This window comes from Apodemus sylvaticus, chromosome X, assembly GCF_947179515.1.
Source record: "Apodemus sylvaticus chromosome X, mApoSyl1.1, whole genome shotgun sequence".
NCBI lineage: Eukaryota > Metazoa > Chordata > Mammalia > Rodentia > Muridae > Apodemus > Apodemus sylvaticus.
Window position 1 is genome coordinate 102,141,787 of NC_067495.1, and position 144,179 is coordinate 102,285,965.

Consider the following 144,179-nt stretch of genomic DNA (forward strand, 5'->3'; position numbering starts at 1 on the left):
ACTCTTTTGGGTTCTGGCTATCTTCTCACTCGTCTTTCAGTAGACTAGCTTTATTTCTTTTGGAACAAAACCAAGCTAACTAGCTCCTTTTGGGCTGTCAGCCAGAACCTTCTTCAATTTCATTGTTTTTACTTAAAAATAAAAAAGATTTATTTATTTATTTATTATATATAAGTATACTGCTTCTGTCTTCAGACATAACAGAAGAGGGCATCAGATCCCATTACAGATGGTTGTGAGCCACCATGTGGGTGCTGGGAATTAAACTCAGGACCTCTGGAAGAGCAGTCAGGGTAACCACTGGACCATCTCTCCAGCCCCATTATTTTTACTTTTATTTCATTATTTTTATATGGAAGGGTATTTGGCCTGCATGTGTGTGTGTGTTATACTTTTATATCTGGTGCCCAACAAGGCCAAAAGAGCATCTTGGTATCCCTGGCACTAGAGCTACAGTTGAGGTGAAACTCCATGTGGTTGCTGGGAATCTAACCCCAGTCCTCTGGAAGAGCAGCCAAGGCTCTCAACTGCTGGTTTATCTCTCCAGCTCCACCTTCCTTCTTTTCTGGACCACACACCAAAGCACTTATATGTTTATTCCCACTTCAACCATCTCGCCCCCCCCCAAATTAACTCATTACTCCTCAGCTCTTTTATGTTTTACCTAGTTAATGAGCGGCTCACCGATATGAGCATACAGCCTGAATTTTCTTCCTGCCTTCCAGACCTATATACATCTGAGAGCCTGACTGCATAACCTATCTGGGTGTTTTCAAACATACCTTCCTGTCTAAAACAAAAAGAATTCTCTATACACACAGCTTCCATGGCTTTCTTCCCATTCAGTTAAAAAAAAAAAGTTCATTTGTTTAGTGCATTTAATTTAGATTCTGTCCCCATTGCTTCATCAATATTCTTATCAGTGACCCTCCAGTTAACCAACTGATCAATTGATATTTGAAGCAGATCTGCCCTCAACTTACTAGGTTTCTGGGCTCTATTAGGTACTCATCCCTTGAAACTTCCCTCACTCAGCTTCACAAACGCCTCTGTATTTTCTGAACCTTCTGTTTGTGGTGCTGGAGGCTGACTGCAGGGCCTCTCCCAGCTGTGTAAGCACTCTACCTACCATTGACTTATGTCCCTGGGCCTCGTTTTAAGTTCTGTTGTTTTATTTTGTTTTGTTTTGTTTGATTTTCAAGTTTCATTTTTTTGTGTGTATGAATGTTTTGTCTGCATATATATATATATATATATATATATATATATATATATATATATGTATAGTACATGTGTGCCTTGGGCCCTTAGAGGCCAGAAGAGGGTTCCCAATCCCCTTAGGGATAGCTCTGAGCCACTCGGGTATTGGGAATGAAATCAGGTCTTGCTGCAAAAGCAAGTGCTCTTAATGTCTGGGCCATCTCTCTAGCCCCTTCATTGGTCCCCCCCCCCCATTAAATTATAAAATAGGTTCTCACTCTGTAGTCTGAGCTGGTCTTGAACTTGTGGCTCGTCTGGATCAGTTTTGCAAGTAGCCGGAATTACACACCTGCTCCACCAGACGTAGCCAGGATTCTAGTTTTCCTGCCTCATGGCCTGTTCCTCCTTTGTCTCCTTCTTTAGAATTACTTAATGTTTCTGATTTCTAAACATTTGTGTGTGCCACCCTGCACTCAAACCTTGAGGTAGCCCAGCCAGGTTGCTTGCTGATTAAATCCACTCCCCACATGCTCTCTCAACCCCAGACTCCCAGAGTCAGCTATTTCAATGTTGTTTCCACTTGGGGGTATGTATGTCATCACATGAGAAGAAAACCAAACTGAAGTTCACACCCAAATTAGACTTCTCACCCCAGGAAATGGCACTCACCAAATGTCCCTGATCAGAAATCTGGAAATATCCTTGGCACCTCCCACTTAGAGGGCCCAATCCATCTCCAAGTCCTGCCAATTCCACTCCAACCAGATGTGGTAGCTAATGCTTGGTAGCAGCTTTTCTACCTAAGACACCATGTTCTTTTTCCTGGGCTTCCAGTTGTTTTTTTCTACATCCTTCAGTTTTCAAAATGAGGTTGTGAATTTGTAAATTTAGATTTACTTTCTTATTTTACACAGATGACTATTTTGCCTGCATGCATGTCTAGCTGGGTACCATGTGTGTACCTGGTGCTGGCAGTGGTCGGAAGAAGATGTCAGATCGCTGGGCCGTGGTGGCACACACCTGTAATTCCAGCACTCTGGGAGGCAGAGGCATGTGAATTTCTGAGTTCGAGGCCAGCCTGGTCTATAGAGTGAGTTCTAGGACAGCTAGGGCTATACAGAGAAACCCTGTCTCGAAAAAACCAAATCCAAAAAAAAAAAAAAAAAGATGTCAGATCCCCCTGGAACTGGAGAGTTACAGGCCATTGCGAGCCAACATGTGGGTCCTGGGAATCAAACCTAGGTCCTCTTCAAGAGCAGCAGGTACTCTTAAATGCTGAGCCAATGCCTCAGCCTCTGTCTGATCTTCATCTGTCAGTCATACACACAAAATAATGTCAACTCCCCCACTCCAAATCCTATAGTGTGCACCCATTGCCAACTACAGTCATTTTCTGTTTATTTTTATTTTGTTTTATTGTAGTGTATTTTGCAGTATTGGAGATTGAACCCAGGGCCTCTGGAACATGAGGCATGCATTCTACTATTTAGCTATATCCCCCAACAGAATATTTATTTTCAAACCTATCTTTATGACAGAGTGTTTTAAACAATACAAGTTTTAGGTTTTCAAAAGACCAAATTTATAGACACAGACAAAAGTTTAAGCTTTTCTACTTGGAGAGAGGCGCAGGTCCTGCAGCCTCATCTGCTCTGTCCCTTGACCCCTGCTAGTCCTTCCTTCACTCTTGCTACTAGCAGCTACTAGAGGAGTTCCCCAGAGGCAGCTCTGTTGAGCTGGAGTTCTTCAGAGGGGAACACAGCTGAAAAACTGCGAGACATATTTCAAACTCTTTCAAACCAGAGGACACATTAAGAAGGATCTTTCTCCTGCTCTGGGCCTCCCTTCTTGGCTGCATGGTGTCTTCTAAACCGCCTCACTGTTCTCCCTAGGCTGCAGCTGCAGCCACCCACCAGCATCTCCCTTAACAACCCTCCAACACTAGTTTTAGCCTTTAGTCCATAAACTTCCTGTTCCCTCCCGGTCAAGCCTTCAGTCCCAGATCATGACCATAAAAGCCAAAACAGCCTTGAAAGTCTTCCTTGACTCCTCCGGGAGGATTTGCGGGCACTGGGGAATGGGGGTGGGGGTGGAGCCTGCAGACTATCTCATTATCTTCATCTGGCTGCCTTAAGGGCAGCCATCTTAGTTTGCTTATCTCTTGTGCTGCACAGAGCCTAGTTTGTAACAGGTGCCCAATCAATGCTTGGAGAATAGCCCGGTAAGACTGAAGCGAGATGGTCTTGACACTATTAATAGACTCTATTAATATGGTATTTTAACCAACAGGACACACGAAATAGATACGGCTATCTGTAAAGATAAGCATGAAACACACTGTGTCTGGTTTCTTGTTTTCCTAGCATAAACAATGTATCCCCTCTGTGACAGGTTCCTGAGCAGAAAGGGAGGTTTCTCGGAGCCGGCTGCTGCAGGCAACTTTCTAGAGTCAAGTTTGGCCCTTAATGGGGGCCCAACAGTACCACCAAGTTATGGAATGCAACTGTAGTGTACTGCAATGTACTGGTTGCATGCAGGAGCAGACCAAGGTCTTTGTACTGTTTACACTAGCTTAACCAAACTCTTTCGCTCCCCAGTGGGAGAGGAGTTGTCCTAGGAAGGCCTAGAGTCTAGTAGTACTAGAGTGGAGAGTAGAGAAGTAAGCCCATGTATTCAACCTCAATCATCTCTGGAACAGCTCCTGAGCTAGCTTCGGGGATCACCTTCATGAGTTTTGTCAGACACTGAGCAGAACTTACAGATGGATGTCTGTCCCCATTTCTTCTCTCTCTCTCTCTCTCTTATTTTTTAGAATTATTTATTTTATGTATGTGAGTACACTATAGCTGTCTTCAGACACACCAGAAGAGGGCATCTGATCCCATGACAGATGGTTGTGAGCCACCATGTGGTTGCTGGGATTTGAACTCAGGACCTCTGGAAGAGCACTCAGTGCTCTTAACCTCTGAGCCATCTCTCCAGCGCCCCCCCCCCCCCATTCCCATTTCTTTACAGTTTATTCTACACCAGGCCCTCCACTGGTGTCCCCATGCTTGTCATAGCTGCTTAGGGTAGGTGTCGTGATCATCATTCTCATTTTACCAATGGGGAAACTGAGACCTGACCAAAGCATGTGGACTTACCTGACCTTACACAAAAAGAGAAGCAGGATCGGGGGAGGGGGCATCCTGATAGTTTAGCTAGAGTCCATATGCCCCATCATTGCAACACCCTGTCTCCCATTGGAGATCCAACAACAACAGCAACCGGCTCTGACGCCATCTTCAAGGGGAGAGGATGTGACCAGAATCCACACAACAGAAACATGAGTGATGACACCCAGAGGTGCTCACTGGTTGGTTGATTCTGGGGATTATTGGCAATGAGAAGTGAAAGGATAGGACAAAGGGAGGTGCTCTGTGTACCAATGCCGCCATAAAAATGAAGACAAGGCCAAGTTCAAGTAGAATATTGGGAAGGCCAAGCCACTAGGGTGCTTCAGTGGCTCCACCATTACATTCTCAGGGCTAAATCTGAAACAACTGAAATCAGACACGTGGACATAGGCATGTACACCAGCTCTTCTCACAACAGCCTCAGAGTGGAACAACCCAAAAGGTCACCAATAGGTGGAAGGACAGACAGCATGAAGTATTACCATGCAATGGCTTGTTACTCAGCCTTTATTTATTTTGTTTTGGTTTGTTGTTTTTTTTTTTGTTGTTGTTGTTGTTGGGTTTTTTTTGGTTTTTTTTTTTTTTTTTTTTTTTTTTTTTTTGGTTTTTTTCAAGACAGGGTTTCTCTGTATAGCCCTGCCTGTCCTGGAACACACTCTGTAGACCAGGCTGGCCTCGAACTCAGAAATCCACCTGCCTCCACCTCCCAAGTGCTGGGATTAAAGGCGTGCGCCACCACTGCCTGGCTTTACTCAGCCTTTAAAAGCAATAACGTAAGCAATAACATTTTGACCTATGAACAACACAGATGGGCCATGAAGACTATGCTATGTAAAATAAGCCAGACACCGAAGGAAAAATACTGGATGACTCCAGTAATACATGCTATCTAGAGTACTCAAATCCATACAGACACAACATACAGTAGTAGTTATGGGGGATGGGGAAAGCTATCGGAAAATATTCTTTAGTATACGTAGTTTTAGTTTTCTAAGATGCATTCTGATGATGGAGGGTAGCAATGGTGGCATGACTGTGGGACTGGACCTTAGTCACTCAGGATCTACCAGAAATTGTTCCAGAATTGCCAGCACCTGAGGATTTTCAAGTCTTATACATTTGGCATAGCATTTGCCTATAAACCTATGAACATCACCTGGCTGTGGTGGTGGTACAAGTTTTTAATCCTGTCTCCTGAGAAGGCAGAGACAAGAGGATCTCGACAATGCTGTGAATTCAAGGCCAGCTTGGTCTACATAGCAAATTCCAGGACAGTCAAGACTACATAGAGACTCTATCTCAAAAACAAACAAAAATCTATGCATATTCTTTTCTATGCTTTAAAACCAAACCTAGATTATTTATAATACCTATCACACAACCTAAATAAGCATTCTACCATATGTTTTTTAGGGGACAATCTAAAATGTCTGCACATATTCAATACAAATATTGTTTTCTGGGTATTTTCAGATATTGGTTGAATGCATGGGTGTAGACGATATAGTCTGCAATTCCTCTGAGTTGCGCGCTTAACATGACCTAACACCTGACAAAAACCAAGCAAACAAAATTGATCAACAGCAGCCTGGTCCACAAAACACTTGGGCTTTTAAATCCAGAGACTCAGTCTTAGATGACAGAAACTTGTAACTTGGATAAGAACGGCAGTAAGCAGAAATTACCTGAAGAGGGTGCAAGAGAGCTCCGGGACAGTGAGAGCCCCCCCCCCCCCCCCAACACCCCAGCCTCTTGCTCACCCCAACCCCCTCACTGTGTGCCCAGTGCCAGCAACCTAGTAAAGCTAGTCAGTTTTAGTTAAAATTGTTGGGCGTGGCCAAGGTCCCAGGGAGTCCTGGGGAATCCTTGTAAAAAAGCAAATTTAGTTCCAGCTTCTTTAGTGAGTGCTCTTCCCTCTGAGGCCAAAAGCCTTGTCTTCCCCAGTAAGCCCTGAGAATAGGTGCTGTTCTGCCCTCACAGGTGGCCTGGAGGGTAAAGAGGCAGTCCGAAGGAAAGGTCGTGTGCTTGAGCATCAATCCTGATTCGACCATAGGGTAGTGAATGACCTTGGACTTGGTATTTCTCTATCTCTCTGTTTCCTTGTCTGCAAAATGGGGTTAATAACAGTTCCTGCAGGAGGAACTCAAAATTCCTGCTATCTCGAAATTGTTTTACAAGCTGGCCAATAGCCCCAGAGCGCAATCACAGCACTCAGGAGACCAGGCAAAAGAATTACCAGAAGTTAGTATAGGCTACATAGCAAAATTCTACACAGCAAAATTTGGAGTCACAAATCTAAAAGAAGGGCTATGGGTATGCCTCGGCTGGTGGATTCCCTAGCATGCACAAAGTCCTGGATTCTGTCCCTACGCAATCTAAACTGGATTTGGTGAAAAGGAATAAACTCAGCAGTTGGTAGGTAGAGGCAGAAGGATTGGAATTTCAAAGTCCTCTTGAGCTAAGTAGTGAGTTCAAGGTCAGTCTGGAATTGGTGAGACCTTATCTCAAGAAAACCAAAACAAATCAAACACTGGAAGCTACAAATACTGCTCAGTTTGCAGAGTGTTTGCCTAGAATACAACAAGTTCTGTTCTGAATTATTGTTTGTTTGTTTGTTTGTTTGAGATAGGGTTTCTCTGTGTAGCCCTGGCTGTCCTGGAACTCACTCTGTAGACCAGACTGGCCTCAAACTCAGAAATCCGCCTGCCTCTGCCTCCCAAGTGCTGGGATTACAGGCGTGCGCCACCACTGCCCTGCTCTGTTCTGAATTTACTCTATAGCACCACATAAATTGGATATAGGGGTGCATGCCTGCAATCCCAGCACTTGGAAGGAGAATCAGGTCAGGGTTATTAAATACATAGGGGTTTTGAGGCTAGTCCAGGCTCTGCCGTAAGACCCTGCTTCAAATAAATAAAAAAAAAATCTAAGGGTGGAGCAGATGGCTCAGCAGCTCAGAGCACTGGTTGCTCTTTCAGAGGACCATGCTTCAATTCCCAGCACCTGCGTGGTAGTTTCCAACCAAACACAACTCCAGTTCTACGGGATCTAGGGACCCCTAGATCCTTAGACCCTTAGGACCATCTTCTGGCCTCCATGGGTACTAGGCACACACACACACACACACACACACACACAGTGCATATACATTCACACAGGCAAATCACCCCCCACAATAACATGAATAAGTGTTTTTTTTTTAATCTAAGGTTTGTGCGGTTTAAGAATGAGAATGTAAAATGCCAAGCACAGTGCCCACATGTAGGAGTGTGAAATATGTCAGCGAGGAATGCCCCCGTAAAGCGGTGAAGGTGTCATAATGATTAAAAGCTCCAGCAGCCCGTACTCTCTGGGCCCTCAGCTAAGAGCGGGTCATAGCAGAGGGGGTGGGGTGGGGTGGGGTGGGGAATAACTGTGGAAGCATGTAGGCAAGAAAGCTAGCCGAGGAACGAGGAGAAACTGAGAACTGGCACAGAAAGGAAAACCTTGTTTGGGAACTTGTGGGACAATGGCAGCTTGGCACCTCCCCCCCCCTCTGCCCCCCCCCCCCGCCCTTGAGCCACACCCTGTATCTCAGGTAGTCCTGCTAGAAGGCAGGAGAAGGGAGGGAAAGAGCCAACACCTGGGAGCTTTTGGCACACTTGACCTTTGTCTGAAGGAACACCTGGGGGGGGGGGGAGGTGTGGCTCCACCTCGCAGCCTTAGGTGCCAGCTGTACAGTAACAGGGTCTGTTTCAATTCCTCCCAGATCACAGTGCCTAAGCTTGTTTTTGTGGCTGGAGAGGAAAAGCATGGGCGGAGCTCCACTGCACAGCACCAGCAACCACAAACCCGCCCCGGGGACTAGGGTACAGAATGTACCCAGACTTCAAACCACACCCTTGTGGCTTGGGGAGGCCCCGGGGGCGGACTGGGGAACTGTCACACTAAATTGTTTGAGTGACTTGCCTAGCAACCGGCTTGGGATTCCTTAGTACTCAAACAATGGGATATCCCAAAGGGTTAGACTTAGTCAAAGGACAGCCTGCCAAAGGGCCTGCCAAGACTAAAGATACCTCTGATTGGAGAAGAGGTCCAAGGTCCTCTGACACCCTCCTGGGACCAGATTAGTTTGGGGACTGACCTAAGAGAGCTCCCAGCCTAAGCCATTGTGCAGAGACACCCCAAGGTACTGCCAGGTTTGCCAAGAACCCCAAACTCGGGGAACTGAGGCTGCCTCTCATCACTTGCCCCCATCTTCTCCCAGGAGGCAGAAGTGGGGTTTCCAGAGCAGTGAAGAGAGGGCACCAGTTGGGACCTTGGGGGAGGGTGGAAACTGTTTATCCAATCCCAATGTGACTTGGAAACTAGAGAAGGTTGTGAGGGCCAAGTCCACAAGAGATAGGAACAACGTCCAGTTGGACGGGTCAGATGGAGGTCCTGTGAAACCAGGATGAAATTCATTGGGGACTAATGCAAGAGATTCTGTAGTGACAAAACCCACCAGCAAAATCATCTGGCTCACCGCAAACAAACAAGGGGAACACCACATAATGAGAGCACTCGCCACAACTGCATCCAAATCAGCTTCAAAACACAGCACAGTTCACTGCTGTGGACCACAGTTTCCACGCCAATTGTGAGGCCACATATTTGACAAGCTTGAGTGTACTTGTGGAGAAACAAACCTGGGTGTCTGAGACTTTCCCCAGGCACCATCGGTCCTTGATTTGATGCACTCATGCTTGGTGACAGTTTAGTCTTCATGAGAGAGCTATGTCCAGAATCTGGGAAAACAGACAAGGTTAAGATTAGGAAGAAGGAGGTGGGAAGACAAGGCCTCTGCAAAGGTTGGAAGTGAAGGCAAAAGGAGCCCAGCCTTTGTCATTAGTGATTGTGCAATATCAGGAAAGTTGCTCAACTGCTTTGAGCTTTAGGGTTTTTGTTTTGTTTTGTTTTTTGTCTTTCAAACTTAGATGATACTACTATCTACCATAATGAATATTACTATAAAGACAAACGGTTTTTTTCTTTTTCTTTTTTCGTTTTTGGTTTTTCAAAATGGGACTTCTCCATATAGCCGTCCTGGAACTCTCTCTGTAGAACAGGCTGGTCTCAAACTCAAAGATCAGCCTGCTTCCGCCTCTTGAGTGCTGGGATTAAAGGCTTGTGCCACCACCACCCAGATAGGTGTTGGTTTTCTTAAGACAGGGTCTCACTATGTAACTAACTGGTCTGAAACTCACTATGTAGATTAGACTGGTCTCAAATTCACAAGAGATCCACCCCCATGCCTCTCCCTCTGCCTCCTGAGTGCTAGGAGTTTTAAAGATGTGAGCCACAATACCTGGACTCACCATGGTTATTATTAGCATTTACATGACGCTGAAAATATAAAGCACCAAGTGCATAGTAGGTCCTCAACAAATGTCTGTCTTCGGGAAAGAAAACTAAGATGTGAGAGGATTGTAGGAGGAGGTTGCTAGGTAGTTCTTTCCTGACATCCCTGGCAACAGGAACAGGGAAACAAATATGGCTGGAGAGGAAGGCTTTGGGTGGGCACTGGAGGGAACCCAGTGATCCTCAGAACTTTCCAAGTGCCATTGAAGAGCCTAAAACTAGCCCTCAGGCAGGTTTTGTTTGGTTTGAACAGTGTGTCCCCAAAATTTGAACTAGTTGGCCACCTTTGAAAAGGGGGAAGATTTTGTAACTGCCCTGGCAGAAGAAGAGACATTCTAGAGACAGAAAAGTCTGAGGCCTGTTGCCAGCCAGAAGAGGAAAGAAGAGGGTTCACAGAGTGGCCACAACTTGTCAGACCACCTTGCAGGAGACACTGGAGCCCAAACACCTGTGGGTCAACAGTGGGCAGGACCACACCTTGCCTGGAATTGCATAGTTATTTGTGCCTCTTGCCCTCTGTTGAAAATATAAACTTCTTGTCAGGACCCTGAAAACAGACTTGTGAGGTCACCAGACCCTTTATTTGTTCCTCTTCCTGGTGTGGTTCTACTGAATCAATCTCCTGTCTCTGGTTTGTGCTGTAACTTCTTTCTCTCTCTAGTTGGCACTTGAGGAGGATAATGGCTGTGACTAGTTTGTTGGGCCCTGTAGGGTTTGAGCATTCACCCTGAAAGCTCTGGTAACAATTGCACCTAAATGTAGTGGTGCATGCCTACAGTCCTAGCATTTGGCAGGCTGAAACAGGTTTGCCAATTTGAAGCCAGCTTGGTGTATACAGTGAGACCTTCTATCTATCCATCTGTAAGATTGTGTGTGTGTGTGTGTGTGTGTGTGAGAGAGAGAGAGAGAGAGAGAGAGAGAGAGTGCGTGAGTGCGTGAGTGCTTGAGTGCGCGCACACTCACACACAAATCCATTTTAAAAACCTCCCTTGAAAACTCAGAGCATCTAGTAATGCTGGATCCTGGATCCACTGGACACTAGTTGCGGGAAGGGACTTTGGGAGTATGATGTTGTCAAACTGTCATGCGTGTAGATGCAAATATGCCAAGGAGGCAAACTCACTGGAACAGGAAGTCTGAGAGTGGCTGCCTGGCTGAGGAGTGGAGGGAAATGGGGAGCAGCTGCTAATGAGGTGTCATTCTAGAAGAATACAAACCGACCATGATAGAAGTACTGTTTACACAAGCTGTAGATATGCCAGACACTGCGGAAATGTAATTTTCAAAGATAAAATTTAAGGTACATGAATTATATCTTAATAAAACTGTTTTTCTTTCTTCTCCTCCTTCTTCTTTTTTAAATGCAGGTGCCGATTCAGCAAGTCTGAACTAGAGCTGGAGCCTTGTCTTTTTCCCATGCTAGGGAATGAAAGAAATCTAGTGCCTCCGGTCTGCTGGGGCTGCACCAAGCCCTTGAATTTCTGATGAATTCTCAGGTGTTGTGTAGGGCACTGGCATGCAGGGCTGGTTTCTACTTTTGCAGCACATCAAAACCTCCTGAACAGTTTTGTTTTGTTTTTGTCTTGGATTTTTTTTTTTTATTCTTTTGCCTAACTCTTCTGTCAATCATCCAGCAAGATTCCTCTCGCAGCATTTGTATCTTGAGAAGAGAGAAGACAGTTTAAAAACATATACTGCCTCTCTTTTTGGCTACCAGGCTATTGAAACACTGAACCCAGAAGAATTACTATTTCCCCAGGAAGTCCTGCTTGGGAAAGAGAAGTCCGGAAACCCTGATGTCTGCCTGAGGAGGAACTTGCTTCCGAAGAATCGATTTCACACAGTTCAGATAACTTGTGGAACTACCTCGAGGGGGAAACTGGAGCCCAAACAGTAATGTGTCAGCAATGGCCGTGCATTGCATCTTAACTGTGACTAAAACTTAGCTATGCATAGCTCATCTCTTGACTTCTGTTTAAACCTAAATCCCACATCAGAATTCCAAAAGTTGGTTCCTGTCCCTGGTGTGCAGTCTGGCCACATTGAATAAATTGCTTCACTGTCTGATTGTCGTTATTGTCTTTTTAATAGACACAGTAGATTCTCCCCCTAAGAATTCCAAGTGGCAAGCTGTAGGTTCTGCACATGGGCAAGCAGGGTGCGTGAAGGGCTCCTGACATGAGCTCCCTTTGCAGCAAAGTTTGGGATCCAATCGCATTCATGCAGTCTACTTTCTGAGTCTCCCTTCCCTAGCCTCAGCCTTGGTGGGAAGGCATTTGATCCAAACCTCTCAACTTGGGCTTCCACAGCTTTGGCTGCCTCTGCGAGGCTCCCTGCTCAGGGCCTCTTTCCAATCTATTTTTGACATCCTGAGTTTAGACCTTTACTCCTCTGTCCCCAACGTCCCTTATTAATGGTACTTGTTTTGTTTCCTTTGAGCATTTTTGCGTGAGGGCATGTGTTGAATGCATTTGGAAAAATCTTAGGCATTTCAGTCTTCCCTGCTGCCTCTCTTCCCCAACCCAGTCAGTCATCCAGAACTATCCAGGAGCCGGCAGGCTGGGCGGGCCACCCAGCACCCTGGCCCGCCCTGTCTGGCAGCCGCGTGGAGAGCCACATGCCTTCCGCCCCTGGCGGCCACTGAACCGCGTGGGGAGCCATGTGCTGCCGGTCACCAGGGAGGGGCAGCCCAACAGGAGCGGCCGGCTTGGAAGCCACCAAGAACCAACCGCAGAGACTTTTTAGAGGCCTGAGGGAGGGGAAGAAAGTGGGCAGGACAAGGAAGGAGAGCTTGCTGCTAGGATGTCTGGGTAATTTATTGTTGCGTGAGAGTGTCTCAGAGCAAGCAGCCCTGATTGAGGTCCAGACGTGGGCAAGTCATTCCAAGGGAAAAGAGGTTATAACCACAAAAAGAGAACATTTCGTACTGAGTGGGAGGGAGACAGGCAGGCAGGGCCAATCTAAAGGCCCCCAGCCAGCCAGCCAGCATTGCTTTGAAAATGCTTGTGCCATCTCCCAGATGTTTTTGTAAACATAGGGTCTCTGCTATTTTTTCTGTCGACTGCTTGCTTCCTCTGTGAAGATGCGTTGGATGGAGCTATTTGTGTCTTCTCTCTTCTGACTTGTTCCTTTTCCTTAAGCTTCAAAAGCAGTTAATGAGAGTCTACCTACAAGGCACTGTAACAGCTGAGGAAATAGCTCCTGTTAACTGCAGGGCTTGGTGGCAGAAGGTGCCCTGACTGACTTAACACTAAGGATTTTGTCACACGCTTGCTTTTGATAGCTTCCTCTGAAGTTCAGTGGCAAGTGCCAGACCCTAGTGTCAAGTCTGGAGAGCAAACTGACACCTCCACCCAAGCCTCTTCTCTGTTCAAGACTCGCTTTGTCCCTTGCGTTTTCAGAGTTTGGTGCCAATTGGGACACATGGGTGCCTGTAGGTCTCTTTGCAGGGTCTCAGTCTCTCTGTGTGTGTGTGGGGGGGGGTCCGTGAGGTTGGGGATCTTCTAGCTTCTTGTCCTTTTCACACAAGAGGCCAAAGAACCTGCTGGACAGAACTGTGACCCTGAAGCAGCCCGATTTCGCACAGGGTCAGTGTTGGACATTCTCAGAAAGTTCTAGTCCTTCAGCAGCAGCCTTCCCACTGCTAACAGGACAAAGTCGGCATCTCTGCTGCCCCGCCCAGCCTCAGCAGCTTGCTCTTGGCCCTTGCCCTTTGCCTTCTGGCTCTGGCTCGTTCTGGCTCCTTCTATGGCACCGGGGAGGAAAGGCAAAGCACAAAGACAGAAAGCTCACAGAAGAATTTTTTGAGGCAGGTTGTAGCCTGGCAACAGTGGCTAAAAGGAATTGGTCTGAGTTGGGATCTTGGGAAAATGAATTCAATGAAGGATTAAAGGTGGGTAATTTTAATAGGTAACTCTTATTAAAGGCTTATTAAGTGTCAGATGCAAGGCCAGGTGCTTAACACAAATGATCTCATTTAATTCTCTTAAGTGTCTTTATTATCACCACATTATTCTTGGGTAGTGGAAATTCTGGCTCAGAGAGGTTGGGTAGCTTGTCTAAGGGCTACAGCCAGTAAAGGCAGTGTGAGGCCTAGAACCACATGTGTTTAGAACCACTACTCTGAAACACAACACTAGGCAGCCTCTTCACTGCATGGCTTCAGAGGTACCAAGGATGGTGCTAGCAACTCCACTGCATGCAACAACAGATCCTAGAGAAATGCCAAAACAATCTTGGGAAGAGTCATGCCTCACCTCTGCCGTGTATGGGGAACAGCTTTTCCTGTTCTTAGCCTCCTGTCTCTGCCAAAGCCATGCATGTATAGATCCATCCCTAGGCAACACGGAGGATCCAGGGATGGCGATGGGTCTGGAGACTAGTTGGAACTGCTGGGTTAGAGCTCAGTCAATCAATGCACAGAAATTTCTGCCTTCTTGCTTTTCACATCCCCTAAGACTATGAAGCTTGAACTAGATGAGTGTTCCAGGGACTACTGACAGCCGTGGCTGAGATGGGGCATCGTTTTATGAACTGTGCTCAAAAGCACCCTAGAAAAGGCTAGCACTGTTTTGACACCTGTTGTTTTCTCCTGCACAAACCTTTCTATTCTGATTCCCACAGGAGGCCTTTGGAGTGTTCTTTGAGATTGCCTTGTCTCTGGCCTGGTCCCCTCTGGCCAGGGACAGTGATTCACCCAACTCAGAATGTTTGCATCTGCTCAGGAGAACACTGTGTGCTCTGGACTGGTGCCGGAGCCCAAGGGAAAAGGGAAGTGCGCAGGACCAAGAGGCCAAGAGAAAATCTGGGAGGGGTTCTGCTGTGGCAGCAGCTCCAACACTTCCACCCAAGCCTGGCCTTCTTCCTTCCTTTGGGGAACATGGGGACGGTCACTGAGTGCTTCTTCGGCTCTTCCTGGAGGCTGACTTCCAGCAGGCCACCTCTATGTTTTGGCTCAGAACATAAACTTCCCTTTAAGATAGCCTCGGTTGATTTGAAATGCATGGCCTCCGTATCCTGCCAGGCTGTCTATGCTGCTGCTTCGACCATAATTCAGTCTTTGCTCCTCCCTGAGCCACCCTCACAGCCCCCAGCTTTTCTCCTGAAAGTTTAATATCCCCCTCAATACTACCCGAGCCATCTCTTTGAAAGGGATATCTGGTCCTGTCATTTCCTCCAGTGGCTTCTCACCACCCCCAAAACACAGGGTGGACATTGGGATACAATGCCCAGCACTTTCACAGTTCATCTGGACCTTGCTTTCCATCACCGTGAAGATGCCAGGCCAGAAAGAAAGTTTTCTTTAATGTAAATATGGCCTTTGCATTGTATCCTGTGTTGTTCCTCATGCAGTCTGGACCTGATCTTCTACCACACATCTTAGCTTTACTGCTGATAAAACCTGAGTTAAACTTTAGCATTTAATCCCCGTTTTAGATGGTGACATTAGCATGCAAAATGACTTTGGAGCCTGCAGGCTGGGTATCTTCTAAACCATTGGTATTAGTTTCTTTTGTCACTGCTGTGGCCAAATTTCTGACAAGAAGCAAGTTAATGGAGGGAGGATTTAGCTTGGATCAAGGTTTAAGAGAATCTAGATCATCTAGATCTAGTGGTGACAGGAGTCGCGCTGTGTCCTCAGTCCAGAAACCAAGATGATTGCTTTCTCTTTTTCATTCAGTCCAGGACCCCAGTCCACGGAACGAAGCTCTGCACATTCAGGCTAGCTTTTCCTTGTCAATTAAACCTTCTTGGAAATGCTCTCACAAATATGCCCAGAGGTGTGTTTCCATGGTGATTCTAAAGCTAGTTAAATTGACAATGAAGATTAACAATCACACAGGCACACCATCCTTCCCTCGATCCTGAGATGCTACTTAGGCCAGTCCTGCATGACTGATTTATTCTCCCTGCCTCTCTCCACCCCACTCCCCAGTTGCTCCTGCCTGATGCTTTTTGTAGACATCTCGATGACAGTTACTGGATCTTCTCTTTCCCTGCAATGTTGACACTCTAGTAGTTCCCCCTGATATTATTTGATCATGTAGTGGTTTGCATGCCAGCCTGTGGGTCTTGTCTGCCTGTCTTCGGCATCGCAAGCTCCAAGAGGACAGAAGCCAGGCTTTGGCCTTTTTCTTCCATCCTCCTAGCATTTCATAACTTCAGTAGGTGTAGCTTGCTCCATAGCTTGTTTCTCCTGTCACATGAACTTCCTTTAGGGACGTTTCTGGACTGAGTCTGAGTCTCAAGCTAGTTAGGTCATCAAAGTGGGTGGGTACTTACAATGTAGTGTGACAGGGGTGTGGCATATACAGCATGTACAGAGAGGGGACAAAGGACCTGTAGAGAATAGACGTAGTGGACAAAATTGTGTGGTGAGGAAATGGATGTTAAGCTATAGCAAAGCTAATGTCTGTGGAGAGGAAAAGGCATTCTAGTGGGGGGGGGGGGGGCGGGGCACACATAGAGGCAGGAACATGGTGCGTGTTAAGGAATCAAGAGCACAGTTGAGGATGAAGAGTCTTGAACTGGTATTTGGATGGTGAACAAAGCTGTTCAAGGGGTTGGACTGAGCACAGTCTGCATTGAGAGTGGGAAAGCAAGGGGCTGGAGACGTATCTCTGTCCTAAAGAGCATGACTGCTTTTGTAGAAGACCTGGAGGTCAATTCTCAGCACAGGAGTAGAGGTTCACAACTGTCTATAACTCTAGTCCCACAGTTACCTTCTGGTCTCAGTGGGCACTAGACATGTATGGGATACACAGACTTAAAGATAGGGGGAAAATCTATACACATAGAAATGAATGAATTAATTGACTTTGTAAAAGAATAGAAAATTAAAATATAGAGGAACATAGATTTTAAATTTCTTTCATATGAAAGTTCCAGAAGAGGCAGCTCCATGGAGTAAAAAAGTAGCTTAAGGGTGTTGGTACTCTGGACTCCACCCCCACAGTTACCTGGCAACAGCCAGGTCTGCCCCTCCCCTCAGGCCTAATCCACCATAAAAGAGGATTCTTGGCTCCTCCTCCCCCTCTTACTCTCTTGTCTCTCTTGTCTCTTGTTCCCTCTTGCTCCCCCTCTCTCCCCATTCCCTTCCTGCCCTCTCTCCACATGGTCATGGCCGGCCTCTACTTGTCTCCTCTCTGCCTTTCTTTGCCTCTACTACCCCCTTAAATCTCCTCCCCATTCCCTAAATAAAGTCTATTCTCTACTATACTGTCATGTGTCTGGTCCCTCAGGGGGAAGGGATGCCTTGGCATGGGCCTGCTGAGACACCCCCTTCCTCCACATGTTCATAGAACATATTCTTACACCTATTTCTCTTTATGATCACAAGGGGTTTTGGGTGGCTCGGTATGGCAATGGTGAATCACTTCTAGTGGGAATGAGGGGCTTCTATGGAGTGATTTGTGTATGTGTGTGTGTGTGTGTGTGTGTGTAGTGTTGGGGATTAAACCCAGGGCCTCAGCCATGCTAGACAAGGACCCTGCCACCAAGTAGGACTATGTTTTAAAATTGAATTAAGGGCTGGAGGGATTCTTCAGTGCTTGCTACACAGCCGTGAGGGTCTGAGCTGACACCCCAGAATCCATGTAATAGTTGCTCATGGTCTCACAGTGACCTGGAACACCAGCATGAGAGTTGGAGGTTGCAGAAGAGGAAGAATCAGCAGGGCTTGCTGATTTTCAGCCTAGCTAGAATGCCAGGTTTAAGACTGACCCTGACTCAAGGAATAAGCAGCGAGTGATAGAAGCCACCAGATCCCCTTCTATGTCTTCCACAGTGACAAGTGTACCCGTGCACACGAACACACACATTAACACACACATTCTCACACACACACTAAAAGAATTACAATACATAAAATTTAAAGTGATAGTCACATAGTGTGAATATGGTAAAAATGATTAAACTCTACACTTAAAGTGGTTCAGTTACATATGATATATAGACTATACGTCAATAAAACTCTTTCCATGTAAGAGAGAAGATGTGGGGCTGGAGAGGTATCTTAGTAGTTTATAGCCTACTTTTTACTCTTATGAAGGACGAAGATTCCATTTGCAGCACCCACATGGTGTTTCAGAACCATTGAGAATCACAGTTCCAGGGGATCTGTGCCCTCTTATAACCTCTGTAGGCACCAGGCACAAATGTGGTGCGCTTACATATAGGCAAACAAAACACTCACTCAGATAAACTAAAAGAATAAATGTAGTTGTACTGACTGGTTTTTGTGTGTCAACTTGACACAAGCTAGAGTCATCAGAGAAGGAGCCTCAGTTGAGGAAATGCCCCAGGAGATTTCAGCTGTAAGGCATTTTCTTAATTAGCATTCCATGCAGGAGGGCCCAGAACTTCGTGGGTAGTGCCATCCCTGGGCTTGTGATCCTGTATGGTTGGTTTCAAAGGGGACAAGGGAAGGGGGTTGGTGCATATTTTACATATCAAAGCAGACCTGGCTTCCAGGTTCTCCCAGAATCCCTCAGTCCCTACCTAGCACACCCTGCCCCCAACCCCGAACTTTCCAGCCCAGGGGCTGGGCTGCCCTTCCCCCACAGGCTCTTCCTATATAATTCATGAGCCAGACGTTTTGCAAGAGCTCTCTCACAGTTGCTTGTGTGCATGCTCTCCTTCTCTCTCTCCTTGTTTTTCCATCTCTTCCACTCGCCCTCCCCCCCTCCTCTCTCTGTGCACTTGTATTCTCTGTCTTTCTCTCCCGCCAGCCCCACCCCCACTGTCTCCCCAAGGTGACCATGGTGAGTACCTGATCCTTCCTTGGGGTTAGTGAACTCTCCAGAGAGCAGCTCCACAATAAAACTGCATTTAATATCATCTAATTTGACTTGAATTGGTTCATTTCACGTGCAGAGAAATAACCTATCACTGGATTCTATAAGAAAGCAGGCTGAACAAGTCACGTGATGAAGCCAGCCAGTAAGCAGCACCCCTCTCCGGCCTCTGTGTCAGCTCCTGCCTCCGGGATCCCGCTGGGTTCTCACCTCACTTCCTTCAATGATGAACAGTGATATAGAAGTATAAGCCAAATAAACCCTATCCTCCCCAACTTGTTTTTTGGTCATGGTGTTTCATTGCAGCAATAAAAACCCTAATAAGACACTAGTAAGAATAAATAAATAAATAGATAAATAAATAAATAAATAGATAGATAGATAAATAGATAATTAGATAAATAAATAAATAAATGGAAGCCAGTGGTGCGTGTCTGTGATCCCAGCTCTAAAAATATGGAAGCAGGATGATTGTGAGTTCAAGGTCAGTTAGTATACATAGTAAGTCATGTCTCAAAAAATGAGGGGAAGATTTTCAGGGCGACATCATGTTTTGTGTCTGCTGTATGGGAAATGAATGGGCCAGAGTGGCTAGGGCCAGTTGTGGAGAAGACAGTCAAGACATTTCTGCAGCGGTCCAGACAAGAGTTGGCCAGCTAATACTGGAGCATCAAGGCCGGGGCTGGAGGGGAGGGGCGGGAGTCCACAGATTGGTAGGTCAAATGAGAAAGCCTGTAAATGAATTGATGGTGAAGTTTCTGACATCTCAGACGTGACTAGACGTGGAGGAGGCCACCTGAGAATTGATGGTCACCAAAATCCAGAGGGCTCCTGTCTTGGCCTCAGCATTCCTCTCTTCAGCCACTTAACCTTCCCCCTCACAAGAACTCCCACCCTTTCCTAAGACTCAGCCACACACAGCATCAATCAGTGACGCAATGGAAAGTCTCCAAACCCACTAAAGTCCTAGGCTTTCACTGCTTCCCACACAGATCAGCCAGCCACCTGCCAGCCCTCACCAGTGGGCCTCTAAGTGTCCTCTTTAGATCATTTGTCCCTAAGGGAGAGAAATAACACATGCAAATGGAGAGCCCCCCCCCCCCAATGAACCTCTAAATAGGAATCTGGGGGAAAGGAAGAGCTGGTGTTTACGCGTTTTGGAGGTTCCGTGGGTGATTCTGATATCCAGTAATGCACGATCTGTTCTGCTCCATTAAGGGCACTTGTGGTTCTGACACCCCAGCACACAGGTCCTGCTGGCCACTAGTGGTCAGAGAGCTTGTCCTGAAATGCTCCCTGAACACAGGCATCTTTCCCTCTTGCTCGTCTTTCTGTCAGGAAATGCACCCCTGCCCAGCCACTAATCAGATTACCCTCTTGCACAACTTTCGGCCCCTCCTTCCACCCCCATTAAATTTCCATAGGACAATTAGTTCCCAGCTGCTCTTTCCTCAGTGTTCTGGGGGGCATTTGTCACAGCCTATCTCATTTAGGAATTGTTTGTTTATATAGGAATGCTTAAGATGCGTTCGAATTCTGGGAAGACTAAAGCTGCCATCGGACTGGCAACATCTAGGACAGAACCGGGCCTACAGTAGGTAGCCAGCAGAGATTGAATGGATTGGATCGGTCGTGAAGTCAGCATGATAGGGGAATAATGTAAATCACAGAATGATGCTCTTGGCTTTGAGAGTCTCTAGCAGGACCAAGTACGTCCTCCTAGCTTGCCTTACAGTACAGCTTTAGGCCTAGAGAGGTGGGACCCCAAAGATCTGCTATAACCAAGCAGGAATTGTGAGGCTGGCACAGTTAATCACTGATTTCTTTACTCACTACATCACTGCATTCGTTTTTTAGTGTGTTCCTTTTATACACTAAGTACTACATGAGGTACCAAAGGTAAATGGATGAAAATGAGCCAGGTTTAGTGAGCCCCTACCTGTACTCCCAGCTCCTGGATGGTAGAAGCAGGGGGGAATCACGAGTTTACAGCCAATTTTGGCTATAGAATGGATTTGAGGCCAGCCTGGATGACATGAAACCTTTTCAGAGCCAGATCTGCCCCTACTCCTTCCTGCACCTCAACAAAACACAGGAACGGGATATACCTGACTCGTAACTCACAGGGATGCAGCTTACGGGTTAGCAAGAAGCAGATGCTAAATGATTACCTTAATGACTAGTACTCTGAAAGATGGGCAACGTCCTGTGAAAAGTGTGTATTAACATGAGGGCTTTGCTGGGGGCGGTAGAGTGGAGCTGTAAGAAGGGCTTCCCCAAGGATGCAAGGAAGTGACTTAGAGATGAGACTACAGGCCTGACGGGAAGTCAAATAGGCCAGGAAAAAGAGAACAGGATTCAGGCAGAGCAGAAGCGCTTTGTGGAAAACCTTCAGAGACTGTGGTGTCTGAATAGTGCGAATTGAATCATTCTAGAAGATACTAAGAGGCCAAAGTCTTTTACATTTGGGTTGAGAATGACTGTGACCCATCTTGCTTTCTTTTTTTCTTTTCTTTTTTCCTTTTTTTTGGGGGGGGGGGGGTGGGTCGAGACACAGTTTCTCTGTGTAGCCCTGGCTGTCCTGGAACTCACTCTGTAGACCAGGCTGGCCTCAAACTCAGAAATCGCTTTCCTCTGCCTCCCAAGTGCTGGGATTAAAGGTGTCAACCACCACTGTCCAGCTCCCAAGTTGCTTCCAAGGGCAGGTGTGCATCTCTCACTATCTGACAGCACAGAACTAGGAGGCTGGAGGTAACAGTAGACAGCCAGCTAGAGGTCAGACTCCATAAGACTTTGTGGACCAGGCTGGGTTTGTTTGTTTGTTTGTTTGTTTGTTTGTTTTATTCCAAATTGCGGAATGGGAGAGTTTTAAATTGGGAGTTCCGTGGTGCGGTGTAGCTTGGCTGCTGTGTTGGTTGGTACTGGATTGACAGGAATCAAGAATGGAAGCAGACAGATATGTGGGGAGGTTACAATGGTGACCTACACTACGTTGGTGGCTATTGAAACTAAACTGTGTGGGTTCGGCCCACACATTTTGCGGATGAGGAAAATGAGGCCCAGAAATAAGGAGTGGTTTGCACAAGGTCATCTCACTTCTGGTCTAGTCTCCCATTAAGAGAAAGCTAGCAGAGAACTAAGGGGGGTGGGGGGATAAAGCGAAGTGGATTGTGGTAGGATGAATTCACTAGTGCACTGTGGGAAATGTGGAGTTCTGGAAGCAGAACTCTCAGATACGGAAGGAAAAGAGACTCTGAAGAACAGATACCAGTGCTCCTCAAAGTGCTTTGTCCTTCCGCAGTGTAGGGGTGCGGGAAAGTCAGCCAGCACCAGCCCGGAGTTACAACCCAACCCTGTTTAGTCTGGCGGTTGCTCAGACGGGAGCTGCGTTCTTAAGGGCGGGCCAGTTCCTTCCTGCCTGGGGAGTCTAACGAAGTGCTGAGCTGGGCAGAACTCCCAGTGCTCCCCGGGTCCCAAAGCAAGCAAACAGAAACCTCATGCAGGGCCACGTGAGGTCAGGTGGGGCGGGGCACGGGAGCCCGAGCTGCAAAAGGATTGGCTACTGTTTGACACACCACTTCAAGAGCCCGCCGGCCACAGGAGGCGCAGCACCCGTGCGGCTTCCAGCCGGCCCCTCCCTCCCTCGCTTGTCTTTGTAGGATGGGGGCGGGGTGGTGAGGATCGCCTCCGAACTTCCCTCCTCTGTGACAGACAAGGTTCTTCACTTCTCCAGCCACACCTGGGCCAAAAACCAAAGAGACAAAAAACGTAGAAATGTGACTGACTACCACTCACTAGCAGCCCAAGGAAGACAAACGCCGTGCCTCTCCCGAAGCATGGGAAGAGTGTTATTTAGGGGAAGACCAGGCTACAGAGAAATTAGGGAAAAAAGTCACCAAATGGGGTTTCCACCAAGGTTTAGATCTGAGAAATATTTTCTCTCACGAGGCTTGACGCTTTGCTTTGAAGTGGGCATTACTAGCAACTTACACGATGCCAGCCAAACAGGCTATTGCCACCTCCCCAACTCCAGGCTCCCCCTCACTGCCTTACCCAGCTACCTTTCCAGAACAGCTGTTTGGTGTGTGGTAGAAACTGGGTACATTGCAGATGGAGGGGAAATCTTTTTACTGTTCTCCATCTAAAATTTGTATAGTCGATGCTTTCTGAAGTCACTTTTAGGTGACTCATACTAATCAACAGTCTAAGCAACCAATATCAGCCTAAAATCTTCATTATTTTTTTCGGGGGGGGGCTGCCGGGTTGTCATGATAGAGGGGGAGGGGCGGGTTGTCGTGATAGAGAATCAAACTCAGGGCCTTGGACACCTAGACTACTTGTCTATCACTGAGCCACACCTTCATTCCACATCTTAAAAAATTTTCCTGTTTGTTTTTGTTTTCTTTTTGTTTTCTTCTTCTTCTTCTTCTTCTTCTTCTTCTTTTTTTTTTTTTTTTTTGAGACAGGGTTTCTCGATGTAGCTCTGGCTGTCCTGGATGGAACTCACTGTATAGACCAGGCTGGCCTCGAACTCACAAGAGATCCACCTGCCTCTGTTTCCCAAGTGCTGGGAGATCAGAGGCAAGCGCCATCACTGCTGGACTTTAAAATCCTTTCTGGAGGAGGAGGTAGGAGAAGTGCATACTGTTCATCCCAGCAAAAAAAAAAAAAAAAGATTATTTATTATTATTATTATTATTTTGGGTTTTTTGGATTTGGTTTTTTTGAGACAGGGTTTCTCTGTATAGCCCTGGCTGTCCTGGAACTTACTCTGTAGACTAGGCTGGCCTTGAACTCAGAAATCCGCCTGCCTTTGCCTCCCAGAGTGCTGGGATTAAAGGCGTGCGCCACCACTGCCGGCTTTTTTTTTCTTTTTTTAAGGTCACTTATTCTCCATGACAGCTGTTGTAACATAGCATTGGTGCTGCACTCATAAGAACTTACTTTGTTGAGACCGAGTCTCACTTCATAGACCCGACTGGCTGTAAGTTTGTGGCTCAGGGGAGGCAGACAATCCACTCCTTACAATCCTTCTACCTCCCAAGTTCTGGAATGGCAGAGATGAGAAGCTGTATCAATACTGTAAAGGTGAGTGAACTGTGCCAAGTGATTTACACATGAACACATAACTTACCAAATATAGAACTAGGGCTTGAACTCAGTTCTGCCTAATTCTGCACATCCTACAGTTATAATTTCTTCCCTAAGTAGTGTCTTTAGAAATTTTATACTGTCCACATTAGTCTCATACTTTGACAAGCTAGTCCTAACAGAGAAAATGACCCCTTGTCTGCCTGTTTCACACTTTGGAGTGCTAGAGTTTCATATTACTGGAAGCAGGTGGACACATCAATGCCATGAGCCGATTTGTCATGAGAAGGCTTCTTTCAAAGCTCTCCTGGTGGTGGCGGGGTGATCTGCTGCCAGGCTGTGGGGGATGGAGGGTTGGGGGGTGGGGGGTGGGGAACAGGGTGCATGCGGGCATCCTGAGAGAAGCAGCTGCAGCTGAGAAGTTGGCTGAAAGGTGACCTGTGATGTGCCCTTAGGTCTTCAATGCCTGACAGATCTTGGATGGGTTCTTGGTGCTCCTCTCGAAAGATATTAACGAGGGCAGGGGAGCCTAGTGAATATTTAATAGACAAGTATAAAACATTTCACAGACTTTGTCTACATAAAATTCTTTTGAAGGTCCACACAAAGCCACAAGGGCCTCTTGGAACTCTCAATCCAAGGAAATGATTAACTTTCCTCATTTCTGGAGAACGATGCAATCTGTTTATGAAATGTCTAAATTAATGGGAGAAGATCCAGTGCACTTGGGGGTTTTCCGCCATCATTCAGCTGAGGCTCCTGGTCAGGGAAATTTGAGCCTGGGGCCCACTTGGCTTCCTGAGCACTTCCTGCTCCCAAGCCTCCTCCAACAGTGTGCCTTTAATAAGTCCAGGTTGTTTCCAGTTCAGCGTTAGTTAACCCTTTGAAGTCGGGGTAGACATATCACAGTTAAAACTCACAAACCATTTAATATACATCAAAGATTGGCCAGCAACACAAAGGTTCCTATGTGGATGTTTTCACTGTAGGGATCAAATGAGACAATAGGAGTGTGAAAGCGCTGTGTAATCCTTGAAGCACAGTAAACGACTTTATTATATTTCTCAACAGAATGGCATACTTATTTATAAGATGGATGCTCAATCTTATGAGGGCCCTTTGAACAAACTAAATTGGCGTTTTTGAATCTGGAAAAGCAGTAAATTTCCCTCCTCCCTCCTCCATCTTCCCTCTTCCCCTCCCCCCTCCTCCTTCTTTCCATGTCTCTCAAAGTAATACTTGGAATTCGTTGCTTTCTGCTTGAGTGATAGATAGCCTTGCTCTCTTCAAGGCACTACAATCTGCTTTTTCTTCGTTTGTCTTTCCCCAACAAGGACTGTAAAAGACAAAACATGAAAAAGTATTTCTAGAAATTTAGGAACTTGGTTTTGTCCCTGGCTCCTGTGAGTACTCAAGGAGTCAAGCTGGGCTGTGTACACAGAGGCTTTCTGGGCCACCCCTGGGGACCAACTGTAAAGACAAGGCAGCCTCAGAAACAGAGCTGGTTGATGTTCTGAGAAAACCTCTTCTCCAAAATCTGAGGTGATTCTCCTATGGTGCTGGGGGAATAAGGAAATTGATTTAATCATTTGGAGGGGAATTTGACAGTTCCTCACAAAATCATCTATGCATGTATCTTTTGACTCACCAATTCCATTTCTAGGAATCTGCCTCCAATAGTCTAAAAATGCATATGCACCAAAGTATTCATTGCAGTGTTGCTTATGATTGCAAAAGGTCCTGGGTTCCAGTCCCAATACTATATAAAAAAAAAAGTTAGGAACCGCCTGAATGTCTACAGATAAAACAGTTAATATGGCACAGTGTGCCCATGTCAGAGTATTATGCAGCTATACATACAAATGATGCAGATACCTGTGAACTGATAGACTGATTTCTAGGCTTGTTCCTTAAATGTTTAATTAACTTTGAGATGGGTTCTTGCTAGATAGCCCAAACTGCCTGAAACTTAAAATCCTCCTGCCTCAGCCTCTCAAGTGCTTAGATTATACATGTGAAAGTATATATGTTTTTTGACACAGGGCTTCTCTTATGTAGTCTTGGATGTTCTGGAACTTGCTTTGCAGACCAGAATAGCCTTGAACTCACAGAGATCTGCCTGTCTCCGCCTCCTGAGTGCTGGGATTATAGGCATGTACCACCACTACCTGGCGTGTATATTGTTAATAAAATCACAAGTATGAGAGTGGGGTGTAGCTCAGTGGTAGAGTCCTTGTCCAGCATGTATGTGAGGCTCTGGATTCTATCCCTAACATCACAAACAAAGACAAGTATAAAAACATGTCTATTACATTCTTGCTTAAGGAAAAGAAGTTTTAAAAAGATGTATGTAGCTGGGCGTGGTGGCACAAGCCTATAACCCCAGCACTTGGGAGGCAGGGGCAGGTAGATTTCTGAGTTCGAGGCCAGCCTGGTCTACAGAGTGAGTTCCAGGACAGCCAGGGCTACACAGAGAAACCCTGTCTTGAAAAACCAAAAAAAAAAAAAAAAAAAAAAAGTATGTATAGATACAGAAGGAAACAGAAGAATTAACCAGAAACTAATAGAATTGGTTACCTACACAATGAGGGGAAATCAATGCATAATAGGTATTAAAGAGGCATTTCTGAGGATGTATAAGGCACACTAGAGGGAATGGTTTATTTAGCCATGGAGTTTCGGGAATGTTTTCTGTTGCTGTCTTGAAAGATGAGTATGCTATCCCCAGGTTGGCTGACCTTAATGGAGAGATTATTACTGGCAGGTGGAACGGTTATGAGCCAAAGCCCAGAAGTGGAACGGCGTGGCTTGTAAGGTGACCCGGGCATTGCGTGGGAGGGGGTATTTTGTGAGAGGAGTCACAGGAGGGAACAGACAGACCTGAAGCCTGAGGCCTGAACATTCTGTGAGGTCCAGGGTATGAATTTCATTGGAGAGGAGCAGCCAGCCATAGGAGTATTTGGAGCAGAGGGGCCATCCAAGCCAGTCTCCTCTGGCGAGAAGTGTATGGTGTGGGTTGCACAGGATGAGGGAACAGTAGAGAGAGGTTCATTAGGAGGTTATGGTGACCACTGAGGTCAGACCAGAGAGGACAGTGGCTTGGACCTGGAACATAAGGCAAAGTGTTCTGGGTCACTGTAGATTTCACAAGGAGTTGAAGAGAAGACTTGGGTGTTTAAAAAAAAAAAAGTTGAGAAAGGGTCTCGGTACATTGCCTAGACTGCCTTTAAATGTACTCTGTAGACAAGCAGCTTTTCAACTTTTGATTCTTTCATGTGCCAACAGGTTTGGCCCTAAAGAAGATTTTAAATATTCCCATCACAATGAAGTGATAAGTATGTGATCTGATAATTTTTTGCATGCACTAACATTTTATTGTGATGCTACACTGTCCTCCACACATATGTAGAATTATATTTTTTCCTTTTCTTAAAAAAAGATTTATTTATGTATGCAAGTCCTCTATTGGCACATATGTCTTCATGCCAAAAGAGGGCATTAGAGCCCATTTCAGATGGTCGTGAGCCACCGTGTGGTTGCTGGGAATTGAACTCAGGACCTCTGGAAGAGCAGTCGGTGTTCTCTTCGCTAGTGAGCCAGTTCTCCAGCCTTGAATTATTATATGTTAATTAAAAATATTTTTAGGGAACTGAGTGGATTTGGCTTCTATCTGTCACCCCAGATGTATTTAAGTGGTGAAAGGAGGAAGAGTTGAAGGTTTAGGCTAGCCTTGGCTATATGCCAAGACTCTCTCTCAAACCAATGACGATAGTCCCGGCTGTAGAAGCAGCAACAACAACAAAACCCCTCTGAATCTTAACAGTGAATAAATACAATCTTAAGTAGAGTTTAGTTAATGTTCTGCCCTTCCCTGGCCCTCAGCCATGAGCAATAGGGTGGAGAACAGGCCTCAGGGAAAGATCTTAGGCTCCCTTCCTGGTTCTTTCCTCTGAGGCCTCTTGAAGCCCTAAGGGTTTAGAAGAGTTTAGGGCAGAAATGAGGCCTGGTACTCCCGACAGCTTGGACTTTGTGAACTGTTGCTCTTGTGTGCTTGTGGCTTTGCATCTGAGCCCTCTAGAACGGAGAGGCAATCAATAGGCGTGGCTTTAACCACCCGTACACCCCCACTCCCTCCCCTGCATTAGCCGAGGCTTTAACCACCCTCACCCCTACCCCCAGAGTTAAACTTGCTCTGTTTGTTTTGGGCAAGCCCCTCCCACTCACTGAGCTTCTGCTGCTTTTATCTACCAACTAAGTGTATTGGGCAGCCGGTCTCTAGGTGCCAGAAAACTCCCAACTTGCCGTATTTCAGAAGGAGTCAACGAGCTTATATTACTTCCGGTTTACAGCAGTTGTAGGGTCACACAGCAAAGTTTATCAGAGTCCAGAAAACTGTCACCCATCCCGTTCTCCCACGCACATACCTCTCTCCACGACTGACTGTTACCATTCCCTACCAGAGTGGGAAAGTGCATTAAAGTTGGTGAACCTGCACAGAAGCAGTCTCATCACCCAAAGGCCAGTTTCCCAGCCTGCCTTCGGGCTCAAACTTGGTGCGTGGATCCTGTGGGTTTCAGTGAATGTTGAGCTATGTGTGTTCCCGGACCATATTACACTGGATACTTTTGTTACCACGCCCCCGCCCCCCAACCCATCTTCTGTAGGATACCTATTCTTTCTCCTTCCTACCAACTCCTAGCAATCCTAGAGATTCTCACCCTCCCTGAAGTTCTGAGGGGGACACAATTCCCCATAAGCAGATCCATAGAGCTCTTAAAGTCGTTTCATGTCATTGATCCCCAACCATCCCAATGCTGCATGCGACTCTTTAACCCAGCTCCCGATGTTGTGGTGACCTCCCCCGCCCCCAGCCATAAAATTATTCCATTACTACTTCATAACTGTAATTTTACTGCTGTTGTGAATCATCCTGTGAATCTCTGCTATGCTGCTACCCCTGTGAAAAGGGTTGTTCCATGTCCAAAGGTGGGTCACACAGCCCCACAGGTCGGGAACCACTGCGCTGCCTTTTTGTAGTTTCAACAGCTCCTTCTACAACCTGGAAAAAATTTAATCCACTAATACAATTTACCACCATTTATTTATCCGGTTCATCTGCTCAAGGATGTCCAGGTTGCTTCCAGATTTAGGCCTGATGGATAAAGCTGTTACAAACATACCTGTACGTGATCTTTTGTCCAGATCTAAGATTTCAGGTCATCTAGGCAGATACTAAAGAGTGTCATTGTTAGACTATTTTTTTTTCCTTGAATTTGCAGTTTCTTAACACTGTGTGGTGTTCTTTATCTTTTTGTGTGTGCAAGTTCTCTCTCTCCTTAACATTCCTCCCACTTCCTTCCCTTCCTCCCCCTACCCCGCATCTCCATCAGAGTCTCAGAGAAGTTTTCACTGTGCAGCTGAAGCTGACTGGGAACTCACTCGGAATCCTAGGCTGGCCGTGAATTTGTGATACTTCTGCCTCAACCTTTCCAGTTCTGAGGAGCCAGGCATGTATGCCTAGAAGTTTTGAATTTGAAGGAAGTTTAGTTCAGCAATTACTTTATTCACAAATCATGTATTTGGTGTTTCATTTGAAAAGTCACCCCCACACCCAATCTTTGCATGCAGCCCAATCCCAACGTCCTAATCCTGAAGAAAACTGGGATTTATTGTGTTGGTAATTATGTAACAGTACTGCACAGCTTTTGCGCATGAGCTCTGTGGATAACATGCCGTTACACTGTTGAGAGATGGGACAAACCTTGAAGGTGTTCTTGGTGTTATCCTGCAGGTTTTTGTAGTTTGTATTTGAGCTATTGTATTTTTGTAGTTTGTATTTTTGTGATGTATGTAAGGTTGTGTCCAGGTCCAGTCTTTTTTTAATTTTTTTTAATTAGATGTATTCTTTATTTGCATTTCAAATGTTGTCCCCTTTCCTGGTTCTCCCCTCCCCCCAAAATCCCATAAGCCATCGCCCCTTTCCCAATTAACCCTCTCCCACTTCCCTGTCCTGGTATTCCCTCACACTGTGCCATCAAGCCTTTCCAAGACTAGGGGCCTTTCCTCCCTTTGATGTCCAACAAGGCCATCCTCTGCTGCCTCTGGAGCCATGGGTAACTCCATGTGTACTCTTTGGTTGATGGTTTTGTCCCTGGGAGCTCTGGGAGTACTGGGTGACTCGTATTGTTGTTCCTCCTATAGTGCTGCAAACCCCTTCAACTCCTTGGGTCCTTTCTCTAGCTCCCCCATTGGGGACTCTGTGCTCAGTTCAATGGCTGGCTGAGATTGTCCCTCTCTGTATTTGTCATGTACTAGGAGAGCCTCCCAGGTGACAGCTATATCCGGCTCTGGTCAGCAAGCACTTGTCGGCATCAATAACTGTGTCTGGGTTTTGTAACTGTATATGGGATGGATCCCTGGGTGGGGCAGTCTCTGGATGATCTTTCCCTAAGACTCTGCTCCACCCTTTGTCTCTGTATCTCCTCCTGTGGGCTCGTCCAGTTTTGTACACATTTTTTTCATGGTAACAATTCTCTCAAACAGTGTAAACTTAGAGGAGTCGAATGAAAAGTCTCATTTCTCTTTGGCTGATAATGTCTCATCCACCAAACTGGAAGACTTGTTCCCCATTCCCTTTCCTCCCTTCAATCCCTCCCATGTTGCCTTCTTTCCCATATTAAAATCCATGATCTCTTTTTCCCACTAATTTTATTAATGAATTTAGTGTTTTAATTCATTAATACATGCATATATGTATATGCACATATATTGCATAGTCCTAAATACAACCTGCTCAATCTGTAAAATGTTATAAGTATATATGTTTTTTGTTTGTTTGTTTGTTTGTTTGGGTTTTTTTGGTTTTTGGTTTTTTGAGACAGGGTTTCTCTGTGTAGCCCTGGGTGTCCTGGAACTCACTCTGTAGACCAGACTGGCCTCAAACTCAGAAATCCGCCTGCCTCTGCCTCCCAAGTGCTGGGATTAAAGGCGTGCGCCACCACCGCCCTGCACAAGTATATATGTTTTCAAGGCCGACCACTGGCTATTGGCTAACGGTTGGTGTGCCCTTCCCTGGGGAAGACCATTTCTCCTGCTCTCAGCACTCCTTAGTTGCCTGCAGTTCAGTGTATTGAGTTGAGGCCTCGAGGGCTTTCCCTGTGCACATTAGCCCGCCTATTGTTACTGTCCTTGCTTATCTCATGTTTGCGCTGTCAGGTTGGTGAGGCTTTATGGATCCCTGGGAGACATAATCTCACAGCAAACCCTAGTTCCTCTGGCTCTTATAATCTCTCTGCTCGTTCTTCTGCAGTGTTCCTTGACCTTAGGTGCAGGAACCTGTGCTACAGATGTATCAATTGGGACTGGGCACCACAACTTACCTACCAAGAGACTGACTGTGACTTTCCCTGGTGTCTCTCAATCCCTGGACCCCTTTAGCAGGGCAGAATGGCTGGAAGAGGCTGCAGCTGGTTATCTCTCCCACCCCATTCCTTCCTCCCACCCACCCACCTCCTACACACATACACACACATATACACTGAGACAGTGGGGGAGGGAGGGAGAGAGGGGGGGAGAGAGAGAGAGGGAGGAGAGGCACACAGACAGAGACACACAGATAGACAAGCAGACACGCAGAAAGACACACACACACACATACACACACACACACACACACAAACACACACACACACACACACACACACACACACACACACGCACGCACGCACACACCACATCCATGCGGCAGGCTCCAGCGAGTTGGAGTTGAGAATGCCATTCCCCAATTGGTTAGGCCCTGCCGTCAGGTCAGCAAGTTAAGTTCTAGTAAAATTGTTTTTCCTGGGGCCTTTAAAAGAAGAACAGAATGCTCTGGCATATTTCAGAATGTTTTCTTTTCTCTCCCCCCCTCCTCCAGAAGCCAGGGTGGGGTGTTTCTGATACTGGCTATGAGCTGGTGAAGCTCCTGGAGGCAAAACAAATGCCCGGTGCTACCCAGGGAGGCTTGCACGGAGAATTTGGAACTCTCCAGCTTGTCCACAGCCCCAAGCAATCCGTCAATTACAGCCCAGGCCTTTCTGACCTGGCACTGGCCTCAGCAAACGGGATTTTGTTTTGAGAGGTTGTCATAAGTTTGGAGGTCGTTTGCTCTGTGGATTTTACAAGAATTGTTGACTAACTAGGACAAGGACACATGTCTGTAATACCACCACTAACAGGAAGATCAGGAGTTCGAGGCTCTCTCTTCAGCTATAAACAAGAGTTCTCCAGGTCAGCCTGGGCTGTGCAGGACCCAGGCTCCAATGCAAAAGAGGAAGGAGGAGGCCTGCCGTTCAAGTTTTAGTTTTTATAGCCTTTCATTTGTTAGGACTGGATGGAGACTTTGTGTGTCCATATGGGGGTGTGGACACATACACACAAATGCACCCACAGCAACAGACAAGGAACTCAGATATCTTGCTCTTTCGCCCTCTGACTTATCGTGTAGAGCCTGGGTCTCTCACCGAACCTGGAGCTTGCTGTTTTGTTGTTGTCATTGTTGATGATGATGGTACTGTTGTTTTTCCACTAGACTGAGTGGTCAGCAAGTGCCAGTGAGTTTCTTGGCTCTGTACCCCACATGGTGGGACTTACAGGAGGACACATGGCATGCCCTCGAGTTCTGGGGACCTAACCTCAGGTTCTTCAGCTTGTGCACAGGTGCACTGACACATTGAGTCATCAAACCTCCTTCCATGCCAGACCAGAATGCCTTTGTGTGTGTGTGTGTGTGTGTGTGTATTCAGTTTGCCTCCCTGTTTATACAGTTTTTTTCCACAACAGAAATATTTATCTCTTAAAAACTGGGGTCTCACTATGTAGCCCTGGGTAGCCTGGAACTCCAAATTTCCCACACCCCCCATACCCCGGTTACTTAATTGTGTTAGTCACTTTCTATCTTCAGGGCCTGGTACTAAATGTTCAATACACAGTATATGCTCAGTGACCACAAACAGCAACGACAACGACAACAACGCATAAACAACCACAACCACATTGGACAGTACAAGACCTGGGCTGTGAGATCCAGAGTGCTCTCTTCATCCTTCCTGGCCTTGGTTTCCTGAACATTTGATGCTTTTCTGACTTGTTTCACTTTCTTTCTCTCTTCCTTCCTTCCTTCCCGCCTGCCTGCCTGCCTGCCTGCCTGCCTGTTTCCCTCTACCAGGACTGAGCCACGTGAGTTCAGGAGTCTATCCTGTCCATGCGCCATGCATGTAAGGGGTTTTCTCTAAGGCTCTGCTCCCTGAACAAATGCCTGATGGAATGGCTGACTCTACAGAAGGAGGGCTTTGGCCTTGATGCTTTGATGGCAGATTCTGGTAAGTTTCCCCTACCCGTCCCACAATGGGGTGCCTGTCTAGGCGAGTTGTGACTACACCGAAGGGTTTAATACCCTTGTAGGAGAATAGCGCGAATGGGGTCACATGGGTTAAACTGGCCTCAAGTGTATGGAAAAACGATTCACCAAGCTTTGGAACTCAGCAGCTTTCCCCCATGTAATCCAGGAGAACAGGGGCTGTGCTCCAACATGTGTGTGGGACAACAATTTGAATCTTGATGTTCAGCCCGTCAAAACCACACAGAAGACTTATGTAACGTGACCCAGTTCCTTGATTTTCTAAAGAAGGCGGAGGATGGGGGGGGGGAGGGAATGCAACTGGGAGAAGAGAATGTAGTTATTTACCAGTTCCTTTCTAAGGGCAAAAAACAGAATGTTCAGCATTCAAGGGAGGGGCGGGAGTTGGGTTCTGCCTGAGTAATTCTTGCTCACTGGAAAGACAGGGTCAGGTGACAAACTTCCATAGCTAGGTCTGGCACCAGAAAGGGCCCTGCCCAGAGGCTGGGTAAATACCTTCTTGAAACCCTAGTTTCCCCAGACCTTTGTAACATTGGCCTGGTATCCCATTTCCTAGGCTGTATGGGGAAGGTTAGTTTAAAACCTTTAAGCCCTGCAGGAAAAATGGTACTGAAGAGGTCAATTGGGAGCCCTTGAGACCAAGTACTAAAGATCCCCTGACCTGCAAAACACACACACACACACACACACACACACACACACACACACACACACACACACTCACATTCCATGCTGTTGCTGAGGCTGTACAGTCCAGGTGGGTCTGCATTCCATCACCCACCTGCCTCATCTTCTACAGTAAGTACTGACAGGAGCCCTCATCACTATGCCTGACCCTTGCCCTTTGACAGCTCCCTCTTCTGGTCCCACCTCTCCTTCTTTTCTGGGGACAAGATCTCACTACTTAGACCAAGCAGGCCTCAAACTCATTATGTAGCCCCTCACTCTGGCTGGCATGGAACTCACAGGGATTCTCCTGCCTCTGCTTTTCAAGGACTGGGATGAAAGTCATGCACACTTGGCCTCTTGCTTTTCTTTTTCTGAATGTGAAAGGAGCCTGTGCTTCTGCCTCTCTTGCAGTCATGCAGCTTCTAAGGTCATGTTGTAGTTTCTGGAAGGGGTGGCACAAGGATGGGGAACCATCAGGCCTTCCTTGATACCTCATTTTCTGTGTCATCCTCTGTATGGTAATGTCTGCTTTTCGGCATGGTTGACGACTGTTGAAATGAATCTGTACTCCTAGGTTTGGGGGACTGTCTGTTGCTGCAAAACTAATTCATACATAATCTTTAAAATCTGAAAGCTACGTTACTTCAGAGCGTGTGCCTGGTGTGTAGCCTTTGTCTGTAACCCCAACACTTGAAAAAGTGGAGAAAGAGAGTGTGATGGTTTGTATATGCTCAGCCCAGGGAGTGGCACTATTAGAAGGTGTGGCTTTGTTGGAGTAGGTGTGTCATTGTAGGTGTGGGCTTTAAGACCCTCATCCTCGCTGACTGGAAGAGAGTATTCTGCTAGCAGCCTTCAGATGAAGATGTAGAACTCTCAGCTCCTCCTGCTCCATGCCTGCCTGGATGCTGCCATGCTCCCACCTTGATGATAATGGACTGAACCTCTGAACCTGTAAGCCAGCCCCAATTAAATGTTGTCCCTTATAAGAGTTGCCTTGGTCGCGGTGTCTGTTTACAGCAGTAAAACCCTAAGACTGAAAATGTGAAGTTAAGAGATAGTCTGGGCTCCATAGCAATACCCTACCTCCAAAATCAACACACACACACACACACACATGAGCTACACATTCCCAAAGAAAACATTGCCCAGAACTGATAATCTCGGTACAAGCCATGTGGATGGAAAGTTGTGAGGGGTCGGAAGAGCTAGAATAGTGGGACTCTCCAGGCATCTCCATGAGAAGGCCCCCCCCCCACCCCCCGCGGAACAATGAGCCTATTTGAACAATGAGCCCCAGCTTTGGGTCGAGAGCTGAAAATTTTTAAAGATGGCCCTCCTCTGCCCACAGAAAGACATTTTTAATAGGATAGATTGGGCTCCCTCTTTTTGGAGTTCCTCTGACCACCTTCTGGGGCCATGTTATAGGGATCATTCCAGGAAACATATTCCATAGCCGGAGAGACACAAGTCATCCCAGGGGTCCACCTTGCTTTCCCTGTTGCCCAGGCATACAGCCATGCCTCGCAGCTAACTGTGCCCTACTAAGGTAGGCACTGTGGCGGTTAGTGCTTCTAGACCTTCCCATGAAGGAAGCTCTTTTCTAGGTTTTCATCGTCTTCCTTCTCCCTTCTTTCATTATGTCTTTGTGGATCTAATTATCTGAAGATTACAATGCTTGCTACCCATCGGGTGTCTGTGTTCTCTGGTGCAAATGTGAATTCGTTCCGTGGTAATGAAAGCAAACCTGTCTTATAAAGAAGAATGAGCAGATCACATTCAGGCCAGTGAGATGCAAACAAAAGTGTTGTGCAGTATTCTAGAGAGTTCTCAGAAATGAGGTGTGGTTTTTCCCTACCCTTTCTACTACTGCCTTCGCTGTGGGTAGATTTAAACATCCATCTTAGACAATAAAACAATTAGCTACCGTAAAGTCCCGGTGACTTTATAGAGCTGCTGTACCCACCCCAGTAGGCTGCCTACCTTCAGACTTCTATTATGTGAGATCGATAAGTAAACTATCACTTAAACGCAATTGTGGCTGCTGTCTTTGTTATAACAGGCAGAGCCAATCCCTGTAACTATGACCCTGTCTTCCCGGGACATGTGGCTTGACCTCTAGATAGCAGAAGTTTTTCTAGGTTAAAACACGGAGATGGGAGGAAACAACAGAATATTTAGGCTAACAGCATGGACATCTGCGCTCTCCCTGCAGTGACCTCTTAAGAAGCCTCCTCCATATCCCTTGGGCTTACTGTAGCATATTCTCAGTGCTGAGCCTGCTGCCTGACACGGCACAATCATAGAATGGGCTCAATTAAAAGTTGTTGACAGAACAAGAAATTCGTAAGTGGCACAACCAACAGACACAGTTTCCTTGTGCTTTTTGAAAGGCTTTGAGACCTATCTGGCACCCCACCTCCATCAAAACACTTCTTGCCCAGCCTCCCATCTAGCTACAGTATCTAAGACACCGAGAGATTTCCGCACACAGTGCCGCACACTGTGTTAAGCTCTGTAGAAGAGGTACCCTGATCAAGGAAAGCTTTCCAAGTCATGAGGCTCAAAGAAAATAATAATAAATCATGCAATTGTGATAAGTGCCATGAAAGAAGTGCCGAGGGGGTGGGGGTGGGGGTGGTGAGGGGGTTGGGGGTGGGGACATTTCTTTGGAGAGGATAGTGAGGAAAAAGGTGAGCAAGAGCAAAGAGACCAAGTAACCATGTGACAGCACAGTAAGCTGCCAGACTGCTGCACGGAGAAGCACTCACCAAAGTGTGTGAGGAGTAGCTGGGAAGGAGGGGGCTCGGTGGGGCTGGAGGTTGGCCAGAGAAGCAAAGTGGCAGATGGGAGGTCTAGAGAGGTCAGTGGAGGCTAGCTCATGTAGCGCTGGTGTGCCCTGGGGAAGGAGTTTGGACTTGAGTCTAAGTATGATGATAAGCCATTGATAAGCTTAAGGTTAAGGGAACAGCACGATCTGATTTGGCATTAAGAAGGTCAATGTAGCTGTTCCGTGGGATGGACAGGGCCCAGCGTGGAAGCACGGAGCCCCAGTATCTGAGGCTGTGTGAGGATTGCTTAGGTTATGGTGCTAGAGAGAAGGTCTCTCTCTCTCTCTCTCTCTCTGTCTCTCTACGTACGTACATACATACATACATACATACATACATACATACATACATAGTGGTGGAGGCAGGATTAGGACTTGAACAGCTGTCCAGCTGGGGATCCACACCTGTGGAGGTGTACATCCTTGTGCAGACAGGACTTCCAGTTTGGTCTTATAGATACCATTGTCCTTATGAAACACATGAAAGAAAGGGAGAAGGAAAGCTTTGCAAACCTGTTCAGGGGAATTATGGGAACTGGACAGAGAGATTTTGGAGCCAATGACAAGGGGGTGGTATTTAAGATCCTGAGAATAGCTTTGTGTGGTGGTATATACCTTTAATCCTAACACTCAAGAGGCAGAGACTGAGACGTGTAATAGAGGTTTTTTTTCCTTATTTTGTTAGGTTTTGAGACAGAGTCTGGTTGTATACTACAGACTGGTTTAGCCCATGCTTGCTTTGCATAGAATGTCCTCTCCCAGTCTCTGAAGTCCTAGGATTCCAGGTCTTCACCACCATGCTTGGTATTGTGTAGGTCATTAAAATATATCTATCCTGAACTCTTCCCAAAATACACTTGACTATTCTATGAAGTCTAGAACCTAGTAGATTCAAGTACAACGTTAATGAAAGCACTGTCTCTAAGGCAGGAGCAATTGTTCAAAGTTGTCATGTGTGCTATTAGAAAATGCAGTGAGGGGGCTAAAGGAAATGGCCCTAGGATGCATGAAGCCTTGACTTTGCTCCACAGCACCACACAAAGCAGATATGGTGAATCACACCTGTAACACCAGCATCTGGAGGTAGAGACAGGAGAATCAGAACTTCAATATATATATATATATATATGAAGGGTTGCATAGAGGTCTAAAGAGATCTTAACTGAACAAGTTGATAACTCGATATAATGAATAGGAAGTAGAGGCTGGAAGGGAAACTGAGGTTCCCTAAAACAAATTGGTAATCCATACCAATTTTACAGCCTGTCAGCATCTTTGGGCTTGGGGGCCAGTGGGTTTTGAAAGGATCCAGGGGAAGCAGTTTGTTTTGCAGCCTGTGAAACTGGGGTCTAGAGAAGCCACTGCAACAAAAAAGAAGAAAGAAAAGAAAAGAAAAAGAGAAAAGAAAATCCAGTGCAAATCCACTGTCATATAGTTAGCTGTAGAAAGAGCAGGAAGGACCGCCACTCAGAGCCCCTGGTTGCCTCTTCCTGGAATACCATAGTGGCTTCAGTCCTCCTCCAAGTGACCTTTAGGAACGTGTTCAATTTTATGGGATGGCAGGACATATGATAAGGAGGCCTAATGAAGAAGAAACATCAGAAAGAATGGATCAAAGGGTAAAAATGAGAGGTGGTCAAAACACATTAGCGTTTTCCCCAGCTTTGGAGTCACAGCCAGCCTGGCTCCCTCGTGAGTTTTCTGCCTTCTCTTCATCTTCCTCTGTAGCTATTTCTCCCAGAGGTGGTGACTTATGTCAATTCAGGTGACTGCAGCATTTCAGCTCAGATGACGAACAGACTTGGGGGCACTGTCCTGTGCTTCAGCCCGGGAGTTTGTAATTCTCTGTGCACACACTTTGCTACAGGATCTTTCCATATGCAAATACGCTTAGCTCAGCTGGAAATGCAAATTGGAATTCACCTTCTTTCTGCAAAGCCCTTTCAATCTACCAGACCTCATTTTCATGATGGGGTGTAAGTTCAGTGGAGGGACTGTTTCCTGGGGACACAGTGCCTGCCACCTTAGGATACTGACCACATTCTGGAGATGTTTGCATACCAGTCTGAACATTCTTAGCACCAGTGGTCAGTACCTTTTAAATTGGTTAAACTTAAGTAAGGCCTGGTGGCTCAGACCTGCAGTCTCAGTTGCTTCAGAATCTTGAGGCAGGGGAATGACTTGAATCTAGGAGTAGCAGGAACTTTCTCATCCAAAAAGAAAAGTGGTTACAGGGGTAGAAAGATGGCATACCAAGGAGAATATTGGCTGTTGATCCAGAGAACCCAGGTTCAATTTCTAGCATTCATATTGTAGCACGCATCTGTGACTCCACTCACAGATCCACAGAATCCACACCTTCCTTCTTGTTGAATCCAAGTCATACATCTGGTACACAGACGTACATACAGGCAAAATAGCCATATGTATAAAATGAAGATGGGTTTGTTTCTTTGCTTTTTTTTTTTTTTTTTTTTTTGGATTTGGTTTTTTTTGAGACAGGGTTTCTCTGTGTAGCCCTGGCTGTCCTGGAACTCAGAAATCCACCTGCCTCTGCTTCCCAGAGTGCTGGGATTAAAGACGTGTGCCACCACCGCCTGGCTGAAGGAATAATTTTTATTTGGTTAAAGCTGGGTACGGTGTTGCAGAGCTGTGACTTTAGCATTCAGAAAGTGCAGGCAGAGACATTTTGATTGCTCTGTCATCTTGAATTATAAGAGTAAAAAAAAATGGCTGAATGGGCAAATAATTTTAATATATGTAAAATCATACCAAATCAGCAATCAGATCCCATGGCATCTTTGAGTTAGACTGCTTTGTTATCTCTGCCCTACCTGGCTGACTCCTTTTGCATCTAGGTCATGCTAACTTTTCCAGGTTTTCCAGTGTTCCATCACCAGCAGCATGGACTTGGGAAAGATGAAGGCTCTGTAGCCTCCCTGAGTGGAGCTGCGATCTGCATTTGGAACTTCCTGATGGGATGGATTACAGATCACACTTGAGAAATCCTTTTTCCCCTCCACAACACAGACTTCTGTTCCCAACCTTCCCTGGGCTGGCCTTTATCACATCACACCTGGATTCTAACAGCAGCAGGTCTATCATTAGCCTTTCCCGTCCCGTCCCAGCCTCCCCAGCTGCCGGAATAATTCTTGGCTCACATAATTTCCCTACTGGGAAGCTTTCCTGAGACCTCTTAGATAGATGCTATCTTAAAGCATTTGGCTCGGGGCCAGGGCCAGCTTCCACCCTCCCCTTTTCTTCTTTTCTAGTCACTCCCATCCTTTCCCAGTTCCAGCAGGGGTTCAGATCCCTAAGGGGAGATGTGAAGATGTAAGGGAAGGTAAGGGAAGGTCATCTGTGATGTCAATATGCTGGAACTTTGTCAAACAGCAGCGGTCACCATGACTTCCACAGCACCAAACTTACTGATTTTTTTTTTTTTTATGGTAGCGTCTGCTTTTGGACTGGTGTCCTTTTATTTGCTACCTCTCCAAGTTAAAATCATCATCCATTGGAATGGGAAGCATTACACTACAAGGGAGAAACTAAGAAAACCATTGAGGCTGCTTATCCTATTTCTTCTGGCATGTCTCATCTACTCTACATCCAGGCTTTGCCTTGCACTAGCTGTATGACTTTGGCCAAGGGGCCTAACTTCTCTGTAATTAATGTTCTCATTTTCTCATTGTTTACTGGTGGGTTTGTAGGTAGAAATTAAACCCATGGCCTTCCTTATTTGTACTGGGCATGCTCTCTACCACTGATCTATACTGTCTCTAAACAGGAGGCCTTTTTTTGTTTTTTTGTGTGGGTTTTTTTTTTTGTTTTGTTTTGTTTTTTTTTTCTTTTTTTTGAGACAGGGTTTCTCTGTGTAGCCCTGGCTGTCCTGGAACTCACTTTGTAGACCAGGCTGGCCTCAAACTCAGAAATCTGCCTGCCTCTGCCTCCAAAGTGCTGGGATTAAAGGCGTGTGCCACCACTGCCCAGATTAAACAGGGGGATCTTAATAGGACATATACCTCAAAGGACTGTGGCAGAGATTTAATAAGGCCATATATACATAATTAAATTATAATGGTATGTAACAAAAAAGATTCAGTGTCAGGGCCTGAGTGTGTTTCTCTGCACACCTCCCCAGCGACTGAGCTCTCACTGATACATCAATTCCTAGCCTGCTATGAGGAGAAGAGGTAGGATTTGAAGGCAAGGGTTTCCTGAATAAGTAAGATGATCAAAACACCACAGGCCCTATACTTTCTTTCCTATGTGATTTCTTGTCTTTCTTTCTATGCTCCAGGGGCAAGTGGACCTGTCTCCTCCTTTCTGTCTCCACCGGTTCTCCAGGAGGCCTCTCTCCCAAGAGCAGCTTCCTCTGTCCTTGTCCTTAGCCTGGGGGCTTTGTTCCTTATCAAGCCCTTTTCTGTAAATCGTCTAGTCCCAAAGTGTGTGTATGTCTGTGTGTGTGTGTGTGTGTGTGTGTGTGTGTGTGTGTGTCTAAACCTAACTAGTTAGCATATGCATTACCACTTTAGTATTCAAATGGATGTCTCTGGCTTTCAGAGCAAATACAAGCAATTCTTTTAAAAGCCACATTAGATGCTTTTGTTCTTTCTCCCTCATCCTCTCCTTTTCCCTCTTCCTCTCAGTAAAGATATAAAAGTTCAACTACCATGGACCTGAGGGGTTCTGAAAAGTATTTCTGACATTTCAAGGAGGTGGTGGTGGTGGTGGTGGTGGGGATCCTCTATCTCCTGAGACCCATGGGATCTCTGGTAGCTGCACAGAGCTCTAAGGCTCTCAGTTTTCTTGTCTGTTTAATAGAACTAATCTGGAACTGCCTTTGTGTAAGGGCAGGAAACCCAGAGCTTTGCCTTCAGTAGGGTAGTGTTTTTGTGATCCTTTTAGTCGTGCCAGTAGGATTGCCAGAGGAGAATCAATGAGACAGTAGATCATAGGTCACCCGGCAAGGTGGCATGCCCAGAAGGATTACTGCTGCAGCTCTTATTGTTTTTTTTTTTTTTTCCTGTGTATCTGGGTCTAATTCAACCAGCTGAACCCAGATCTTGAAAAGCCATGAAAGTCCACGAACAACATGTTTTTCTGCCTTTCTCCACCATAGCTGGTTTTCTGTGCAGTAACAATAACAAAGAGTGGCTCCTGTGTGTGAACAACAAACCTCTAAAGTTCCTCTTATCTGGTCTAGTAACTGCTGTGGCCTCAGAGGTTGCAGTGTTTGTCTCTGTTTAGGCGGGGTTGCCTAGGGAACAAAGTTGTTCTCTTTACCACTAAGTGACTGTGAGACAAGTTTTTTCCCCTTTCTTGTACAGAAAGTGCTTGTTGTCCGGAGGGTTTGATGGGCTATCTTTTGCCCCTCCCCACTCAGATCTCTTCCTTTCCTCACACCCCGTCTCTTCGAGACAAGGTCTCATGTAGTCCAGGTTGTTCTCAGGTGCTGAAATTATAACAGAATTGTACCACCACACCCCCAATCATATGGCACTATGGATAAAACCTTCCTTTGCTCTTTTTCAGCTTCACACAGGGGTTTGAAGTCTTTGTTGTTGTTTACATTTTTTTGAGACAGGATTTCTCTGTTTAGCCCTGAGTATTTTGGAACTCACTCTGTAAACCAGGCTGGCCTTGAACTCAGAAATCCACCTGTCTCTGCCTCCCAAATGCTGGGATTTAAGGCATGCACCACCACTGTCCGGCTGGGTTTGAAGTCTATAGGTGTCCTGAATAGTTCAAAAATCCCTCAGCTTGCTTTAAAGGGCTTGGGAATGAGGATTTAGAAGCCAGGTCAGATGAGGAAGGACTTCTTGGGGGCTGACCTCAGTTTGTTATCTATGTCAGAATCTATGCATTATGTATACCCCGAGCAAAATGACAGGTGTACACAATGACTTTGACATCTTGACTAGTGAGCTTGAAATAAGGTAGGGAAATTGGAGCTCAGGTGGCCAGCAAGCAGAGGTATTTAATGTTCAAAAGTTTTGACAATTGGAAAAGGCGGCCAACATGTGTGACTGACAGATCTGGGCAGTAATTGGGCCAAGTCATCTTGGTCACTTTGAGGATCACGGTTTTAAGAAAGAGTTCTTTCTGTTCAACTGCATGTGTCTAAATGATAGCTGTGTGTTTTACTGGAAGTCCAGATTAAATGAAGTAAGTGGCATGGGATGAGATCCTTGGGAACATGTGAGGCTCAAACTTGGCCTAGTGTCCAGTTGAGTCTGTCAGAAGAGGCACTAAATGTTCAATAGCTGGTCAGACAAAGTGCAGGAAGCAGCCCTTAACAGGCGCAGAGGGAAGCTGGAATAGACTTTGCCCACACAGCTGGTGAGAAAACTCTGAGGACTAATGGAGAAGCAGGCATTTGAAGGTTATCTTTTTTTTAGGTGGGGCTGAGAAAACAGACTAAAAGAATGTGGCTTTTCCACCTCTCACTGTCTCCTTTTCCCCACCAAAACACTTTATCATGCCCAAGACTGATTATTAAAATGCAGTCTGTGGTGACCCTTTCAGAAGCAGGAAGAAGCCCACCTGTGTTAATTTGGTTCCCCTTTGTTTCTTTAGAGCATTCTTGGGGGGGTATCTTTTCCAAATCTACCCTCAAGTTAAAGTTTGGTGTTAATAGTCAGTCATTCTGTAGCTTTCATATAAAGAGCAGGGCAGAGTAGGAAGGCTTCCAGGTTGAGTCCAAATTTGTATAAGAGCTGTGTGATTCTGGACAAGTTACTTAAACATGCTGAGTCTCAGCTTCCTTTATTGGGACAGTGAGGGACAAGAGCACAGCATGTTCTTTATGTAGGCCTATGTGAATGACAAACTATCATGAATGTAGCATAGTTCTGGCCTTTACCAGGTATTCAACAAATACTGTATTATAGACTAGCAATACCTCCCGTCTCTACCAGGTGTCACCCAGTTCATGTATGCACTCAGACAACAAGTTTATTTTTAGAAAAAAAAGAGCAAAGTTTATTGAAATTTCAAGCTACATTTGAAAAATCAAAATCCAAATCCTGGAGACTTACAGCAGGATAAGGTGTCAGAAAGTGGAAAGTGTTCACTGTCACAGACCCTCCTTACACGAGCTTCCTGGGTACATTTTCCAGGCCCCAAAGGGATCAAAACTAGTTACTCCTCTCGTCTACCACAGGACTCCACCCTTTGATTAACCCCAGAGTTTCCCACAAGAACTTAAAAAAAAAGAAAAACAAAAAACAAAAACAAACAAACAAAAACAAAAAACCAACCCAAAACTTAAAACAAAAATGTGAAGTCCAAACTGATCTTCTCTCAACCCCATTCTATGTAGTCAGCACCAAAGAACGGTGGGTTTGGCATTCCAAAGAGGACTTCTTGTCTTCAGTGGACAGATTGGGGAGGGCTGCAGCAGCAAGGCATCTGTGGCCGCATTGTGAGGCTGGTCTCCCCTCCCTCCCCTTATCTTGAGTCTTATATTTAATCTAAAGGACGAACTGATCAATTTGGTAAATTAGCACAGTCAAAAACTTAGCTTTAAGAGATAAGAGACAAGTCAGTACTCCCAAAGCTGGTTAGGCCCTTCAACATGTAGGTGTATGTGTATATGTATACATCACTACACTAAGATATAGATCTAGCCCTATGGGTGTTTATATACGCATTTATGGCTACATAGAAAAAAACTATGCCAATACTAACCAAACAGAACTTTATAAGCAGTCATCCCAAAGCTGTAACCCCACACTGGGCTGTGCACAAAGCCATGCATTATACAATATTAACCAACAGAAGGCTGATTTGGCTCAATCTCTCCCATCTCTGCCCCTGTCGGGAAAAGACAGAGGAGAAGAGAGAGGTTGCTTCTGCTTAAAACACAAGTGGCTTCTTCATAGGAACAGTCGTTGTCAGATGAAGCTGTGGAAGATGTCCATGGAAATGAAAAAAAAAAAAACAGACCCCTTATACTTTCTGGAGAACACTGGCTCGTATCTCAAAACTACTTTCTCCTTGGCCAGCTGTAACTAAGTTGCCCAGGCCCTGGGAGCCCCCAGGGCAGGTGACATGACAGGCTTACTGGCTTGGGGTTACTAGGCCCCACGCAACTCAGTCTCCAGAGACCTGCTCTTTGTCAGGGGTCTGTCACTGGAGTGGACCCAGATGGGCATGTCCTTGGGACATCTCTTGGCACCAGCTATGTTAGGTGTAAAGTTCTCCACATGAGATGACGCTTGGGGAGCCAAAAAACAAACTGGAAAGAACTAGGTAGAACAAGTTGTGGCTCTGCCCACCCTAAGGACAGAGCCACTTACACCGCAGAACCACCAGGGGCTTCTGGGGTTTCTGGGGCTTCAGATGCTGGCTCTTCCGGGCTCAGCCGGGACTGGAACTTTTCCAGTTGCTCTGGGCTTGCCAGCGTCTTCAGGAGGGTATTCTCACGCTCCAGCTGGGAGTTCTTCTCCACCAGCTCACGAATCTGCTCCTTTAGAATCTCCACCTCCTCTCTCACGGCATACATCAGATGATTCTTCACTAGATCCTGCCATGGAACAAAGCTATCTGTTAGCCATCATGGTCCTTCCGCAGCACTGTCACCCTGCTACGGATCTGCTGCCCTGGTCTTTAAGCCACCATCATGCAGCCCTCCTACAGTATATTGTGCCTGCAGATCAAGTCTTCACATGCTCTTCTCCGAGGCACTTATGACTCTGGTCCAGGAGAGTTGCAGGATTTGTTCTGCACCAGGTTGGGAACCCAGCTTTGTTCCAGGCAGGTTCCCTCACAGTTATTTATGACTTTTAAATCTGACTAGGGTAAGAGCTCTTAGTTTGTCCCAGTTAGGTGTAAAGTTATCCTGGGTAAGCCTTCCTGGGTTAAGCCTACAGTGCACCCCATATTGTTAGTCTGCTTTCCAAATACTCTCCAAGAATATGAAATTGTTATTTCATCTATTTTGGCATTTCCTCCTCTGCACAGTACACTTAGTCACAGTTGTCTTGCAGACTCAGACAGGACACAGGAACCTTGTTCTGGGGAGAGACGGAGCTTGCTTGCTATATACCCTTTGAATATTCTGAGGGATAAGGAATGTGACATTAAGCTTTATAGCACAGTCTAAGAGCTTGTCACTGAAACAAGTCTCAAGCTTCTGCAGCATCTTAGCTGCTCTGTGGAGTATCACCTTTACCTAGTCAGAGCCGGGCCAGCAAAAAGGGTGGGGTGCTTTGCTTTCTGTTTCCTCCCAACCCTGGCCCAGGTTCTGCAGAGGCACTGCAGTGCAACTGCATCCAATGAGCTCTGGTCCCTGCCAACTGCAGGAGGCAGACAATTCAGGAGTCCTGGCTCTCCCCTTGCACCATTCAGGAGGGAGCCAGAGGCTGCTGTAAAGCCCTGGGATGGAGGAGTCAAAAGGGAGCACCCTGCTAATTGTACTCTAAGGTCTCCAGTGAGGATGGGAAGCTAGCAGTTATTTTCCTTAGGGTCCTGGCTAAACACTTTTGCATCCATGCCCTTAAATCTGTTCAGACTTACATAAGCTGCAGCTAAGTCAGAGGACAGCAATTGACGCAGTGATGCTACTCACCATGGCCTGCTCAATCTTGTTGTCTAGGGCCACCACACTGGCTCCGGAGGCACTGCAAAGACAAAAAAGCATAGCCACCCATTAGTCACTCTAAGTACACAAGACAGCTGTGGCTGAAGGCTTCCATCTGCCCAGGGTCTTCCTCTCCCCTGCCTCCCTGGCCTGAAGTCCAGACACTTGAGTCTTTAGGTCGCTCTCCAGCCCCGGCAGGAAGCTGCACTTTCCCCAACCCCCATAGGTCTTGTGAGGGCTCCGCCCTGACTTCCAAAGGATTGGAGCCTCTCGGTTTCTGGGGCTCCCTGGCCTGAGCGGCCTGCTTTTGGGCGATTTGCAAACAATGGAGCGCGCGCCCAAGGAAGCCCCTACTGCAGGCCCCAAAGGTCCCAGACAAACCTACCGGACTCCGAACCTAGCTAGGAATTCCTTCTCGATTTAGAAGCTTCCGGCCTTCTCCCTGCCCCAGCCTCGCCTAGCTTGCCGGCCCTCTGTCTTCCTGGCTGCAGCTGCTGTTTTTCACCGCGCAGCAGCCGCAGGGACGCACCGCCGGCGGATCCCAGCGCGGAGGTGACCCCCCCTTCCTGCGTCCCCTACCCCCGCCCCTTCCCAGGATGCTACACCGCAGGGAACAGGGACCAGCGCAAGGCTAGCTAGCTAGCTAGCTCTGAGGTCCACTTCAGAGCCCTGCCCCCGCAGGCTCCCTAGCTCACTTCAGAGCTTGAGTTAGGACCAGTGGTTACCTGTTATCCAGTTTAACGGAAACCACATCCCCTCCAAGCAGAGAAGAGAAGAAGGAGATGGAGAAATTGTGCAGCTGATAGACCGCCACCTCCATGGGGGTCTGATACATTTCGGTGTTCATGATTCGGGTTGCCGGGAAGCTGTGCTTGGTTTGAGTGGCTGCTGGCGCGCCGCTATGGGCTAGGCTCTGGCGCTGCAGTCAAGGCCCTGGAGCAGGCAGTAGGCTGCAATGCAGACCCTGAGCCAGGCAGGCACGTCCAAGCTGGAGTTGAAGGGAAGTGACTCCAAGGGTGTCACCTAGTATGTCACAAACTCCACAGCCGCCAGTCCAACCCAGACTCAGAGATAATTTCGGCTCCTGCTTCTTTATATAGGAGGAGCCAGCTGCGTCACATGGCGTCAGGGGCCATGCAAATGAGTCCTGTACTGGGCTTTGTGGCCCAGTTAAACCACATCCCCTCCCTGAACCTTTAGTCAGGGACTGTAAACAGTTCAGCACTTTCTTGTGCCAATTGGCATTTCCAAAGAGGACTTTGGAGGCTGGTAAAAACCAAACCGGAGCCGATTTCTAGAGAAAGAAATGTTCTAACAGGAGGTAGAAAGCATTCAGCAGAGGGCGGTACTGCATTTAAAAGCTCTTCTTTTCGGGTGCCAGTCAGCATGCTCTAACTGGCTCTGCAGTCTTTCCAGTCACTAGGAATGCCTACCCCCACGATTCCTCACTTTCTCCAGCCGACTAACCCCTCAGTCAATCTCTTTCTTTGGAAACAGACTTTCCACCTGCATGTTATTCATGGAGAACCTGAGCTGTCCCCTCACCTAGCCAGATGCTTACCCAGCCTCGTACAAATACTAGAACCCACTCAATCCATCTCTTCCTTGAAAAGTACAGCTATGGGAATAATGGGCGGTCTGCATGAGATATAGGATGGACACATAGTAGGGAGCAGTGGGTGGATGACAGAGGATATTGAAAGCTGACAGGGTACTGGAGTTGGCAATGGAGTGACAACAGATACCGGTCCCTTTCTCTTTGGTCTCTCTACCCTACTCTGCCAAGAAAATACATTCAACGCCATTACCTAAGAGCCCTTGTCCTTTTTTTTTTTTTTTTTTTTTTTTTTTTAAATCTCCTGTGTATGGTCTTTTGCTGGTATGGATGACTGTGTACCACCAGTGCATTGTTGGATTCTCTGGGACTGGAGTTACAGAAGGTTGTGAGCCAGCCCTGCAACAGTCCACCCAGTCCTCTGGAAGGACAGCTCTTGCTTCTGAGCCCCTCTCCAGCCCCCCTTCCCTCTTTCCTTCCTTCCTTTCTTTCTAGACAGGGTCTGTCTACATAGCTCAGGCTAGCCTCTAATCACAAGTCTTCTAAATGCTGGGGTTATTTATAGTCTATAGCAACATGATTTCAGTTTTTAATAGCAACATTTTGTTACTTTTTTTTTTTATAAACAGAAAGCTGAAAAGAAAACTACAATCCAAAGTGAAATACAAAATGACTCAGGAAAGTCCTTTCCTGTGATAATGTAACAGTGTAAACAGGAACCTGAAGAAAGGAGGATTTAGGATTCTCCAGGTGTTCCCAAACTGAGAACCCTGAAGTATCGACACCAAGGGGGTCATGCATCACAGGAATCTCAAGTGCTGATAACAGTTCTGTCTACATGTGCATACTTTCTGGTTTTCTTTCAAGTTTTGTTTTATTGTTCCCTTCAAGTTTGTTTCATAAAATATGAAATAATGAATGATACAGGAAATTCAAAGAGAAACTCCATCCCAGGGGGAAATTTTGCCATAATAAGAATAAATCCACTTTTATTTACCAACTACTGTTTTCTCTAGAAATAAGTAAACTAAGATGATATGTTATAGCCCTAAGTGTCTAGTAGTAATGGATCCAACTATACATATACCATTGAAGAGTAGTTAATGATTCCATAGGAAACAAGGTTGCTGTTTAATAAAAATTACGTGTTTGTATTAAAATATAGTTTCATCCTTTTGGCATAAGAAAGGAAGGAAGGAAAAGGTGGCATCTACGCCTTGAGGTTCTTTCTTCCTACTCCTTCCTAAGAAAGGCCACCTGGTGGACAAAATCTGAACTGCAAACATAAGAAACAGCATGGGTAGAGAAAGGAATAAGCGATGCAATAACCAATACTGTTTACAACAACCAACCCAGAACTAGAGGAACGTTAAGTTCCACCAACGTATACAATAGTTTGCATGATGTTTAAGGTAAGTACCCATAAATCAGTGCCGCACAAGTTATGGTCCAATGAAATTCTAGTGCAATCATGTTATTGGAAAAGTACTGGGACCTCTTATCAGCAAAGGAGGTAATTATTTGCTTCAGGATATTTCTCTTAAACGGGTACCTGGTACTGACATCCTGGCCAAGGCTCCAGCCAAGCCCAATATGAAGGCCTTGACCTCTTCCTGGCTTTTAGTGCATTATAACTTAACAGTCACTGTTTTCAGCTATGAATTAGGGCTCAACTGGTAGATTTTAATGGTAACATATTCATTCTCACTGCAGTTGCAAAGAACTGAACAGTAAACTCTCCAAGGAAACCTGTTGCATAATCCCATTTCAGATCATTTTAGGTGGGAGATAATGTCAACCTCAGGACATTTTAAACTTCAGGCTCTTTGAACATGGTATTTACAACTAAGAGGTATCCAGCAAGCAGAACAAAGTATAGATAGTATTTATAGATCATCAGGAACGTTATCTGAAGAGAAAATAATTTTGCCAGGTAGTAGTGGCACACGCCTTTAATCCCAGCACTTGGGAAGCAAGAGCAAGTGATCTCGGAGTTTGAGGCCAACCTGGTCTACAGAGTTTCAGGACAGCCATCCAGGGTTAGGCAGAGAAACTGTCTGAAAAAAACCAACCCAACTCAACCAACCAACCACTTTTAAATTAGCAGCTTAGCTGTTCTTGGAGTTCCCTGCTCTATTATCTGCCATTTGCCACCTAGAGCTTCATGGTCTGAGAGTCTCTCTGAAGTTTTTCACTTGAAGATTCCAAGGGAGATGGTGGGAAGGCAGTGGGAGGCAGGGATAAGACAGGCAGGCAGAAGCAAAATAACAACAGAAAAATACAGAAGTTAAAACAATCATTTTTTTTTTTTTGATTTTTGGATTTTGGTTTTTTGGAGACAGGGTTTTTCTGTATAGCCCTGGCTGTCCTGGAACTCACTCTGTAGACCAGGCTGGCCTCGAACTCAGAAATCCGCCTGCCTCTGCCTCCCAGAGTGCTGGGATTACAGGTGTGCGCCGCCACGACCACCACCACCACCCATCCCCCAACCCCCCCCCTCGGCTAAAACAATAATTTTTGTGCAGATTCTATAATTTGGAAACTGTGACTGAGAAATTCAGGTAGTTTGAGAAAAAGAAAGAAAGAAAGAAAGAAAGAAAGAAAGAAAGAAAGAAAGAAAGAAAGAAAGAAAGAAAGAAAGAAAGAAAGAAAGAAAGAAAGAAAGAAAGAAAGAAAGAAAGAAAGAAAGAAAGGAAGGAAGGAAGGAAGGAAGGAAGGAAGGAAGGAAGGAAGGAAGGAAGGAAGGAATAGGGGGTTGCCCAGAAGGTTGCATTGAATTGCTCGCTAACTTATACTTCAATTAAAAAACAAGCTGAGTTTGAGAATCACTGACTGCAGTAGTTACCATTAATGGCATACTAACAATGGGTTGGCCTTGTGCTGGCTATACCACAAACCCTGCACTACCATTTACAAATGAAGAAATTGAGGGTTTGGCTACCTTGCCCAAGATAGTGAATTACATTGTAGTACCAATCTACTGACCTAGAAACTAAGTTTATCTGTGGTTCAAGAAGTGGGTTCACTGAAAAAGGAGAGGTTATAAAGAGGAGGAATGAATTGGAGGTGTCAGATACAGGTAAGGAGGAAGAAAGTGTGAAGAGAAAATGCCTCTAGGATGCCAGCAAACATCGGTGGTATACAAGAGGTTCTAAGGGCAACTTTAAGTTTTGAGCATAGCCAGCTGTTTGACATTTAAAGATGGGGAAAATATTCAAACTGTCCCTAAGAACTTTAGAAGAGGGTCATGTTCATTCAGATCAATTCAAAACAGTTGTAAAGTCCTCAAAGTCATGTCAGTTTAAGAAATGGGAGTCACTAATCTAACTTGGTAGTTCCAGAAAGGTATGAATATATATAGTTTCAGAGCACATGCTATTCCAAACAAAGTGTGTAGTCTTGTAGTGACAATTACACTTTAATCAAACCTCAAAGTTTTGAGCCCCCACTTACTGGCATCCTTAATTAAATCTCCCTGTTTTTTCTTATTCTTGCTGTTTCCCAGTCTTTAAAATTAGGTCAGTAAGATAACAAACTTTGCTGGGCATTATTTTGCTTTTAATCCCAAGAGGTGGGAGCAGAGGCAGGAATGTTTCTGTGAGTTCAAAAGTCAGACCAACACAGTAAACCTTTGTCAAAGGAGAAGGAAGGAAGAAGGGAGGGAGGGAAGGAAAGAAGGAGCAAGCTTATTCCAAGCTTTTTTTTTTCTGAATGATCCACTATCCCGTAGATTCAACCCACACTTAGACCAGTCTCCCTTCTTGTATATACCCACAGTTCTGTTATATGAAAAGTAGGCTTTATCTTAGTTTTCAAAGAATGACAGAACCCTAGTGTTGGTTGAAAGAAAACTAACTTAAATGTCTCCATACAAAGATTTCCTAATAACAAGGACAAGAAGATTGAAGGAGGGGAAGAACCTAAATCATTAACTTTCTTCTTCTCAAAATAGTTGAACAAAACCTTGGAGTGAGGTGGAAGATTGCACAGTACATTATATCGATTATCTGGTCTAATACTTCTGAATAAATTGCTGATCATATCCTTGTGTCCTGTGCAAGTGCAGTCCATAAAGGAACTAGTAAGTAACCTAACGCTTCAACAGTCCAGCAACACAGAAATAGAGCCTAGATCTGGAGCCAGCACACCAGCAACACTTGCCTTCACTGGCTTTCACTTTTAGCTCTAATCTCAGTACTTTGCAAGGAAGTAGACGTAACTGGCCAAAGGAGAGTGTTGTAATGAGGATGGAACCAACCTTTCTCATTTCAAGAGCCCCTGAAAGGTAATGTATTGCTTGAGCTGGCAGAATGCAATCACATTCTCATTGGTCTATTCTACTTTATAAAAGCCAAAGTCATCAGGACAACAGCTCCTGCTACTTGGGGTTCTGACTAGACAGAAGATAGGTAACTGGGAAAAATCCTAGTAGCAGAAGTTTCACACTGGATGGAAGCATGCTGAAAAGGGTGGAGAGCAGTCTGGGGTGGGTGTGGTAGGTTGGAGGAGGCAGTGAGGGGGAACATCTTACTTCCCTTTTTGTCACACTTGAAGCATTGTATACCACATAGCCAGAAGGAAACTATTTATAGGAAAGTCTTCCGTATTTTCTACAGGGAATGTTCCACCCAAGGATTCAGCAATATTGCCAGCAAAACACAGGGTCCTATGTCAGGAGAAGCGGAAAAGGACATGATGCGAGAGGTGTGGGACCAGCCACAAAACAAACACTGGGTTAGGAGCTAGAAAGGAAAATACAAAAAGGATATTGAGTGTCTGAGCATTAGTACAGTGCTAATGGGATGGGTAAAAAAACATCTCTCCCCATTTACTCCTCAACCACAACCCCCTCCTATCTGAGGTTCTATCTAGTTCTTATTACTTACTTGTCCCCTTTTCTGAAGAGGCTTGGGGAATAAGGAGGCTGAAATGTCATGGTATAATCTGTCCTTGTTTCTTTCTTATCTTCTCTCTTCCCCTCTGGTTCCACTCCAATGTGGAGACTATAGACAGGAAGGCAACTGCCACTTACATAGTTATTTTGACTCCATGGAAAATCCCCAAAGTCCAGAAGGAGGGAAGCAAGAAGAAAAGACGTTGACAGAGAAAGTGCCTTGTTCTCTGTAGATCGTGTGACTTGCCTTGCATGGCCAGGGCTTAGAGCCCTAATTTTGTTGGGCAGGAAAATGGGAAGGATGTAGATGCAAATGCTGAAGGCAATGGTGTAGGGGAGGGCAAAGGCAATCCTGATAAAAAGATACTCTCTTGGAGAAGCAGCTCTAGCAAATGATTTGGGGCACACCCTGGCACTGGATGATGGCGAGAGCAATGAATTGTGCCTTTCAGCTCCCTTCTGGACAGGGTCCCAAGTGAGCCTCACAAACAATCTTTGAGTGACACTAGGGATGGCAGGAAGAACTGAACTCCATTTTAAAAAGGCATTCTACTATCCCCTGGCCCTCATTCACAGAAGTAAAAACTGCTCTTGTCAAACCACCTCCATTACCTCAACTTTGATGGCTAACTATTGGGATGTCTTCTATTAAGAGTGTCATCAGGAATGCAGTTTAACTTTGGATCTTAAAGGTCATGAACCTCATGTAAGTGTTTATACCTGCCATTTCCCTGATGTCTTGAGGCTGGTACAATCAACCTCCACAATTGTTATAAGCCTTATTTTCACCCTCACCAATAATTGATCTGTAGACTTCCTGAAAAAGGAAGTTTGTAAAATTAACCTAGGTAAAAGCAAACTAGGTAATATAAGACATATATTGTGCTTTCTTCTGGAATATCTTAAGTTTGTGGCAACATCAGAAGTTCTCCCTACTATTAGACCTTAGTGAAAGGTTTATTTAAAGGGGAAAAAACCAAACAAACAAAACAAGAACAAGGGCTTGGTACAGGAGAGTAGCTTGGAGTTCATGTGCACCATACCACTTCCACCTCTGGGCCTAACTTCACTCCATAGGGAGGGCTCAGTTTTTCTTATTCGCTTCATGTCCTCTCTTTGGCCATTGCTTACCTGGAGCAACCACAGAATATGGAGTTTCTGTAGGACAATTTTTTTTTTCTGACACTGTGGCTGACAGTGCCAAGAAGAGTTTGTAATTCAAGGCTAATATAGGGTTATAGGGTTCTAACCTCTCTCTGCCATATGCTTGGCCTTCCTCCGTTGGCCAGCTCTTGATCCTACTCTCATTCTATATGATTAAGTAGGTACTGAGGCTGTTTGCACCCCATCCCCAGGTTAAGAGACTTGTTTACAAAGGCAAGTAACTGCTCTCTTAAATTCTTGATCCACTGTAACCTTACAAGAACTGGAGAAAACAAGAGGGAAATATGGCAAATAAGCATGTTTGTTTAATCTGCTCCAGTTTATACAGGCCAAGGAGACACTGGCAGGGCCTTCTTACCCACATGGTTCTATGAAGCCATCCTGAGAGTCAAAATTCCAGATCGTTTTTTTTTTCCCCCTAGCAGTTGCCAAGGTTACTTTGATTGGTACAATCAAGGACTTAAGGCTACTAAAAATGCTTAGGAGACAAAACCCAAGAGGACTCGATTAGGGTGGCAGAGCCAACAGAAAAGAGGCTTACTAATAAGGACTTTGTCAGGGAGGCAGAGATAGCAAGCAAGGAGTTGTGAAGAGGGCAGAGGCTCTAAAGTAGAAACCTGGCTCTACTATGTGTGCCACAATTAAACAGACGACCTTTGAAGTAATACAAATTCTTTCCAAAATCTAAAGATGGTTAATAATGCCAGCCCCTTCAGGGCTTTTGGCTCCTGAACCCACAATAGGTCTCATATTGTGTTCAGTAGAGCCCCCTTTATATCACAGCTATTCAACAACATTCACTTGAGGTGGATCCTTGGGCCTCTTTTGTGGGACTCTACAATGTGTGGAGAGAGGCTATGTAGATTTCAAAGCATCTAATCTGTCCTACTCTATCCTTGGGCTTTCTGGATGGTGAAAAGGCAGCCAGATGGAGTGGGAGGCAGTGGGGAATGTTTGGAAAGTAAGGGTGCACTTGTCTTAAAACAGAAAGCAGAGAAATAGATCAACTTATTTCTTGGGCAGCCCTCCCCCCCCACCCCCCGACCCAAAAAATGCTACAAGGATAAACCTTCTCAGGAAGAAAGAGAAAAAAAAATAAAACACTCTCATATCAGTCTCTCAGTCTCTCTCTCTCTCTCTTTCTCTCTCTCTCTCACACACACACACATACGCACTCAGGCATGCACTCACGCATGCACTCATGCATGCACACACACACACACACACACACACACACACACACTTTCCTCAACCTTTCACACAAGAAGGTCATTCCTTCCAGTTTCCCTCTCCTTATCTTTCTCTGTTCTTCCTTTCCTGTTTCCAGCTTCCTTATGTCCTCAAAGAGGCAGTAAGATAACAAGATATGACAAGATGACAAATTCTAGAGTATAAAATTCATGGCCTCTATTATGACATTAAAAGCTAGCTATGTGTTGTGAAGAAGTCACAGGTGACAGGATCTTAGAAGAAACTTGGAGTGGTATTCAGGTGGTCACTTGAGAAACCAGCTTTGAGCACTGCACACTGGGAACAGGAAATCCTTAGCACTGCCAGAACTAGTTTTCAAAGTTTCCAATCATACATATAATGGAGTCTTCTTTCAAATATAGGAGAAATAAAGACAGGCGCCATTTGTGCAAAATAAATCATATGGGATTCCTAAGGAATGACTCCACAGGTTCTTACTGAGGACAGTTCTAATTAGGGCCAGTCCTGGCAAAAGTGCCTTCTCTGACTGGTCACCTCTAAGCGTTATTTGAAGGGCAGAGGAAAAAAACCTCAGTTATTTTCCAGACCTACAACTGTGGTGCCTGAAGACAGCCATTATTGTTATGATTCCTAGAACTCAGTATCTTTTGGAGTTATAATTTGAGGAACTAGAAAAGTTCCTTACCAATGGAAAGCAACCCTAAAGACATGCTGCATGTAGCCACTAAGAGAAGTGCTTCAGTAGGAAGTAAATTATCGAAATACTTTCTGCATTTGCTGGGCAATGTAAGTTAAGAACACGATTTAGACTCATAGAAAGCACATCTTCACAGTAGACACGGAGGGAAGTGATGGGTCACTGCAGCAAGCTGCTCTGGCTCTAGCTTTAACTAGTGAGACTTTTCAGAAGAAGGGGAAGGTTTGTTTTGTTTTGTTTTTTTAATGACATGATTTGAAGGAAAGAGAAGCCCAAAGCACCCATATACCTACTTATGCAAATACTTCCTTTAGCCTTTCACACAATCTGATTCCTAGAGATAAGCAGCCAAAGAGGTGTTTCACCTCCCTTTCTCCGTGGTTGTCAGTTTCCCTATGACTCTCAGTAAAGCAATAAGGCCACAGTATATGGCAATATAGCAAGACACAGCACTTTAAATCAAGTCAGTGCTCAAATCATGGCTAGCTGCCTAAGTTTCCATGTTTCCCACTCTTAGAAACTTCATCAGACCACACAAGAACTATTTATTAGAGGGTAATTTCAAATCTACCCTTTGTTGTTTTGTGTCTTTATTTTAAAGGGGGTCAGGGGTGTTGAGACAGCTTCTTGCTATACAGCCTTGACTAGAACTTGCTTTGTGTAGCCCATGTTGACTTGAATTTGCAGAGACCATTCTGCTTCGACCTTTTGAGTGCCAGGATTACAGGTGTAGGCCACCATGGCCAGCCTTCCTGAACTACTTTGATTTATATCTAAACGTTGGAGAATTTTTGCCTCTTTGTTATGAGAAATAGATTCTAAGGCACTTCATAGCTGTCTTTGATAATTACCATCCCATGAAACCAAGAAAGTTGGAAATGGGGCATCACAGCGGGGAAGAGAGAACTCTGGCCAGATAATAGGAGGTGGGGGATATGACTTTTTAGATCACAGTCTGATCAATGAACAAACTTTGAAGGTCCATGCTAGAGATCTACCCAATCAAATGTGTTTCCTATGTTTGCTGAAGGGATATGACTCATTTATTCCCCATCAGCAACTTTCTAGGGATGACTACAAAATACTAGTTGAGGACTCTGCTGCAGACATGCCCATCCCTACCCTGATCCAAGGCAGAAACTTACCTACTTGTATCATCACTATTACCCTGTTATGATTTATGAGCCCGCCCCTGGCCAGGAGGCTGTCCCCACTATTCACCAACTCTTTCCGCTCAAGGGGTAGCACGAGGGGAATTTGCTTTCTGTGATATGCATCTGATCTGTGACCTTCCTTCATTTGGGCACTGTATTTTATTTTTACTTTTCACTGCTATATTTTGAGGCTTAGAAATAAGCAAAAGCTATGCTTTTCCCTAAGGCCTGGATTTCCTGGTTGCTTGCCAGCAACAGAGTGATCTTTTTAACCATTTCTCTTCTGTTGCTCCTTGAAACAATGTGGGCAAGGCTTAAAAAGAGATATTTTGGGTCAAAAACCTTGAAAATCTTAGTGCCAGCCTACAATACCAGTTATTATGGTTTGACTATAAAATTACCCCCAACAGACTCATATGCTGAATGTTTGGTACCCAACTGGTAGCACTGTTTCAGGAGGAGTTGGGGCCTAACTGGAAAAAGGGAGGTCAATGTTAGTCTGCCCTCCGAAGAGTGCACCCATTCCCCATCTATTTCTTTCATAGTTTCCTGTCCGGCACTAGGTGAGTAGCCTCTGCCACATGCTCCTGCCACCATGTTGTTCTGACTGGCCATAGATCCAGAATAAAAAACCCAAACACTATGGATTTGTACTTGTATTTGTATTTTGTCAAATGTCAATGAAAAGTACTACTATTGTAACCAGCTATTAGCCCTTCCTGACAACAAAAGTAAAGCCATTTTATCAACTACAGAGTTCTTTAAAGGCCACAAGAAGGCTGTATGGATAAAGCATGGAAATGGAAAATACAAAGTGCCATATAGATTTTTTTTTTTAGATCAACTTATAGCTGTTTTTGTGCCAATAAGCAAATACAGAAGTGCCTGGGTCATTGTGGGTGGAGACTTTGTAGGCACAAAAAGTCTTAAACACCTACAGACATCAGAGATGGTGGGCCTGACCTGGAAAAGTTTCTTGCCAAAGCTCATGCACTTTCAAAATAAGATGAACACTAGCCCCTTTATCCTGTGATAGTGCTCTAACAGCAACCTAACGAATCCCTGTCAACAATTCTGGCTGGCATCCTGTTATTTGTTGGAACTAATGATATTGGTTTGTTGACAGAGTTGCAAGAGAACTAAAGTAAATATGGAAACTGAGTAATAGCCAAGTATATGTATTATTACCTCTGTGACTAAGAAGGGATTTTTAAAAGATACTCCCTGGACTTCCTGGGAAACCAGGGTCTAAATACAGTTAGGAGATAACCCAGAAGTATCTGTCATATTACCAATGATTCCTCCATAGGCAGCTGCTGGTCCCTCAGACAGATGGAAATGAACAGAAGAGTAGAGAAATTATTTCCCTAATGTATTTTTTTAAGAGATAATCTAATACCCGTTCTTTGTCAAGCAGGAAGAAAATTCTGTGAAGAGATCAGAGTATTTTTTTCCACATTGGCTACTGGCGAGCTGGCAAACTGGCAAACTACATAGATGGCTTCTAAACACCCTATGTCCTAGATCCTCAACCATAAAAGTAGAACTATATTCCTCTTCTCATATAACTTTTATGCCTCATAGGACTATGATATGGACACCTTAAGATCTAGTAACAGAGATAACTCTGCTTATTTTTAACTAAACAAAGATGGTGTGTGTGTGTGTGTGTAGGTGGTCAAATCCCTTAATTTGTTGGAGTTAAAAGGGTGAATGCAATATACTCCATGATCTTAAAACATGTCTAGAAAAGTTGCTCTGTAATTGTGCAAGCCTTTCAGTGCTGTTTCAAACTTTCTGTTCAGTTTATATATTTTTGTTCTCATACTTTCAGAAGTTATTTGCACAGCTTATGTGGAAGGGAGTGGTTTGAAGAATTAATATGAAAATGGCATTGATATGTAAATTAGTGTGCACAATCAACGAAGGTCTCGCAATTTCAGAAAGGGACCCCCTTCCTCCCCCCCCCACACATTCGATTTCATATGCAGAACCTAGACAACAATTTGTATCTATGTAAACAAATGTGCATGTGGGAGCAAGCAATGTAATATGAAGAAAACAAGAAAGGCTAAAAACAAGGAGCACGAGGAAGGACTGAATGTAGGCAATAGACACACACTATAAAAGAGGATGTAAAGCTAATGGTTTTCCTAGTGCTAATTCTGTCATGGATTTTTTTTTTTTGTAATTTTTGTCCATGTATAACTGCATAAAACACTCAGTACCGAAAATGTAAAATTTAATGTGAAGCTCCGCAGCTTTACTTTTCAAATGACTATTCTAACTGTATATAAATGCAAAGTTAGAACTTTGCTAATAGCTTCAGTGAGGTAGAAATATAGGCAAATTAACGTACTGGCCTTTCATTAACACTTAAACTTTAGAATACTCTGAGAGTAATTCTACAGTTAATACATGAAAGATCTTTGAAAATCCAACATTCTTTGCAAACCAAAATATTTAACTGAATAAGTGTCTACTCTTAACTTGTAAGCTGTTCTAACCATTTAAATAAAAGGGACAGTTTGCCCGAGTATTACTTTTGTTTCTCTGGTCAGTTTCCATCTTTAGCTTAAGGGGCTGAGTCAGTTTGCAACAGGTCATCCACAGGGAGCAGTAGAGGGTGATAAAAGTCCAGGAGCAGGGAAGCCAAATCTCAATTGGCACCAATATCAAAGAGGGATTTAGAGCTAGCAGGCCTGAGTGGCAGTGGTATAACTTGAATGATGAAATGGGAGGGAGAGACAAAACCCATCTAGATAAAAATATCCTAACATCCACTAAGATAAAGGAAATTCTCTGTCAACATTACGCTTGGTTTTGAAACCTTCAAGCACTCTGTTAAGATAAAAAGTCTTTCAGAGAGAAAACCCTTTAGTTTTTCACAAGGAAAGAAGGTGATAATCCTAACTTGGTCTGAATCAGAAAGAATGCTGCTTACCTGGTAGCCAGAAAGAATGCTGCTTACCTGGTAGCCTGCTGACAGTCAAAGTGAGCCCAAGTATTCAAGACTAGCTGTCAAGAAACCAAACTACAGACTTTATACTCTTTTGAGCCCACCTTGGAGGTAACTCAGAAAACACCAGACCCAGATGGATCTGCTGAAGGAGGCATGGAGTAGTTTGGGTATCCTCCCACCCCTAGGGCCCTGTTGTGAGGTGCTGACAGCTGGGAGAGGACCTGAAACCAGTTAGCCCGGGGCTCCCAGCCAGCAGTATATTTTCATCTTGTTTTGACTGGGACTGTCCTCTGCATAAACACATCTACCTCAGGAGTAGAAAATGTAGAACAGCTTAAAATAGGTGAGGGGAATGTTTCTCACCCTGAATCACCAGCAAAGGGATGCCCTGCAGGTAGGCCTTGTTTAAAGCAAAACGGATGTAAGAAAACAGCAGGAGTAAAGAAGATCTGTAAGGCCCCAACCTAAGGAGAGCCTAAAGCCTCACCTGACCAAAGCATAAAGGCAACAGCTCTCATGTCCTGATTACATCTTTGGTTTATTTTATTCCCTCAGCATTTTGAGTCTTATAAACAGTCCTAGTAGCTGGGTACTATATGATCTGAGGCCTACTGTATGGATGAGAATCACAGGTGTTAAGAATCTTTGGACTTCTATTCCAAAGCATTGGTTTGTTTCTAACTGTGTACTCAGAGTTTTGGTGGTTGCTCATTTGCTGTGAAGTACTGTATGACTAACTTACTATACCTCCAGCCCCCTGTATCTTGTTTTGAGGGGTGTTCAGGCACAGTTGTATTCTTGGCAGTTACTGTAACTCACACCCAATGTCACTTCTTAGGAATTTTCCTTCATCTCAGCTGCATGGCATCAGGGATGGATCCTAAAACACCAACCACCCAGGACTAGCGGGCCCCTCTAGGGTGCTAGGATGGAATAACTCTGCATTTCAGTGCAGTGACTAGCCCCTTGGTAATGGAAAACAGGTGCAAACTACCTAGAAGGCTAGATTAGAGAAAGGAAAGAGCAAAGGTAAATAAACAAGTACTTTGAAACAAACTGTCACCCATCAAAGTGTCTTCGCAGGACTGCCGCACACCCCCAGGCTAAACTCAAGTAGGGGCCTGCATTAGACCCTTTCTGCTTCCTTTTCTGGTACTTTCCTCTTGTTTTATCCCCAGGCAACCTGTGTCCTTGTCCTTGCCTGGCCTAGAGTTTCAGGACTGTTTCTGCACTGGCCTCTCCACGGCAACCTGTCTTTCAGTAGAATTCCAGGTCTACCATCCATAAGCCAAGTACCTAGCATTTTATGCTAGCACTAACGAACAAATTAACGAAATTTGTTTTCCCTGGTCAGATGGCGGTGCTTTAATTCAAAGGGGTAAGTCAATGATAGGATTTTAGGAGAGGGGAGGTAATGGTGAAGATTGCTTATGAATGTAATTTTAAATATTGCCAAGAAAGTCATGCTATACTCTCACAAAAGGTAAGCCTGAGTATATGTACAGGGATAAATACTACCATTCTCTTACAGTGGTACTAAGTTCTTTCCAGTACACAGTACATATAGTGCTGGAATAGTAGTGAGGAAAGCCTAGTTGGGCCTAGTTGTCTCTGCCTACCAAAACAACTCTGAAAAGTTCTATAACCATTTTGGGTTCAAATTCTCTTTATCTGTAAGATGAGAGGGCCAGAGCTGCAAATTTTTACAGTTTTGGTGCTTCTTTCATAAATGACACACCTATGTAGCCGTGAGATCCATAAACTCAGGCATACTCTCAGTACCCAAAGCATCATCTGGCATATAGTATACACTCAACCAAAAATGATTTGAATAAGTAGTAGAAGTAACTTTTATATTTTATACCAGCTCTAACTTTCTGCCATGGTCTCAGATGAAGTGATTTTCAGGTATACTTTTAAAGTCAAAAGGCAGCCAGGCGGTGGTGGCGCACGCTTTTAATCCCAGCACTTGGGAGGCAGAGGCAGGCAGATTTCTGAGTTGGAGGCCAGCCTGGCCTACAGAGTGAGTTCCAGGACAGCCAGGGCTACACAGAGAACCCTGTCTTAGAAGAACAAAAAACAAAAATCAAAAAACCCACACAACAACAAAGTCAAAAGGCCCAAAATAAAGTGAGATGGTCAGGCCCTTGCTTGCAGGACTAGGTTTTGTTTGTACCATTTGGCTCATGGATCAAAGGAACAAGAACGAACTTCTAGAGGCCCAAGAAGTTTGTGGGATGCTGGACTAGGTGGAAGAGGTGGTATAAGGGCTGAAGGAAAATCAGAGGTCAGTCAAGAGGATAAGCCAGGAGAGTAACTTCTACATAGTTTTCTGTAAAACGGGAAGCCAAGATAACAGAGATCTGATGGGTGTCTGGGCTGAGGTAGGAAAAGTGCCGAGTTGCATGGTGACTCAAGGTCAGAAGTTGGATTGGGTCCCAGAGCTCTCAAGCCTCTGCTCACCCTCTTGGGACTGGCCTCTGGCACCAGGCCAGCTCCCTGAATAGCTCCCCGATTCTACCCCTCCATAATTCCAGCTTCTTAGGCCAATCTGCTTCCTTCTCAAGCCACTGCCAAGGTTTTTTTTTTCTTCCCCTTCCCCGCACAAAGGCTACATAAACGTCTTCCCCAAACTTCTTTCCAAGGACTTAGCTGGTTGGTGCAGTTACCTTTTAGGGCTGTCTGAGGCCAGCCTTGCTTCTGGACAGACTCAGTAGCTCCCAGCTTTGCCCACATTTACTCAGACACAACTCCTCCACTCCTTATGCAAATGGGTGGAGGCTGGCCAGCAGCCACCACCTTCCTTCCCTGACAATATACCCTTGGCCCTACTCCACTGAAACAATGGCGCAGGCCCATTCCTAGGAGCATCCCCAGATTCTGAGGTACTGTGACATTCTCACTTGCCCTCCCTATTTTGCCTGCACTATCCTCTTTCATTTCTAAAGGGCTACAGTTTAAACCCAAACAAAGGAGCAACTGGGACTGAAATTAAGGTATATTCAAGGAAAGGAGAGGGAGAGAGATTGATTTTGATTGAGCAGATGACTTCCCCAGAATTCTTGAAACAATACCGTGAAGGAGGCTACTCATTAGACCAAATCTTACCTTCACTGTCATTAAAATACCTGTGTGATATTTGTATTTTAATCTGTGTCTCAGTTTCCTTTTATGTGAAATGGAGATAAGTATCTCTGCTCTATCCATTTTGGCAGGGCTGTAACGAAAATGAAGATTTGTGTGTGTGTGTGTGTGTGTGTGTGTGTGTGTGTGTGTCTCACAGACAGAACACCAGCTAAGGAACACAAAACACCAAAATCCTACCCATGTCCTAGGCCTGTTTTCGTCCCTTCTCCAAACTTTTCTCTCCTCTCTGAGGCCAGCCCTTACCACACTTGCTCTCCTGGCTACCTCTATCCTATTTAAGAGCATCTCCTGTCTGGCTTTCGTACCTCTTCCCACCTATCCTGTTCTTTCATGCCTTCCTTTACCATGGAAAAGCCTCTTGCGTACTTTCTACCTTTCCACTTTATGGCCCTGCTTTCCCAGCATTGACCTAAGGCTCTCTTATCAAAGCATTAAAGAAGAAGGGATTCTAGGGAGTAATGACTGGACTAGACTGGAAAAATACCTACAAAGGCTTTTAGCGCAATGGGGAACACGCAACACGTGCTCAAGAAATATATCATGTTTGGTTACATGGGCTGGGGGACTCCACATTTTGGCAGAGACTATTTTGGCTTCCGTGAAATCTTGCCAACCATAGACAACCTTTATGTTCCTGCCTGTCTATTCTTCCCACCTATTTTCCTCTTCAGTTCTTAAGGCAGAATGGGACATTTTACTTTATTCCCAGGACCTACATACTACAATGTGATTTCACTTCTCACTGGTCTAGTGCCAGTGAGTTTCTCTGGTGACTTCACCTTTCCTCCAGGAATTTGAGAGGCTGAGGAAGTATGGATCACACTCCTGAGTTTCCTCAGCACAAGCAATCTTCTACCTCTGCATGATCACATCATGAATCTTTCCCATCTGAAGCAATTAGGACCTCTCACTGAGCATTACGTGCTCTTGGGTTTTGGTCTAGGGGTAAGTAGGGGAATGAGTCTCACTATAAAACAACAAAGATATGATAATCGTGTTCCTATCAAAGGTACTCCCTTGGTCTGAAATGCCTCTTGGACTGGAAAATATTGGAGAGTTGCCCCCATTCTCTTCCTCTCTTGTGGGGACAAAGCTCTTGCTCCCTCTGGGCTGCATTTCAACCTTCCTCTCCCCAAAGGAGGAAATTTGAGGCAAAAGGTGACCTTACTAAGTCTTGCCAGAAAACTAAGGACAGGATGTCAATGCATGAACTCATTTGGTTGTCCCCTGCCACCTGTTTCCAACCTTCAACCTTCTTTTGGGGCTTACATGGACAGGCAGGTTGGGACGAAGTAGAACACGCTAGAGAAGGTGCTTGAGAATTCTGGTGTCATACTGGAGTTAAGGTGGAGTTAAAAAGGTGGTTCTGAGAAAACAGTGCTTTGACTTTTAGACCTATGGCAAGACAGAATTCCAAAGAAAACAGGAGAAGTGAGTGGGATGTTGGCAAGATAGATAATAAACTGTCATATTTACTGACAGTAGTAGCAGCAGCAGCAGTAAAAGATAGAAATGATCATAGAAAGGATGATGATAATGTTAATGATTATAGCTACTACTGTTGAAAGTTTGTAATGTATTAGGCATTATGCTAAGTGTTTTCACACATTATTTCATTTATTTATAATTACCCAATGAAAAACATTATAGATGACAATTAAGGAAGCAGAAACCTGAAGAGGTTGTAACTAGCCTAAGGTTACAAACCCAGAGCTTAAGTTTGAAGAGGAGTTAACTGTGGACTCACATTCTTCCCTTCTGTAACCCTTATTGCTTTTGCCAGGCTCAGGTGTTTGCCCAAACAAACAAGCAAACAAACATCAAGTTCCAGCCTTTGTATATTGGCCTCTTAAGGGCCTAAGAGAGCAGTTACCTGGAATTTGTTTTTCTTTACTGTTATTTCTGATAGGCTAACATTTCACCTTGGGGTCTGTTTAAGAACACCCAGCTGATGGAATAAAAACAACACACAAATACTCCAACTTTTGCTCCTGGTTCTGTCATGAAATTGTTACAGGGTTCTTGGTAAGTTGCATCCATAGATACATAGACTTTGTCTCTAGGAGGTAAAAACTAATAGTGGGCTGATGATGTAGCTCACTTGTAGAATGCTTGCATTCACACATGAAGCCCTAGCTTTAACATCTAGCACTGCATAAATGGGATATGGAAGGAGGAGGATCAAAAAGAAGTTTAGGTTCACCTTCAACTACATAGATAAATTCAAGGCCAGCATGAGAGCCTGCCTCAAAAATCAGTCCAACGATAGAATAAAATCTAAAATGTCAAATACCTTTTGACAGATTCTTGACCAGGTTCTGCATGCACTCCCTCACCCTGCTAACTTGAAAGGGTTCCACCTCCCCTACTTTCCATTTGAGGTTCATTTTTTGTGAGTCTGCTGCCAGGTGGTGGCTCCTCAGCATGATTTCCAACCATGTCTTCTCTCACTAAACACACAGCAACATCTTTTCCAACAGTTTTTGAGATGACCTTGCCTTGTCTTTCCCAAGTTTTGCTTTGAGAATGCCATCTTTTTTTCCCCTGCTATGAATGATCCACAGTGGCTGGTTGCTTCCTCGAATGCACAATGCCCCCCTTTGGCTTACTTGGCATCTTATGGCTTATTTTTTATTATGTTTTGTTTTCTTACATATTCAGAGATTAAAGGAGCCTTCAAGGCCAACTAGATTTATTTCCTTCATTTATGGATGAGGAAATTTTAATTTAGGTAGAGAAAATGACTTGCACAAAGTCACACAGCTAAATAGGAAAAAAAAAATTTCTGTTCTTCCTCACCCTATGTGTCAGATTTTAGCTGGCCATCCATTATCAATAAGGAGCCACAGGCATGAGAGACAAAATATAAAACCAGGAAGTGGCCTGCCTATTGTCATGTAGCTCATTAGTGATATAATTGAGAACAGAATCTAGGTCATGGAGTTTCCACTCAGGGCCACTCCCACTCTACGATGACACCCCTCATCCCCAGTTTTCCCTTTTCTATACTGTCCTAGAATTTTTCAATCAGAATCATTTTCTACTTTAAACCTTTCCCGTTCCTGATGCTGTGTTTTCTTTCACAAGCCTATAGGATTTTAGAGCTGAAAGAATCTCTTTACCTATTCATTTAACAGGCAGTTGTTTCCTGCGTGTTTCCCTCAAAAAAAAAAAAAAAAAAAAAAAAAGACAAGGAGAGGAGACGCTGACAAGTACAAGTCAGTAATTCAAGCTCTGTGCTCTTTCAGACATCTGTTTGCTGCCTCAACATCATTTTTTGTGCTCGTTCATTCTTGAAAAATCTCCTTTCACTGATCAAGACTTTAGAGCATGTGGGCCTAGGTTCACATGACATCTCTGGGGAAACAGGAAGGAGTTGGGAATGTCTGGAATCACATACAAATTATATCCTACCACAGGAAGCCCAGCTTTGCCTTGTAGAGAGTAGTGACTATCAACTGTGTTGAAATAAATTCACAGCCTCTGTGATTTTCAGCTTATGGCCTAGACAGTTGTGTCAAGACTCAAGTTGGCTGCAAAATGAGTTCAGTTCACTGCCCTCTCAATGGAAAATTCTTGTAAAATCAATACCAATTGTAACGTCAAAAGACCAGGAGACCTTTCTTCTGTTTGTTTCTCCCTCCTTCTGGGTTACTCTCACCCATCAATTTGTGGAAGTATGGAAAGCACATCAATCTGGCATAAGAAGCTGCAAATACCAAAACACAACTCGGAGTTCCTGCAGCAATGAAGACCAGCACGATATTGCTTATTATCAGTAATTGGCCAGGACCCTGAACTAAACCTTTCTGATTCCCCCAGGAAGTAATTCCCAACTTCAAGGTGCTTCCTGACAACTGGCACCTGGTAGGAAATAATAATAGTGAGTTTCCCAAAGCACCAGACAAGATGCTAAAATCTCAGCTTTGCCATAGCATTGCCATACTGGAACGTCAATTCCCTAAGAGATCCCAAAAGCCGATTTGACACCACCATGGTGGCCTTCCTATGATACAAAGTGTCACAGGCTCACAGACTGCATTGAGTCCTTTGCTCAGACATCCTCCCCACCATACACACCATAGTTATATCCTACTTTCCTTCTATATACATAGAAGGTGGGTGCCTCCATGCTATTTTCTGACAGGTTTTTTTTTTCTTCCTGCCTCATCCCCCTGAACTGGTTCTTCCAGGGAAAGAAGCCTGTCTTCCTGGAATGTGTACCAATAGATACAACGTTTCCATGAGAGTATTATATGTTTGACTTGCATATTGAGCACCTACTGAGTGTCAGACACTGCTATCTTCTATCAACTGTGTTTTGTTGAATACTGGAGCACCCCATGAGTTCATTACCACGGAAGACCCACAGGATTTGATAAATAGCAAATCTCTTGCTTGAGATTCAGAAACTCTAAGAGATGAGATGTCAAATAAGTCCTGGGACTAAATATGTGCCATGCTGTGGGTCCCTGAGTTTTGGGACAGAGGCACGAGAAAATTAAAGGACAACCATTTAGAAAGAAGTTACCCTATCTTTTCTAATGTCTTCAAGCATTTAGCTTGGTTGTGTTAACGGTCAAAATGCATCCAAGTTACTTGATGGCAATGAGGTAGCTGGATAAAACTTCCTGATTAAACAAACACCCAACCTCTCCCTCTCAGATGTATCAACAAGGTTTTGCAGCTCCTCTCCTAGGCAAGGCTTTGGCCCTGTGCCTATTCCCCCAACCCAGCCCTCTGGGTGATCTTGCTCAAGGACACCAAGGGAGTTGGTGGCGGAGGCTGGGAGCATAGCCCAGGCTTCCTGGATCCTGGCCTAGCACTGTTGCCACCAGACCCCATTGCTGCTCTCTTGCCCTTTATGCTCCGTCTACACCACCCTGGAGGCACATATCCCACACTCCACAAGCTTTCACTGGGTGAGATATTTCTGTTCAACACCAGTCAGCACTCCAGCCATATGGGGCATAGGGAATCTGTCTGGGTACTAACCAAGGAGCCAAGCCTGGGACAGGATGAAAAAGGACCAGCCACATTGCTGGTCTAAGACTAGAAGATCTGGATCTTTAAGGCAGTCATTTTTATCTGAGGCCCTAAGTGTGGTCCCTGAGCTTGGCTTCTCAGAGCTATGTCCAGGTCCCTGTGGGTAACCTACTCCCTAGCCTCGTTGCTATGACACATAGCTCTACAAGTGCTGAGTGGCATTGTTGGGGCCGGATGCAAACAGCACGCACCAGGGTCTAGCTGTGCGCCAGTTGGCCAGCTGACATTTCAGGGTCCAAAGAGCTTGTGTGTACTGGACAAGCTGTTTATTGTGGTGTTGGCACTGCCCAGTCCTTCAGACAGCAACAAATGCTCTCAAACTAGAAAAGGAGAGGAAATAAGAAATCAGTGGTAGCCAAAGCAGACATGAAATCTCTTCCCTCTTGCCATTTGCTCCCCACAGCTGAACACTGCTGGTGCCAACCATTGGAAGTACTCTTTGAGAGATCTGGAGGAGTCAAGTCCCTCAAACCTCAGTTTGTGAAGACAAATCATGTCAATTCCATGTCAGCCTCCTTCTGAACATTCATCTTTCCAGAGGTCCCTGCTAATGGCAGGTTAAACAATCTGTAGTTGGATTAGGAACAAGAACCCTTGCTGTCACGAAGTTTACTATGTAGAGGAACTGGCACTCTAAGGCTGTAGGCACACACTCACATACTCTCATGAACAGGCTGTGATAAGTCCTTTAGAGTCCCATTCCTAGTACTTTAAGATGTACTTAAACTTGACCACAGACTGGGAAATATGAAGCAAGAAAATGTGTATTATTAGCACATAGGGCAGGATGGACAATTATAATGGATGAGGCCCCCAAATGAGGGAAGTAAGTAAGCCAGGTTAGAGATGTTATGGTGAAGGTAGAACTTTCCAGAAAACATTTGGCTTCTAACTTGGGAGCTAGTGTAATCTATGTGGCCCAAGGAGAAATTACTTGGGACAGACATGATCAGGCAGGCACTCAACTGAGAGGCACTACTTGTTCCTTGTTCTGTTCAAGATTGTAGTTGCCAGGGTTGGACAAATGAAATTACTGAAAGGTCTTCAAAGTGTTCTAAGTCAGGGTCATAAAGTCAGCTCTATCACCCCATCTGTGTGGGACCAAATCCCTCCATTATCACACAAATACAGAGGAATAGTAATAAAAATCATCAGCTAGTGATCATCGGGTATCTGCTTTGTGCTGAATAATGTCCAAAGCACTTTATATATAACACATATGTAATCACAATTAGACCTCCCCAAAGTCTTATAATATTATCTGTACCATTTGCAGTTCACACAGAGAAAATCTGTGGCTCAGAGAAGCTAATAACTAACTCAAAGTTATATCAGGTTTAAGAAGTGACTAAGGATTCAGGTCTGGCCCCAAAGTGTATACTCATAATGCTTGAAATCCATTTATGATTAAGTGTAAGAATGCTCTCACTTGTAGAAGCTTCAGGGTAGGAGAAAGGGAAGAATGGGAAGGAAGAGTCAAGATCTTGGCCAGGGTAGAAGAACCATAATGTTAAGTGAGACAAGGATGCTGGGCAGCACAATACCTAGGAGCTGCCAGCTCCAATATCATTCACCTTTTTTTTTTTTTTTTTTTTTTTTTTGCTCATCAGTACTCAGTGAAATTTGGATAAATAACCAAGAAGCCCAATGTGGTGACTTTGAGCATCCAAGCCTTAAAGTCAGTAGTTTAGGTCATGGATTACTTAAGCAGTCAGTATATGGCCACCACTTGGGGATAGAGAGATGAACATAACAGGGATCCTGCTCTTGAGGCCTGTCCAGGTGGGTATCAGGTTTTTCTTGAGTCATTTTAGGGTCAACTAAGGCAAGAGGTACAGGCTGTGTGATCAGAGAATAGAATGAATCCTCTATGGCTCTCTTAAGAGTGTAGCATTGCCTTCAGCACACAGAGACCAATAATATCTTTGAATTTAGCAACCCCAGAGGATTTCATTTTCATGAGGTTGTTTCCACAAATACATCTCAATGTATATTTTTTGGTGCTGAACACTTCAGCTGCCAAACCAGAAGTCTCAAGTAGATGTAGACCAAAAAAAGAAGTGAGGTCACAGGAGGTCCCCCTTGACCCTTCTTTTCTTAGTGTCTGGCAATAGTCCTGCCACCTCCAGAAAGAGACCACCTTTCTTCTGCCCAACACTGTTGACTCTTCTCTCAGTGGGAAGCCTAAAGCTCAGAGAAGTGAATCCAAGTAACTAACTAATTAATGAATATGGATGGTAATGTTGCTGAGGTTGCTGGAAAATATCCTATTGCTGCCAGCACACAAATCTCCCTAGGCACCTACCACCCACTGTGGGTTGACAGGGAGGCTAAGGAGGAACTACTGGATTGTATCTCCCCAGGACTTCAGGTGTATAGTGCGCACTCTGTTGCTCTACTCCTGGAGACCAGCTTCTGGGCAACACATTCCCTCTCAAGACAGCCTCTTCTAGACCAGCTGGGTTGTGATCTGCTTAGTTACTTAGCATGAAAATTTCTCCCTGGTCCAAAGATATCTGTATATGGCGTTTACCAAAGCAAAGTGAAAGGCTGCAGGAGATGGACAGATGAAGATTGGAGAAGAGTGAAAAGAAGAAGACCAAGAGGCACACACAGCTGGCAGAAGACCATCTCCAGCTGTTGGGCAGGCTGTTTCCTTTGATAAAGCACTTGGCAGTACTCCCAGTTCTGGAGTTTCTGGCCTGTGAAAGCACACCCAGAGCACGAGCCTGCCTGTGGGAGGACTTCAGCCTTTCTTTGTTTTCTTTTCTTTTTTCCTGAAGTATTAGAAAATGTCCCTACTATCCCAAGGAACTTGTCTTTTTCTAACAACTGTCCAAACTGATATTCTACTTGTGGCTGATGTTGCTTAGGTCACTGACATCTTCACAGAAAAAGTGTGATGGAAGCATGCTCAGGTTGTGAGATGAGTGTGCAGTGAAGTCTCTGTGTATATTTGTTGGCACGTGTATTTAAGTGTGTGCATGTGTATGTATAGTATAGGAAGGTGTTTGTAAAGTAAGACTATGTATATTAGTTTGGGAGGCTATGCTTGTTTGTTGTACCTGATAATCCTTTCTGTGTGTTACTACATCACTGTTCTCCTTGCCTAGTTTCCTTCCAATTTACTAATGCTTCCCTCAAAAGGACTATGAAATAGTGGAGTCCACACAGAACAAATCCTCCCTCACTGCAACCCCAGTCATGTGGCTTTATGGGGGCCTATCTTCCTTCCTCTCCACAGTTCCCAAATATGAAAAGCCAGGCTGCACGGCCTGGATTCGAGGTTCCCTCAGAGAAACAAGAGTGTATAATGTTGCCTGGCCCCTGCTTACTCACTCCCACTTATAGTTTACTGGCAGCACTTCTCCCCAGGTCTACAGTTTGGCTCCCTCAGGGCTTCCAAGCAAGTTTTCCAGATTCCTGATATGAATCTGATCCTATCCTGGGATCAGCATGGGATCTTTATATCTTCTACGGAAATCTTCACTTCTCAGGAACCCTGAAAACAGCTCCTACTCCCACAGGCAGCTGACCCCACAATGATACCTGCCTGACTGTCAGAGGTTTCAGGTCACCTCACAGGTCACTGGTGATGCTGCTGAGATAAGGGGCTCTGGCACCTGATCTCAACAGAAGTGCTCCCAGAGTGGCCCTGAACCGCTGACCTAGTGGACCTGCTGCCATACCTTCTCTACCTCCGGCCCAAGTCAGAGTGTCCCTTCATATGTAGCAGTGGGAAAACCAGTTAGGAAGAAGTAAATATGACAAAACCAATCCAGCCTGGGAAATTTGCTCCAGCTTCCAAAATGGAAGCTCTCAAACACCTCCTCACAAAATGTTTACGCCATGAAAAGAAAGAGGGCATTTAAAATAATGGAGGTTCAACATTTGCATCTTCCATATGGGGAGACCAAGTCCCATAGTAGAAATGAGATTTCTGTCATTTATCAGAAAAGCTGGAAAAGGATGTAATGAACAAGTAGGAATATCTAAGTAGGAATATCTGGACCCATAAGCATTAGACCAACTTATTCAATTTAAGCAGACTTAGTGAATTTAAGTGCAACTTAGTGTGAACTGAGGCTGGCTTTAATGGTATTGTGGGGCTGGAACACTTTAAGCTTTACATTTTTTGTCAATTAGCATGCTTGCTAACATTGTTGGGCCAGATGAACAGTGTATTTGGACTAAAAAAAAAAAAATCAAACCAGAATGGGAATAGGGACTTTGTTCTTTCCTTCTTCCATCCTTTCTAGATTATTCTTTCTATGGATGGCCCAAGCTCTGGAAAGAGGTAGAAGGCCAGATTTATTTTTCCCCACTGGTTGGGTACATATAATGGAGAGCAATCCCAAGTGTGTTTTTTTTTTTTTATCATTTTTGGGGGGAGTTAAGAGCCCAATTTGTGCATTCTTACCAAATATATACTCTAGCTGAAGCCTATGTGCAGCCTGAAATGGACCACAGAAGAGGAGGTAGATAGGTGGGAGAACCTCCTCGCTTTGGAAAGATGAGCTGTGGAGAATTTTCTAAACTTTGAGCAAGTTTTGGGGTCAGATTACAGACAGATAGAAAGATCCACAATGTTGACTTCAGTGTGCCTAGGCTAACATGATAATCAAACAAGCCTGTACTCAAGCCATGAGCAGGAGCTGAAGCAGAGGTCACTCCCTGACCTGTCCTCTGTGCTATGACCAACTTTCCACTTTTGTAAGCTGCCAGCCCTTCACTTTGACAGTGAAAAATAGTACATATCATGTTCTGAGGTAAGGCATCTGGATATCTGTTATAAGCTCCATTAAAACAAATAACTCAGCATGGAAAATAATCAACTACTCTGAACACTTAAACACATACTGTGGAACATACCCTATAGTAGGTTCAGTGATACACATGCAACAGAACAAAGTCCTCTTTGATCTTACATACATGATAATCTCATCAAGACTATAGATAGTAGTAACTGTTAATTTAATCTGTCACAGAGGTTTTGGTTTGCACTATTTTGTATCTATGGGCAAATATATCCTTGTTATTGTTCCTGAGAGATTTATGTCTGTGTATCTCATCTAACCAACCTATCCTAAAGCTCTTGAAGGACGGGGAGCAAGCCTTCTGTAGTTTTCTCCCCTCCCCCCTCCTCTTGTGGCACCCAGAACAGTGGTGGGGGTTAGAGGATGGTCTCAATGGTGATTGTTCAACTCAGCAACAACTGTGGGGAGGCCAGTATAATTTCTGAATTCATCTGCAAGTGTCCAATGATGACAGAGATCTGCAGCTGGATGTATCCCTTGCAGCAAAGAAAGGGCTATTCTTGAAGAAAGGGACACCCCAAGCTAGCATTTCAGTGGACTGAACTAACCCCCCCCATCTCATCTTCATGAAATAACAAACAATTGGGACAAGGTGGAGTACCTCATACCAAGCATCCATTTAGCCCAAGAGCCAGTATGTCCTAGCATTCTCTTATCTGTTGCATCTATCCCTTGGACAGCAAGATTTTAGGTTGCTTTCTAGAAGTTGTAGTTCTTTTGAATCTGATCTAACTGCAGAGTGAGTTACAGATAGGAAATCATTAGGAATTAGCTGTAATAATGTTTAATAAGATATACTCCTTTTTTGATTTTACATATGAAACTGGTTTTGATGAACCTACTTATAGGTATGAAAGCTGAGTATTTAGCAATACCTTTGCTAAAACATTCTTCAAAGGAGAATGCTTCATAAACAGGAGAGTAAAATAGATTAAATGGATAAACATTTTTAGTTTCTAACAGGAAGACTCTAAAAGTAGTCTAAAGAACCATGTTATAACCAAAGACAGATTTTTTTTTATTATCTCTAAAGACTGAAAACTACTCTCTATTATCCAAACCGGTAATTAGGGTTATGTTTGTATTTCAATTGCCAGCTCCAAATATTTGTTTATTTAAACCCAGGTCACTCTAGTTTATTACTGTTATAGCCACTGGTGAGATAATGTGCTTAGATTTCACAAGTATGTGTGAATTGCCTACTTCAGCTTTTATTTTCATGGAATGAGAATTCTCTTGAAGGCACAGTGCCAGACTAAAGATAATAAATGATTTTTCCTTCTCAATAGAACTAAAAACAATGTTTTAATTAATTCACTAAAACTCAAGGATTGAATATCTATATTACATTTCTTGACAATGTTAGTTGATCCAAGGGTGACCCACAGGATTTCCATTGATCCAAGAACAATCTTTAGGCAGACATTTCATTGGCTTGGAAGTTGTTTCTCAATCATTGAGTGCCGTCTTTCTCACTAGTAGACTCACCCCTACTTTGTTAGAAGACAGCAGGGTAGCCTGGGAGAGGCTAAAAACAGAAATGTGGGAGGGAAAGACTTCATTATAGTAAATATCTCCCTAAGAAGGAAGAAGCAGAGACAGGGAACTGAAGGAGGCCTGGGAGTGTGTCAGAAAAAGGAAGAGGAGTCAAGACAGTTCTCAAAGCCAAAGACTGGAGGATTTAGATATACATAGCTACACACACACACACACACACACACACACACACACACACAATCCTTCTGCCCAATAAAGTCTTAAAGAATCTGTGTTAAGTAAATTCTTAGTGCTTTCTTCTCCAATGAATAATATTTAAAACAGTGACTGGATAGCTAGGTGAAGTGAAATATTTTCCTGATAGTTTATTAGCATGGTGGAAAAGTCCATTTGAAATCCCTCAGAGTTCACTCCCTTGGCCTATAGACAAGACACTAGCCGTGACCTTTAGTGACTGCCAAAAGCTTCTAAAATTCTCTGGTCCTGCTATGCTAGCTGACCTTTGCAAGGAATCCTGGGTATTTTGAACTAGGAATATTTAGTATAAAACAAAACCAAACAAAACCAAAAATCTTTCCCTGACATTTAAGAACAGTATCAAACTGCCTGGCTAAACTAACCTGGCAGGCCTGGCCCATGGCATACCAGTGGGGAAGGAAGAACTGATTTTAAATCTCAATGGCGCTGTATGTCACTTGAAGATTGCTCACTTCTCTCTCTGCATACATGCACTCAGGCCTTATTTTGCTCCCTGCCAAGCATAGTCCGTTCTGGCCAAAGAAGCCTAGAACTAGGGAAAAAATGTTGGGTTCAAATAGAAGGAAATCATAAGCTAGTTTAGGGGACCAGTGAGTTTATGCAGCCCAAACAATGTGGTGCAACATGTAAGTGGTGGGCACTGTGATTCATGATGTGTAGTCAGCATAGGAAATCAAGTCTCTAGCAAGCACCCCCACCCCAAGTTCCACTAGCCTGCCTATTCAAAAGTTCAACTATGCCTTAGCTGAAAGGCAATCAGATCTGTTATTGACACTGTTTCACTCTGAATAGCACAGAAAACTAAAGACTTTCTTTACTCAGTTCATTAGTTAGCTAACAAGCATTTTTCAAGCACCTACTGTGCATGGAGCACTGTCCCAGACACTCGGCTGTTGCTGTTGCTGCTCCTGCTATTGAATTTCTGAATACAGACTGTTGCCAGACATCCAATTTTCTGAGTGCTTGCTCTGACAGGGAACAATGACTAATGAACCAAACATCAGGGAGGGCCCTCTGATCTCCAGCACAGAACATGCCCATAAAGGCAGAGCCTAATTTGTTCAGCAAGCAGCTGCCAATTCTTCTGGGATCTTAATTACCTGGAGCAGTTTATATGGGTGAATCCCCTTGGTAGAGAAACCCTGAACCCTGTCTTTCTCACACTCTGTCAGACCCCAGGCCCTATAAATGCCTTTTACCCCAGTTAGTGTATATGCGTACAAGGTCCAGGCTTCAGAAATTCACCAGACAAATATTCCCAACACTGTCCACAGTCCTTCATATTCCTACACTCACACAAAAACACATACACGCTCACACCTGCCCCCAGACATGTCCCTCCCCCACGTTTCACTACATTCATTTCACTTTTTTGTGACTTTGGGTAAAACTTTTTCTGTCTCTAGGATTCTGTTTCCTCACCTGGAAAAATGAAGGACCTTTCCAGTTCTAGGACTTGACTGTTGCTTCACGAGTTTTAAGAAAATCATGTGACAAGATCAGTTTTTTGGAGCAGAATTGAGACAAGGTGAGATAGTAGTTCACTAGCCCTTATTCATCACCATGAATAAGAGGATAACCTCTGCCTCCTTAGGTGGGCATTCAAAGCTCTACATTGCTTCGGAAATGATTCCCAAACTGGGCTGGTAGATCTAGGGGTACTGTAGATTTTTCATTTGCCATTCTTTTCATAACCCTTGTTCCCAATTTTGTTACCTTTATCTAGGCCTTCAACTCACCTTGATTAGTTCCCTGTAGTAAGCTCTTCGGTGAGGCCAATGATTAAATGGTCTCAAGCCTTCCAGTCTATAAAATATAAATAATAGCTCCTACCCTGGCAACACTCGTAGGCCTTTCAGAGGATCAAATAAGATAAAGTCTGTGAAAGTGCTTTGGAAATTGTCAAGTACTATGCAAATGTGAGAGATTATTATTAATGATGGGTGGGGAGGCAGTTATATGAAATGAGAAGCAGAGTGTCAACCTGTCTGTTCTCCCCACCACTTTAACTGAGTGAAGGAACTGGCATTTCTAGCAAGCCTGAGCCAGTGACAGCATCTTAGGGTTCTTTATTTGATTAGTACACATCCCTTTCATTGTCTGATAGAGTTCAGAACCAGAGGGAAGCCAAGGCATAGACATTGACATGAAGACTGGTCTAGAGTGGTGATTAAAAAGACAGTGAACCTCTTTGGCCTCATATACAAAGCCCTTTTTATAAAAATAGACAAAAAGCAGGACTACTTGGGTTGAAGCTAGGAGCAGGGGTTTGTGGCCTCACTAGCTAGACCAACTTGTCCTTGAGATCTCTCCAGTGGATTTCTATGCTTCAGGCTCCAAAGGGAATACTCCTGCCAAATGACAGCATAAGTCTCCCAAGCATCCAGGGATATAGGCTGAATACTGGAGGAATTTGAAGATTGGCCACAGGAAAGATGGGCAAGGGAATGTTACAGAATGGCAAAGCTGAGTACAACATCTTTTGTTTAGTCAGCAGCTTTTTCTACACTTCAATTATAATTTTTCAATCTTTCTAGAATGAAATTACAGCTTTGGAAATCCATGCAAAAAGTCTACTAACAATATAGAACCCAAAATGGATTTTTTTTTTGTTTTGGTTTTTTTCGAGACAGGGTTTCTCTGTATAGCCCTGGCTGTCCTGGAACTCACTCTGCAGACCAGGCTGGCCTCAAACTCAGAAATCCACCTGCCTCTGCCTCCCAGAGTCAAAATGGATTTTTTAAAAAGCTATGACCCAGGTGAATAAGTTACTCATCTGCTTTCTTGTTTAGCTTTGAGGAGAAACCAGTTGCCCTTCTAGGCTAAATCTGCTGAAGAAGCAGCTTCCAATTTGTGGCAGTACCATAAACGAGCAACACTGCCATGGCAGGAAGGACAAGACCAAGAGGACATCTTTAGGTGGGCTCAGCTGCCAGGCAGGCAGATGTTTGACCCATCTCTAGAGGCTGAGCCAAAGAGTAGTGGTAGAAGCACCAGAACAGTAGAGTGAGTGTAGTGACCAACAATGCATACCTAGTGTTATAGGCAAGGGAAATAGTCTGATCAGGATAGAGGCCCAGAAACAGGAGACAGAACACATTTAAAGAGCTGGAGAGTAGAAACGGAGAACTTTCCTTCTAGAGTGCTTGTTCTATTTTCCCATCCTCCCCACCCAAACAGGCTCAGCAACAGGGCATATCTGACTGACTCGGCAGAAACTGATCAGATATTGCGGGAACAAGTTAGAGGCTCCAAGAAGGATAGGGGTACGTGTGCCCAAGATGTTCACACAGCCAGAAAATGGGCAGTAGCTGCTTATCCAAGGCAGATGGAAGAGTGTCAAGGATTTTAATAAAGTCACTAGACCTAGGGAAGTATATAATAATGGTTTAAAAATCACCTTAGAGTAAAATGTGCTGGCATTCTAGAAACATCTAATGCTGGCATTTCTACATTATTAAAGCTGTTTGCAAAGTCCCAACATCTTTCTCTAGAAGATTCTTATTCCACATGTGTCTTCCTCTGATTCTTTTTCCACATGTGGTGGCCTAGAGCTGCTTCTCAAATTACCCTGAAGTAGCTGCTACAGACACACATTTGCCGTGCCAGGGCTGAGCAGGAAATGGGTAACCCAGAGCAAAGGATCAGCAGCAAAAACCATTTGAGCTTGAAGGAAACGAGAACATTTGGAATTCCGGTGTGCTTGGGCGGAGGGGCAGAGGTTGACCCAGACAGTCTTTGTCTCTGATCTTCTAGAAGGACCACTGGGACCATCTCGGAAAATGTGTTGGATGAGAGAATTATTTGGCTAGGGGTTACTTCCCCTGTGGAAGCTGTGTGAGCACAGACATTGAGAAGGAGGTGGAGAGAGCCTCTCCTGAGGGGCCTAAAAGGAAACAGAAATCAAAAAGTAAAGAAGAGCAAATGAGCCAAAAGTCATTTTGTAGCAGACCCTTCTGAGGACTATAACCCTTCCTCTGTAAGTGGTCAGAGTTCCTCCCTCAAGCAAAGGTGGGTTTGCTAGTACAAGAACTATTGCATTCTCAGATATTTAGAAAGTCAACTAAAGCAGGTACGCTGGAAGGAAGAGCTGCGATTTCTTGTCTGCATCTCTTTATAAGTGTCTGGCTGGCTGGTGGGAAGAATGACTCCTCCTAGAAGCCTAGGCAGAATTTTGCAGGCTCAAATGGAGACATCTCTTAGCTCAAGATTTTCCCGGCTCCTTCTGCTAGGCTCAACCACTATGGCAAGCAAATGGAAAGGGTGGCTGCCTGTTCAATTTAATTTGAATATAGGTTGAACAATGCCCCCCTGAAGCCGTTTACTTGCCGCCTGCAGAGCCTGCATCTCTATTCGGCTTACTCCCTTTGAAAGGCCAGGCTTAATAGAACTGTGACCTGGGTGCTTGCTGCTTACAGCTTTTCTTGGCATTATTATATCACATGAACATTGTCAGACTGTAAGATGTAGAAATCCATGGGTGGTTAAGTGGTTCTATAACATAAGAAGTTCTATAACATAAGTTATAACCCTATTATTGAGAACATCAAGCAGCTGGTGTTTGTTTGAGGGATCATTTGTTTAAAATGAGGAGGAAGGATGGTATTAAAAGCAAATCCTACACCATTTGTTGCTTTTTGAGAGCTGGACCTGCTTCCTCCATCCCAGGTGAAAATGGTTTCTATTTATGAACAATCAAAGAGGTAAAATCTCCTTCCACACTGAAGATTTTTCCTTCAAACTGTATTCCTTCATCTCTTCCCATGTAGTATAGGAAATGTGCTGGAGAGAATAGGTGTAGAGTCTGGGTGGCACCTACTTTCTTTACTGAGATTCAAGGCTTGTCAAGACTTACCTCAAGCTTCTTGAGAGGAGATGACAACAGTCATTAGGAAACAAAAAATAAGGAAGAGTTAAATAACTGCTTCTAGAGACCTGGGAATTTCTCTAGTCTGTTTTAATAAGTGCTGGGCTTAATTGTGAGCAGAGTAGACGTTTCCAAAGACAGATGGATACACTTCGGAAGGGACCCCTTTGCACTGGAGATGTTACAAGCCATTGGGGGATAAGAGCCCTAAAGATGAGTCCTGCTGCCCAGCTTAGATTCCCATGGACACCACTAATGCCTAATGAGGTTGCCAAGGAAGCCAGTCTGGCAGGCTCACAGCAGGGGAAACTATGTAAAGCAAAGACTTAGTCCCAGGCTCAGCAGAGAGCCCAAAGCAATGATATGCATGGCTAGCGAAAATGCAGAAAGCAATTCATAAAGACAGCAAGAATTAAGACTATATAGAGTCAAACTGAGCGACTGGCTGGTTTCTGTAGGCCGTGAGGACCGTCAGGGCCCCATTAGTTGCCATTAGTGCCAGCCATGGTGACATGGCACCAGCTGCAAGCCCGCTGTAGTTGACCCAAACATCTTGTGTCAGTCCCCACAGCCTCTAATTGACACACAAAAAACAGTCCAAGGCCTTGTTATCCTTTCTTCACTCACTGCTTGGCCTGTGGCAAGGTACACTAAACCACTTCAGTTGCTTTCTTCAGTGTGTGCTGAGACAGAGGGATGAGAACAGGAAGAATGGACTTAAGGAAGGGAGGGAGAAAGGGCCAATATGCTGGCCTTCTGAAGTACCACAGATTCCCAATGAATGCACCACTGATTGCTAAAGGTGGCAATACTGCCCCCACCAATTCTTGTACTTCTGGGAGTCATTTCTCAGTTCACACTTCCCTCCAGTGACAGATACATAAATCCTTGGCCAAAGAGGCTGCTGTGCCCCTTCCTGTCTCTGACGTGATTTTCCTCAGATGGATTACTCCACCTTCTGCAGACTCATGCAGGTCAAATGATCAGGCCAGGCCAGGCATAGGGATACAGCTATGATGAGCATGGTGAAGGGAGCTATTAATTTTCTGAGAACTGCTTGGCCCTATCTCCCCAAAGCAAACTAAGTCCCAGTAGGTAGGTTCCTTAGATCTTTCTAGACAAAGCCATGGGGTAAACAGCCACATAACACATTCCAAAGACAAACTATTTCTGTGTGCTAGAAAATCAACTTTCAAGTGTTTCTTGGTGGACTATCTACTTTGTGGCAAATACTTGGTCTCAGCTTAGTTTCTCTCTACATGCAGTTTCTTCTTGTTTTATGCACCTCAAGGATGCAAACTCATTTTCCTATCAGCTCAAATAAGTAGAAAGGCACAGCTACTGAAATGTATGGAACCCATAGTGTAACTTTTTTCTTCCATATTAATCCTTTGTCACATATCCTGCCTTAGTGATCCTGCCATGAGGAATTCAACCATGCACCAGTATGGAATTCAAGGGCGAGTATGTAATTTCTCTTTTTCAAGATCATTCTTAATTTATACTCTACTTGGACTGGCATCAAAGCACTCCTAGGTTTCCAGAAATGAGTTACAGAATATGGGAGTAGGCAACCTGAGATTTGAGGATTACTAAAGATAAATCACAAAATGAATAAAAGTAGGGATAGTATAGATGTGTTGCTACCTATATACAAAACTGGATATGAATGGATAGCTAAAGGCAGAGGCTACAATAAATTGCTACTATAAAATTTTGTAATTCTAAAGGAAAGAACATGACCTTAGATGATCTGAATATGAAGGTATGTAGAATCTTTGAGGTCACTTTCCTTCTATATTCCATAGGAATTATGCTACTAATAAAATCCTATATAGCTCCAGTTTCCAGAAGGACAGCTAGCTGAAGGGTTTAGGGCAGGTGAGTGGGCTTTCCATAGGCCAGTTACTTTTGGTCGTTTCCAAATCTGGCATCCTCTAAGTATAACTCATTGACCAAAAGTGGGATTGAGTTGACTATCTAAAAGTAAAGGTGTTCATGCTATAATTCCATAGCCCCTTTAAAGATAGAATAAAATCTCTATTGGAAAAGTTGGAGAACTGGTTCAAAGCTGGTTCAAAGTTTTTATTAAAAAATAGACTTCATACTATAAATCTGTCCAAGAACCCAGGCTTTGTAGCTCATAGGCTCCAGGGGTGAACCCATTACTGGACATATCAAACTGCCATCTAAATTTATCTTTATTGTTGTGGAAGATGGGTGCAGAAAGACTGAAAGAGTCAGATGTCAGGGATGACTAGCCTTAAACAGTGTCATCTGAACATGGCAGGACCACTGCATTCCTGAAGTCACAGCAGCTGTGGTCACTTGTACAGGACTGATACAAAACCAGGCCACTCAAAATTCTGACTTTTTACCTCTAATAATTGAGTAGCTAGCAACAGTTGATGTCTTCTAGGATTAGGATAGCCAGTCTTCTTTGAATTTGTGACTCCTAGTAGGTTGATTACACTCCATTAGATGGCCCCATCCCAGGGTAGGGTATCAGCACAAACTAGAGTGGATAGGTGATTTTTGTCTTTCTTTCTTTTTTTTTTAATTTTGTTTGTTTTTGTTGTTTTTTTTGGATTTGGTTTTTTTGAGACAGGGTTTCTATGTATAGCCCTGGCTGTCCTGGAACTCACTCTGTAGACCAGGTTGGTCTCGAACTCAGAAATCCACCTGCCTCTGCCTCCCAGAGTGCTGGGATTACAGGTATGCACCACCACCACCCGGCTTGATTTCTGTCTTTCTAGAGAACACAAATATGGGGGAGGGTAGAAGGTGGGGTGGATCTGGGAGTTAAAGGGAGGAGTTGGGGTGGATATGATCAAAATACATGGTATGAAATTATCGAAGAATTAATTTAAAATATAGAAAACATATTTCACAAATTTATGAAAAAAGCTAACAAAGAGTATAAGTATGATGTAACCAAAAAGTGGTATATCAGAGAACTGAAAAATTCTAAAACTAGTGGTAAAAATCTCAGAGAAGGGGTAGTTAACCACTAGAATGTATGACCAAAGAAAATTGTAGTTTTCCTTGCTTAGATGGATTTGAAGATTACTCAACTCTACTTGAGCTAGTTTAGGAGACCAGACACACAGAAAAGACACACAATTCTCCTGAATAAACCTAGCCATAAGGAACTACATCAAGCCTACAATCTTCATTGCTTCTGCTAACCCTTATAATCTGCCAGGCAGGGCCCCTGGGAGAAATTAGGATTAAACATCAAGTTCGGTAAGCATCATGTTCTCTGTCTCAGGTGATTGAAAGGAGGCCGTGAACTAAACATGTAAGGAGAGCTTATTACAGAATTCCAGAAGTGAGAAGTCTCTCATTTAGTTTGATTTTATACACATTTCCCACAAAATCTTGTTCTAATCTGTCCAAACATCAGTGCAAATCCATGCAAAATTGCTCAGTGACAGGTCCTGCCTTCCTGCAGTTTTGCACAAATACTAATCTTTTGTCTTGCTTCCTGAAGATATCTATCTATAAGCCAATGGGTAATGCTGAGAGGAAATCAAGAGGCAGGTGGGGACAGTCCCACCAGCTCTCCAATACTTGTTAGCCAATGATTACCAAAGTGTGGTCGAGACAGTGCTCACCGTGAGTGAAAGGCCTACTGCTAATCTGGAGTGCCGAGTGTCATGGGGCAGAGCAGGACACCAAAGATATAAAAATAGCAGGTTGATCTTATGCTTGGAATAAGGTTGTCAGGGTGATTTTGAGCCAGGTGCTTATGAAAAAGAAGACCTCAGTCCTTACTGTATGGCTCCTGTTTTCCCGTGGGTTTTGTTGCCACATGTCTGTTGAAGGCACAGTGTACAATATTCTTGACTTATTTGTCTACTGTCAATATATTTTCTCAAAACTAACTTTAAGCACATTAACCTTTTTAAAATGCTTCATTCTTAGAAATACTATTTCTAAAATCAGAGTGTACATACTAGCCACATTTACCTGCAATGCATGCTAAAGCAATAAATAGCTATAAAAATAGAAAAACAGCCCTTAAAGCACCTAAAGTCATCTTGCATACTACCAGTGTATGTTTACCACACTCGGAGAAACAGTGCTTTCTGTATCATGCACACAGATGGTTCCCATAGCCAACAAGCACTGCTTTATTTCTTTCTCCAAATGTAAAGCTGGTGGGGCTTTAGACTGCCTCAAACAGCCGGGATACCACCCTAAGCCTGCCTCCCTCCCCCTTCCTCTCAGAGCCAGTTATTATTTTTTCTCCTTTCAGGTGACAGCCCCAGCCAAAGCTGGAGTTTGCAACAGAACACAGGGCCCTTATTCCTGGTCAAGTGTTTCTTCCCTTGAGCTATTTCCCCTGCCCAGAATGCCACACTAGACGTCACTTAACCAATACATTCTGTGGAGTGGATTTCCTCCACCTTGGTCCCAGGGGCTGTATAGGCTGGAGTGCCTCAAGCCCACATAAGTGGCTAATCTGCCCACCCATGTGCCATACATGGTACATATAGATGCCCCATGTTGGAAATACCGAAGCCAGAAACACCTCTGGCCCCTAGCCTGCTACCAAGGTGGTAAAAAAAAAAACAAAAAAACAAAAAAACAAAAAAACAAAAACAAAAAACAAAAAACAACAACAACAAAAAAAAAAAAAAAAAAAAAACAAAGGAGGCCTGCAGTAGGAACATTACTGGAAGGCCAAACTGTTCTGCATGCAAGAAGGATGTATGCTGATTTGATTTGAACAGATAGGCTGTATACCAAGCAAGTCTGATCAACAAGAGAATTGGCTTTATGTTGTGCTAGTTGCCCAAGTCCAGGCAGTGCTTCCACCTCTTAAAGATGATTTGTTAGATTCTTGTTTGATTGGAGAGTTAAGGTCCTTTAGTGCTTTAAACGCCTCTTTGTGGTTGCTAAACAATAATCACCATTCTCTACTCCCTCCATAATCTAACCTAAAAACTTTCAAGGTCTTTAGAGAAGACCTGCTCTATGGGAGGCTGGGAGCTCTGGCCACCTGGTTCCTCCACTTTCCAGAGTTCTCTGAATGTAACACTCGTGTGGTACACCTCCATCATGTAAGGAGCATGAAATTCCTTTGGCAACAAAAAACAGTTCAACTGAGGACCCTATAAGCATTAAAGACACATGTGGACTCTTATTTGTGACTTTATTTAGAAATATAATATTCTCTTAGGGAAAGTGGTGGCATAATCTACCTTTCTTCTTTCTATTTGTTTCCAATTTCCTTCTCCTCTTCTCTTACTCAAATTAATTTCTCTTCCCCTTAGTAAAACTCTTCTCCTATTCTTTTTATTCTTCCTACAACCCTCAAGTTTCCATAAAGGGTTTTATATCTTGAAGCTATTAAAAAGCATTGTTCTATGGAAATAATATCTTCTAAAATCTTAGAAATCTATTAAGATTAATCTAGTGGCCAGATAGCAACCAATAAATTATTGAAGAAATTAGTTCATCCAGGATGGGCAGAATTCTAGGCAAGTGTAAAGGTGAGAGTGAGAGCACAAGGAATGTGTGATTAACGGTTCTAGGGATGTGGTCAGGTAGCTAGGCAAGTTGAGGGCGGCTCCCATTCTACTCACTGTCTCCACTACAGTTTCCCCAGCAGTAAAGATGTTGGTGAGCATAAGGACAGTAGAAGAAAGTGCAAATAACTTGATGTATTAGAAACTTCAAAATACATCATAATGTCATAATGAGGAGCTCATTAGTGAAATGTCCACTTCTATGGCCTATAGACACTTACCTTATAACCCAGGGTAGGATGACCAGTATTGAAGGAATTTCATGTCCCAAACACTACCTACCACACATAAAGCAGTAAGGTTTTGGCAGCCCAAGCTCAGCTAAATGTTGTGGTGGGGGTATCATTCTATCTCTATCTTTTTATGTCTGTCTGTCTCTATATCATCTATCTATCTTTTAGATTCTCTAAAGGGTCTGCTTTGAGTCCTGCAGCATGAGTCTAGTGACAGTTGTGGTTTGACAGTTCTGATCTGAACAATACATCTGATATTACCTCCCTCCTGTCCAACAGAGAATTCCTTCAAAGCAACATAGGAAAAAAAGCACAAGAAACACAATCTGGGTCCAGTATCCACATTTTAAGATGGATGGTGCCACTGGGAGACATTTGGTTGAGGGATTTAGTAGCAGCTATACATCAAGGAGACCTCAAGCACCCTATTTCCCATTACTTATAAATTTTATTCAAGGCTAATTCTTTGAGTTAAAAAATCAAAGCTAATATTCTATTAAGTCTATAGTTTGGGGATCATAACTCCCACACTCATTAACCGTTTCTTCTCTTACTGATGTGAATCCCTTGTGCTTCTTAAACATCATTCTGGCATCAGAGTGTACAAGAACTGATTCAACTTTTTCTACAACCCAACCCTACACATAGCTTTACAAAAATATTCTTCCCAAATATCTGAATAGGAAGAGATCCTAGAGACTATCTTATCTCTCCCTCCCCAACTGTACAATGAGGGAAAGCAGTTCATAGAAGGGCAGGAGTTACTTACTCAAGCTCAAACATCAGATTGGTGGCAAAGTCTGGACTGGAACCCAGATCTTCTGGATCCAACTCTGACCCACTCTCTACTACCTCGAGCTGTAACTCTTCCAGGAATTGTGCCTGCTCCCCAGGCTCTGAGTCCTCCCCGAGCTGGGGCTCCTCCATGAGCTGGTGTTCCTCCAGCATTTCCACTGTCATTTTCCAGTTGCACAGGAAAGCTTTGGTTGCCTGGTTAGAGTTTCTTTTCCTCCTCTGTCTCCTCTTGTTCTATCTCCTCTCACTCTCTCCCTGTAGCTTCTTGGCTAGGGTGGGAGCAACTGGAAACTCTAATAGACTCCAAACAAAAAGTGCTCAAGAAGCCTCAGGGCCAGCCTAAGCTGGCTGTGCTGTGGAAGCAGGGAGATGTTCCCTGCCCTGAGTCCTGAGTGGCTTTGGGGGCTCTTGAGCTCTGAGGGAAGACTGGAGCTCCTGAGGCAAGTGCTGCCCTCAGGATCTTCTGTGGAGTTTGGGCCAGTTTCCTAAACTAACTCCCAGACTAAAAAGGAGGGCCGGATCCTCCCGGGGAACCCAGACAGAGTCTCTGCCAGCCAGCTCCTGTGGTTGGAACTTTCAAAAAGACCAATGTTTCAGCAACTGATTTCTTTTCCAACTTGAACAGCAAGCTTTTCTGTCCCCTCTGCATGACTGTGGCCGTGGCATGTAGCCTCAGCCTGAACAGAAGTAGGATTCTAGGGCTGGGGCTCCCTAATACCCAAACCACTGGTCAATTCCATTAAATAAAATCAAATTTTAAAAACACGTTTTTGGAATTTGGTGGGCCTTAAACTGGTCTCCTGGCATGGAGATGTTGTGTACCTACTGGGATGGAAATGAACACAGCCATCTAGAGATGAAAAGTTGGAAGATCATTGGATCAGAGAATCAGGAGACATAATTTCTTTATCCAGCTGCTCACTAATTGGCTGTTCAGTTTGAGGTGGGAAGGAAGTTCAGGTTTCAAAGACGCTATCTATCCCCATCCTCATAGTGATCTGAACTCCTTCCTAAATTGGCAGTAATGGCAGGAAGGCACCCCTGTGCTTATGTATGTTTTGAGTTCTGATAAGAATTGGGAAGGGAGGCCCTTGGTCCTGCGGAGGTTTGATGCCCCAGCGTAGGGGGATGCTGGAAAGGTGGGGTGGGAGAGGGTTGGGGGGGCACCATCATAGAGGCAAATGGGAGGGGGGAAGAGGGAGATTGTGGGATGGGGTGTTATATATGGGGTGGGTGGGATATTATTATTATTATTATTAGAGATGTAAATGAATGGAATTTTTTTCCCCGAGACAGGGTTTCTCTGTGTTGTCCTGGCTGTTCTGGACCTAAGTCTGTAGACCAGGCTGGCCTTGAACTCAGATCTGCCTGCCTCCGCCTCCCAGAGTGCTGGGATTACAGGTATGCGCCACCACTGCCCGGCACCATTTTGTTTTCTTCTTTCTCTCTTTTTTATTTTTAGACAGTGTCTCATGTAATTCAAGCTGGTCCCAGATATATTACATAGATGAACAGGCATGACCTTTAACTCCTGATCTTCAGGCCTCCACCTCCCAAGGGCTGGGATTGTAGGCATGTGCCATCATGACTATCCTTTAAGCATAATTTTTATCCTGTTAGTATTTTATTAACTTCATTGACCTTCATCCTGATCATCTGATAGGTAATGAACTCTCCAAAGTCTTCAAAACACAGATTTTCAGTTGATAGGCCATTGTGGCATCGCTCTGCCAAATCAAGACTACGTGATCTCGGCAGTGGGAACATTTCCATGGCCAGGGTTGCTATTATTTTACAAGGCTTCAGTGAGCTGGAGGAGATTCAAAATCCACCTTTGAGAACATTAACAGTGACTAGATTTTCTTTTTAGTTTTCTTGCTACAGATTTTGGGCAAGACACATTCACAGTGGGTCACTGGCAATTACTAGGGTCTTAAGAAGGGAGATTCTCTAGTCTCAGCTTCCTGACCCCTTTTCTGTGATCAAGCACAACAAAATCTTTATTTGTGTAATTATTAGTTGATACTATCTGTACTAATAAATTTTAAGTTTCCTGTGGCAGGAAATCTAGCATGGTTTATTTTGTCTCCTCCTTCCCACAAGCACCTGGTATAGGCAATCTTATTCTACTGTCTCCAGAATATTATGAGCTCCGGAATCATTAAGTTTAGGGAATAGGGGTGACCCATTGTTATTGTTTTAGCTAGTAGACAAGGTTGGAAGATGCTGGAAAGGGCCCCAACAGTTCCTTAGTTCATTCCTAAATAACACTCAGTCACACAAGAACATATGCTAGCTTAATGACTTGCCTCTAGTGGAATTATAATTGTTTTTACAAAGATTTATTTTTACTATTTTTAATTATGCATCTGTGTGAGAATGAAGGGGCCTATGGATCCTATAGTTGTCAGGTTACCCTGAAACTGGAGATACAGGCCATTGCAAGCTGCCCAACATGGGTGCTAAGAACTGAATCTGATCCTCTCTGCAAAAGCAGTACAAGCTTTTAATGGCCAAACTATCACTTCAGCCAAACATTCTCCTGTTTATTATGAACTTCCCACATTGTCATTCTGTATCGTGTGCTTTCCTTTTCTTTATAGGGCCTTGTTTTTAACCTCTTTTTTTGTTTTTGTTTTTAACCTCTTTGCTTTCCCTAACTGTCCCCTTCTGCCATAACATTTAATAAACCAGACCTATCCATACTTTAAAGTTATAACTAACACTTTTTGGTCATTTTATCTAGCTTCTCTAGATGCATATAGTTCTCTTTTCTATCTAATTTCAGTTGTTCATGCTTTAGTATAGGCCTGTTTCCTCTTATTCTGTCTCTAGTGTGCCTGGGAAACAGCTAGCCAACATATCTGAGCTGTGATTTTTCTTGTATTTGAAAACAAACTTCTATCTCTTGATTATCCTCCACTATCCTGCCCGTAAATTCATATATCAATGATCTTAGTTCCTTAGCTTTGCCAAACAGGTGCCTCCAATCCCAGGTTTACCTCCTGTTGGCTCTGTAAGTACTAGATCCCAATCCTTACTCTCCACAACCAGATTTCCCTTGGATCCCACTGACCTTTTAGCTGTTACCTGCCTTTCCACTGTGATTAGGCCAGTTTTCTCAAAAGAAAACTAGGGACCCTTTGATGAACTTCTGTGCTCTCTTCAGTACTGTAGTCCCTGCTTCTCTTCTACATCCAGGTTATTATTTCTTTCAATCTAGACAAATATCTGATATTACCTTGGGCCTTAGAAAGAAGTTAAGGACCATTCGTAGTTCATAAGAAGGCTCTGTTCTCAAAGGAGGAAGAAAAACAAAAGACACTTCCCCTCAGTTTGTTAATTTTTTTGTGTGTGTTTTATTTAGCTGTTGTTGCTGTTTAGTAAATAATTTACGAAAGCCAATTTTCCTCCCCGAAGGCCATACCCACTTTATCCCTGGCCCCCAGGCCTAGCCTTTACATATTTCCATACTGTCATGAACTATTTTTAGGAAAGGATGACATTAAATGCTAGTTACCTCATGGGCTTCAAACTTATCTCTTCTACTTGTCAGAATGTTGTTATTCCTCTTGCTTTGGACCTGCTGGGCACTTCATGGCCTAGATATATTTCTAGGGGTGTGAAAACTATTTGCATGGTATGACTTGAAGGGTTCCTAGAAAGTCTTTTGTCTGCATGTCTTCCTTTTGCCTGTGTCCGATAATGAGAATTTTAATACTAGAGATTCATTTCTTTAACACAGTTACCACCTACTTAGAAGTCTTGGCTATATTCTTCCCTTTTGGTAGTCTGAAAATCATATATTCATTACCATTGCCATCTGGTTTCTGCCTAACTCTCTCAGATGAGATCATGAATGGCTTTTATGTATTTCGCATTGTATCCTTAGTGTCTAACTTAGTAAGCCTAGAGTAGGAAAGACATGCAATGAACATTTCTTGTTGACTGAATCATTTCCTGAACTTAAATGTGAATTCTTCAGACTACTTGTAAGAAAGGATTGTGGGCACAGGTGTCCATGACACACTACAGGGGTAGAGCACACTAGAAAATAAAGATGGAATACTGACCTTGAACACCACCTTACTTTCTCAGTTGACCTCAGGCTGGTACTTTTGCTACTTTAGTTCCCTCTCCCTTCCTGCCAACTTGAGGTTTCCTACCTTTCTTAACCCCATTCAACAGTCTTGATTTAGAGAGCATCTATAAAGAGTTTGCTGAGATGTAAACAAGCCTAGAATGACACTCTACTGGGCTGCCAGCCTCTTTTTCCCAGAAAGACATGGGGAAATTTTATACACACATGCACGCACGAATGCACACACTCATGGTACCACCCTTCTTCTAAAGGGTGCTTGTAGAAATGGAAGCTAAGATCCAGATATGAAGCCACACTCTAGGTTCTCTTTCTGGGACTTTACCCTGTACTGTATGCCTAAAGTCAACCTTCTTGGTTCTAGTGACCATAAGACAGAAGTATCATCCTGCTCCTATTCTCTAGATGTTTCCATCTATGCAAGGTTAGTCCAAGTTCCTGAGTAGAGGATATCAGGGTTAAGCTGGTTTTGAGGCAAAAAAGAACAGTGAGGGAGAATGCCAAAGTAAGCCTTTCTCTCTTGTTCCTGAAGCTTGCTAACTCTGGGTTCCAGCCCAGGAAGACAAAAGTTTTCCCACCCAGGCCAGCCCCTTCCTACCAGGATTCCTGCGGAGCTGGCAAGTTTCTTCTCTCCTCTCCCAACCAGAAAGTCTTACATCCAGCCAGCCAGCCACTAAACACCTGCCAAAGCCAACCCATTCGTTAAAGCTCTGCTGGAAGCTGCCGCCATGAAGAGACTCTCCCTTCCTAGTTTGCTTTGGCACAACCCAAGCTCTACTAAGCTTAAGACCTTTCTCTCAAGGAACATAGCCTCCACTCAGCTCAAAACCTGCAATACTTCCTTGCCTCGAGTCCTTGGTGGCAGCTTCTTTACTCGCCATGGCTACAGCTTCAACGCCTCAGCTTCAACCCTGGCCTTGGCTTCTGACTTCCCTGTGTCCTTTACCATGCCTTGAAGAGAAGTTAGGAATTCAATAAATCCATACTCAGAGCACAGTAAGTAGCAGGAAGTTGGTCAATAAATGATGGATTGATTAACGTGTTTGGTCACTCCATACAAGACTGAATGAGATACTACCATTATTCTTTTCTCTGTGCACACGAGGGGGCAGATTACAAGCAGGTGGATTATGTGGTCTTAAAACTGAGCAGGGTTTGGACAACTATGCTTTCCCCCTTCCTTTCTCCTTTCCCCTTACAACTAAGAACCAAAAAGGCTGAGGGATGAGGGATAAGGTTAAAATCATGGTAAGGATTTACAATTTTCCTTGATTTTGACTGTGATGTGTCTTCAGAACTTGGGGTGCCTAGATCTTGTGAGTCCTGTGATCATAGTCTTGGGCTTGTCCAAGAACTCATGAGTACTACCTCTGGACACAGCTGCTACTGATTTCCAAGCCACTTTAAAAAAAAACTCATTTCCCTGCCTCTCTCTTTTACTTGTACTATAGAGCAGTCTCCTCAGCTAACCTCAGACTGTGAGCCACTTACCTGGTGGCAACACAGTGGAACAGGCTGGGGCAAACACAAGGGAAGAGAAGAGGAGGAGTTACCAACTTAGTCACACACTTTGAGCCAAAGAAATATTACATTGGTGGGGATATATGTGTTGTGTATATAGACTTATTTTTAAAGAATGTCAGAATCTAGCAAACCTAACTTGACTAAGGCAGAGCTGTGCCAAGCTGGTAATGTAAATTTCTAAATAGGCAAAAAGATAACCTCCAAACAAAACAAGACAAAACAAATCAAACAACACAAACAAACCAACAAACCTAAAAATTCACTGTGAATTCGCGAAACCTAAGAACTTTGAGACTTTGAGGAATGAACAGAAAACTGGCATGTGAAAGGCTTTTCTTTAAATGGTTCCTCTAGCTTGGGGTATACCTTCTATCAGACTAGGGTATCCGGAAAAGTTCCTGACCCGTCAGTAAGATAGAAAAGGCTTTTCTGAGACCTCTTCTGAAGCCCCTTCACACCGTTCCTTTAGCAGTGCACTATTCAGATAAAGTATCAGTACCCCCTCCAAAATGACTTCAGTCAAACCAAATCCAATCCAGCTTGCCTGTCTGTTTACATTTGCTTCTAAGTGTGGGACTAACGCGACTCACACCTTGAAGTCTGGCGTTTACCTCTGAGCCAAATGTTTGCCTCACATAGGGAATAGCAAGCTTTTCCTTGGAAAGTATGAGCTCCATTTAAACCTGAAGCCGGTTTCTGAAAGCCTGGCCCTGGGGGAAGCCCACCACTGAGCAAGCAGGAGCTTGATGTCTCCGTAACCTGGCACTGTTACATAAGGCACTGCATGAGATATGAGTCAGGGCCCTGAGGCTGGCATAGGCCCAGCCCAGTTTGGAAAGTGAGGTTAAACGTTTAGCAGTGTAGGAGAGGTGCTAAGGGGCTAAGCTACAATGCAGCCACTGGATCCACATTCCCTTCTCACTCCCTTTTCCTCAGGGATAGCTGGAGCCGATTTGTGGCCTACACGGCCTAGAAAAGTGGCAATCTCCACCAGACTCCTACATTGTAAGCAGTTGTTCTCCATCCCTTCCGAAGACAAGACCAAAAAAGCATATTGAATACTCATGGGTATTTTATGAGCATATTCTTCCTTTAAGGAAGGTCGCTATGATACTTTAATAGGCAGGGGACTGATTTCAAGCTTGATCTAAGAACTGTTACTCCCAAGAAAGGGAAGCAATATTACACTTTGGTCATTACTGACCAAACCTGCTTCCAGCCCTTGTTTTTCTCTTGGACCTTACACCTCTTACAGCATTTCTAAAGTTCAATAGCTACTTTGGGGATGATTCCTAGCCAGAAGGTACAAGTTAACTTACCTTGCCTGCTGATAAAATCATCTCCTTCCTAGTGTAACATTTGTGAAAGCTTGCTTTCTTCTCCTAGTTTATCCCTATTCCAACTCCTTAATTGAGCTGGATTTCAGCATGAAAGGCAGTAACTTCCAGAAGCCATTTTGCAGTCTGACCCCTCATTGGATAGAAGTTGGTAAAGTTGGGCTCTAGGCTTCAGTTCTTTGTGGGGCTCCCACTAACCTATGTGATTCCATGGAGAAATTCCAACGCTCTGGCAGCAAATGAAGCCCTAACCCTTGCCCCATTATTGCAGGCATTGGGACAGTACAGTATGTCCTGAGTCATCATTACTCTCTTCATCTAAAAGGGAAACTTCATCTTTCTGACCCTTGTGGTCATGGAATGCTCTCCCTAGAGTACACTGAGCACACAACGTGCCCCTCCAAATGAGCCCAAGCTTTGGCCTCTTTCAGCACACTGGTTTCTCAAGGGCTCAAAAGACTATTGCATGACACCAACCAATTTGTTATGTAAACTCAGCCAGCCATGGCAGATTACAGCTTTGCAGTTATCTTGAGGGATGCCTTACATAAGAGGAGAAAGTTCAGGTAGGAGCAGATTCACTATGAGCAAACACAGTGTCTACCACCACATACAAACACAGACAGCCCCATCCCTCTGAAGCAATTCACAGCTGGGGGCTAGTATTTTGCTGTGCTCCATCATTCAGGTGGCCCAGAGACACTAGAAACATTGGCCAGACACCTCCAGCGTCATTCATTTAGAGGCCTTGGCCTTCAGGAGTGAGTCTGGAAAGAAGCCAACACTACCTGGAACTGAGAGCTTGCCAGTTTATCTGGAAGTAAAAATATAAGCAAGGGTGTTAACTACCTCTTCAGACAGGGAGGGAAAATAAGGTCACCCTGGAAAGAGTTATCTTCTAAGGAATGGGCTCACAAAGGTCCTCTCTGGACTATACTGACAAGAAAATAAAATCAACGCCCCATTCTGAACCTCTTTAAAACAATCCATGTGTCTTCTGATACATGATGCATAAACAAAATGCGTTGAAGCAATAAAATGGAATATTATTCAGCCATAAAAGGAAGTAAAGTACTGTTAAAACATGTTACAACATAGATAAATCTTAAAAATGTGAGTGAAAGAAGACAAATGCAAAGGATCATATATTGCACAATTCTACTTATATGAGACAGAAAGTACCAGGTTATCAGGAGCTGGAGAGAACAGAGAATGGGATGTTACCATTAGTGAGAACAGTGGTTAAATGGTAAACTTTAACAAATATTGAACCACTATACACATAAAATACATGTGTATGCACACCCACACCATATATATATGTATGTATATATACTATGTATATATGGTATATCACAGAGATACTCAGGTAATGGTGGGGGTAGCAGGGCACTGAGCTTACTCATCAGCAGATGAACTGGCCTCAATATACTAGCCTGCCAGCACACACACTTCACATCTGTGTCTTGGCAAAATGACAAGTTTTTTGTATGGTAGGGTTCTCGTGAGGGGTCCAAAACCTGAATGTTAATTTTTCAAATGCATTTGTAATTTTAATGGAGATTGTCACTTAATCCAAGAGTGCCTATTGTTTGTCAGACTCCTAGACACTTGGGAAATCGTTATTTTAATTTACTTTGGGCTAAGGAAGGACTTTGGAAGCATGATACCAAAACCAAAAATCACAAAGGCAAAGAATGACAGGCTTAACCATGTAGAAACTCAAAACCTCTCTATGACAAAGAATTTTCCTTGAAATCAAATGGTAAATTAATTGACAAAGGGTTGCAATCTCTAGTTCAGGGTTTCTCACAGTGTGGTCTACATACCAGCAATGCCATGAGAGGGGAGTTTCAGATGGTACAAGGACAGAGTTGAATTTTAAATGGTATGAAATTTTTTTTTTTAAAAAATCCTATCTAAATCTAACTCCTCCATGCTGGTGTATAACAGCTCAATAGAGAATATTAAGTGAATTATCATACATCAAGCTATCAGAAATATTTCACTCTATTTTCTGAAATTGTGTGCGAGAACCTGTTGGGAGGCAGGTCAGCTTACAGGTAGAAACCTAGGAAAAATTTGAGGGTAAAGAGAATTAAGAGTATTTGGTATGACACTGAGCAGATATGCTCTGGGCCCAAAGACTGATTTAGTCAGGTGTGGTTGCTCATAACTGTAATCCCTGCACTTTAGGGGCAGAGTCAGAAGGATTACCTTGAGTTAAAGACAAACTTGGGCTATACTGAGTTCCAGGCCAGCCAAGATCAGTTGGAGTTCCAAGCCATCTTGATCTGTAGTATGAGACTTTATCTCAAAACAAAAAAATTTTTAGAAATAAAACTGAGGTTATTAAAAACAGCAATCATAAAAATAGAATATTGCCAGTTACCATGTCAGTTTTCTAGACCTTAAAAGTCAGGTAATTAAACTCACACAAACTTTTAATTTAAGAAGTTCATTTTTTAAAACACTGCATTTAAATGGAAAAATTCAGCTAGTTTCCCAGTGTACTACTCTACCTTCCTCCTAAACTTTCTAGTATTCAGAAGCATAGTCAAATAAATGAAGTCAAGTCTAATAATAGTGTGACCAACCATCCCAGTTTCCCAGAGACTGTCCCAGTTTGACCATCAGAGTCCTGTGTCCCATGCAAAACTGGAATAGTTGGATTTGCAAAGGTTCTGGAATCACAATTTTCTTTGGTATGTATGTATGTATGTATGTATGTATGTATATGTTTTTCCAGACAGGGTGCACTCACAGAAAAACTGTCCTGGAACTCACTCTAGACCAGGCTGGCTTGGAACTCAAGAAATCCCCTTGCCTCTGCCTCCTGAGTGCTGGGATTAAAGGTTAAGCTCCTCTTTAGTCTTAGTTTTGTTTCTTTATTTATCTATTTGTTTGTTGTTAGCTTTTGAAATAATTCTTTCCTCAGAGACATTCAATGGACTCTAGAATATATGATCTCAGTTGGAGTTTTGATATTGCTCTTTACTGTGAGATATAGGGAAAATTACTTAAAATTTCAAAGAACAAGTACCTATTTTTTTTAAAAAAAAAGATTATTTTATTTATTGAGTACACTGTTGCTGTCTTCAGACACACCAGAAGAGAGAGAGCATCAAATCCCATTACAGATAGTTGTGAACCACCATGTGGTTGCTGGGAATTGAACTCAGGACTATGGAAGAGCAGAGATTGCTCTTAACCACTGAACCACTCTCCAGCCCTTCCTTCCTTCCTTTTAAAAGTGAAAACTAAGTAGGGCCTGGTGGCTTTAATCCCAGCACCCAAGAGACACAGGCAGGTGGAATGTTTTTAGTTTGAAGCCAGCTTGGTCTACAAAGTGAGTTCCACGATAGCCAGAGCTGATACATAGAGAACGAAAAGAAAATTGGTGTAATACCAGTTTTCTTGGGTCACTATAATTACTACGTGAGACTATACAGATGCTATTTTTGGTACACACTATAAATGAACAAGAATTGTTAGCTATTAATCTTTTATGGCTATTGGTTACATTACACAAGATTGAAGGCATGGTGTTTAAAAAATACATTTCTTTTCCCAAGTAGTCTAGATGTACAGCAAAAGACTGTATACTCATTCTTACTGATTTATATATACACAAACACTCCATCTGAACTTCTACCATACTATTAGTTACCACATGTGATTAAAACTGAAAAAGTCGGGCAGTGGTGGCACATGCCTTTAATCCCAGCACTTGGGAGGCAGTGGCAGGTGGATTTCTGAGTTTGAGGCAAGACTCATCTACAGAGTGAGTTCCAGGACAGTCAGGGCTATTCAGAGAAACACTGTTTCAAAAAAACAAAAATATAAAACTGAAAAAGAAAAATGCACATTTAAACACTAGTAAGTATTTTCTACTAGTACAAGATTAAAGATGTAGGGTTGGAGAGACGACTCAGTAGTTAAGAATGTTTGGTGTTCTTGCAGAAGATTGGAGTTTGGTTCCTAGCACCTATATCAGGAAGCTCACAACCACCTGTGACTCCAGGGGTTCTGATAGTCCATTTTTGACACAATTGTGTCAGTGTGTGTGCGTGTGTGTGTGTGTGTGTGTGTGTGTGTGTGTGTGCATGCACACCCCTCAACAAAAATAAAAAAAAGCTTTAAAAAATGTTAAAGTTGTGAAACCTTTACCTCTGAGCACACCAACAATTAAGTAGTTATCTGTAATCAGCAGAACAAAGCACCTTCACTGAGTACTGGGCTGCATAAGCAGAGGCCAAGGAGAAAGCAAGCAAATAAAACACAGGTCTACCCTCAGATTGCTTACATGCTTTGTTCCAAGAAAATCAAGGCCTAAGCTGGGAGATAAGGACAGATCAAAACAGATGGACAGATATAAATCAAGACTATGACATGTCTTCTTCCCAAGAATGCCAGAGGCCTAGAAATAGCAGAATAGGGTATAAGACAAGAGCTGGAAGATTGCCTTCTCTAGTAGATGTGGCCTTGAAAACTTGAAATGGAAAACACAATCAGGGACCTGAAATATCTTACTGTGAATTGGAACAGGAGTAAAAATTATGGCTGGAATATACAGGTTGAAGGAAATGTACACATAGCAGGCCGTTCAACCCAGACATTGGAGAAGCCCCATAGCCAGAAATAACAGTCTTCTAGCTTGTAAAGAACATGCCATTTTAGTTGTGCAGTTTGTAAAGAACATGTGCAAAGCTTAGACTGCATTTTTGGATCTCCAATACTAATTAAGGAAAGAGAGTGGTGTAATTATTACTATGTCACTCCCTTCTGTCAATGAAGCCTGGTATCCTTCTAGCTTGCTTTGAGACAGCAGCATAGCATACTGAGTTGTTCTGGTCACAGGAATCATTGTCAGGTGCCTATCCCCCTAGTTTGTTCTTTTCCCTCATACAGTGCCTTTAATATTCATATTCAGTAGCATTTCCAGGCTTTGTCAAGAACCAAGTACCCAAAACTGAAGCAGGTCTTTCAAGAAACCCAAACAACCAGGACACTCCAGAGGTGTGATATAATGTGAACACTTGCAAAACTCAGCCTCCACTTCACTCACCAGATCAGACCTCCTAAAGCCTAGAAATGGAAATCACCCTCCTGTTTCACCAAAGCCCTAGAGGTGCTCCCTGCTTTCCCAGTTGAGGCAAAAGCAAAGGTTCTCCCCAGGTTTCTCCCCTCTCCCCCACTTTTGGCATTTTCCAACTGAGCAGTGCCAGCAAACAGATCATTACATACCAGTTAAGGATTGTGCTCTACAGAATTTTAGTCTGTGGACTGAATACACTTGTAGTAGTAGTATTTTACCAGAAAGGAAGATTTTCTTGAAACCTGTTTTGTCATAGCTTGGCTTTATTTTAGGCCACAAAATCATTTGATGCCTAATGTGAAATAATCGAGAAAATGCTTCAATGGCATTGACTATACCTCAAAATACAACTTGATAGACCATTAAGCCTTGCTTGTCCCCACCAGGAATCAATGGGACTAGAGAGGAGAGTAGATTTGCCTGGGAGACATTCTTGACAGTTAGAGTGTCTCCTGCATTGCTTGACAGCCATCACAACGTCCAGTTGGAGTTTCGCTGCCACGCATGTAATGAATGAGTGCTCAGAATTTCTCATCACTTTGAGCATACTACCTGCCCACAACCTAGAATCTGAGACATAGAAGCACTGTACAGAGAGCACTGAAGTCACATAACTTGCTCTGGCTCATACAAAAGATAGAAGCATAACTTGCACTACTACCCAGGTTTCCCACAGCATGGATGTTGCTTATGTAATCTGTGTCACTAAGCAGGAAAAAAAAATCCACCCCAGTATGCATACACACACATGCGGACACATGCTTGTATGCATGCGTGCTTGTGTGTGTGTGTGTGTGTGTGTGTGTGTGTGTATGTGCGCGCACGCTCCCTAAAGAACACAAAACCCATAAGGTTTCCTGAAGTTCTTGCCCCTAAATTATCTGAGTTCCAACTCACTAATACCAGTGTATCTCATTGTTGGGGATAGCAGCTGTCCTGAGCTTTCCCACTGTGTTTATTTCCTCCCCTTTCCCATCTTTTCTTCGGGATTTCCAGAAAATCTGAAACACACTACAACACAGAGTCTACACGGAGGTGCATCCATTTGCTCTCCTGCCATTCAGAGGTCTTGAAGTGCTCAAGTGATAATCCTAAACTCATTTTTAAGGCCATAATCGACCGAGTAGGTCTAGTCCTCCCCATCCCCAATTTAGTCTCAAAATTCTCACAGGTTTCTAATTTCCCTATCCCTCTCCCCTGATCTTTCTCCCATCAGAAGTCTGATTTGTTAAAGACTTGTCCTAATTGTCACCGTCACTCAGTAATTTAAAAGTCCTTCTAGTTTCAGTCCCACTGAGTTGGGTGGAACTCAAATTCCAAGAGAAGCCCTTGGCAGAACTGTCTGAAGGACTATAGAAAGTGTATGGTGCACCCACAGTCACTTCCCACCCACATGGAGTCCATCTCATCTTCTGAGCCCCTAGGAGTTGCAAGCCTTTCCAGGCTCAGTCCAAAACACACTTACAGCTGCTAGAATGCTGTGAGCTCTGTGGGGGGTGGGAGGGGACTCTAGCTCCCCAAGAGGTTCCATCTTCATGATAGCCTAGGAGCCCGACCACTCCTGACCCGGGGCCCCCTGGGAACTTTCTGGTGTGCCCCCCTTCCCCGCCCCCGTCAAAGGGGAAGATCCAGCCAGGCCACTTTGCGGCCCTTCTGGCCAGCCACCCACCTGTGGAAGAAGAGTAGAATGGAGAGCATGGTCTGGTCGATGTTGCGGTTGCAGATCCCCTCGTTGATCAGGTAGCAGGGGTCGCGCAGCACGGGCTCCAGCGAATCCTGCCGCATGATGTTGTTGAGCTTGTCGGTGTTGAGGTTCTCGAAGACGAGCTTCTCTTGCAGCTGCCGAAAGTTGCTCACTGTGGGGCTGCCCGGGTTGTTGTCTCCGCTTTTCCCCTTCTGGAGATCGCTCCGGTTGGCCAGATCTAAGCAGCAATTGCAGCAGTCGAGGCCGACAGGTGAGCGGCAGTCGAGCTTGGGCTGGGCCATCTTCTCCTGTTCGGGGGCCGCCTGATCCGGGAGGTCAGGGGCGGCCGGCAGGTGCGCACCTGCGGGGCTGGCCTTTTGGGACTCCAGGGTGCCGGGAAAAACAAGCTGCAGGCAAAGTTGGAAATGAGCGTCTTAAAAAAAAAACAATAAAAATAAAAACCCAAAGAGCCGACCGCCTTCGGGTTGGCGCGGGCCCCCTTCTGGCTGTGGCGCTCGCTCGCACAGGGTGCGAATAGAAACAGCTGGACAAACAGCTCCCGGCGGCTCCCGCGGACTCACTTCCTCCTCCTCCCCCAGCGCCGGCAGCCGGGGCCGCCCCCTCCCCCTCCTCTCCCGGAGGTTCCACGCGCGTCTCCCCCCCACCCCAGCGCACTCCCAAGTTTCAGCAAGTGCGCGCGTGGCTCCAGGCGGACCTGCGAGGCGGCAGGAAGGGCGGGCGGGTGGCGAGGGAGAGCCGCAGCGCGCGCTCTGGCGGCAGTCCCGCTTCTCCGGGGGCTCACGGACTCCGCTGGCTGATCGAGAGGCGGCCAGTGGCGGCGGTGGTCCGGGGGCGAGCGTGGGAGCTACCCGCGAGCCCCGGAGTCCTCACCGGGCCGTGACAGCATGGAAATGAGCCCCGAGGGGCAGGCGGAGGACTCGCTGCTGCCGCAGCAGCTACAGCTGCCACCGCCACCGCCGCCGCTGCTGCCGCCACCGCCACCCTGGCCTGGGCTTGAGGGGGCCCCCTGGCGCGCGGAGTTCTCCTCCTTCAGCTCCCACACCACCCGGGAGCTCCTTCTCTCGGACGCCCGCCCGCCCGCCCGCCCGCGCCTTAGCGGCTCCTCGCGGCGCGCGCCTGGGCGCCGGGTTAGCTCGGGTGCTCACCGCTGGAGCGCTCGGACGTCCAGGAGTGCGCGAGCGCCTCCTGCTCTCCTCCGGTCTCTTCCCCGCCCCCGATCGCTCGAGCCGCTGTCTTGTCTCCCGGCCGTCCGGCTCCCCTCTCCCTTAGAATCTCGCGCTCTCCCCGCCCGCCCCCAGCCGCGCCCGAGACCCACGCAGCGCCCCCGCCCCCGCCTCCCGCACCGCACGGGGTCTCGAGCCTCTCCGGACTGGGCCAAAGGTCGCCCGAGCCACTGCCACTACCGCCGATGTCGCCGGCTCACGGGGTGTCCCCCTGAGCCGCGCGCTCACGGCCAGCCAGGAGCCACCGAGCCAGCGGGCGCCCGTCCGAACGGCCCTTTAAACCGTCGCCCGCCCCGCGGCGCAGCACGGCCTCCCCCCCTCGGCCCCAGTCCCCCTCAGCCCCAATCGCCCTCGGCCCCAGTCCCCCTCAGCCCCAATCGCCCTCAGTCCCAATCGCCCTCGGTCCCAGTCCCCCTCAGTCCCAGTCCCCCTCAGCCCCAATCGTCCTCAGCCCCAGTCCCCCTCTGGAAGTGCCAAGAGCCGCGGCGACCTCGGTGGTGGCAGTGGCGCCACCCCGCCGCCCCCCAGAAAGTGCCAAAAACCATGAACACCTGACAAAAGCCCCAACTCCAAACTCTCAGAACCAAGTCCCCAGCGCCCCCCCCCCAGTCGCTCCTCACTTGTCACCCCGTCTTGAGAGCTCCATCTCGCTTCCCCAGAGGTCTCAGTCCCCGTGTCCCATTCGACGCCATGTCCCCCCACCCAACGGCCCCCGCTGCCCCTTCTCCATCGCCCTGCATCGCCCGCTCTTCCCGCTATTTCTATCACTCGGAGTCTTTTTCTAAGTTTGCCGACACCTTTGGTCGGTTCCGTCCTTACTTTGTCCCACCTTGTCCCTTCCCCGTCTTTCCCCCGCGCCCCTCAGTTTCTGGCCATCTCTCGCCTCCATCTCTCGCCTCCCGCCTTGACCCCCTTCCCCGCTTATTTCCTTCGATTTATTTCTCTCCCCGCACCCCAAGTCAACACCTCTCTCTTCTCACTCATCTCCTCAAACCCAGAAGCCCGTTTTCCACCGTCTGAAAGCCCCCTACCTGCCACTTGAGGTGATCTGTCTCTCCGTCGATCCTTCGAGAGACTTCTTCAGCCGCCCGCACTCACGCGCGTTAGAACGGGAGTGATGCGTCTGTCCCGTAGTAATGGCGGCGGAGGGATCTGGGAGAATAAACCCCGGGGCGGAGGTATAGTGAAAGGGCACATATAGGGGCCAGCCTGGGGCCCTGCCTTAAAACCCCTGCTGTCTGAGCTGCAGGGACGCGCAAGGTGACTAAGTAAAGCGGCTTTTTACAATGTCTCATCAGAACTTAGAATGTGTTGCAGGAGGAGAATTGAGCTCCCCCCCCCCCCGACCCCACTGAGTCTTGAAGACATTAAAACGCGTTCACAACATTCACCTTCTGTATAAAACTCAAATAAATTTCTATTCCTTCCTATTCCCTTACAACCCCCCTCCGCCCCCTTCACTCTCTTCATTCAAGAACCCAGGGCGTTTGAAATAGACCAGTATATGCTGCCATCTTCTGCCCAAAACCTGAACTATTTTCTGTCCCAGTGTAAGGCTCCGCCGCTCAGTGGGACACTTAACAGGTGCCTCCTGGTGGAAGAATCCATTGGGAAGCCAAGCAGGGGCAAGAGTATCTCTGTTTCAAGAAAACTGAAGTTCCAATTGCCTGAACCCTGGGAAATGTGACTTAAATACATTTGAAATTTCCCAGCCTACCGTGGAGGAGCGCACCAAAGATCCCAGCTAGTTGCGAAGTAGACGCAGGCTTGTTAGTAGTTTCAGGCCAGCCTGAATGAAACAGTGTAATTGTCTCAAAGAGCCCAACCCAAATAAAACTAGCCTTCAAGTCATCCCTGAAATTAACTAGGAACAAAGTGCAGCCAGCTAATACTTGTTCCCCACTCCTTGCAACAGTTACATGAGGCCCAAAATATGGGTAAGGTGGGGGGGGGGGGGAGAAGGCAGTACTCTGTGCTACAGTGGCTAGAAACCCCAAATAGAGTTGTATCTCCACACGAAAGAGGATGGTGGCTATTGTGTAAAACAGTATAACAGTATCTATACATCCCCCACAGACTACAAACTATTTTCCTCTTAAAAGTCCATCATATCATTTTCTTTCATTTCCTTCTTCTCTTTTTAAAATGTTCCTGGATAAAAGCCAGAGGAGGTAGTAGAATATAAAATTTCATCTGCATTGTGTAGATTTATAGCCTTCTGAATTGTTTTTTAATTACAGTGTTTATTATTTTCCTTCTTGTTTATAATTGTTTTATGTTAACTCTTATAATAAAATATATTAGTTCCATAAATGTTTATTTGCGTTTTGGGAACAGCTAGGCCTTTTGCTTCTATGTTTTCCTGAGCCCTCTTATCTTTGTGTAACCTTGGGATGAGGCCCTAGTGGAAGTATTTCCTTCTTGACATTTGGCACCATTAAATTCAAGATTTTTGTCCCCTTGACATTTCCCTGTTGTGTCGTCCTTGCTCTGAAGTTGCATTGTTAATAATTCGGGACAGATTTGCACAACATATCAAGGCTGATCAAGAGCAAATATGGTTGAGATAAGAGTTCAGAGAGCATTTAGGTGCACACAAGTCTAGCTTGCATTGAGAGACTGCATACCTTTGTGAGGGAAGGCTGACTGGACAAGGCCCCCTGGGCTCTCCTCTGTGAAGCCTTGCTTTACAAACTGTCTTACACTGTAGTGGATGGAAAGATTCCAAGCAAATGCTCTTGCATAAATTCAGAATGCAGGAGTCTGGAGCACTAACAGACAATGATGATGGCTTTTGGGGGGTGGGGCAAAAAAGGGGGAGAAGAAACACATCTACTTCTTAGAGTAATTCAATAGCCATTTACTGTACACTTGTTCTGTGCCAGGTATAGCTTTAATGGAAATTCAGAGAAAAATAAGATGAACTCCAAAGCTCCCTCCATGAACTCCTAACCTAGCTGGGAAAAGAGATGTACAGATGGACAACATGCTACAAGCCAAGCTGAGTCTGGCTGTACTAGCCCGAAACCCCAGGGTTTTGGGAGGCTGAGGCAGGAAGATCACAGGTTCAAGGCCATCCTGTACAACTGAGTGACGCAATCTCTCTGTCATATGTGTGCACAGGCATATGTGTTAAGGGTTGAGGATAGAGTTCAGTGAGGGAGTACGTGTGTAACAGAAACAAAGCTCTAGGTCCAACTGAGCACCTTAAAAATACAAGAAACAAAACCCAAGCTTACCACTACAAGAGGTAAACTTAGTGATTTGTGGGCAGGCAAAAGTATGTGATAGAGAACGTGGAGGAGGGTTTGTTTACTTGGGGATGCAAAGACAATCCACACATATTCCTTGGTTGAATCACAGTATGGATACATTTTAATGAGTCCAGCATGAATTGAAAACATCATAAATAAAAAAAATGAAATTGTCATGTGTAGTTCACTGAGCATCAAAGTTTAGCAACACGAGAGTCCACGTGACCCTCCTAGTCTTGTGGCTTTACTGAGAGCTCCCCACCATGCAAATGCTAAATTTGACGTAGAGTTTCTGCTGAATACATATTGACTTTTGTGCCATCATAAAACACAAAATTTGTAAGTAGAATCCTTATAAACTGGGAACTAGTGGAGCACAGCCCATGCGTGAGATTAGTATGTTGGGATCCTGTGTGAATTTCAAAAGAGTTTTGTGTTACTAGATGATAAAAATCAGAGAGATAGAAATCGAGGGTTGGAAAGAGATTCAGAGCCCACGTCGTAGGGGACCCAGTGTAAAGCATTAAAAGAAAAATTTGCCCTGAGCCCAGTGTGGTGGCTTACACCTGCAGTCCCACACTCAAAGTGACTCTGGGTTGTATAAAAGACTCTGGCTAAAATCAATGAACCACAAATCTATCTGCCTCACACATCTGCCTTGCTTTAGATAATTATTAAGAAAAAGATAAATATAATTTCTTGAATCCCAACTATGTGCACAAATGCACACATCATATATGCATGCGCAGATACTATTATTTACCTCTGGCAATGATGCTATGAAGTAGGTATGACTTAGGTGATGGCTAAATTAAAGATGCTCTCCGGTTACAAAGAATCCCTGTTGGAGTCGGGGTTTGAACATAAAACAACTTTCTAACTTTACAGCTTATGTTCTAAGCCATGAGGTGACTTTTTAAATGAAGGCTTATCAAATATTAACAAAGTTATAACATCTGTTTTAAGAAGATTGCACAGAGGCATATGTGCATCCAATGATTTGCTGCCTAATATATTGAAAGGCTTTATCTATACTGTGGGGAACAAAGAAGGATATTACGATAGCTGGAATTTTGAAGGACCATCATGAGCCAGGTATTGTGCTAAGTGTTTTAGATGGTATCATCCAAATTAATTATCCCAACAAACTTTTGAGTTTGAGTCTACCCATCATTTTCATTTAATGTAACAGAAAACTGAGCTAGAAAGGGAAGATGTAGCACACCTGGGCTGTAAGTAGCTCCCCTTTAAGCACATATAGTCTAGTTAGGTTCAAATCAATATTTCCAAGGGAGTTGTAGGCAAGTTCATTTCATATCATCAATACTTAATTTTGTTAGCTTCTCCTCACAGGGGGAGAACAGATTCATTAAAACTCACACACCTTTGAATCACAGATTTGTAAAGCTGGTAATGGTACAAAATCTAGATCAGGCTGTTCATAACATTTTTTTTCCTATTTTGTACCACACATCATTATGACAGTAGCTTAGGAACACCTTGTTAAAATGGTGTTTTTAGATAAAACGAAGTAAAACACACAGGATTGCAAAGGAAATCGATTATACTGAAGTACAGACGTTAAAATGTACAAAATAGAAAAGTATATAAGTGCCTGTTAATATAAAAAACACAAGATTCTAGATGCAGCTTTGATAACTATGATAACCAGAATGATTGATGGGAATACATTTAAAGATACTCGAAATAACAGTAATGTGACATAAACCTGTTAATTCTTTCTGGGGCAGGACAGATGCATCAGTCAGTAATGCGCTTGTGGCATGAGGTCCTGGGTTCAGATCTCCAACACCCACATAAAAAAAATGCAAGCATGGCAGCACCCATGTTAAAAAAAAAAAAACCCTGGCATGCTACCACAAGACTCATCCTAGGCAGAAAGGAGGTGGGTGGAGTCTTGGGCAAGCATCCAGGTGGAAAGGGGCACTGAGGGTAGAGCCCCAAAGCTTTCTGGTCAGACTATTTTTTAAATTTATTTTTGGTTTTTCGAGACAGGGTTTCTCTGTGTAGCCCTGGCTGTTCTGGAACTCACTCTGTAGACCAGGCTGGCTTCAAACTCAGAAATCTGCCTGCCTCTGCCTCCCAAGTGCTGGGATTACAGGCGTGCGCTACCACCGCCAGGCCCTGGTCAGACTTTCTAACCAAGTGTTCAGTGAGGGAACTGTGCTTCCAGAGTTAAGGTAGTACGTGGTCTACAAAACAGCTTCTGGCTTCTACACATACACACACATGGATCATAATACACATATACACATACACTACACATACATGATGTACAATGGACATGCAAGTATTTTTGATTTCTATTGATGAGAAACCATAGCCTCTGGTAGTAATACTATGATGTGTTCTTTGCCTTTGTAAGTGAAACATGTCATCTTGAGACTGATGGAAATGAAGATTTAGCATTTTTCATCTAAGTACATCCTACCTATGTACAATATTAATGCTAATAGTTCAGATAAGCTTTGGGGCTGAGAAAACAGATCAGTAGGTAAAGCCGGTTTTCACTAAGCTTGGATTCCTGAGTTTGAGATTTGGGCCTCACATGGTAGGAGTGAACCACTTCTATAAGTTGTCTTCTAACCAACACATGTTCCCTATGGTGCATGTGAGTACAAACACATGTGCATACACATACAAATGTACATACAAATAGACACACACAAGCATGCACTCACACATGAATATACATGGAGTTTTTTCTTCTTTTTTGAGACAGGGACTTAGGAGTTCCAAGCTGGAACTCTTTGAACTCAGTGGGAATCGGATTTAACTTATGAGTATCTTGTCTCTCCCTCTTGACTCCTGGTATTACAGGAATATGCTACCACATCTGGCTAATGGGATGTTGAGCTGGAACCAGGGTTAAATGCATGCTAGTGAAGCACTGTACCAATTTGACTATATCTCCTGCTCCACAGTTTGGCTATTCATTTATCCATTATTGGACATTTATTTTGTGTTCATGTGTATTTTCAACATGGTGCTTTGGTTTGGCAAATGCTCAAGGAGAAATTTGTTGATTGATGGACTAAGGAGAAATGACATATGGAGATGGGTAACTGTGGAAACTTTTAAGATTGTCCTTAGGGACCATCAAGTAGAAAATAGACAAATCTCAAATAGGATAATATAAGCGTAATCCAGGATAGAAGCATAAACCAGATGGTCTTAGTATCTTCCCATTCTGGAAATGCACAGAATCTTACTTGCTTTTTGTTTTTGTTTTTTTTTTTACACAAAAATGGAAAGGTACAATAAATATGTCTGTGTCAAAAGGAAAGGACCTACTTGCACAGAGAAATGAGTGATGGGGTGCTAGAGAAATGGCTCAGTAGTTAAGAACACAGGGTGCATTTCCAGAAAACAAGGCTTTGATTCCAAACCCTCACAAGCCTGTGAGCAGCCATCTGTAATTCCAATCCCAGGGGATCTGATGCCCTTGTCTGGCCTCAGAGGATAGTGTGCACATAGGTGGTCCATAGACATTAACACAGGCATGGCAGAACATTTTAAAACATGAATTAAATTGCCAAAATTAAATAAAAATAAAGAGTGGACACAAGATACTACTTTTAAAGGGATGGGGGTGGGGGAGTTGAAAAACACTGTTCTTACAAGTCTGACTACTAAAGTCACATCGCCAGAATCCACATAAAGTCTAGCACAGTAGACTCTGCCTCTGCCATTCCTGTACCCTACAGGAAAGTGGGAGTCTGTGTTAGTGAGGGTTGTTGTTATTGCTGCTGTTGTTGTTGTTAGTTGACACAAACTAGAGTCATCTGAAAGGAAGGAACTCAATTGATAAAATGCCCCCATAAGGCAAGCTTGTGAGACACTTGATTAATGATTGGTGTGGGAGAACGCAGTCTATTGTGGGTGGTGCCACTCCCGTGTAGGTGGTCCCAGGGTGTTGATGTTGTCTTAGCTACTTCTGTACTGCTGTGAAGGGGCTTGCTCACAGTTTCACGGGGTTAGGATCCATGAGCATCATGGCATTGAGTGTGGCAGCAGGCAGGCAGGCATGGCACTGGAGCAGTAGCTAAGAGCTTACATTCGCTCCACAAGCACAAGGCAGCATTGAAATATATGAGCCCATGAAGGTCATCTTCATTCAAACCACAGGGGTGTAAGGAGCCTAATGGCACAAGCAGGTAAGAAGCACTCTTTTATGCCTTCTGCTTCAGTTCCTGCTTCCAGGTTCTTGCACTGAGACCCTGCTCCGACTTTCTCATGGCAGACTATTGCCTGTAAGGGTTAGGTCAACTAAACCCTTTCCTCCGCAAGCTGATTTTTGTTTTAAATCACATCAACAAGAATTCTGAGAGAGTCAGATACTAAACTAGAGGAGCCCCAGGAGCCCACAGGCCAAATAGCAAATGCAGTAGTGAAGAAACACAAGGCCCTGTCTCGGCCAAGGTGGATGCTGAGAAGTGGATGCCCCCTCCCCCCCCCCCCCCCACATACACACAGCAAAAATATACAACAAGTTAAAAATGCCTGAGAGGGGCAAAATTAAATATATACAAGATATTTGCATTATTGAGACTGTGGCTATATTTCTATGAAATATGTCACCTATTTTTGATATGCATTTGTTGATATTGTAAATGTGAGGAATGACCTTTGCATATGGTTTTGTATAGGTGAGAGGAAACTGTATAAGAAGTGTGTACATATGCATGCAGATCAGATTTCATGCTTTCTATTGAGGACTGCTTTCCCTTTCCTCATTGAGTGAAGCAAGTAGTATTATGATAGTTTAAAAATAATAAAAATACCTGGGCTTGGTGGTGCATGCCAGGAGAGGCAGAAGGATCTTTGTGGGTTTGAGGCCAGCCTGGTCAAGAGAGAGAGAGAGAGAGAGAGAGAGAGAGAGAGAGAGATAGAGGTAGCTCTAGGACAGCCAGCCAGGAATGTATAGGAAACTCTGTCTCAAAAAAAAAATCATGAAAGTGGAAGTAGTAATAAGAATCTGAGTGCAATAATGGCTCAAGTCCTTGTCTTCAAGAATTTCAACTTTATACCCTCGTCTTCTCTCCCTCCCTCCTTTTTCTCTTCGCAGGACAGCAGACTTCAGAGAAGTCACAGTCTCATATAGCCAGCAACTCGGATCTTTAAATATTTCTTCATTTTACCCCAAAGTTGGTGGGTTTTCAACCTTCTATCGAAAGTAAGTTTTGTTCCACACAATTCACATGTTTTCCTGTTCCTTAAGGTAGCATAGCTCATCTGTAGAAGGCTTCCAACTAAAGTGTTGACAGGGCTCACCTCTGCCGGGGAAATTGGATGTCAGAGAAAAGGGATGAAAAGAGAGAGAGATTTTATTTATTTATTTATTTATTTATTTATTTATTTATTTATTTATTTTTCTCATTTGCCACAGTTATCATGGTTTGCCCATAGAAATGTTTTATTGGAAAGGCAATACAAGATGATTTTAGGAACCTGATGGCATAGGATGGGATGATGAATCCTCACAGCTCATCCAAGACTTTGCCATCCAAGAGCAAGTTTTCTCTCGGCTTTCCCCTTCTATCTGTGCATTTCACTATACAAACTTAATAGTGTGGAGAACACAGACTCCCACCACAGGCAGCTATTGTTGACATTCCTGTGCCTCTGCTTTTAGCTCTTTTTCTGTTCTCTAGACATCGTGCAGAAGCCAGTCCTTTGATGACAAAGCCCCCTTGCTGAGGCTCCACTAGTGTGGTAGCACACTCAGGTCACCCCTGATCCTTAACTCTAATACCTGAGGCGCCTGGCTTTTATTTAAGTACAGGATGGGTACCTGGGAGTGTTCACATCCTTTTCATGATAAGTACTCCAGAGATACAAGTGCAGGACATCAGAGTCAGCTGCTTGAAGAACGCAGCCCACACCCTTGGACAGTTGGGACGTCCATGGCCCCTGTGGCTTCAGAGCTCTATTTCTGAGTCTATAAGAGAAGAATCAGCACACCTTTTGCATGTGTGCCTTTTCCCCTTTGTAGTCGCTTTTATTTATTTTCCTAAGTTTTTATTTTGGTATGATTGACAAAAATGCATGTGCAGTATACAAAGTGATGTTTTGTTATATGTACAAAATGTGAAATTTTTTTCTTCAATGAAGCAAATTAACATACCTATCCTTGTCTCTATAGAACTGTTTTGTAGAGGTTAAATGTTTGTGTGTGTGTGTGTGTGTATGTGTGTGCGTGTATGTATATATACATACATATATTATATAATACATACACATATAATATATATTATTGTGTATATATAATTTATATATATTATACAATGTATGTATATTATTATATAATAAATATAATTATATAATACATACATATATTATATAATGGAGTTTTAGTGTTGGTGTGTGTTTGTGTGTGTCTGTGTGTGTGTGTCTGTGTATGTGTTTCTGGGTGGGAACAAAGGCTCTTTCTTGAACCATTCACAACATATATTTAATAAAGATAGTAAAATAAAGATGTACAGGTATTGGTAGAAGGAACATGAAGTAGGCATACCTGATCAATTTAGAGGATTCAAGGAAGGCTTTCTGTAAGAGGTGTATTGAATTGAACATCTAATTATCAATTGGGAAGTTTAAGGTAGCTTTGAATCTATTCTTCTCCTTCTTTCCTTCCTCTCTCCTCCAATTCGCTAACTAGCTAGAGATGGTCTTGAACTCCCGTCTCTGGGCTTCATTATATCTGCTTTCATGGGCACTGAACTCAGAATCTCATGTACTGAGATACACCCCCAGCCTGGTGCTGAAAACCAGGCACAAGCACTGCATCCCTGCGCTGCATTCTCTAGCTCTCTGAGTTTTCTTTTTCTGATTTTAATTAGTATGTTAAGCATGGTATTATGCTTGATTATGGCACTTCTCCTTTTCCTTCCTCCCTCCCTCCCTCCTTCCCTCCCTTCCTCCCTCCCTCCCTCCCTTTCTTCTTCCTTCCCTTCCTTCCTTCCTTCCTTCCTTCCTTCCTTCCTTCCTTCCTTCCTTCCTTCCTTCCTTTTCTTTCTCTTTCACCTTTTCTTTCCTCATACTCTTTCTTCTTTTTTTCAAGACAGGGTTTCTCTGTGTAGCCCTGGCTGTCCTGGAACTCAATCTGTAGACCAGGCTGGCCTCGAACTCAGAGACCTACCTGCCTCTGCCTCCTGTGTACTGGGATCAAAGGTGTACGCCATTACCATCTGGCTAATTAGTACATTTTCTTTTTTTTTTTTTTGTTACTTCTTTTTTTTGTTTATTTTGTGATCTGCTTTGTTGTTGTTGTTTAGGTTTTGTTTGTTTGTCTGTTTTTTTTTTTTGTTTTTTTTTTAAGATTGGGTTTCTCTGTAGCCCAGGCTGTCCTGGAGCTTGATCTGTAGAACAGGCTGTCTTTTTTTTTTTTTTTAATATTATTTATTTGATGTATGTGAGTACACTGTCACTGTCTTCAGACACAACAGAAGAGGGCATCAGATCCCATTACAGATGGTTGTGAGCCACAATGTGGTTGCTGGTAATTGAACTCAGGACCTCTGGAAAAGCAGCCAATGCTCTTAACCCCTGAGCCAGCTCTCCAGCCCCCTAATTAATACATTTTCAAGCATAACCTTTTTGTCAATCCTCTTCGGAGTTTCCCAGTTCCCATCCACTATGAGCTCTTCAGTACTTGCTTTGTGCCTTCAAGTCACTTGTATCCTGTTGTCCTTTCCTTCCCTGATTCCTCACCATCTCATTCTTTCTCGTGCTTTCCTTTCTACTCTCATAGTTTACACTCACATTCATTTCCACGTTATTTACATACATATAAACATTACAAAGTTCGATACTCATATGTGATTTCCCTGCGTTTATAGGTCGTCTTGCCTAAAATACTTTCCAGATCCACCCATTCCCATGAAAATTTGATGATTTAATTTTTATTTACAACAAAATAAAATGTCATTATGTATATATAGCATGTTTTCATGATTCATTTTTCTGTTGATGGACATCTATGCTGGTTCTATTTCCTTTCTATTGCAGACAATGCGACATTAAGTATGGATGTGCACGTATCTGTGTGCTAGTCCTTTGGATACTAGTAGCACTGATTTTGGTAGTGGCTGTACTAGGCTGTACTACACTCACAGTGAATAAAGCTTTTACCTTGCCCTTGTCTTTTATTTCCTTGATGATAGCCAAGCTGACTGGGTGAAATGGAATTTGAAAATAGTTTTAATTTGCATTTCCCTGATGTCTAAGGTTTTTGAGCACTTTTAAAATTACTTATTGCCCATTTATATGTGTTTCTTCTTTCGAAAAAAAACCCTATCCATTTAATAAGCCCACATGTCCATTGGCATGCATTGTCTGTTTGAGTGTGTGTGCATGTGTGAAATTTTGCAGTTTTTCATATATTATAGATATTAACCTGAGGTATAGCTTGCAAAGATTTTCTTCTATTCTGCAAGTTGTCCACTCTGCCAGTAGTTTCTTTGGTGTACAGAAACTTTAAATTCCATGTAATTCCATTTGTTAATTATTGTTAGTCTTCTGTGTTTTGAGATGGAGCCTCACTAAGTTGTTCAACTGGTCTTGAACTTGAAGCCCCCCTTTTTCTATCTCCCAAGTAACTGGGATTACAGATGCTTATCACTATTCTTGGGTTTCCAGCCTGTTGTATATTCCCTCTTACATGTTCATTTAATGAGCTAGAAGGTATATAAAATTTAGTGCCCAGAGCATAGTAAGTGTTCAATAAATGGTAGATGTCATTATACCTGAACATTTAAAAGAAATTTCATGACCTTTATTTGATATGAGAAATAAATAAGATCATGTATAATGAAGTATAGTATGGTCATTTTTTAAGGCTCTCCTGGATTGAGATAAAATTTTCTCTTTGATCTTCTGGGTTGTCTGACTCTGCAGTTTGTCATGTTATTTTATTTCAGATATGATGCCTTCAAGTGTGCTTATACTTAGCTCTTTTCCTGATAACAACTTCTGGGCCATACCACTGATAGCAGCCATAGGAATGCTCAAATAGCAGTTTCTAAAATAGAATATAGAGAATAGTTGATGACAAAAGAAGTGGATCAGAACTCTGGTCACCTTCAAAAATATTTTCTGCAAAGATATGACTCAGGTTTTCTCATCAGCACAATTTCTGTACTGCAAAGCTGAAGAAAGCAGATTGCTAGAAGTGAATTAAAAGTGTTCATTTTTCTTGAGGACCTTTGATGTTCTGATCAGACAGTAGAGTCTAAGTAGGACAGAGTTATATTCTTCAATCCAACGCCATCTTCCTACAACATCTGGCAGAAATCCCTTCCTCAGTAGGTTACTTTCCCATGTTTTCTAAGCTAGTACAAATTTTAGTGTCTTTCTACAACTTCATGGGTATTTTAATGGGCATTCATAAATAGTGGTGATCAGACACTGTGAGCTTGCTGCCACATTAACCCAGAGCTCTTTCAGATACAATTCATTTTATTACTACCAATTTCAGTGGGAAGATACAGAATTCCTTTGCTTTTTCATGGCCTTTCATTACGAGCTTTCCATTTCTCTTCAACCTGGGACCACAATTTTACTGGCCAGCTCGTTTTACCGAATATAGGAGTCTTCTTCCTTTGTATGGAAAACCTACACTGGTTTTTCCTGGTGCCATAAAGTGACCAGTTATGGGCAGAAGGAAGATGAGTTAACCTGAAGGCTGGATGCCAGAATGTGGAGGTAAATAGGACTGGGACAGCTGCCCATAGATGCTGCTATTTGTGTGGCAAGAAGTGAGTGACTACTTTGGAGATGGAGGTTACAAAGCCTCCAGTACTGTTTGTAATGCCTAAGCTACTTGTTAGGGGCCCCTTATTCAACACAGTATAGAAAATGCTGTTTGTTATTATTGCTATTTAAAAAATATATCTGTCTTGAGATATAGATCCCTTCATATTAGCTCTCTGAATCTTGATACTATGAAGTCAGATGGATCTGTCTGCCCAATTTACCACTTCTTTTAGTGGTGTGTGTGTGTGTGTGTGTGCACATGTGTGTGCACGTGTGTGTGAGTGTGCACGTGTGTGAGTGTGCACATGTGTGTGCATATGTGTGAGAGTGTGCACGAATGTGTGTGTGCATGTGTGTGTGAGTGTGCACGTATGTGTGTGCGTGTGCACGTGTGTGTGAGTATGCACGTATGTGTGTGAGTGTGCACGTGTGTGTGAGTGTGCATGTGTGTGTGGGTGTACACGTGTGTGTGTGAGTGTGCACATGTGTGTGCACATGTGTGTGTGTGAGTGTGCATATGTGTGTGTGTGTGTACATCTCTGTATGAGCATTCATGTGGAAGCCAAAAGTCAACCTCAGGCATTCTTCCTCCGGAGTCATCAACCACAGTTTCCCCTCCCTCAGATCACTCCTCTGTTTCCCTTGAGAAAAGAGTAGGCCTTTCAGGGATATCGACTGAACACACACAACAAGTTACAATAAGATTAGGCACAAACCTTCATATCAAGGCTGAACAAGGCAACCCAGCAAGAGGAAAGGGGTCCTAAGAGCTGGTGGAAGAGTCAGAGACAATTCCCACTCCCACTGGTAGGAGTCCTACAAGAACACTAAGCTACACACCCGTAACATATATGCAGAGGATCTATACTCCTCACCCCTCCTGGCTCTGTGATTATCACTTAAAATTGGGATCCAATCTACATCAAGACACAGCTATGCCACTCCTGGGCATATACCCAAATGGCACTCTATCCTACCATGAGGACACTTGCTCAGGTATGTTCATAGCAGCTTTATTTGTGATGACCACAACCTGGAAACAACCCACATGTCCCTCAATAGAAGAATAGGTAAAGAAAATGTGCTACATTTACATAATGGAGTATTATTCAGCTATTAAAAACAATAACATCCTGAAGTTTGCTCTCAAGTGGATGGAACTAGAAAAAAAAATCATGCTGAGTAAGGTAACCCAGAAAGACAAACATGTTATTGCTCACCTTTAAGTGGATATTAGTTGTAATGTAAATAATAATCATGCTACAATCCCAGAACAGAGAGTTTAAGTAACAAGGAGGTAAGTGGGGAATGTATGGATCTCCCTGGGAAAGGGAAATGGAATAGATTTTGCTGGTGCACAGGGGGTGAGTCAGGATGAGAACAGGGATGATCAGGAGAAGTCAGAGGAGGGATGAAGGGAGAGAGTACAATAAAAACCCACTTTCATTTCTGAGACAGGATCTTTCGTTCACTGAGGCCCCAGGCTCTTGGATTAGGCTAGGCTGTCTGGCCCTACAGCACCAGTCACTACACCTGGCTCTTTTTATGGATATAAAATACAGAGCCTCATGCTTGCCTAGCAAGCACCAATGGAAGGCTCTCTATAGCCCTTGGAGTATTTCTGACTTGCATCTCTGAAATTCTAAATTTGTTTTTTATCCATGAACACACAGGCAGCCTCTACCTTATAGGCCAGACTAAGTTCTCCAAGTTTATTCTGAAGTCAATTATTTGGAAGGTGACATGCATTTTTCCATAGAAGAAAAACAATGTGATAAATGAAATTACATTTCCAAGCCAGCCCACAGAAGAATGTTTCTTTAAAGCTCCAATATACTAGAAGCATGTGCCATTTGCAATGAAAAAGTAGGAAATTTTGGTAATTCCACAAGAACCAGAAGAAAATCCAATGGAACAAGAGATGTTTTAGCATTGTGGTCAAGGAGGTAGACAAAGATTCTGACAGGCTGAAGAGGATCATACCTTATTTCTTTTCTAATTCTACTTTTGCTTTAAAACTGAAGATTTTAAAATAATAATGCCTACTATATAGTGAGCACCTACTGTGTGTCAGATATTGTGCTAGTAGGCAGCTTGACTAATTCCCTCTCATTTCATGTTCACATTAGGAAGGAAATCATATCGTGTTCTACATTTTCAAGTGAGTTAACTAAGAAACTCCATGCAACAGTACTTCTCAAACAGTACTGTACATGCAAACCACACCCAGTATTTATAAAAAGCTGAGCGGGTCTGGGAAGGAGCCTGAGATCCTGGCTTTCTAACCAACTTTCAGCTAACACTGTGCCTCTGGGTCCAAGGACAACACCTTGAATAGCAAGGCCATACACTATAAATGACAAACATCCATTAACATTTGGTTTCTCCTAACTTCCTTGAAATAACTTTCTACACTACAGTCACTTACTCTCTTTTCTTCTGCAAGCTGCTCAAGGCCACTGTCCCTGCTTTGGATCTGCCAGTCTGTTTCAGCTTCTGTTTAACTGCTCATTTAAATACATATGAACATTTTCTCCCATTGTAAGCTCCAAGTCATCTCATTAGTTTTTCTTAGCACAAGCTAGAACCCTGGACACAGAGCTTCAGGCCTCAACAGCTGCTCTAAGCATCCTTTCCCCCACTCCCTACCCCCTGAGCAGTCTTATAAAGGTAAAGCTCTTTCAAATTTCCTTTCTCAGAGCCACTGCCTTCATCTGCAGCAGGAAACAGCCTTTTAAAGAGTCCAAATCTGTACTCTTTTCACATAGTTGAAACAGTACCAAGTATTAGTCTAAGGCAGTCACTGGAAAGATTCTTTGCAGAGCCCTCTTGGCAATTCTAGAAGCCCAGTAAAATTTGTTTCCTGGAAGGTTATTTGGTTTTTCTTGCCACCCCTCTCCCTTTAGGTTTTGAATGTGATGGTTTTGAAGTATTCTTCAAGCTTTCTTCTATTTTTAGAGTCTATGACTAATACTTCCCCAATAGCACACATCAGGGAGAGGGCCTTATACTCCAACCAAGTTATACTGTTTAGAGAGGATAGAGTCTTTCACAAATGTCTACAAATCTACTCGATGGTCTGTGGCCCTTAACTTTTCTATCTTCTTTTTAATTTGGAGGAGGTTAGTCTTGGAGAGTAGCCTTTCTTTTTTCTTTCTTTCATTCTTTTTTTGGTTTTTCTAGACAGGGTTTCTCTGTGTAGCCCTAGCTGTCCTGGAACTCACTCTGTAGATCAGGCAGAAATCCACCAGCCCGTGCCTCCCATGGGCTAGGCGTAAAGGCGTGTGCCACCACTGCCAGGGTAACCTTTCTAATACCCCTAAAAGGTAGCTGTTTATTTTATGTTTATTAAGAAAAATAAGGCAAGTTCACATTTCATCACTGCTAAGAAAATAATCGTAGTCTTCTAGCTTTTATGAAGCAATCTTATTTCTACCACATAGAATAGGAATAGCCCTTCAAGTGTTGTTACAATAGCTGTCATATGCCGTAGTACATGTCTTTTCATACACTAGGCATACTCACTTCCTATGTCATTTCTTGCCCCCCACCCATACGTCTGTCTGTCTCTGTATATCTCTGCAGGCCTTCTGATTAAACCCAGAGCCTTTCACATGCTAAGCAGGTACTTCATCACAGGAAAACATTCTCAAATCCTTAAGGATTTTTTGGATGTTCTTTGGACACAGCATGTGTTGTAAATAGCCACTGTAAAATAAGGCTTTCAGAAATGCATAAAATGTTCTCTGTGTTTTGTCCAATGCTGGGAACATTGGAACTGTTACTTCCTGTGATCTTCAGATATAGTTTTATGATCACAAAAGCTTAAATAAGAGTCACTTCATGTTCATTGGGTACCAACTTTGGTCAGATATCTAACATCTATCAAGAAAGCAACCTTTTAGCAGGGCAGTGGTGGCGCACGCCTTTAATCCCAGCACTCTGGGAGGCAGAGGCAGGTGGATTTCTGAGTTTGAGGCCAGCCTGGTCTACAGAGTGAGTTCCAGGACAGCCAGGGCTACACAGAGAAACCCTGTCTCGAAAAAGAAAAAAAAAAGTGACCTTTTCAAATGATCAATCTTTAGAGGCTTTTCTTGTCCTGTGAGGCCAGGACCCACTATGGCCTCTCTTTCTGTTCCTTTCTACTATTAGCCAGCCTGTACTTCTCTCACTTACAACTTTGCTTTATACTCCCGGTCATGCTTACTCTACAGAGTAAACCTTCAGCCTGTCAGTTAATCTCACTCCCATGTCAACTCTTTAGCCCGTTTTCACAATTTACTTTATTCCAAGCAGAAGACAACACCTCTTTTTATATTATAAATCTCGAGGTAACTAGAAGAAAATGATGATTTGTTTCCTGTTTTTACTTCATACCTTTACATAATTTCACCTCCACATATCCTATTCTCTTGAAAATGTTTTAGCTTAAAAAAAGAAAACAAAAACAACCCTTAATTCTCTAGTTAAAATGTAATCCATCTACCTATGCTTTGGAGCCCATGGGCTCTCACTTTCTTGAAGAATATTTTATTTTTAAAAACGAATATATCCAGGTATTTTTTTAAATAAAGGATCTATCTATCTGTTTATCTATCTATCTATCTATCTATCTATCTATCTATCTATCTATCTATCTATCTATTTTTTTGGTGCACGGATGTTTTGCCTGCATGTGCCTCTGTACACCATAGGTATGTAGTATCCAAGTAGGCCAAAAGAGGGCATCTGGTCTCCCAGAACTTGTGTTACAGATAATTATGAAATACCATGTTATTTGTATATCGAACTCCTCCTCCTTTTATTGGAGTCTTTCCAATTGCATTTAGATATGCTCAACTTTCTTTGTGATCCACTGCACCTGAAAATCTTTATAACATATGTGTGAAAAAAAACATGTGTGTGTGTGTGTGTGTGTGTGTGTGTGTGTGTAAGAGACAGAAGCAGACAGACAGACAGACAAACACCCTCTTATTTGTGGATCAGAACAACATTTTTACTGCTCCTGTTAAAAGAAAAACTAATGGCCTCCTATTGGTAAACCCAAATGAACAAATTAGAATCTCTTTCTGCTGCACAGACTGTAATTGATCACTCTCAACCTGCTCCTAGATTCATGTCCCTCTTGGAAGCACCTCCTTGTGTTCTATGATGATACTCCTTTCCTGATTCTTCTCATGTCATTTTTTGGGGCTCTTCACAGCATTCCATAAATGCCTGTCTTTTTCAGGGTTCTTCTCAGTCTGTATCTCTCCTTGATCACCCACCTTCTCTACTCCAGTTGCATTATTGAGCTTTACATTTATCTCTATCTGTATCACCAGGCCTCTCTCTTTGAAGTTCAAACCATATATACTCCGTTGATACCAGCCATGTAGGTCACATATATCCCACAGGCACCTACAGACCAAACAGTATGTTTAACGTCATTTTCCTTACACAAATCCACCTCTCCAGATTTTCTACTTATCCTTCTTATCAATTTCACTGCCACCAATTTGGTGACTCACATCTATCTTCACAGTTGTCTAGTCCTGAAACTTGAGAGTCATAATAATTCCTTCAGTCAGTCAACATGACCTATTACGTAAATCTTTTAAGTATCTGAATCACCTCTCCTTTGTGGTGCTATATCATTAACCATCTTGGATTGCCATCATGCCTGTTTCTGAATTATATAAATAACTGTTTTCCCTTCTCTTTACCTAAGCTCATTAAACCACACTGGTTCCATGAATGAGTTGCCTCTTATGTAAATGAAGTTCTACCACTTCCAATTAACGTCTTAGCAGGGCTCCCCACTAGTAGAGTCCAAGCCAATCCCATGCTTCACAATACCCTTTACAACCTGACCTTGCTTTCTAATAGTGTCTTTTAGCATCATTTAAATCTTCTTTTCCAAAGTAATATCACCCTGAACACAGCATCAGGTCTCACCTCTGCATGCACTCTTCTTTCTGTCTAAGATCATTTCTCATTTTCTAGTCAAACCCTTATTCTACTTTTAAAATTGGATACTGAGTATGTCATGAGAATCTACTGATAGTGATTTTCCTCTGCGAACATATGCAAATCAATAAACTTAATTCACCACATGAACAGTCTAAAGGGCAGAAATCATGTGACCATATTGGTAGGTACAGAAAAGGCCTTTGAAAAAATTCAAAATACCTTCATGATAAAAGTCCTAGAAAGACTAGGGATATGAGGAACATATCTCAATATAATAAAAACAATTTTATTACAAGCAAGCCCATAGACAAAACTATACTAAGAGAGAAACTCAAGCATTTCCATAAAAATCAAGAACAGACAAGGACTTCCATTCTCTCCATACTTATTCAATATAATACTTGAAGTCTTAGTGAGAGTAGTAAGACAATTGAAGGACACCAGGGGAATACAAATAGGAAAGGAAAAGTCAAAATTATATGAATACAGACACACACACACACACACACACACACACACACACACACACACATACCTGAAGAATCACCAAGAAATTCCTACTGCTAATACTTTCATTAAAGTAGCAGGACATAAAATTAACACACAGAAATTACTAGTTTCTTATATACATATAACAAATGGACTGAGAGGGGATTCAGGTAAACAATGCCTTTTACAATAGCCTCATAATGCCTTGGAATAACTCTTACTAAACAAGTGAAATATTTAGATAACCAAGATTTTCAGACATTGAAGAAGGTATTAAAAGTTGGCAAGATTTCCCATACTTAAGTATTGGTAGAATTATTATTGTGTAAGTGGCCATCCTACCAAAAGCAACCTACAGATTCAATGCAATTCTTATCCAATTTTCAACACAGTTCTTTACAGAAATAGAAAAACAATCTTAAATGTCATATGAAAACGCACACACACAGAGTTTTGAGAAAAATACGGAATTATAACAGAATTGCTGGAAGTATTGAGATCCCATATCGTATTACAATTATACCCAGTTATACTACAGAGCTATGGTAATTTAAAAATGATCTTGGCTTATAATCTGACATGTTCATCAATAAAATCAAACTGAAAACTCAGACATAAGTCCATATACGACCGACACCTAATTTTTGACAAAGAAACCAAAAATTCACACTGGAGAAAAGACAGAATCTTCAACAAATGGTGCTGGTCAAACTGGATGTAGAAGAGTGAAAATAGAACTGTATTTATTATCCTGAACAAAAACTCAACTCCAAATGGATCAAAAACCTCAAAAAAGATCAGATACACTAAATGTAATTGAAAAGAATGTCTGGAATATCCTTGAACTCATTGGCACAAGAAAGGACTTTCTGAACAGGGTCCCAATAGCACAGGCATTAAAACCAACAATTAACAAATAGGGACAACAACAAAATCCTCTATAGAGTGAGGAACATTTTCTGAGCAAAGAGCCAGTCTACAGAATGGGAATAAAATCATTGTCAATTATACATATGACAGAAGGTACCACACTGAGGTAGTTTGGATAAAATGTTCCCTGTAGGCCTATGGGGAGTCACACTATTAGGAGGTGTGGCTTTGCTGGAGTAGGCATGGTCTTGGAGGAAGTGAGTCAATTCACTTCCTGCTGCCTGCTGATCAAGATGTAGAACTCTGGTCCAGTCTAATTGGTGTTCTATAAGCCTCTCATATGTTTACAGGCATCGCTTTCTTTAGGTTGGGCAAGTTTTCTAGGATTTTGTTGAGAATATTTTCTGGGCCTTGAAGCTGGGATTCTTTTTTTTTATTGGATATTTATTTACATTTCAAATATTTTCCCCTTTCTAGGTCTCCCCTTTGGAACTCCCCTATCCCCTCCCCCTCCCCCTGCCTCTATGAGGGTTCTTCCCTACCTATCCAAACACTCCGGTCTTCCCAGGCTTGGCATTCCCCTACACTGTGACATCTCTGCCCCCACTGATGCTAACAAGGCCATCCTGTGCCACATGTGCAGCTGGAGCCATAGGTCCCTCCATGTGTACTCTTTGGTTGGTGGTCCACTCCCCAGGAACTCTGGGGTGTCTGGCTTGTTGACACTGTTGCTCCCTCCATGGGGCTGAAAACCCCCTCAGCTCTCCAACTCCTCCATCAGGGACCCTGAGCTCAGCCCAATAGTTGGCTGCAAGCATCTGCCTCTATGTATGCCAGGCTCTCAGGAGACAGTCATATCAGGCTCCTGTCAGCAAGCACTTTCCAGCATCCACAATAACATCTGGGTTTGGTGACTGTATATGGGATGGCTAATATCCACCTATCAGTGAGTGTAAACCATGTGTGTTCTTTAGTTACCTCACTCAGGATGATATTTTCAAGTTCCATCCATTTGCCTGCGAATTTCATGAATTCATTGTTTTTAATAGCAGAGTAAATTATGTAAATATACCACATTTTCTGCATCCATTCCTCTGCTGAAGGACATCTGGGTTCTTTCCAGCTTCTGGCTATTATAAATAAGGCTGCTATGAACATAATGGAGCATGTGTCCTTATTACATGCTGGGGAATCCTCTGGGTATATGCCCAGGAGTGGTATAGCTGGGTCCCCAGGTAGTACTATGTACAATTTTCTGAGGAACTGCCACACTGATTTCCAGAGTGGTTGTAGAACTGGGACTCTTCATTTTTTTCTATTCCTATTATTCTTAGATTAGTTTTTTCTTGGTATCCCAGATTTTCTGGATGTGTTGTATCAAGAATTTTTTATATTAAACTTTTTTTGACTGATGTATAAATTTCTTCTGTTGTATCTTCTACACCTATGATTCTCTCCTCCATCTCCTGCATTCTGTTGGTGATGCTTGCATCTGTTGTTCCTGTTCTCTTCCCTAGGTTTTCCATCTCCAGGAGTTAGTTCCTCAGTTTGTGTTTTCTTTATTGCTTCTATTTTTACTTTCAGGTCTTGCACAATTTTATTTATTTCCTTCACCTGTTTGATTGTATTTTCCTGTATGTGTTTGAGGGATTTATTTATTTCCTCTTTAAAGACCTCTATCTGTTTGATTGTATTTTTATGCATTCCTTTCTTCCTTTTTAAAGACCTTATCATCTCTATAAGATTGGACTTAAGGTCACTTTCTTGTATTTCTATTGTGTTAAGATATTCAAGGCTTGCTCTAATGGGGTAGCTGTGCATTGTAGATGTCATAGTGTCCTGGCTTTTGTTGACTGTGTGCTTTTGGGAGCCTTTAGCCATCTGGAGGGTTTTGGTCCCTGGATGATTTTGTTGTAATAGGTATTGGGTGGTGGAGGGGGAAGGGGGGTGATGAACGTCAATGATCCTGGTGTGGCTGGCCTTTGATGGCTATTTGTGGGCCATTTGGTTCCAGACATGCAGGTCTATATGGTTCAGGAGCTTCAGGTCCAATGAAGGTGGCAGAGAGGTGGCAGGAGAGTGGAGTCTCCCTGGGCCACCAGGCTGCTCAGAGAAGCTTGGCTTGGCCCAGAGGGCTCAGAGAGCAGGGAAGGTGGGTGGGGGAAGGGAAGCTTACCTGTGTGGTTCAGGAGTCTGCTGAAAGTGGAGGAGAGGTGGCAGGAGAGTACCTTTACTTTTTAAACACAAATTAACGTAATTGCTTCAACTTTTATTACAATTCTTGGTTTTCTTTGCTTAAAGGGGGGTGTTTCGCACTTGGCAAGTACTCTATCACTGTGATAGATCCCTTACCCTATACCAGTTCTCTCTCTCTCTCTCTCTCTCTCTCTCTCTCTCTCTCTCTCTCTCTCTCTCTCTCTCTCTCTCAGGATGGATCCTGAAATAAGATATTTATGGCATGTACCCCATCATCCTAATCCTAAATGTCACTTGATTCATAAACATATTGGATTCCAAGAATCTTATACACATAAAGGTAATAAGGATAGTGATTTCCTATAGCTTTGGTTATCCAACACTTCTTTTACTTTCTTCTATAAAAAGTAGTCCATTTTTCCTCTACTGTCAGACTTCCAGCTCTGACCAAATAATAAAATTACCTTGGAGGAGGTAAGATTTATTTTTGTCTCATGGTTTCAGAGATTTCTACAGACCTTTTCATCTTAATTATATACCTGTAAATTTTAACAGGATATATAATATTGTCGGTTTTACTTTTTAATGGCTGGATATCATTTTAAATTTTACTGTTAACAAACAGTTAAAATGGCATATACCTTCTTAATACGTTTTAAAGATACAGCATATTAGTGTTATTTATAGTGAGTGGTTTGCAGCAGATTTTTAGAATTCGCTAATCTATCATAATTTAAATTTTATGATCATTTATTAACAACTTTTCTCTCTCCCAGCTCACAAAAATAGCATTGTGTTCTTTCCTCTTACAAATTATTTCAGATGACTTGTCCAAGGGACATACACAGAATCTAACCCCTCTCAGTGGCTTATTTCACTTTGCATAATGTCAGATGCATACTGTCCACACTGCCTGTATGGTATGATTTCCTTTTTTATTTAAGGCAGAATAAATATTATTTATATATCTGGACCCAACATTAATGTATTCATCTGTCAGTGGACATTTGTATTGTTTACAAACTTTGAGTATTATAATAGTATAATGTTGTTTTGGATTTGGTTTTTTGGAGACAGGGTTTCTCTGTACAGCCCTGGCTGTCCTGGAGCTTACTCTCTAGACAAGGCTGGCCTCGAACTCAGAAATCCACCTGCCTCTGCCTCCCAGAGCGCTGGGATTACAGGCATGCACCACCACTACCACCACCACCTGGCATAAATAATATAATGATCCTTAGTGTATAGATATGTCTTTTTAAAATTTTTATTGGTTATTTTACACTTCAAATGCTATCTCTTTTCCCAGTTTCCTCCAGAAGCACCCTATCCCATGCCCCTTCCTCCTGCTTCTATAAGGGTGCTCCCCCATCCACCCATCCACTCCTGCCCCCCCTTCCTGGCATTCCCCTATACTGAGGCATCGAACCTTCACAGGACCAAGGAACTCCCCTCCCACTGATGCCCGACAAGGCCTTCCTCTGCTGCATATGCATCTGGAGCCATGGGTCCCTTCATGTGTACTCCTTGATTGGTGGTTATTCCCTGGGAGCTCTGGGGTGTCTGATTTGTTGTTCTTCCTATGGGGGTTGCAAATCCCTTCAGCTCCTTCAGTCCTTTCTCTAACTCCTCCATTGGGGTCCCCGTGCTCAGTCCAATGGTTGGCTGAGAGCATCCACCTCTGTATTTGTCAGGCTCTGGCAGAGCCTCTCAGGAGACAGCCATATCAGGCTCCTGTCAACATGCACTTCTTGGCATCCACAATAGTGTCTGGGTTTGGTGATTGTATTTGGAATGGATCCCCAGGTGGGGCAGTCTCTGGATGGCCTTTCCTTCAGTCTCTGCTTCACTGTTTGTCCCTGTATTTCCTTGTGTCTATATATATCTTAAAGATTGTTTTAATTTTTTATGTAAATGCTCAGAATTGGAATTCATTTTTGAGGGTCCACCCTTACTGCTTTCCATAGAACCTTAACTAGTTTGCATTTCCGTCAAAGGTCCTGATTCCCTTATGACTCCATAACACATGTATTTTGCGGTTTTTTTCTTATTATAGTCATACAGCAAGCATAAGATGATAAGCCAGTGGTATTTTGATTTGCCACTGACTGATTTACTGAAGTTGCTAATTCAAGTCCTTACTCTATTTGCTTATTGTAGATATCAACTCTTACTAGGAATACTTTTTTTAAACCATTTTATAGGTTGGTTGTCTTGATTTGTTTGGTCAACTTGACCCAGCCTAGAATCATCTTCGAGGACAGCCTCTAGGTTGAGAAATTACCTGCACAGTATTATTAGCCTGTGGGTGTATTTCGGGGAGATTTTCTTGGTTGTTAATTGATACAGGATGGCCCAGCCCATTGTAAGCAGTACCATCCGTGACCAGGCACATGGTCCTGGGCTGTATTAGAAGGCTCAGCATGAGCCCGAGAATGAGCAAGCGCTGAGCAGTGTTCCTCCACCGTTTCTGTTTCAAACTTCCTGCTTGATCTCCTGCACTTACTTCCCACAATGATAGACCATCACCAGGAAGTGTAAGCCACATGAACCCCTCGTCTTCCATAAATTTATTTCACCAGATTGTTTTAGTCACAAACTGCAGTGTTATGGAAAGCCCACCAAAGCCCAGGCAATTGAAAGTGTTTATTCCAGCTGGCTGGGACCACACCCAAGTGTTCTGGGATCTAGGTGTCCAGAAAGGCAGAAACCACCTCGTGGCATTTCCCTTAGTAGTTGCTGGGGGCTTTGCAAGCAGCTTGAAGCAAGAAGTTTAACAGAAGCTAAGATAAGCAGTTAGCTGGAGGGCTTTCAGTACGAACAGGCCGTTTAACTTACTTGACTAACGTCAAACTGCCTCTTTGTCCGGAATTCCCTCCAGCTATGCTTGAAGACAGGAAGCTAGCAGAAGCCTTGCATAACTGTGTCCTGAGAGGCTTCGTCCAGCAGCAGATAGAGGTAGATGCAGAGGCCTCACAGCCAAACATCAGGCAGAGTGCGGGGAGTCTGGTGGAAGAGTGGGGCATAGGATTGAGTCAGCCAGAGTGGTCCAGGACACCACAAGAAGACCTACAGAGTCAACTAACCTGGGACCATGGGGACTCACAGAGACTGGACCACCAATTAGGGAGCTGGACCCAGGCCACCTACACATTTGGAGCAGATGTGCGGCTTGGTCTTCATGTGGGTCCCCTAACAATTGGAGTTGGAGCTGTCTCTGACTCTGTTCCCTGCCATTGGACCTCCTTCCCCCTACCTGACTGCTTGTTTGGGCCTCAGTGGGAGAGGCTGTGCCTAGTTGTGCTGGGACTAGAAGTTCCAGGGTAGGGTGGTACCCAAGGGGACAGGGTGGGAGGTGGGGGAAGGGATTTGTAAAGGTAGGGCTGGGGAGAGAGGAAGGGAGAGTGCTGTGAACAAGATATAAAGTGATTTTTAAAAAATTGGAAAAAAAAAAAAACATCCTCTGGCTTCTTCACATTTGCCAAGGCATGTGCATACACCTCCTTCCATACTACACTCACAGTAAAAACATGTATGGGGCTGGAGAAATGGCTTTCCAATTAAGGCAGGTCAGAGGAGTAGTGGAAGGGGTTTGGCAGAAGATTGTGTGAGGGGATGACTGGAAAAGGGGCACTGAGCAAGATGTAAAACTGAATAAGTAAAAAAAATTAAATTTCTTTTAAAAGTAGAACTCTTAGATCCTTCTCCAGCACCATGTCTGCTTGCATGCCTCCATGCTCTCCACTGTGATGATAATGGTGTCTCTTCTCAGCAATAAAAACCCAAACACACACACACACACACACACACACACACACACACACACACACACACCAATAACACAATTAAAATGGGCCAAAGAAATTACAGAGGGTTCTCAAAAGATGAAACACAATGCCTGAGAAACATTAAAAATATTCAACACCCTTATCCATCATGGAAATGCAAATTAAAAAAAGAACTTTGAGATTTCAGCTTACCTCAGTTACAGGGGTCGAGGTCAACAAAACAGGCTGATAAGGATGTGGGAAAAGGGGAACACTCCTCCATTGCTGGTGGGAGGGCAAACTTGTACAATGACTCTGGAAATCAGTGCGAAAGGTCCTTAAAAATCTGAAAATCATTCTACTACAAGATCTAACTGTACCACTTTTGGGCAAATACCCCAAAGCCTCTATTCCCTATTACAGATACACTGGCTCATCAATGTTCACTGCTGCTCTGCTCATAATCCTCAGAAACTGTAAGCAGCCCACATGCCCATCAGGTGATGGATAGATAATGAAAATGTGATACAGCTACACAATAGAATGCTATTCAGCTGTTAAGAAAAATGAAATCAGGACATTTGCAGGTACGTGGATGGATGGAACTAGAAATACACATCCTGAGAGTGGTAACCTAAATCCAGAAAGACAAACATCACGTGCTTTTTCCTTTATTTAGATGTTAACTTTTAAGCTTCAAATATGTGTGTTTTGTTAGGAATGTCCACAGACTTTAGGTAACTCGTAAGGAGATGCTCCAAGGAAGAAGATAGAGAATGTGGAGTTATACCGGGGAAACTAGAAGGATTAATGGGAATATGGAATGGGGGCAGGGTAGAGGAGAGGCTATGGGGAGGGACAACTTACAAATGCCAAAGACCTTTTGAAATGACCTATGGAACCTACTATTGCAGAAGCTTCCTAAAATATATACATAAGTAAAAGCAGTTTAAATGGAGCCACCGCGTGGGAGAGACAATAACCTAACTAGGTAACATACTACCAGATAAATTCCAAGTACCATGAATGGGTTATATCTTTTGAATTCACTGTTCAAAGGGGACTCCACAGACCAACCCAAACATCACAGACTATTGTTGAGGCCATTGGTTACCCTACATTGTACCCCCTTTAGTGTACTTTATCTCTACCACCACAAGCATCTGTAATTTAAATAATCACACTGTCTTAGTATTGTTCCAGACCATGAGCTCCTTGAGGAAGGGGGAAGCATATTATTGCTTTCAATTTTTTAAATTTTGTTTTTATGGGTATGGATGTTTTGCCTGTATAAATGTCTGTGCATCACATGCATGCGGAGCCTGAGGAGGCCCAAAGAGGGTTAGATTAAAAAGTGGGCCTCTACCAGGGTACAGGGAATCAAATCAGAGCCCCTTGGGAGAGCAGTAAGTGCACTTCACCACTTACCCATTTTGTCATCCCAAACATATTATTTCTTATGGCTTCCACAGGATCCAGTAGAATTCTCAACAAGTATTTATTGTACAAATGAAGAAATGAGTAGAAACGTGTAAGTTATGGAGTGTTCTTTTGTTTTTTTAAACAGAACTTCTAAGCCTGTTGATCAGGTCAGATCATCTCTATGCTATCCTTTAATGACATGTTGAACATAAAAGAATGCTTTCCATATATTCTTAATAAGAATTATGCATCATTTTGTCAGTTTGAGCATGGCAAAATCTAATACATTTTATTTATTTTTTCTGTGGTACATAGTGGGTAACACAGTGGGCATGTGGGAGTCAGATAACAACTTTTAGTTAGGAGTTGCGTCTCTCTTTCCACCACTTGGGACCTGAGATTGTAACTCAGGTCAATAGACTTGGTGGCAAACACCTTTCCCTACCTGATGACCCATCAGCTTTTAAAACTGGGGGATAGGTAATCTAAAATTACACAGTTCAAATCTAAATCTTTTACTTCTTTGTGTCATAGGTAGACTTGAGATGTATTTTTATGCTCTCTTTGTCACTGAACAACAACAAAAAAAAATACAAGATGTCCTGTTAACTAAATACAACAATGTCCCAAGCCTTGTGTTCTGTTTTTTTACATATATGTTGTTAAAGTATTTGCTGCAGGCTAAGTGATTTTTAAAGATTTATTTATTTATTATATGTAAGTACACTTTAGCTGTTTTCAGACACACCAGAAGAGGGTGTCAGATCTCATTACAGATGGTCGTGAGCCACCATGTGGTTCCCGGGAATTGAACTCAGGACCTCTGGAAGACCTCAGTGCTCTTAACCACTGAGCTATCTTTGCAACCCAGGCTAAGTGTTTTGATTCCCTTGCTTACAGATGAGGAAACTAACACTAATTCAGTTACATGTCTTGCCCAGGGCCCTACTCTTTTTTTTTTTTTTTTTTAGTTTGTTTGTTTGGGGTTTTTTGTTATGTTTTTTTCCAGACAGGGTTTCTCTGTGTAGCCCTGACTGTCCTGGAACTCACTCTGTAGACCAGGCTGGCCTCAAACTCAGAAATCAGCCTGTCTCTACCTCCCAAGTGCTGGGATTAAAGGCATGCGCCACCACCACCCGGCCCAGGGCCCTATTCTTAGTAAGCAGTGAAGCTGAAATGTGAATTAAAGTCTTGTTCATTTGCTTGTTTGTGGCAGGATTTGTGGCAGGATTTCTCTCTGTAGCCCAGGCTGGTCAAGTAATCTCTATGTAGCTCAGGATGACCCCAGATTCCTAGCAATCCTCCTTCCTCAGCCTCCATAGGAGTAGGATTTAAGGTATGTCCATCATGTCCATCCTTGAGCTGTGTTTTTTTTTTTTTTTACCTGAAAGTTCATGCTTGATTTGAAATACTACACTAATTAAAAGTACCTGTTTGCTATTTGGCTACCAGAAAATAGGCTGTCTGAGTTTAGCTTGAATCCCTTGGTGTCTACTGCTCATTATTTCTCAAGGTAGCCATTCCATCTTTGAACTTCTGTAAGCATCTGTAAATCTCTTATTATAGAGAGCCAAAATTATCAATTAGCCAAAGACGACATGGCAAGAGAAGAAGCTTTTGCTTTTTATTAAAACTTCCTCTCCAGTATTACCATCTTCATTTCTTTGACTATAGTTATTCAACTAGTTACACATATATGTATATGTGTGTGTGTGTGTGTGTGTGTTGTATGATGTAGTGAGAAATACAAAAAAGCAATCCATGCTATGCCAGCAAGGCACCAGCGGACCAGCTGGCCTGACCTGTTCTCATCTCGGCAGACTCTCTGTCCTGGAGCTCCAAAATCTCTCCACCGGACTAGCTGAGTTCCCATTGATGGGTTGTTGCCATGCCAGCCCCATGCTTCCAAATTCCCAAGGCCTTTTGAGGTGCACATTTTGCAAACCCATGTTTTACCACTGTATCTTTCTCTCTGGAACCCAGTTGAGTCGCTATGTGAAGGAAAATACCACACAAATTTAGTTCAGAATTAAGAGGTAACACAATCCTTGGGTGCAGCAACTAGCATCCTAATTTGTAAGCCATTCTAAGTTAAATCCTCCAGTAGTGAATCCCAATGCAATTAATTCATACAAAATTAATTCATATAATTAATTCATATAAAAATAATTTTTAAAATCTGAAAGCTACATTATTTCAGATTTTTAAATAATTTTTAAAATCTGAAAGCTTCATTATTATATTATTTCATATAATTAATTCATATAAAAATAATTTTTAAAATCTGAAAGCTACATTATTTCAGAGTGTGAGCCTGGTATGGTGGCCTTTGTCTGTAACCCCAAAACTTGAGAAAGTGGAGAAAGAGACTGTGATGGTTTGTATATGCTAGGCCTAGGTAGTATTACTATTAGAAGGTGTGGCCCTGATTGAATAGGTGTGTCACTGTGGGGTTGGGATTTCAGATTCTCTCATCCTAGTTGCCTGGAAGCCAGTCTTCTGCTAGCAGCCTTCAGATGAAGATGTAGAACTCTCAGCTCCTCCTGTACCATGCCTGCCTGGATGCTGCCATATTCCTGCCTTGATGATAATGGACTGAACCTCTGAACCTGTAAGACAGCCCCAATTAAAAGTTGTCCTTGTAAGACTTGCCTCAGTCACGGTGTCTGCTCACAGCAGTAAAACCCTAACCAAGACAGTTGGTGTCTCATCAGAGCTATTTAAATGTTTCTAAGACATGTGGGTTCTTCAGGATTTCATCCTAGTTTTCTATGCTTGTATTTGTCTCTGTGTTTTAATCTAGTCCTCTGCTTGGCTAATTTTCCAAATTCATACATCCCTTTAAGGGCTAATAGACAATCCCTTTGACTCCTCACACACATTCCTGGTCCTCTGAGAGCCAATGCAAGTAGTTTTTCTTGTAGGTGTGTTCTCTGTTATCTCTAAGCTAAATTAACTGCTTCTGGGTGACACAGTAGAAAGTTGACACCCTTGCCACAAAGTAGATCCCAAATAAAGGTTACCTTTTTCTTTTCTCTGTTACAAATATCTCTAAAATAATATTAATAACACTATATTACACTTTCTTGTCCATCCTCATCTAAGAATGCATTCAGTCAGCTACTGATTTGTTAATCCAACAGATATTTATGGCATGTCTACTGTGTGTGCAAGTCATATCAAGTTGGTGCCTGAGATGACTGCTAAAATATTTTCATTCATTGAGTCTTTTCATTATTGTACTACTAGTGCCTATTTTAAAGGACCAGAAAATAATGTTTATTTAGTATTTAACTGAGTTTCTTGGACTGCTTGCAATTGGATCAATGAGAGGACACATTAAACATCAAATCCTGTGTCCCTCTTTATATCTACAGAGTCAGAATTTCTTAAAGGTGTGCTACAACAACCATATATTTACTTTTCCATGTATTTATTTCATTGTAGAATTTGTATTTCTCACCTTTGAGGTCTTATAATTTGTTAAAATCTACACAAAATATCAAAATCAGAATAAACACAATTTTCAGGTACAGTTCAAGAACATGAATCTTCAGTTCCCTTAAATACAATTTAAGGAAATATTATCATATCATACATAAAATCATGGCACACATTTTTGGTAAATAAAATTATGAAGCCTCTACATATTATCTGTATATTCTCCAGTTTGAGTATAACATTCACCCAAGGTCCCAAGACTCCCTCATTGGGTGATCTTTTAGGAAGCCCCTTCAATTGCAGATTTTACTTATTATTTTAGCCCTTGGCATAGGTCTTTGAATTTATCAGAGTCACTGAAAATAAGAGGGAAAAGTGAGGTAAACAATTACATCTTTGCTTGATTGAGACACAGTTTGATTGTGATCCTCAGGCTGGCCTTGAACTTGCCACCCTACTGCTTGTGCTTCCAATGTGCTGGCATTTCGGGCATGTGCCACCGGCTCCAGTGAAATAATTTAGTGGCTCTTTCTCCTGTTAGAAAATTTAGAAAAAGAGAATTTCTTAAAATTCTCTCTGAAGTTTCATAAAATAGACTTTGAATGTTAAAGTAATTAGATGAAAAGTGTCTCCAAAGTCTAAGATGACAAGTAGAATTATTGCTAATAAAGTCTAATCTTAACTCAGGTCAAATTTATAATATCAGAGGCTTCTCATTTTTATAGAGCTACCTGAATATTTGATAGCTAGTACACAGGGATCCATTGTTTGTCTTAATAATACAATATCTTGATCCCCATATTGTAGACTTTGAATTGTAAATCTATTCTGAATGAGAATATCTTAAGGGTAGGCTGCACAAATCTGCATTTCAATTCAGTTCAACAGACATTTCTTTTGCACAAGTATTTGGGAACCACTACAAAATAGGGAAGGGGTTAGCATATATAGGGTCTTTTGGTGTACCTCAACAACACAATATATTGATGTACAGTTTATGTGAACTAATTATTAGGCTATGCCCCAAAGTACTTGTACTTTTATACATGTAGCATATGATCTATCTAATATCTACTCTTTAAGTTTGTTTTTTATTAGTTTTTATTATTTATTTTTGGGTGTGTGTGCACATATAGGGAGGCACACGCATGCCAAGATGAGTGTGTCAAAGTAACAGGACAATTTTCAGGTTAGTTGTCTCTAATGTCATCTGGCTTAGCAGTAGACACCTTTACCTCCTGAGCCTTCTTGAAGGCCTTGATAACTGCTCTTACTCAGGGAAGGTAGGGCTTACTCTCTGAGAATATTTGATACATTTAACAGTTTTAGGTTGTAGTTCCCAGGAGCACACTGTTACAAAAGTGTTCTTTGGGCTGGGGATGAAGATCAGTGGTAAAGCACTTGCCAAGCATTGTACAAAGCTTTGCATTCTGTCCCAAGCACATTGGGGGGGGGGGATTGTCCTCTGTGAAATAGTAAATAAAATCTGAGTCAGAATAAATCAAACACTGAGGCTTTTTTGTTTGTCCAGAAAGACTTTAAACGTCAGATTTTATGATCATGTTTCTTGCCTAGAACAACTGAGGTTGTCCTTGCAGCTGGACACAAATCTTTTAAATATCCCCAAGTGTGTACTTTCCCCTTCCTTGTTTGAAATTTTAAATTTAATTTAAGGTTGCTGTGATCCTGTCACTGTTTCCAAACCAGACTGAGAGAAGATGTCTGCTTGCTACCTATTCCACATTCCATCTAGTGAGTGGGATTGTGTGTAGTGAGTCCCATCTGGAGTGGATTGAGCACTCACAGTTTCATGAAGACAATGAACCTGAAGACATACTGAAAGGAATCTCTACATTGTGTCTGGACAGACCTAGCCTTTATATGATCAAAGAATAGATATATGATCTCTGTAATGAATTTAGAGATAGCAAGAGTGTAGTTATAGGCAGTTGGGCATAGTGGTGTGCATTTGCAATCCCAATACTCAGAAAAACCAAGACAGAAAAAAAATGTAAATTGGAGGACTATTTGGGCTTAGTGAGTCCCAAGCCAACATAGTGTGACCCTGTCTCAAAAACAAAAATAAAATAGCAATGATAATGAAAAACAAAAAAGAATGTACTTATTGGGATTGGATAGAATAACAATTTAAAAAAAACAGTAGGTCTTTTCTGTTTCACATGCATACTATGCAGAAAATGCCATGCAGTTCCTCACAGACCTGCTTAGACAGTTATGCCATCGGCAATAATATGTGTGTGCACATATAGGGAGGCACACGCACCCAAAAATAAATAATAAAAACTAATAAAAAACAAACTTAAAGAGTAGATATTAGATAGATCATATGCTACATGTATAAAAGTACAAGTACTTTGGGGGCATAGCCTAATAATTAGTTCACATAAACTGTACATCAATATATTGTGTTGTTGAGGTACACCAAAAGACCTTATATATGCTAACCCCTTCCCTATTTTGTAGTGGTTCCCAAATACTTGTGCAAAAGAAATGTCTGTTGAACTGAATTGAAATGCAGATTTGTGCAGCCTACCCTTAGTTATGGCCATCGGCAAGTTAGTATGTCTAGTGTCGATCTATAGGAGAGCTAAGAGTTTCACAAAGATTTTGGCACTGCGAGAGGGTGCTTTGGAATCAAGTTTGCATCCACAGTAGGTGAATAATCCACTAAAAAAGGTTCTTGCATCATACTCTTCATGAAAAGTCTATTAACAGAACACAACACTAGGTCTCCAAATCCTTCAATGCCTTTAAGTTACATTCCTTCCTGAGCAGAAATCCTTCAGATGTCCTTTTCTTTCTAAAAGTCCATTAAGTGATGAACACAAATATTTTGTTGTCACCTTAATTCTGAAGACCGATGCCAGATTAGCAGTTAGACCATAAAGAGGTCAAGAGTGAAATGTTCTATAGGAATGAATTAGATACATACGATTTGTCCTCCAAAGTGCAGCTTCCTGTTACAAGCCTTCACTTGGTCTCTGTAACTATGTTCCTGGGACATAAAGTTAAATAAATGGAAATTTCCAGTAGTTACCAAAGGAACATGAGAACGCTCATTTGGGCCATAACATATCCAGAAGGGATTTTGATGAATGAGGAAACCCTTCGACCTCACTCCTTATTATCCTATGCCTGTCCCTGCCAATAATTTAATCTTTAAATCATTTTTAATTGGGAGGATTTTATTCCTTAGCTCTAAATAAAATGACTCTATTTCAGTCTGAAATGTTATCTATTGATTTTCTTCCTTTGTGAAGGGAGACTTTGCTTACATAATGCTGCTGTTTATACTTCTGCACTCATGAGTCTCAATAGCATTGACAACATTTTCCTTTCCTTTGTTTCATGGTCTCTGTCACAATCTTCAAAAGATGGTGGCTTAATAATACTCTAGGCTAGGGTTGGAATGATACATAAAATGAACACATATAATTTAAATATCAATTAAAAATCTATTGTTTACATATGTGAAAGTTACTTCTGGACTATTGTAGTGAAGTGTGAATCTCTCAACTTTGTTCTATTCAAGACTTTTTGGCTATTCCATTGCATTTTCACATAATTTTTAAGATCATTTTGTCAATTTCTTGTAAAAAAGGCAAGCTTGAACTTTTAGAGTTATTTCTTCAAACATATAGTTCAATGTGGATGATATTGTTTACTAACATTTTAAATTATTTTAAGTAATTGTGTTCTTTTTAATTAAAATATAATTGTATCATTTTTGCCTTTCCTGCTAACACTTTGAATGCTTTCCTACTTGTCTTAGTTAGGATTTCATTGCTGTGAAGAGACACCTGACAAAGGCAACTCTTATAAAGAACAACATTTAATTGGGTCTGGCTACAGTTTCAGAGGTTTAGCCAATTATCATCATTACAGGAAGCAAGGCAGCGTGCAGGCAGACATGGTGCTGGAGGAGCTAAGAGTTCTATATCTTGATCTGAAGGCAACCAGGAAGGGACTCTTCTGTAGGGAGCTGGGAGGAGGCTTTCTGTCTTCTGCACTGGTGGAACTTGAGCACTGGTGGAACTGGTGGAACTCCAAAGCCTTCCTACACAGTGACACACTTCCTCCCAGGCCACACCTGTTCCAACAAGGCCACATATCCTAATAGTGCCACTTCCTATGGGCCAAGCATATTCAAAACACCACACTATCCCTACTTGTTCTCAAATCTATGGCTTCTGTTTCTTTAATTATAATTGTTACATAGATAGGAATACACAGTAAATACAACCTGATGAGTCTGTGTAATGCGGTTTGAATGTCAAAGTTTTAAAGACTAATGATTTGGTTTTGGATAACAGTGATGTTATTATGAACACAGTTGCTTTCTTTTAAAAAATTAAATTTAGTTCAAACATAATTATATCATTTTCTCCTCCTTCCTCTTCCCTTTCCCATGCCCCTCCCCTTCTGCTCCAATTCATGGTTCTCCCTCCCCCAACCATTGTTGTTTTATATATATATATGTGTGTGTGTGTGTGTGTGTGTGTGTGTGAATAAACATGTAAGTACAATTTGCTGAGTTCACTCAGTGTTGTCTGAGGGTGAATGTTTTTGGAGCTGACTCACTTAGTATTGAGCAACCAATATTGAAACATCCCACCCAGCAGGGAAACTTTTTAAGCAAGAGAAGTAAACAACTTAAAATAGCTCCAGGAAGTACCTGAAACTGACCAGACTCACTAGGTCCCTTCCTCCCAAGAGCAAACAAGCCAAACTGCTGCTGAGTCACTCCAGTAGAGCAAAGCTGGAAAAAGACTGAAACCAGTTGAGCTGCTTTGAGGAGGTTTCAACCAACTGAGTCACTTGGGAAGGACATGCTTGAACTTGCTGAGCTGCCTGCCAGGTGTGCGGTGTGCTCTAAGTTCTCGGCTTTGGTGCACTGTCACCTGTGCTGGGTGGGCTTTGGTGATGCAACTGTCAATGTCTTTGAGTCATTTCTGCTCCTGTAAGCAACCCCCCCCCAAAAAAAAACCCCTCATTGGCTGGTTCACCAAGTTGAACTTTGGGAGTATCAGTACTTTGGTCTCTCATAGGTTTCCTGAATAGAGACGTGTGGCATCTTTCCAGGAAAAGTCTTGTCACACAACTGCTCTCCAGCTGGGTAAGACTGTTGGTTGCTCTCTTTTAACAGTTTGCATATCACCTCTAGTATAAAGCAAGAGGGGTTTTTTGTTGTTGTTGTTTGTTTGTTTGTTTGTTTTTGCTTTGTTTGCTTGTTTGATGGGTGTGTGTGGCAAATCCCTGAAATTCTATGTCCAAAGTATGTAGTATCTTTGGCAATAGAGATTTACCTTCAGCTTCTGGGAAACAACCAAGGGCAATAGCAATAGTTTATATTGCTTTTAGAGCCTCTTGGTCTCCTCTCAGTGACAATTTATGAAGATGTTTCTCGTACCTAGTATTGGGATTTTTGTTAGATAATTTATGGCTCCTGAGTATATCCCAAGTGATATAACTTCATTTAAGTACGTATTAAATGTAAGTGTAATATACACCTATATACTTAAAGGTAATTTTAGGTAAATATAAAACAGTGACTTCATATGTCTTTTTCAAGTAATAACAAATGTTATTTATCTCACCTCTTTTCCTTTTATATTTCCCATCTTCCCACATTCCCATTTAAATCTCCCTCATAGATGCTTTCCCAATTATATCTTGGACTTTTTATCATTAGTATTTAAAAATACAGTTATGGATATTGACTTTCTGCTCTGCAGGTTTGCTAACCTGTTAATCTTCATAGTCCTTTTTGTGGACTCCTTAGGATATGTCTATGTATATATATGCACATATATATGTATCTTTTTCTCAAGATCATAGCACTTGTAAACTGATCATTCAGCTATTATTTTCCAATCTAAATTATTTTTATTTCATCTTGTCTAACTTCCCTGATTGAAACCTACAATGTTGGATTGAAACTTACAATGTTGGATTGAAACCTACGATGTTGGATTGAAACCTACAATGTTGGATTGAAACCTACAATGCTGAATATAAATGTCTTGTTTGTGTTCTCAGAGCAAAGTTTTCAGTCTTCACTATTGATGATAGCAGCTGTGGGACTTTGAGAGATGCCCTTAATCATGGTGAAAAAGTTCTGTCCTATTTATAGTTTGCCAAGAGCTTTTCATCAAGAAAAAGGGTATTGAATTCTTTCAAATGCCTTTTCTGAGTTTTCTGAGATGATCATGTAGTTTTTGTCCTGCATTCCATTGGTGTACTCAGCATGAATTTGAAGAGTATATTGCAAGAACTGTAAGAGGAGTCTTCCAGGCACACAGCAAGAAAGTTCCTTAACTGACTCCAAAGTATCCTTCACAGGACCTTGTCAAAAGCTTTCCTGAACCTAGGAAGACACACTCAGGTACAATTTATGTGGGAAGCCACTAGAGGGAGAGTTTGAGAGATACCTCAGAGAACCCATTGAGAAACACTCTGTGATTTAAAAAGTCCTTTAACTTTGTAACTTTATTACATATATATATATATATTTTACTGTTTTAAGGATGCTGAAAAAAAATCAGTAAACTTCACTGGTGAATGTAGAGTACGCTAAATTGGCCAGAAAAAAAACCTGACAGATGGTCCTCCTCCCAAAAGAGGATAATTATGGCTGGGTGGCAGAAGTGTGGAATCTGAGCGATCCTAGAAGTCAAACCAGAAAGGAGAACATAATTGTTTGTCGGAGAGTTTCAATATGAAGTAGCTAGAGATACTTGATTCTCTGAGAATAAAGAAAACTCAGAAGTTGATTTCTAGCAACCTGAATAAAGGAAATGGAAAGATAGGATAATGCACCCTAGTTAAGTATACCAACTTGAAACTAAATTCTCAGGGTTGGAATCCTAAGTCTGCGACTTTGTAGTTGATGATGTTAAGTATTTTACTTCCCCAATCCTCAGTTTTTTCACCTACTGAAATAAGCATGGAATTTTTTTAAAGGTGAAATTGTGCTTTAGTGCTGAGTACCTAGCACACAGTAATCTTTTACAAAGAATGTTCCAAGCTGGTGAGGTTGTTCAGTGGGTAAAAGTCCTTCCCTCAAAAGCCTGATGATTTGAGTTTGAGATCTGGAATCTGAGGAAAGGTGGAAAAAGAGAAATGACTACATAGAATTGTCCTCTCACCTCCACATGAATGCTGTGGTACACACAAGCCCACATATGCACAATAATTAAAAAATCAAATGAATATTCATTTTCTTCCTGATTCAGCAGAGTGTTTATTGATCAGAGATAATGACTTTAGGTCACAACTTGGAGTTAGGACTAAGAAAGTAATTTTATTCAATTTTCCAGTTGAAAGATCATGAACCCTGAATACATATGCTTAAATTCATGAAAGATTGATTAAATTTCTTTATGCAAGAATAAAATTTTCAGGAGTATGTACTTCAAGGTTATCTGGGGCTAGCCAGGACTACTTGAAACTCTGTCTCAAAAATGAAACAAAAACAGAAGGGTAAAATTAAAAGTGAAATGTAGGAGACTTACTGTTAGAGTGCTAATGAACAGAAAATCCTGCCACATCAACTTTAAATAATAAAGCATGTCCCCTTTGAGAACTCATGCCAATTACCTGCATCCACTCCTTCCTTACTCCCTAATATTTAGCCTTGCTTATTCTCTATATATGGATAGATTCTACATGTGAATGATGGTAGAAAGTTAATTGTTTTTCTTGTCCTAAGTCTGTCATGGATTTTTCAGAATTGGTGGTGAATAACTGCATGAAAAATATATTCCATAATGAAGGTGTAAAATCAAATATGAAGTTATTCTAACTGTATAGATGTTCATTGAGATCTATAGATTTTTGTGTCTAGTCAATTTAAGTGTGTGAGTTTTTATTAACAATCTTTATAATAAAGTTCATGAGTGAGAAAAATATTTTAAACAATAGTGATAATAATAATAATAATGTATCATCTAACATAATGGACATCCAAACATAGTGTGTACAATAAGATTTTTTATTTCAGCAGCTAGAAAATCTCAAGAACTACACAAGATTTTTGGTCTTTCTTATTTCCATCAAAAGTATCCCAGTCAGCCATCCTAACCTTGTTTTTCTTGTTCACAAGAAAACTGCAATTTTTTGTTGTTTTGCTTTTATAGGTAGTTCTGATTCTCCTGGAGCTCACTATATAGACCAGGCTGGCCTTGAACTCATTATGTAGAGCAGGTTTGCCTTGAACTCATTATGTAGACCAGATTGGCCTTGAATTCACAGAGATCCACTTGCTTCTTCTTCCCAAGTGTGAACCACCAAGTCCCACTTGTAGCAAGAAGTATATGCATGTATGTTCCCACTACATGCCTCTCTTTCAAGAATAAAGTAAAAATTCTTTATTTAAGTCTTTCTAGGATCCTCATTGGTTAGCACCCACCGTGAAACTTATGAATAACTATTATTATAGGATTAGCAATTCTAATTACCTTATGCCTGTGTTCCTAAACTCATCACCAGCAACAGGGTAATCAAAGGTCATTTACATAAATTAAGCCTATGGAAATTAGAGATTTAATCTAAGATTTCCCACTGTCTAACAATAGATATCATATGTAAAGCAGAGAAAAGGGAGAGGAAGAAATTACAAATATAAACAATATAATTTAATTTACTTCAAGCAAGATAAAAATCTCTCAATTGGAAATTTCACGTGAAAGACCATCACAGTAAGTGAGAAGAAAATGAAACACAGCTATATGATGCCAGGAACAGTTGGTAATATCTGGAGACATTTTGTTCATCATAATTTGGATTATGAGTGTATGTCTGTGTATGTAATTGTGCAAAAACATGATTACTATATGTAATTGGTGTAGGTATAAGGCCAATGACTGTAAAACACCATACAGTGCACAGAATAGCGCCTGCAACAAAGAATCATTTAGCCCAAAGGACAATAGAACCAAGGTTAAGACGCCCTGTACAGTCTAGACAGAAGCATAAGAACAGCTAATATTGTGGGGACAAAAATGGGGGGCATTTCATTTAAGAGTTTCATGAGAGCTTTGAAGAACCCAATTTGTACTCAAGGTCTCTTCCTACAGGTATCTCTCTACCTATTCTCCAATCCCAGGAGTTGGTTTTGGCCATATGGTTTGAGAGCTGAAATTTTAGCAAAGGTGTCATTTAGAGGTAGAAGCTTGAAGAAATGGTATATACTTTGACACTTTTTAACCCTGTATTGCCACAATTTCAGAGAATGGTCATGCATACCACTAGGTTGAGCCCTAGAGTGAGGGAAATCACAATATGGAACAAAGTCCTCAGAAATGAACAGCAAGAAAGTAGTGAGAGGAATTGGCCGAGAGTGGGATTTTTGTTTGGTGTTTATATTTCTGTTTTATGCATATGCATATTTTACCTACATGTATGCCTGTACCACTTGTGCACCTAGTATCTATAGAGGCCAGAAGATGTTAGATCCTTTGGGATCTGGAGATATAAACCATTGTGAGCTATCATGTAGATGCTGGGAACTGATTCTGGGTCATTTGGAAGATCAACTCTTCTTCTTCTTCTTCTTTTTTTTTTGGCTTTTTGGATTTGTTTTTTTCGAGACAGGGTTTCTCTGTGTAGCCCCGGCTGTCCTGGAACTCACCCTGTAGACCAGGCTGGCCTCGAACTCAGAAATCCGCCTGCCTCTGCCTCCCAGAGTGCTGGGATTACAGGCGTGCACCACCAATGCCTGGCCGAAGGTCAACTCTTAACCTTGCCTGGAACATCTAAGTGAAAGGAAACCATTCTGCTTCAGCCTGTCTAGTATCTGGGCCTAGAAGAAGTCACCATCTGACTAAGAATAGCCGATTAAACAAATGAAGCATGGCTAGATAAATTCATGCAAAAGAATGGAATTACACCATTACTTAACGACATCAACAAAAATAAGTCTGAAATGGACCAAAACTACAAATTTAAAAACAGTCTATAACTTTTGGGAGAAAACACAAGTATACAGCTTTAAAATTTTGGACTAGGCAATGCCTTCTTAGATATCACACCAAAAATAAGAAATGCATAGGGAATTGGGTGTGTTTTCAAAGATAAGAGTTTTGAGATGAAACTGGTTAAAGAGTCAAATCTGAAGATCGGTAAGGGAGAGTGACCACTAATGGATATGAGGTATCTTTTTGGACTGCTGCAAAAATAAAAAGGGTTGTGTTCCATAATAGTGGATGAATTCATCCACCGAAAGAATATGGACTAGGGTATAGGAGAGTTTGCTACAAAATACCAATGCTTTTGGAGAAGGTAAAGGAAGACCTGACATTAAAAGAGAAGGGAGGAGCTGAGTATTTAAGAAAAGAACCATGCAGCTATAGTTTCTAGAAAGGCAAGAGTCGTGTGCATTTCAAAATGGAAGGAGTGCTCAGCAGTGAGGAATACTGACAAGGTAAAGGAGATGAGGCCGTGTAAAGACCCAGCAGATTTGGTAAGATGTAGGTTACCGATGACGACAGCTTTTTTTGGTGGGTCTGAATACAATGAACAGAGGGTTGAATGTGAGGGCAGGAAGTTGAGATAGCATATGTAGACAGCTCCAAATATGAGAAATTGGTTCGAAAGAGGAATAGATAAAAAGGTGGAATTGAAAATATGGTCAAGGGAGAATATTTACTTTTTAAGGAGTATTGAGGCCTAAGTGAAACCTGACCGGGAAATGGTCCAAGGGAGAGGAAAAAAATTGATATCACAAAAGACAGATGGGGGAAATCATAAAGGAACAGAAAGAATTCTTTGAGATAAATAGGATGTGATTCTAAGAATAGGAGAGGGACTGAGCTACTGTGTGAGGTTTAAGGTCATAATTCTGAAGTGAGAGCAGTCAGCTCTGTTGTGTGACATTCTCCTGCACTCTTCAGTAGCTTGGATCAGACTCCAAGACAGTGAATGCCAAGGTGCATTCGGGTTAAGCTTTTGTCAGGAGACTGAGGACTGAATGAACGGTCTAGAGAGTTGAATGTATTTGTAAGGATGAGGCATACATTCAGGGCTGGGTAAGGAGTGAAGTCAGGTGACAGGCTGCCGAATGTTTAGAATAGCAATGAACAGCATGTGAGGAATGGATATTGTCAGTGATGTCGGGTGGTAGAGGATTGGGTATCTCAAATAAAAATGGCAGAAGTGGCATATTTTTTTTTTCCCTGATGTAAGGTCCAGAGTCGAAGTTAGAAGGAAGTGGGATGGATGTAGATGGCTGAGTTGGAGTTAGGATAAATACCATGGGAGACAAACAGGTAAAGGGACTGGAAATCTTGTGGCTCACCTACATGAATACTGATGTACCAAGTTTGTGGAGTAGGAGGTAAAGCCATTTTCTATTGTTTGTTCTTTTGCAAACATGCCATGTGGCTCAGGATGGCCTTGAACTCCAGATTCTCCTGCCTCCACTTGCTAATTGTTGGCAATTCATCTAGCTTCAAGTCAGGTTTTTTGGTTTGTCTGTTGTTTTTTTGAGACAGGGTGTCTCTGTGTAAAAGCCCTGGCTGTTGCTTTGTAATCCAGGCTGGCCTTGAAATCAGAGATCTACCTACCTCTTAGGATTAAAGACTTGGCACCAGCTTGCTAGGCTTCAAATCAGTTTTTTTTTTTTTTAAGATTTTGTTTATTTATTTTATGTATCTGAGTACACTGTAGCTGCACGGATGGTTGTGACCCTTCATGTGGTTGCTGGAGATTGAATTTAGGACCTCTGCTTGCTCTCCCTGGTAGGCCCTGCTCACTCAGTCTCTGCTTGCTCCAACCCAGAGATTTTATTTATTAATTATATTTAAGTACGCTGTAGCTGTCTTCAGACACACCAGAAGAGGGTGTCAGATCTCATTACGGATGGTTGTGAGCCACCATATGGTTGCTGGGATTTGAACTCAGTACCTTTGGGAGAGCAATCAGTGCTCTTACCCACTGAGCCATCTCTCCAGCCCTTAAATCAGCTTTTTATAATTAGAGTTTAACTCTCTTGAACCACAGCTGTATGCCACATACTAGATAAGTCAGCATTTCCTTTTTTGTTTTCCTCTTC

General features: G+C 43.2%; 1 protein-coding gene across 5 annotated transcripts; it reads right to left on the bottom strand.

Moving 5' to 3' along the window:
- Nucleotides 1-44,466: 44,466 nt before the first annotated feature.
- Tsc22d3 (TSC22 domain family member 3) lies at nt 44,467-102,062 on the bottom strand. Of its 5 annotated transcripts, none has more exons than XM_052170720.1 (4): nt 101,973-102,062; nt 99,683-100,104; nt 46,109-46,160; nt 44,467-45,064 (listed from the first exon to the last, which is right to left on the bottom strand). In XM_052170720.1, exons 2-4 carry the CDS (start codon nt 99,997-99,999, stop codon nt 44,834-44,836), a joined length of 600 nt encoding a protein of 199 aa, XP_052026680.1. In that variant the 5' UTR covers nt 100,000-100,104; nt 101,973-102,062; the 3' UTR covers nt 44,467-44,833. The 5 variants fall into 5 exon arrangements, with proteins under 5 accessions (XP_052026680.1, XP_052026684.1, XP_052026682.1 ...); XM_052170724.1 differs by lacking the exon at nt 101,973-102,062 and adding an exon at nt 100,864-100,936; XM_052170722.1 differs by lacking the exon at nt 101,973-102,062 and adding an exon at nt 100,413-100,526.
- Nucleotides 102,063-144,179: the final 42,117 nt, after the last annotated feature.

Bases quoted from the DNA above. Each gene is read 5' to 3' on its own strand.
- Tsc22d3 (XM_052170720.1), bottom strand. From the start codon at position 99,999: ATGGCCCAGCCCAAGCTCGACTGCCGCTCACCTGTCGGCCTCGACTGC. The intron at 46,161-99,682 runs GTGGGTGGCTGG...TTGTCTTTGCAG, and splicing joins ATTCTACTCTTCTTCCACAG to TGCCTCCGGAGCCAGTGTGG. The intron at 45,065-46,108 runs GTGAGTAGCATC...GTTCCATGGCAG, and splicing joins ACAAGATTGAGCAGGCCATG to GATCTAGTGAAGAATCATCT.